The 126,293-nt window shown below is 41.3% G+C and overlaps 2 protein-coding genes across 4 annotated transcripts in view; both read left to right on the top strand.

The window, feature by feature from the left end:
- LOC138798719 (heparan-alpha-glucosaminide N-acetyltransferase-like) overlaps positions 1 to 31,329 on the top strand; it is a 222,682-nt gene extending 191,353 nt beyond the window's left edge. For 2 of the 3 annotated variants that reach the window (XM_069979277.1, XM_069979278.1), the window contains 3 exons: positions 21,596 to 21,666; positions 28,884 to 28,996; positions 30,678 to 31,329. In XM_069979277.1, the coding sequence (XP_069835378.1) occupies positions 21,596 to 21,666; positions 28,884 to 28,996; positions 30,678 to 30,859 (366 nt within the window). In that variant the 3' untranslated portion in view covers positions 30,860 to 31,329. The remainder of the gene's footprint in view (positions 1 to 21,595; positions 21,667 to 28,883; positions 28,997 to 30,677) is intronic. The other variant, XM_069979279.1, reaches the window with a different exon arrangement.
- A 13,641-nt stretch (positions 31,330 to 44,970) lies between these two features.
- On the top strand, positions 44,971 to 121,672 carry RET (ret proto-oncogene). The gene is made up of 20 exons (XM_069980907.1): positions 44,971 to 45,551; positions 76,515 to 76,757; positions 78,741 to 79,025; positions 79,995 to 80,236; positions 96,877 to 97,078; positions 98,511 to 98,707; positions 99,942 to 100,194; positions 101,410 to 101,535; positions 102,654 to 102,764; positions 103,684 to 103,797; positions 103,889 to 104,145; positions 104,411 to 104,558; positions 106,804 to 106,911; positions 107,863 to 108,077; positions 109,768 to 109,890; positions 110,086 to 110,156; positions 111,792 to 111,929; positions 112,359 to 112,458; positions 113,312 to 113,459; positions 120,006 to 121,672. The coding sequence occupies exons 1-20, from the start codon at positions 45,506 to 45,508 to the stop codon at positions 120,161 to 120,163; spliced, it is 3,285 nt and encodes a 1,094-aa protein (XP_069837008.1). The 5' UTR covers positions 44,971 to 45,505; the 3' UTR covers positions 120,164 to 121,672.
- The last annotated feature ends 4,621 nt before the right edge of the window (positions 121,673 to 126,293 follow it).

Genomic DNA, 126,293 nt, shown 5'->3' on the forward strand with positions numbered 1-126,293 from the left:
TCTAGGAGATTCATGAGCTTTAAGGATATTGAACATATATCTACTTGAAGGTTCTATACAAGATGGAAAGAGGGATGGCAGGTGGAGGAAATGATTTTTATTTGATGTGCTTCCGTGAAAAGAAGGCCATTAAGTCCCATTATTCCTCCTTATCTCATTGTTTTACTGTTTATTTCAGCAAACCTAATTTGTAACAACCATTGGCTGGGCTGCTTTACCACACGGAGGGCCTGGAGGGGCTTGGAAAGCTTTAATTTGATTTTGTGGCTAATGCAACACTTTGTGTTGGTCTCTGAAACACCTCACACTCTTTACAGGAGTTATTTTTACTCTGTACACTGGCCTCTTCAATGGAGAGAAAGGTTAGGGATCAGAGAGACAGTATTTCTGTAAATAGCAAATTTACCATAGCTTAATAATATTATGAAGCAGCGCAGGTATTACTCCACATTGAATGGTAACTACTAGGGATGAGCGCAACTTGAGCATGCTTGAGTCCGATTATTCAGCATTTGACTAATGGTGGCTGAAGAAGTGGGGGGGTAAAGTACAGTAGCTTCTCTCCCTCCTCCTAAAAGACAAAAAAAAAACCAAAGACTAAGGGCCCTATTCCACCGGACGATTATCGTTCACATAATCGTTAACGATTAACGATCTCAAACGACCGCTATTGCGAAAGACCTGAAAACGTTCACTCATTTCCATGGAACGATAATCGTTACTAATGATCGTATTTGCGATAGTTTTTTCTTTGCTATTTCTTTGCTATTGCGTTCGTATCTATTGCGAACGACGTCTTACTCAATGCGAACGATTCGCGAATGTTTTGCAAACGAGCAATAATAAAAATAGGTCCAGTTCTTATAAAGCGATCAACGCTTTCTCGTTCGGTCGTTAATCGTTAACTGTATTTCAACCGAACGATTATCGTTTAGATTCGAACAGTTTAACGATAATCTGAACGATAATAGGGCCCCTAGGGCCCTATTCCACCGGATGCTTATCGTTTGCACAATCGTAATGGTCCTTTTACACGGAACGATTTATCGTTCAAATTTGCACAAAAATGATCAAATTCGAACGATAATCGTACGTGTAAATGCAGCGAACGATCAAACGATAAGCGAGAAATCGTTCATTTTGATCTTTCAACATGTTCTCAAATCATCGTTGATCGTTCGCAAAAAATTCGCAGATCGTTCAGTGTAAACAGTCTTTCGGCGATTTCACCTATGTGTGAGATAGGCTTAAACGATCGCAAAACGATCGTATAGCGAATTTTCCGTACAATGTATCGTTCCGTCTAAACGCTGATCTTATAAAAAAAACATTGTTCATTCAAAATCGTTAATCATGCGATCGGGCGAATTATCGCTCCGTGTAAATGTACCATTAGGGTACAAACCCACTTGACGTATTTGCTGCGTGAATCAGTCTTAAAAATAAGCAGGCAAAACGCAGGTTGGCTTTATACAATTGTTCTGCGTTAAAATACGCAATTGCGTATTTTTGAAGCATGAAGCTACATGCGTTTTTCGCACAGGTTGTTAACAACTGATGCTTTGCTAACAACAAGTATCACGCTTCAAAAATACGCAATTGCGTATTTTAATGCAGAACAATTGTATAAAGCCAACCTGCGTTTTGCCTGCTTATTTTTAAGACTGATTCACGCAGCAAATACGTCAAGTGGGTTTGTACCCATAACGATTAACGATCTCAAACGACCGCTATTGCGAAAGACCTGGAAACGTTCACTCATTTCTATATCTATTTCTATATCTATTGCGAACGACCGAACAATGTCTTATTCAATGCGAACGATGTGCGAACGTTTTGCGAACGAGCAACGATAAAAATAGGTCCAGGTCTTATTAAGCGATCAACGATATTCCTCGTTCGGTCGTTAATCGTTAATCGCATTTCTACCGAACGATTATCGTTTAGATTCGAACAATTTAACGATAATCTGAACGATAATCGTCTGGTGGAATAGGGCCAAATACGATCATAAGTAACAATTTTCGTTCCATGGAAATGAGTGAACGTTTTCAGGTCTTTCGCAATAGCAGTCGTTTGAGATCGTTAATCGTTAACGATTATGCGAACGATAATCGTCCGGTGGAATAGGGCCCTTAGGCTGCATTCACACATTCCTTAAAATTGTCTGTGGCTGTGTTTCCGCAACCATGCACAATTTTAGGAGCCATTCACCATGCACTCTTTAGGGCCCTATTCCATCGGCCGATTATCGTTCTGATTATCGTTAAATCGTTCGAATCTAAACAATAATCGTTCGGTTGAAATGCAGTTAACGATTAACGACCGAACGAGAAACCGTTGATCGCTTTATAAGACCTGGACCTATTTTTATCGTTGCTCGTTCGCAAAATGTTCACAAATCGTTCGCATTGAATAAGACGTTGTTCGGTCGTTCGCAGTAGATACAAACGCAATAGCGAAGAAATAGCAAAGAAAAAACTATCGCAAATACGATCATAAGTAACTATTATCGTTCCATGTTTTCAGGTCTTTTGCAATAGCGGTCGTTTGAGATTGTTAATTGTTAACGATTATGCGAACGATAATCGCCCGGTGGAATAGGGCGAACGACCGAACGATTTGCGAACATTTTGCGAACGAGCAACAATAAAAATAGGTCCAGGTCTTATAAAGCGATCAACGGTTTCTTAATCGTTCGTTAATCGTTAACTGCAGTTCAACTGAACGATTATCGTTTAGATTCGAACGATTTAACGATAATCTGAACAATAATCGTTTGATGGAATAGGGCCCTAAAGAGTGCATGGTGAATGGCTCCTAAAATTGTGCATGGTTGCGGAAACACAACCACAGACAATTTTAAGGAACCCACTGCAATCCTCAGATACAGCTGTGGAGAGTGAGTGGCAGTGCGCTTCACTCCTCGGCATGCAGGAACATCTGGCTCATTCACTCTATAGGCTTTACTCAAGCAAACAAGGCATTGGGAAACTCCATTACCACCATATTGTTAAAGTCCAGCATTGCTCTCCTGCCCATTCTGCAAAGTCCGGTATGAAGAGACTCTACAAGTTGCCCAGTAAGTTGTGTGTACAAGTCGTATTAATAGGAAAAAGGCTTGATCTTGGAACTCAGTGGATGTTGTACGGGTGTCTTTGCACCTATACCCCCTAGCATGTGTAGCATCTCTCCACATGGAACCTGGGTTCCAGCAGAATGGGTCTTAAAGGAATCTTTTATAGTCCAGCACCTTTAACAGGTCACAATACCAGCTAAGTATTGCTATATTTTAGACTCTAGTCCAATTTTAATTTTATATATATATATATATATATATATATATATATATATATATATATATTCTTATCAGCAAAGTATCCATTTTCTCTCTTCTTGCCTTAAATGATCAGTGTTGTCTGTACACATTGTACACTTGAACCATCATGGTTTGTTATGACATAAGGAGAACAATTTGTAGATTGATATCAAGGTCATTAAAACAAGGTCAAATCCTGCATCTCATCTTACAGAGAAGGGAAAACTCACCAAGATCCCTTCACTGCTCTATTATCTTCCGCTGCTACTGTTACCAGATCTGTGTTAAGTGGTCTCCCCCCATGCCTGCTCCCCTTTGAGGATTTACAAGTCTTGTAAATGATTTTTGATTCTAATTGGCAAGTTAGAATTGTGAAGACTGAAGAAGCTGGAAAATGTAGGACATTGTTTCCTAAGCAGTGCTGTCTTTATGTAATGGTAAAAGACAGAGTGGGGAAAATATATTTATACTCATAAAGTTAGGTAGGATAAAACTAGACCAGACAGGCGGAAAATGCACCATATTCATCACAATAGTACATGGGGTATGATTTGTCCTATCTTGGTTGATGCATTAATCCATTCTTATGCCATCTGTTGGCCATCAAATTGATGGCATACACCCAGTGGCGTAGCTACCATAGAGGCAGGGTAGGCAGTTGCTATGGGGCCCATGCAGGAGGGGGGCCCGGGGGAGAAGGCAAGACCATGTGTCATTCTGCTTAACCCCTTATGTAAAGCAGTGTGTAAGTGACCCAATGTTTACTTACATGCTGCCACACAAAAATGGGTTAAAAAGCAGAAGACAGATCTCTGCTTCACTGCACTGATAACCTAGGACCTCTGTTCTCCAGCTGCGCAATCAAGTAGGAAAGGAAAATGTGCACCAGCAGTAAAGCAGATTATATATATATATATATATATATATATATATATATATATATATATATATATATATATATATATACACATACACACACACACACACACAGTGCTTTGTGTTGTGTGTAGGGGAGGGGGCCCCTTAAGAATTCTTGCTATGGGGCCCCTGTGAATCCTAGCTATGTCCCTGCATACACCATTAATAAATCTGGCATTTTACGACTGACTAGTGAGGAGTTAAAGGGATTGCTGGCTGCTTTTTTCCAAAAACATCACCACTCTTGTCCTTTGGATTTGGGTTTGCAGATCAGTTCTATTGAAGTATATGAATTTATGAACCTGGGAACATGTTCAAAGACAAACGACTGCAATGATCAGCCGACATCGTTCATGTCGGCTGATCGTTGCCTTCCATTACAAGGGACGATTATCATCCGTAACAGCCGATATCAGCCGAATACGGCCGATAATCGTTCCGTGTAATAGGGCCTTAAAAGGAGACAATAAAAACAATTCTATCAATGACCCTAATAACCATATGGGCACCATGATATTGTACAGTATTTTATGCAGATCACTGCATGAAAAACTTTTTACAGGAATAAATTTTGACAGTAAGCATGGCACTACATGGTGCACTATTCTTACTGTCGCATATGATGGAGCCTCCGATGCAAATGGGAAGACAGCCCTAGGTCGTCAATCCATGCCATTTTCTATATTGGTGGTTAGATGCATCGTCAGTGTCTTTATGTATTTGGTAGGACTAATCAGTAGCTATTGACTTTTATTACTGTGCTTTTATATCCCAGCTCAGTTCTTTATTAACCTTGCTATCTAGGAGTATGCTTTATGGCCTCTGCAGAGGATGATGTATCATATGTTGACATTGGCTTCAATATGCAGCAGTATTTCACTTTTGCTAATGTGACAATTTGCTTGTAAATTCAAGATGCGGTTTGATGGTCCCTTCTGTAGTTATGAAACTGTAGTTTTTTTGTATGTCTCTAGTGTTCTGCAATTTAAAGGCTTTAAATATAACATTACAGAGGGAGATTTATGAAACATGGTGTAAAGTGAAACTGGCTCAGTTGCCCCTAGCAACAGTCAGATTCCACCTTTCATTCCTCACAGACTCTTTGGAAAATGAAAGGTGGAATCTGATTGGTTGCTAGGGGCAACTGAGCCAGTTTGCTAAATCTCCTCTTTAGGCTGCGTTCACACTACGTATATTTCAGTCAGTATATTTCAAACAGTATTGCAACCAAAACCAGGAGTGGATTAAAAACACAGAAAGGCTTTGTTCACACAATGTTGAAATTGAGTGGATGGCCGCCATTTAATGGCAAATATGTGCTGTTATTTTAAAACAACGGCTGTTATATTGAAATAATGGCAGTTATTTACCATTATATGACGGTCATCCACTCAATTTCACCATTGTGTGAACAGAGCCTTTCTGTGTTTTTAATCCACTCCTGGTTTTGGTTGCAATACTGACTGAAATATACGTAGTGTGAACACAGCCTCAGTGTACATATTATTGCCTTTATACTGCAGAGAACACATCACTCTTTACTGTTCACATATTGTTATTTCACATTTTGTTTAAATCAAGTTTTTTATGTTAAAGGGGTACTCAAATATTTTCAAATCAACGGGTGTCAGAAAGTTATACAGATCTGTAAATGACTTCAATTTTCTCAAGTCTTCCATTACTTCTTTCTTTCCAGTCAGACTCTCTGCTACCACCCCTGTCCCTGACAAGAACCGCCCAGGAAATGTTTTCAGTGGGGATTTGCTGCTGCTCTGGATAGTTCCTGACATGGACAGAGGTGGCAGCAGAGAGCACTGTGTCAGACTGGAGAGAACACACCATTTCCTGCAGAACATACAGTAGCTGATAAGTACTGGAAGGCTGGAGTTTTTCTTTTTTATAGAAGTAATTTACAAATCTGTATAACTTTCTGACACCAGTTGATTTTTTTGTATCCGGAGTATTTTCTGTGATTTTTAAGCTGCTTAAACTGAGAGGAATGTAGATGTTGCTTTTTTCCCTCAAATGTTATCAATAAAACTGAATTTGGAGACTACTTTTTAAATTGTCCTAAATTGTTGTAAATCTATAGCCTAAACTACATGACATAAAAACATGGGAATTCCTTTAAAGGGGTGGTGCGGCGTTTAACATTTATTCACTATATTACACACTACAAAGTTATACAACTTTGTAATGTGTGTTATTTAGGTGAATGCCCCCGTTCCCCGTATTCCCCGACCACGGAAGTGTGGTGCATTATACTCAGCCGCGATTGGCTGAGCATAACTGTGCTCAGCCAATCGCAGCTGAGCAGCTGATGACGTGGCAGGGGGACGGCATGATGGACGGCTGGAGCAGTTCGGTCGGCCTCCCGAAGATGACGTCGTCGACCCAATGTGGCGGCCGGGGTCGACAGCAATTGAGTAAGTATAATGCACCACACTTCCGGGGTGGGGGGAACACGGGGAAGGGGGCCATTCACTTAAATAACACAACACACTTACAAAGTTGTATAACTTTGTAATATGTGTTATTTAATGAATACATGTTAAAGGCCGCACTACCCCTTTAAATTCATATTTTCATATGTCAAATACACTAGGGTCTGTTAGCTGGGATCATCGTGTTCTGAAGAATAAAGGGCCACGTGGAATTTTCTCAAAAACAATCCAGCTAATGCTTTATATCTACAGGAGCAGTGCGATATGTCAGAGCAAACTTTTGTCTACTATGACACATGGAACCCATGGAGTGATTTCACCTTTAAGAGATGGACGTCTCGGAGAGAGCTCACCCTTTAGGATGCCTCAGTGCCAGTGATAATTGTCCTATTAACAACACAGGCTGCACAACCCATCATAGTGACAGAAAAACAATACAATTACATATACGGCAAAAGTCACATCTGCCCTATCTGGGATCAAATGAACTTTGATTTTATGTCATGAGGATGTTCATTAGTGACATGCAGGGGGCTCACAGCATAGCATCTAACCGGGCTCCATAACTCACCACCATACACGGAATAAATGGCACTCATCCTACCTAAAATGCCAGAGCAGCATCAAAACTATTACAAGTTCATTACATCTAATGGGATTATAATTTCTTCTAATTGTGTATGTGTAATCATGGATACGGAGGGGGTCTAAGCCTGGTACTATGAAAGGAACATTGTCTCATGTGCCGCAGGTTTAACAACTAGATATAGTTTCCTATATCTCAGTGGAGCAAAGGGTCTTCCCTCTGGAATATAGAACAAGGTGGTGCAAGTATATAGGACAGTTTGGGGCTAATATTGTAAAGAATTTTAAAGCGACTCTGTACCCACAATCTGACCCCCCAAAACCTCTTGTATCTGTGCCCTAACTTTGCACCAACCCTCAGTCCCTCCTCCCCACCCTCTTCATCATTATGAATGCCACTGAAACATTTTCTCCATGCTGAACATTGCCCAGGTGCTTAACGATACAGCCCATGTTCCGGGCTGCCACAGGTGGGGAATAGGAGGCAATCTGCCTGGAGCATTACTAATGATGAAGAGGGTGGGGAGGAGGGATGGAGGGGTGCTGCAAAGTTAGGGCACAGATACTCCCGTTTGGCACGGGGCTTCAAGTTTAAAAGTTGTTTTTTAGGACAATAAATGCATCACCTGCGGAACGGACCACAGGACAAATCTTGGATTAAAAGCAGCTATCCGAAACTGGTTTGGGGGGTCAGATTGTGGGTACAGAGTCGTTTTAAAAGCATATACTAAGTAAGAGTTGAAGGATCGACCATTATTTACATCCACACAATATTGTTCATACTCAACAGATTTAACAGAGTGAAAGAATTCACTAACCCCTCGATGATTTTCCTGTTTTGTAGCATTGTTTTCTGGAAATCAAATGTGTTTTGGGGATTTTGTACCATATATATATCATATATACCATATATCAGCAGAGTGGCCCAGCCGAAGTTAATCAATGCACTTGGGCAACAGTCCGGCACCAAAATGCCTCATTAGTATAGGGAATGAACTGCTAATTTCATGGAAATGGTTCTGAGGATGAAGGTAAGAAACTTATCCACAGTGCCTTGTTTGCTATAGGGAAATATCAGCAGGTTAGTTTCCCTTAGTTTCCCTTTAGAGGAATATATCCTTTTGTCCTACTACATCTAGACACTGGGATTTACCCCTTCTTTCAGGCAAAACTGCTTTAAGTCATTCAAGCTAGATGGGTTGTATTGTAGTCCCAGGTTCTGATCTCTGGGATTGTTACATCACAACCACAGATAAGTAAACCTTCCCAAATGTCCTCAAACATAATTTTTCATATGTTGCTGCCCATGGTGAGGCTAACAATTCATTCAATACTTGTTATTATCTATTCAGTCTCCTTACCCTAGTTCTGAGCTGCTGCTTTCTGTTGAAGACACAAAAAGAAGTGTGTGAGCTTTTCTCTCCGTCTTCCCCACCTCCCCCCTCCCTTCTGAGACAGCTGATGTAAACAAGTTCTTGGTTGGCTGTAACTTTGTAGCTTCTTTGTAATGCTGGGAGAGATAATCGGAGGTCAAGTTGCTGATGAACTCACTGTGAATAATGCTTCCGGGCATTACAAAGTTGCAGATAGGGACTTGTTTACATAAGCCATCTCGGAAGGGAGAGGGAGATGAAGAAAAAAGCTCATACACAATTTTTGTGTCTTCAGCAGAAAGTAGCAGCTTAGAACTGGGAGAAGGAGACTGAATACATGATAACAAGTATGGAAGAAATTGTTAGTCTCATCATGAGCAGCAACATATGAAAAGTTATGTTTGAGAATATGAAATTTAAGATATTGGCAATTGCTACATTGGATTCTTGCCAATGATTAATCCATGCTAGAGGACTGGTTGGTTATCATGAGGGCTCAAAAGCATTGTAGTATTTTTTTTTTAATAGAGTTTTTGAATAATTGTCCATAGGCCTTTGCCATGCATTACGTGGCCATTACACCCACAGCTCACATACATGTACATCATTGTATTTGCTTGGTCATAAAACATTTGCGCCTATATTTATAACAGCTTTCTGGCGGTTCTCACAACTGTAAAAAATGTTAAATTAAGTTGTTATTTTGGAATGAAGCCTTTTTCTGAACTTCCCGTCAGTGATCCCATAGAGGGACATTCTAAGCAGTCTTGGCTGCTCACAAGGAGAGATAAACTGGAGTGTTTACCATCCCTTCAAGCACCTAGTAATAAATCCATTCATTCCAGTGGAGGGTGGCTGGGGATTGCATCTTTTAGTGTCTAGTCGGAGAACTCTTTTAATGTACTGTCTGTGCTGTTTCCAGTTACAAAAACTTATTCAGAATTTTTACTTTAATTATTAACAATGTATTTCTGTCATTTGTTTCCCCTGGATTCCTACTTTTCCGAGAATTGTGTTCTATTAATGAGAAAATAAGAAAAATAACAGAGGATCAGCTTGCTAAGAAAATCTGGTATCGGCTTATAAGGGGGTGAGGTCAGTGCTCCCCCATTTTGCAGAGTGTGGGCTGTGGCTACGTCCTTTGTTATTAGTTTCCACTTTCTTTAAGTAAAGGGGTTGGTTGTCTCAGGGGGCCGCCCAGTGGTTCTATATCACTAGTTAAGTGTATGGATGTGTATGATGTTTGTGTAGTGCCTTTGTTTTTTTGAGTTATCCAGAAGGCATGTTGCCATGCTCTATGGCATTACCAGGACACTTGCAGGATGGACAATCTTCTTGGTCATTTTTCCCACCGACGCCTACCCATACGCTGTAAGCGCTCGTTCACACTACGGAATCCGCCAAAATTTCCAACCCCTGCACGCGGACTCGACACCGAATCCTGCCTGCTATCCGTTTGAATGGGAGGGCTTGCATGCTTCCACTCTCCGTGCCTCTCTGCTCAAAGAATTGACATGTCAATGTCATGGCACAGAGAGTGGAGGAGCGTGAGCCCTCTCACTCAAACAGATAGTAATCAGAATTCAGCGCCCAGTTTGGGTGGGGTTTCCGCATGGAATTATGGTGCCAATTCCATAGTTTGAACGGGCCCTAATCAACGAGGCAAGAAACTATAGGGGGATTTTCCTGAGAATCCCCATGGAGGTAGGAAATCTCTATATTTATACTTATAAATTAACCCATTGTTAAGAGAAAGCCTTGAATTCCTTTACAATCCGAAACATTCAGTGTCTTTCAGTGTTTCCAAGGCTGTAGCTGTTAAAGGGGTTGTCCGGCGCAAAAAAATTATTCACAGAATAACACACATTACAAAGTTATACAACTTTGTAATGTATGTTATGTCTGTGAATGGCCCCCTTCCCCGTGTCCCACCACCCCCACCCGTGTACCCGGAAGTGTGGTGAGCTATACATACCTGTCACGTGCCGACCACGGTCTCCGATCCTCAGCAGTGATGTCTTCTTTTCCGAAGCTCAGCCGCGATTGGCTGAGCATAACTGTGCTCAGCCAATCGCGGCTGAGCGGCTGATGACGCGGCCACGTCATCAGCTGCTCAGCTGCGATTGGCTGAGCACAGTTATGCTCAGCCAATCGCGGCTGAGCTTTTGATGACGCTGCAGAGGGCGGCCGGCACTCGGAAAGATCCGCCGGCCGCCCAAAGAAGACGTCACTGCTGAGGATCAGAGACCGTGGTCGGCACGTGACAGGTGAGTATAGCGCACCACACTTCCGGGTACACGGGTGGGGGTGGTGGGACACGGGGAAGGGGGCCATTCACAGACATAACATACATTACAAAGTTGTATAACTTTGTAATGTGTGTTATTCTGTGAATAATTTTTTAGCGCCGGACAACCCCTTTAACAAGAAAAACAGCACGATAAATAGAGAGGATTTAGAGGTTTAGTTATTTGCGCTGAAGAAAAGTTACATTTATCTTGTGCCTGTAGACAGAATGGAACAAGGAACAGATGACTGGTTGTCAATGAAGCCTGGCAGGTGACTGTGGTCAGGAAGGCATCTGCTCATGGCCCTTCATTCTTCAAAGCATTTCCGTTATTCATTATCTGACTTCTGTAACCTCAAGTCTTTGAGGCATCCGGACATCCAGCGATATGGTGTTTTCCAAGGAACATTAATGAAGTGTTTTAGAATGTCCTCTCATGCTAGCTGCGCCACTTGTGTACCTTCTTCTTGTGCTCAACCACAGTCGTATTAGATATGCTTAAAGGGGTATTCCGCTCAAACATAACTTTTCATAAGTTGCTGCCCGTGGTGAGACTGACAATTCCTTCCATAATTGTTATTATCTATTCAGTCTCCTTCCTCAGTTCTGAGCTTCTGTTTTCTGCTGAAAACACAAAAATCTGTGTGTGAGCTTTTCTCTCTGTCTCCCCCTCCTTTATGTTTGAGCGGAATACCCCTTTAAGCATATCTAATATGACTGTGGTTGAGCACAAGAAGAAGGTACACAAGTGGCGCAGCTAGCATGAGAGGACATTCTAAAACACTTCATTAATGATCCTTGGAAAACACCGTTTGGGTGCGTTCCCACGTACAGGATCTGCAGCAGATCTGCAGCAGATATGATGGCACAGATTTGAATCTGCAGCAGATCTGCAGCAGATTTGATGGCCCAGAATTGATTTGCTTTGAAACTGCAGCTTCAAATCTGCGCCATCAAATCTGCTGCTGATCCTGTACGTGAACGCACCCTTAGACTACAGTATGTTCACACTATGTAAGAGTGTATGGCGGGGTCACGGAACGGCCAGTCTCTAGCCGGATCATCTCGGCCAGTACTTAAGTACTGGCCAGCGTCCGCATCAGAGCTTCCCATAGCACACAGTGAAGCAAGTGGCCGGAGCCGCTCGCTTCACTGTGTGAACTGACAGGGCTTTCTGCGGCCGGAATTCACTGAACTCCGGCTGCAGAAAACTGACCTGTCAGTTATTTGCGGCCCCGTATGGGATCCCGGCCGAAGTGTATACGATGTGTGTACGCTCCGGCCGGGATCCCATTGAAAGTAAGGCATTGTTCCACCGTGCCAAAAGTACGGCCGTTGTTGCCATCGGCAACAGCGGCCGTACTTTTACTTAGTGTGAACATAGCCTTATGCTGGATGTCCGGATGCCTCAAAGACAAGTATAGAAGGAATTGTTAGTTTTACTGTGGGCATATCAAAATTTATGTTTGAGGGGAAAACCCCTTTAAGCAAGGTTCACTCACTATTACACATTTATATTATAACGGTATCCCTGACCGTTTCCCTTCTCAATCATGTTAATTTACAATTTCTTTTAATACAGTGAGGATATCCCTTTATAGCTCAATGGTGCAATATACCTAATGATCAAATAATGCAAAGGAGAACAGTTCTCTTCCTTAAATGTTTTCTATCTGAGCCTGCTGCATTACAGAAAGCCCGTCCTGTAGAAAAGCCCCCAGACCACTGTGTCATGTCTTTGTCAATGGGACTTATATATTACTAAATGCTGTTTAAAGAACCTCAAAAAAGATGCCCCCCACCATAATAATGTAGTAATCTTTTATTTTTAACCCCTAGACGGAAGTCTGTCCCCAGACGACCCATGACGTAACTCTACGTTACGTGAGTGTTTCTCCCGCTATGAAGCGCGCTCCGGAGCGAAGCGTGCCTCATAGGAGGTGGGGGCCGGCTGCAGTGAGCAGCCAGGCCCTCACCGGTAATGACACGCTGCAGCGATCGCGCTGCCGCGTGTCATTTACCCCTTAAACGCCCTTAAAGCGACCGCGGAGTCCCCTGTCACTTACCGATCGGGACCGCGGGGGTCCCGATCGTTGAAACGGACCGCTGGAGGTCTCTTACCTGCCTCCGTGCGGTCCGATCGGCGATCTGCTACACTGAGCCTGCACAGGCAGGCTCAATGAGCAGAGCGCCGATAACACTGATCAATGCTATGCCTATGGCAAAGCAATGGTCAGTGTAGAAATCAAACTAGTGTATGTAAAAGTCCCCCAAAGGGACTTCAAATGTGTAAAAAAAAAAACACTATTACACTACCCCAAAGCCCCTCCCCCAATAAAAGTTGAAATCATCCCCCCTATCCTATTATATAAAAAAAACATATAAAAATAAATAAATAGATAAATATATAATATACCGTAGCGTGCGTAATTGTCCAATCTATTAAAATATAACAAGCGTCATTGTGATCGGTAAACGGCGTACACGAAAAGAGGGAAAAAAGTGCGCAGATTACCGATTTTATGTTACATTATATATAAAAAAAATAAAAAGTGATCAAAACGTCCGATCTTCACAAATATGGTATTAATAAAAACTAGAGATCATGGCGGAAAAAATTATACCCCATACAGCCCCGTAGGTGAAAAAATAAAACTGTTATAAGCGTCACAATAGGCCCATTTTATTAATATTTAATTGCCAAAAAAAAGGATTTCATAAAAAAAATATATAACATTAGAGAATCTGTGTAACCTGCATATGGTTGTGTTCGGACTGACCTATAGAATAATAGTATCATGTCGCTGTTACCATACAGTGTATTACGTAGACACAGGAACCCCCCAAACGTTACCATATTGCATTCTTTTTTATGATTTCACCTATTTATATCTTCATAAATAATATATTTGGGGTCCCATCATACATGTTATGGTAAAATGAAAGACACCATTACAAAGTACAACTATTCCTGTAAAAAACAAGCACTTACATGGCCTGTAGATAGAAAACTGAGAGTGCTAGAGCTCTTAGAAGGGGAGGAGGGAAAAACGAAAACACTAAGATCAAAATTTGCGCGGTCCACTGGGTCATTTTGGGTCTGGTCCTCAAAGGGTTAATACCATACATCCTCTTTCAGGTTATGTTCCCACTATGTACTAACAACGGCTGTTCTTTAAAGCGACTCTTTACCCACAATCTGACCCCCCCAAACCACTTGTACCTTCAGATAACTGCTTTTAATCCTGGAGTCTGTTCGGCAGGTGATGCAGTTATTGTCCTAAAATCAACTTTTAAACTTGCAGCCCATGCTCTAACTTTGCACCACCCCTCCGTCCCTCCTCCCCACCCTCTTTATCATTAGGAATGCCACTGGAACATATTCTCCATGCTGAACATGTGCTTAATGATCCAGCCCATGTGCCGGGCTGACACAGGTGGAGAATAGGAGACAATCTGCCTGGAGCATTCCTAATGATGATGAGGGAGGGGAGGAGGGACAGAGGTTGTGCCAGCCTTATGCATACACAATGTAAGCCCCGACCGTTGGGCACAGGGCTGCCAGTTTAAAAGTTGTTTTTTAGGACAATAACTGCATCACCTGCCGAACGGACCCCAGGACAGATCTTGAATTAAAAGCAGCTATCTGAAGGTACAAGTGTTTTGGGGGGGTCAGATTGTGGGTACAGAGTCACTTTAACAGTAAACCACAGCCGTTGTTGTAAAACTACTGCCAGAATTTATGATCATGAACATTAATTACGGCCGTGGTTTTACAACAATGGCCGTTGTTTGCGCTCATCTGTATGTAGTGGGAAAATAGCCTAAAAAGAATCTGGAGGGTCCTTACTAGGTACAGAGCTGCAGATACAGGCAGATAGGTGTGGCACCTAGAATAGAGGAAGGATCTGCTCTTTATGTTATCTAATGCATTACAATCCACACCTCAAAACTGTCCTGTGTAAGAGCACCCTTATGTGAATTATGTTTTGTCAGTAGTGTGGTGGGTAGTGAATCAGCCGCTAGCTGTATTGTAGTTTAAGGGTGCGTTCACACGTACAGGATCCACAGCAGATCTGCAGCAGATCCGCAGCAGATTTGATGGTGCAGATTGGATGCTGTGTTCAGTTATTTAGATGAAATCTGCTGCGGATCCGGTACGTGTGAACGCTTGGTTCTAATGTAGAACTGCAGTGTTTAAGAGCAGAGCAAAAGTAGAGAGGGCCCTTGTCTTTCTCAGCAATCATTCCCTCATTTAGAGAAGCAAAGCAAAGTTTATATGCTGGGGAGATAAATCCTAATTTTATCTAAAGCTAATATATATATATATATATATATATATATATATATATATATATATATATATATATCAGGCCCGGACTGGTAATCTGGCAAACCGGGCAAATGCCCGCTGGGCTGGCTGGATTACCAGTCCATGGGCCGCAAAATAATAATAATAAAAAAAATCACTGCTGCGGCCCGCTCCCGTCACCGCAGCCCGCTTCTCTCTGCCCACCCGCTCCTGACATTCTTATCCAATCCAATCAACGTGGAGCAGGACTGTAGGGCCGCTGCGGCCCCTCGTTGATTGGATTTGAGGAGTATATCAGGAGTGGGCCAGCCAGGCCGAGAGGAGCAGGCTGTGGTGGCGGGAAGGGGCTGCGGTGGCGTGTCTCCAGGCACGCCACCGGCACCTCCAGGCACGTCTGCGGGCACCTACACCAGGCCCCCAGCGGCTGACGTCACTTTCCTGATGCGCCGCTGAGGACCTGGGAGTAGAGAGAGGAGAGCCGCCGCCACGCTGCAGCAGGAAGAAGAAGCTGTGGACCGAAGATCCGGAGAAAGAAGCTGCTGGGAACGAGGTGAGTGTTTGTTTGTTTTTAATTACTTCACATGGCCACACAGCGGCAGGGGGGCTATTCTATATGAGGGGAGGGGGAAGGGATGCAGGGGGGCTATTCTATATGGGGGAGGGTGGATTGCACAGGGGGGGCTATTCTATATGGGGGGATTGCAAAGGGGGGCTATTCTTTATGGGGGGATTGCACAGGGGGCTATTATGCAGGGGGGCTATTCTATATGGGGGTTTGCACAGGGGGGGCTATTCTATATGGGGGGATGCAGGGGTGCTATTCTATTTGGGGGGATTGCACAGGGGGGGGCTATTCTATATGGGGGGGATTGCACAGGGGGCTATTCTATATGGGGGATGCAGGGGGCTATTCTATATGAGGGGGAATGCACGGGGGCTATTCTATATGAGGGGGAATGCACGGGGGGCTATTCTATATGGGGGAAGGCACGGGGGCTATTCTATATGGGGGGGATGCAGGGGGGGCTATTCTATATGGGGGGGGATGTACATGTACAGCAGGGGGGCTATTCTATATAGGAGGGATGTACATGTACAGCAGGGGGGCTATTCTCTATGGGGGGATGAACATCAGCAGGGGGTTATTCTATATGGGGGGATGTACATGTACAGCAGGGGGGGCTATTCTATATGGGAGGGATGTACATGTACAGCAGGGGGGCTATTCTCAATGGGGGGATGAACATCAGCAGGGGGTTATTCTATATGGGGGGGAAGTAGAGGGGGGGCCATTCTATATGGAGGGATGTGCAGCTGGGGGGGGGTATTCTTTATGGGGGGATGTATAGATGAGGATGTTGCTGGAGCAAGAAGCCTAAAATGTCTGTCTGGCAGATCCCGTGGAGAGGAGTCATGGCCAGAGAAGCCTTCATGATGGCCGGAGCCAGGTGTAGAAGAAAAGGAAAAGTGGTCCTCTCTTCATGCAGAGAAGACGCCTACTGTGAGTTACAGGATGTAACTGCACTATCATTAATAAGGTCTGCAGAACCTTTACACAGCTGGGATCTACCTCGGTATCAGGGGTGTCAAACCCGTCCCTCCATGTGTTGCAAAACTACAATTCCCGTCATGCTTTAGTTGTCCAGTCATAATGGGGATCGTAGTGTTGTAACAGCTGGAGGGACGGAGTGTGACACCTGTGTTCTTTGGTCACTGCTTTGGGAGAATATTGGACTTTATATAGTGGCTGTTATTTGGTGACAGTATAGTGGTATTATCCAGTCACCGTATGCTGAGAGTAGTGGGCATGGTGTGATGGTATAGTGGTATTATTCAGTCACTGTATGTTGAGAGTAGTGGGCATGGTGTGATGGTATAGTGGTATTATTCAGTCACTGTATGTTGAGAGTAGTGGGCATGGTGTGATGGTATAACTCGTCCTGTGTTTTCTGGTATTATTGGTAATATTAGTGTTGTATATAGTGGATTGTATTCAGTCACAGTATAGCGGTATAAGTCATTGTGTGGTGGTAATGGCAATGCTCATGGTGTGGTGATATTATTTGTTACTTATAAACTGGTAGTATTGGCAATATTGGTTTGCTTAGTAACAGTAAGGCAGTAACGTGTACAGTATGGGAATAATATTTGCTTACAGGTGTTATTAACTATGACAGTATTATGCACAGAAAATTTTTACCTATGCTACCATTATAGATCCTAAAATTTGTGAGGGAGATATCACTGACAGGACCTTTAGTCCAGTGTAAACTTTTATAATGCTGCTGTGGCTCCACCTCTGTGACACTTCAGCTGGTAATGAAAAGAATGATTATAAAGGTTTACACTGGACTAAAGATCCAGTCCCTGACCTGTACGCTGGGATCTACAGCTCTGTACCTGGTATAGACCCCACAGGTTCCCTTTAAGGGCACATTCATACCTAATCCATTGCAGATTTGATGCTTCTGATTTAATCAGTTGAAATGAATGCATAAATATGCCGCATCAAATCCACAGCAGATCATGTTATATCATTATTTTTAGATGCTGATGGTGGGGTTCACATGCTTAAGGGAGTAGTGGGGGACATGGCTAAATGAAGCAGAATTTGCTACCCCACGTATTTTACACGGCTATCCATGATATATACGGAAGGATATGGTATGTGGGCTGCTGGGGTTTGATTGCCAGGGCTGATTTTAAATCCCAGTCCGGCCCTGACATATATATATATATATATATATATATATATATATTATAATTTTCCCCATTGGTTCTTGACAATTTAATAAATTTTCGTTTGCATAATAGATTGCTTCAATTTAATTCATTCCTATAGAGTCTTTTATTCCCCCCCTCCCCCCAAGCTATCTTCCCTTAAGCAATATATTATTCTTTCTAAATGGAAATTGAACTTAGATTTGTTTCTGCTTCCGTCATATATGGCAGATACCATTGTTATTCAAGCCTATTTGTCATCCAGTATATTTTACACTTTATTAGTACTGACAGTAAGCAACAGCTTGGGACAGTAGTGGACATTATTTAATATTTTTATCCAGTTTATATTTCACGTGTGTAAATAACTTCTATTGACGTCATTGGAGAGAAGGCAGTGCATTGGCATTCATCAGTTTGTGATCATGGGAAACACGTGGTTTCAGAGCCATATACATAGAGACTGAGCTGGAAACAATGGGTCTTGTGCTGGGCTCTCTGACTTAAAGGGGTACTCCAGAGAAATTTGTTTTAAATCAACTGGTGTCAGAAAGCTATACAAATTTATTACTATTTAAAAATGTAAAGTCTGTTAGTACGTATCAGCTGCTGCAGGAGGTAATGTATTCTTTCCAGTCTGACACAGTGCTTTATGCTGCCTCCTCTGTCTGTGACAGGAACTGTCCAGATCAGTAGCAAATCCCCATAGAAAACTTTTCCAGCTCTGGACAGTTCCTGTTATGAACAGGGATGGCCGCAGAGAGCACTGTGTCAGATTGGAAGAAAAAAAAGCATCATGCAGGACATACAGCAGCTGATAAGTACTAGAAAAGTTGAGATTTTTTTTTTTTTTAACAGAAGTAATTTATAAATCTATATAACTTTCTATACCAGTTGATTAAATAACTAGTTTTTTACAGGAGTACCCCTTTAACTCCAATTCAGTTCAATTGTCAAAACGAAAACGTGTCATTAAAAACTATATATTGGAAAAAGTTAATAAATATGTTATCTCTTCTAAAATAAGGTGATAAAAAGTTCCAGAAATTTTGAGGTTGCCTCCCCCTAATAACTTGTCATAATTTTGTATTTTCAGCTCCTATTATTACTTTAAAGGGGTTATCCAGCGCTACAAAAACATGGCCACTTTTCCCCCTACTGTTGTCTCCAGTTCAGGTGCAGTTTGCAATTAAGCTCCATTTACTTCAATGGAAGTGAGTTTCAAAACCCCACCCAAACTGGAGACAACATTAGGGGGAAAGTGGCCATGTTTTTGTAGCGCTGGATAACCCCTTTAACCCCTACAGCTGACAGACCCCCCTCACCACACTGATAGACTCTAACCAGTCTCCTGTTACTGATCTGGCTTAGCGCTCCTGAATCCCAGAGAGACAGTGTGGATATACAGTTACATAGTGCTCTCTATCCCAAGTCACCACTGCTCCACAGGTATTAGAGATTAAACCTTCTACTACCCACCATTAGGGACCTTCAAATTAACCATTTGACTGCCCTAGAAAACCAAGAACCATTGCATTAACCACTCTACTCTTCCTACCCCTTTCTCATTGCATTAACCCCTTCCTACCAGGGTCAATAATCACTTTACTGTCCCTAACTGCCAGGAACATTGAGGTAAATTCTTTCATTGTCCTAGAAGACCAGGGATGCTAACCCAAGCACCTATACTGCCATAGACCATCAGCCAAACATTAAATCCCTTTATTACCTACACCATGCAGACATTAACACCCTTACTGCTCTAGACCACCAGGGATAAAGACAATAATCTTTTCTGGGCTAGTACTGTTTACATGGCATGGATTCTATGTGGCCCTGTTATAGCATATTATTGCTTGCTGTATGTGATTTTTTTTTTTATGCCATTCTGTATTGCTAAACTTTTTTTTTCCACCAGGAATGATACATCTGTACTGTCCGTTTTTTAAAAAAACAGCATAGTTTTGTGTGACTTTTCTTTCAGAGTGGTCACAAACTCACTGCTGCAATGGTGCATACTATTTCTTATTGTCCATTAAGGAGGCAGGGATAGACCTGGACTGATTGTTTTCCAGCAGTGCAAACACAGGCACTTCTTTTATCTTACTTGTCTGGCCAGTCACAGCACTTACTCCTCTTTACTATGCCATCAGAACTGTGTACCTACAGTAGTACTAAATGGGTATTTTCACAAGCGACAGCTGCATAGAACTTGATGGTCAGACATAAGGGCTAAACTTTGATTTACCCTTCAGGCACAGTGTGGATCATCTGACAGGGGCAAACAGGCTCACAGATTCCAGGTACACAGCCCAGGCTCTTATCTTATTCTGCACATAACATTAGCTATAACCCTAACAATGGGCAATGAAAGCAGAATGTAGGGAAGTGAAATACCTAGTGGCCAAGACTTTAGGGTTTTTCCTGGGATAAGGAGTCATTTTTGTAAAGGACGTGACTTACAAATTTATTTAGGAATTCAACAGGATAGCAAATGGAGGGGAGTTATAATGACAGTAACCTAGCTTTTGCATACTTTTCCTTTACTCACTAACAACAACTATGCACTGGGCCCATAAACCTAAAATAAGCAAAATAGTATGGCCCAGATTTATGAAGCGCTTCAAAATCAGAAGTAACTTGAGAAAATGTTACTTTACTAAAGGAGTAGTGGATGCTTGGAACAAAGGGCAGACTAGATGGACCAGGTGGGCTTTTTTCTGCCAACAAGCTTCTATGTTATTAATTCTTTTCTTATTTCAGCCTTTTGCTGCATTTTTAAGATACCTTCATAAATAAGAATATGCAAATCATAGTTTTGGCAAACTTTTGTCTTGCGGAAATTGACATGTGGTGCATTTTTTTTTATCTGGAAGGGGGGGGGTGATTTGGAAAAAAAAATTCTGCAGCAAATACCCATATGTCCCATGGATTGTGCTGCCGACCTGTGGTGACACCATCTGCCATGTGCGGACCTATTTTTAAGGTCAATAATGTAAGGAGGAGGCTTAGGATAACTTTTATGGTGTTTTTTTTGCTCAGATGAATCATAGAATAATTTGTGAGAGCTAAAATATAGAGAATAATTATTGAGATTAAAGAGGCCATAAAATACAATACATCTACAGCTCTTTAATATTTAATGATATTTTTCTGCCAGATCTGGTGAAAACAAATTATTTCTACTGTTTTTCTGGAATAACATTTTTTTTTAAAGCCATTATTGAGTTGATGAAGATCTTTGCAGCTTCTTTACTGAGCCAATAAGGAACCAATCATCTGCGCTGTTCTATGGCCAGTGTTATCCTCACCAGGTAGTATTGACCCTATTTGCATAATACCAGAGAATGTATCTGTTTCCTAATTATTTGTTTGCATGTCTTACAACCATGGTCATCGATGAGGAGCTAGAGATCCTGATCCGTATGAGAACATGCATGGCATGCAAGGACTGGGAGGTCAATTCTGTGTATGCCTTATGGTGACAAAGAGGTTAAACTATACATTTGTGCATAGGGAAATCAATGAAAACACTTAGGATCAGAGAATGCCCATCTGTCCCCACAGCCTCTGATGTTTGCAGTTCATCCATCCCTCCTTTCTTCTAAACTGGTGGGCTTCATTCTTTTTCCACAGGGGATTACCTCGGCCATCTTAACCAAGTGTACGAGGGATGAAGGATTTATTCCCATCAATAAAAACCTCTGGTAAGTGCTTCTAAACCAAACTGGAACGTTTGCTGTAACTAAGCCCGGTCATTATTCAGTCCAAACTTAAACATTAGCAGCTCTTCATAGTTGACCATTTCATGGTAAGAAAGCTTTGTGGAGCCCCGGGGCAGCATTACCATTAATAAACCGGTCATGGACATCTCAAGTGGCCATATTAATTACCCAATACTATTTCTCGCCTTTTTCATCGTAAATCATATAAAGACCATGCAGGACATTTTTAGTGAGAAAACAGGCTTATGTATTGTTATCGTAACACTCATAGTGAACCAGAAAAATATTGAAAATGTAAAGGCAAAATTCTGAAACTGGTCAAAGCTTAAAATATTAAAGGGGTTGTCCTGAGGAATTATTTTATACTAAAAAAGAGATCATGGTAGGATAAAGAAGACAGCAACTTGTATTTCCCTGCCGCCTATCCCCTGCCGATACCATTCCAGTGGTGCCTGGTCCATGCTTCCTGCTTTTCTTGGAATAGGAGAGGGAGAAAAAGAGATGGACACAAAGACAAGGGGCGCTATGTAGTATAGTCAACAACACATGGATGATACATAAAGGGTCTTTTACACAAGCTGATTATCGGCAAGGAGGGTTGCTAGACACGCCAATAACCGGCCCTTTTAAGCGATCAGCCGAGGACTGGGAAAATGTCTGATCCTCGGATCATCATGTCTTTTGTGTAGGCGGGAAAATGTATCACTATCGTCCACACATCTTCCTGTGTAAACAGGACATGTGTGTTTAAAAGCAATATATTTAAATGGCCGCATGAAGGATACAGTGATAATTCATGTGGGCCGGCCACGTGATTAATCGTTCCTTCTGAAGACACTGTAAATGAGTGCTGATCTCACTGACCGTAGTGGTGACCCACCTCAGCCAGTTATTCGCTGACCAGGCATTCTCTATGTGTCAAGAGAAGAGCAGGAAGCACTTGGTAGTGATGGGTGGCACCATCAGAATTGCACTATTGGGGGTCGGTGGTACGAGAGTTTTTTTTCCTTTTTCATCACACCCTGAGATCTTGTAAATATACAATTAATGTTCGGGACAATTCCTTTAAACAGTGTATTTTCCTGCTAAACTTTGACCTTGGTTCTTTCAGGCAGTCAAGTTTTTTAGACATTAAAGGGAACCTAGTTACTGTATACAGCGGTATCTCGGTTCTCAAGCTCGGAACTCAAACAGTATTTTCAAAGAAAGTTTGCTTTGGTTCTCAAACTTTTGCTCAGTTCTCAAACTCGGTTCTCTTTTGGGCCCTGGTATTTGAACGAAAATTTACCTGGAAGTAACGTTCCTAATTCAAACTTTGCTCGGTATCTAAATGTTTGTGGGAACGTGGATGGTGGGTTGAACCTGGTGAGTTTAGCACTGGTGAGTATTCACATACAGTACTGTCCAAGACTGCTGGAGTGCATATACAGTACAGCAGTAGTACAGTCAGTGCACCACCATCTCCCATCCTGTACAGTACTGTATAAGACTGCTGGAGTGCATATACAGTACAGTAGTAGTGCAGTCAGTGCACCACCATCTCCTATCCTGTACTGTATAAGACTGCTGGAGTGCATATACAGTACAGTAGTAGTGCAGTCAGTGCACCACCATCTCCCATCCTGTACTGTATAAGATTGCTGGAGTTCATATACAGTACAGTAGTAGTACAGTCAGTGCACCACCATCTCCCATCCTGTACTGTATAAGATTGCTGTAGTGCATATACAGTACAGTAGCAGTACAGTCAGGGCACCACCATCTCCCATCCTTTATAGTGCTGGGATGGGGGGGGGGCATATACAGTAAAGGCTGAGTGATGAGTTGGTGACTACTGTACTATAATTTCTGGTTTTGTTAAATGTTTCTTGAGTATAATGTCCTGTACAGTATATAGTGCTGCTCTGTGATGTACTGTACTATATAGTGCTGCTCTGTAATGTACCGTACTGTATAGTGCTGCTCTATAATGTACTGTACAGTATATAGTGCTGCTCTGTAATGTACTGTACAGTATAGTGCTGCTCTGTAATGTCCTGTACAGTATATAGTGCTGTTCTGTAATGTCCTGTACAGTATAGTGCTGCTCTGTAATGTTCTGTACAGTATATAGTGCTGCTCTGTAATGTACTGTACAGTATATAGTGCTGCTCTGTAATGTACAGTATATAGTGCTGCTCTGTAATGTACTGTACAGTATAGTGCTGCTCTGTAATGTACTGTACAGTATATAGTGCTGTACTCTGTAATGTCCTGTACAGTATATAGTGCTGCTCTGTAATGTACTTTACAGTATAGTGCTGTTCTGTAATGTACTGTACAGTATATAGTACTGCTCTGTAATGTTCTGTACAGTATATAGTGCTGCTCTGTAATGTTCTGTACAGTATATAGTACTGCTCTGTAATGTTCTGTACAGTATAGTGCTGTTCTGTAATGTACTGTACACTATATAGTGCTGTTCTGTAATGTACTGTACAGTATATAGTACTGCTCTGTAATGTTCTGTACAGTATATAGTGCTGCTCTGTAATGTTCTGTACAGTATAGTGCTGTTCTGTAATGTACTGTACACTATATAGTGCTGCTCTGTGATGTACTGTACAGTATAGTGCTGCTCTGTAATGTACTATACAGTATAGTGCTGTTCTGTAATGTTCTGTACAGTATAGTTCTGCTCTGTGATGTACTGTACTATAGTGCTGCTCTGTAATGTACCGTACTGTATAGTGTTGCTCTGTACTGTAGGGTAGTGATTAAACTGGGCACTTTTCAATGTAATATATGGGTACTGTAGGTAATTATTGGTTGTGCTGGAACCAATTAAACACAATTACATTATTTCCTATGGGAAGACAATGCTCGATTCTCAAACTGCCTTCCGGAACCAATTAAGTTCGAGAACCGAGGTACCACTGTATACAATTTTATTGTTTAGAAGAACGTACATTTAGAATCTGCACCCAAATCTGCAGGAAAGGCATTGATATCCATTAGGGTCTGTTGGGCCTAGTTATTGACAGGTTTCTTGCTATGCACAATATTACTATACAGTATAAGGGAGAAAGCTGGAAATCACCAGTGGGTGTGCAGGGCCAGTGTCTCCTGATGAATATCAGTGACTTTACTCCTGTGGTGTCAGGCACATGATGCCTACCTCTACATTCTCCTTAACTCTATACTGAATACAGCTTGTCTGTCACAATGAATTTCACACGATCCCTTTAAGAACATCTTATATCCTGACAGGCAATGGATTCTGTCAGAACCCATTTAACACCACTGCCAGCAATCTCTGTGCACCTGTCAAGTATTCCTATAAAATGTCATTTTTTCAATGTAAATGTCTATTTGTTCCCTTAGTTAGACGTTTCTAGTCATTGAGAAGAATGGAAACTAAATCACTTAATCTGGATGACAAAACATAGCAGGCAGCCAGATTAACTTCATTAGAGGTTAGATCATTAATATACCTTTGACTACAGTCTGGTAGTGGGAGGAAAGAGTAGAACATCCATCACGTCACATACTGTACTGTAGGGAGTGAATTATTGCTGCAAGCTACGCCCATTCCACTGCATATACTGTATTTGTGCACATACTTCATATATGTTTATTATGGTGGCTGAACAATTTATTACAAACAGTATATGACAACGTAGAAAAGCATATAAAGATTGTTTATTTTCCTTCCCTGTAAATCCCTGATGATGCTGTCCTCCCTTGCACCAATTGTCAGACAGCTCTGTCCGGAAAGCTATCATGGCTTTAGCAAATAGAGTTTATTAATTGATTACTAAACCAGTTTATCATGATTTTACAGTACACTTATTGTATCAGTTCCCCATTTAAAAGCCACCTTTAGTGCTTACTTTTATTCTTCTAAAATAAAGCTTTTTGACAAAAACCAAAAGAACTACTTCTAATTCTGGAAAATGTTTTGCGTCCTCTGCTAAAGGAACTGTCCAAAGCAGGAGAGGTTTTCTATGGGGATCTGCTACTGCTCTGGACAGTTCCTGTCTCAATGCAAAAATTGTGTGTGCCTAATCCATAAAGGTTAGCGCTGCCCAACAGGCTCCAACAGTTACAAGCAGATGCACTGCTATTCTGATGAAGGGGACTTGTTCCTTCAAACGCGTAAATTGTGCACTTTTAATAAATATTTTAACTTTTTATCTGCAGGAGTCTGTTGGGCAGCGCTAACCTTTATGGATTAGTCACACACAATTTTGGCACTTATACTAGCTTTATCCCCATGGGCCCCTACCTGGGAGCATCCCGTTTGGACTATCCTAGTTGGCTTGCAGCCATGCCCTCTCCACCAAAGCACCATATCCTGGTATCCATTTGGGTGATAAGTCCAAGGGGCTTGAAGGTGAGCACCTCATCAGCACTATAATTTAACTTGTTTGTACAGTATCACACAAGGTGCTGCTGCCCGGACCTTTTCTCTGCCTCTCCCATGTCTAGTTCCTGTCTAAGACAGAGGTGTCAGCAGAGAGCTTACTAAAAAGAATAAACTACTTCCTGCAGTACATACAGCAGCTGATAAGTACTGGAAAACTTTTTTAAACTGAAGCAAATTACAAATCTATATAACTTTGACACCGGTTGATTCAAAAGAAAAAATAAAGTCACTGGAATTCCCCTTTAAGGTGTCTATACCTATTCAAAACATGTTGGACAAATGATCATTCTGTCATCATTATTTCTTCTATCCCCTCCAAATCTATACCTTTTAACATATATTGTCAAACATGTGTTTGACATGTGTTCCCTTTAGGAAGCTCTGGCGGTGGCTTATCCTCTCAAGAACAAAGGGGTTGGGCAGTGAAATTGCATCTCATTTGACTCCTATCTCCACCAACATTAGTATAAACTGTGTGGGGGCCTTAAAGGGGTTATCCAGTATTTAAAAAACAAGGCCACAAAACGACTCTTGTCTCCAGTTCAGGGGAGGTTTACAGTTAAACTCCATTAACGTCAATGGAACTAAGTTGCAAAATCTGGAATGTGATGAGTGGTCGTACAGTTTTATTGCACTTCATACTTGCATATTTAGTGTCCAAAATATATAAATAAATTGTAAAGACACAAGTGGTAGATTTCTCGACTCCTCAGTCTTACTATTCTTACACCCTAGGAGGCACTTGACAGCTTTACAGAGGAACTGAAAATCAATACCCAGTTACTTACAAGCATTGAGTATGCAGATGGTGTAGGCAGCCCTTCAACAGACAGATAAATGGCTTTTAGGAAGTATTAAAATAAAGTAGCACAGATGAGTTCTATCAAGGAAGAAGTCTGTGCTGGAAAGGTTCCCTTATGTGATTTATTTAATTTATATAATGTATTTGCCATGTGCAGCAATGAGAGGAGTAGAAGAAGATCACAGCTGTGGATGTTGTGGAGCCGGGGATTGCAGAACAGTTGTGTAATAATCAGGATATAGAAAACCTGATCCTATGTATCTGAGCACTAGCCGTGATACTGGACTATCAACACAGTTGTATCACGTGAGAAAACAACTAGTGTTAACAAGCATGCCCACAGCCTTAAACCCATGGGGGGGTTAAAGGGGAACTATCAGCAGGTTAGACAAATCTAATCTGCTGATAGCCCCTTATATCAACCGGGACACTGAGGAGGAAGGTATGTGTGTTACCGTCCTCCTCTGCGCCAGTCCCGCGCTGTTAGTCTGCGTAACCTGTTAGGAGCACTGCCATGTCATCAGCCTGCTCCTTCTAATGATAATCGATGGAGCGGGTGGGACGGATGACGTGGCAGTGCACCGAAGTGAAAACTAACTAACAGCACAGGACCGGTACAGAGGAGAAAGGTAACACACATATCTTTCTCCTCAGCATCCCGGGCGCTATAGGGGGCTATAAGCAGGTTAGATTTGTCTACCCTGCTGATAGTTCCCCTTTAAATTATACTTACCACTCCGGTCTTTTATCTTCTCTCTTCACTATCGCCGCTCAGCCAATCAGCTAGTGATGATAAAAGATTGAAGCAGTAAGTATAATCTTAATTTAGGGCCCTATTCCACCGGACGATTATCGTTAAATCGTTCGAATCTAAACGATAATCGTTCGGTTGAAATGCAGTTAACGATTAACGACCGAACGAGAAATCGTTGATCGCTTTAGGGCCCTATTCCACCGGACGATTATCGTTTGCATAATCGTTAACGATCTCAAACGACCGCTATTGCGAAAGACCTGAAATTGTTCACTCATTTCCATGGAACAATAATCGTTACTTATGATTGTAATTGTGATCGTTTTTCTTCGTTATTTATTCGCTATTGCGTTCTTATCTATTGCGAACGACCGAACGATGTCTTATTCAATGCGAACGTTTTGCGAACGAGCAACGATAAAAATAGGTCCAGGTCTTATAAAGAGATCAACGATTTCTCGTTCGGTCGTTAATCGTTAACTGCATTTCAACCGAACGATTATCGTTTAGATTCGAACGATTTAATGATAATCTGAACGATAATCGTCCGGTGGAATAAATAACTCTTTGATGGGCCGAGTTTTTGGCACAGTAATGGGTCCCAGAGGTCAGACCTATTCGGAGGCGACTTTAGAGTCAATCATTCGCCAGTAAGGTTTATTTCCTATGAGTGGATTCACAAGTAACCTATTTGACCCTATTGACGTGTGTGCATGGTAACAACAAACATTACGATGCAATTAAAAGTGAATGTTTACTGCTTCTATAAAGGCTGGGGAATCATTCCTGATGCTAGGCCCAAAGAAATTGCCCAAAGCAATCCCAGGCCCATGCTGTATACCGGTCTTTAAAGTGAGGAAAAAAGGGCAAACTTTTCGGGTGTAAAGAGACTAATATGGTGCGTACAAAAACTGTTGTGTTCAAGTCAATGCCTGGTGACATCTATAAGGAAACTTGACCTTCTGGCCTCTGGGTAATGATATGCATCAGCAGAGGACATACAGAAGCCCGGTAGATTAGTGGCTGTTTTCGAAGGGGTAGAAGATAAATGATTTGGTTTGACATTGTGAATAAGAGACTGTATCACAGAAGGAAGAACATGTCATAAGTCGCTGCATTTCTTCAGTTCCTTCATTGCCGTATCTTGACATTTCAGCTTGGTTTCAATTTCGATAACAATAAGAAGGTGTAATTGTACTTTGGATATATGGCTTTATCCTTCTCCATGTTTGCAGGTCTCTGTCCTTCATCACAACACTCAGCTGCTTCTCCTTCCTTCTACTGGGGCTGATGTTTTACGTGATTGATGTCAGACGGTGGTGGGGAGGACAACCATTCATCTACCCAGGTATAATATCTCATTGTTCCTATCTCCAAAACAAATTTACTATTCCATTAGGTCACCGGAGGAAAATAAATGTCTGACCCACAGAACTCACATTCTAATTTCAAGTGTTTGCACTCACTCCCAGGCCACTTTGACCCAGTCTATTCACTGCATAAACAGGCAGGAAGACAGAGGAGAGATTCTGGCCTGAGGAGCTCGGTCTTTTCAGTGCATAGTGACACTGACACATTAACAAAAGAGACCTATGGTTCCTGGAGTCCATTCTTCCCTCCGCATGGTGAAGTAGGGTGCTGACATTGTGACATCGGGGGAAGCTTCTCACAGCAGGGTGATATAATACATAGAGGAGGTATCTCCTTTAAATGCAAATTCTTTCAATGTACGATAATATCCAACAAGAGATGACTCCCACCCACACATGGCCCATATTTTATTGCTTGTATCCCTTGTGAATAGAGCAGAGGTTATAGCTTTATTTACACAGAACTGCAAGAAATACTATTTATACCTATCTGACATTTATAAGGCTTGAAAATGTGTAAAATACCAGTAAAATCTTGTGGAAAAAAAACAATGACTACACTAAAATGCAAGGAACCAAATTAAATGATTAATCCAATGAAGGCAATAAATATTGGCTAAATACCATAGTCGTGCCCATATATTTCAGTAAAACACTTCAAGCAGTTAGTTTTTGTAATGTGAAGCAGCCATTACAATGAGAACCAGGCCCAATAGAACAAATCTGAAGTACAATTCCTATACAGTACCAACTGATTCTGCCACCAAGTGATTATTGTGGAAGAGAGTCCAGACCCAGGTATTCCCAGTTTATTCTTGAATTATAATGGTCAAATAGTTGGAATCATTGTCTGTATATCAATGTCCCTATTGGGGTCAATGTACAGCTGATCTGCTATTGGAAAAGGTGCTTGGAAAGGCATCTCCATGCCTTTAAGATAACTTGTCTATATTCCTTGTGTCACTGTGCACATCCATTGTATGTTCACACATGTGATTTGACCACCTCTGCACTGCAGTCTCTAGGGATCAGATGATCACTAGAGGATGTAGTACAGCTGAAGATGCCAGACCCAGCCAGGAGAAGTAGTCCCCCCTACAGTAGTCGTGGCCTATAGTAGGCCTATATACATCCCCACTGAACCACTCCTGTCCTGAGTCAGACATAGTGTGTTCAACCCAACGAGTAAGGGAGACCGTAAGCAGTGATCTATATTGAGTGTCTTGCTTAGCCATGGACCCAGCTCAGGAGCAGGAGGTAAACCAAAAGGGAGATTTATCAAACATGGTGTAAAGTAAAACTGGCTCAGTTGCCCCTAGCAACCAATCAGATTCCACCTTTCATTTTCCAAAGAGTCTCTGAGGAATGAAAAGTGGAATCTGATTGGTTGCTAGGGGCAACTGAGCAAGTTATACTTTACACCATGTTTGATAAATCTCCCCCTAGTACAGTTAAGCTATCCAGGTTTTCAAAACATGGCTGCATTCTTACAGAAACAGCAACTCTCCTCTTGGTGTGGTTTTGCAGCTCAGTTCCATTAAAGTAAAGAGAACTGAATTGTTATACCACATACAGAACAGGGTGGCTCTGTTTTTGCAAGAAAGTGTCTGTGACCAGAGTATATTAAATTTATTCTTTTTCATTTTTTACCAAATCCAGGAATGAATTCAATCTTCGTATATGTCGGACACTCACTTCTGGCTTCATATTTCCCATTTAATTGGGAGGTGAAAAATTGGACGTCTCATTACGAGTTCCTGGCTCAAGATCTTCTAGGCACCTCCATCTGGGTCTTTGTGTCTTACCTTCTGTACAGGAAGAAATTCTTTTTAAAGATTTAAAGACTGGTCTCCTATCTAATACTGTTTAGATGTTTTTCAAGAATCTCTATCACATTATAGTATCAGTGTGGGAATTGAATAGTATTTGCAGAAAATGTATGTGAGGTCTGATCTGGTCTCAGTGTGCACATGATATCCCCCCCCCCCCCACTCCTGTCAATATCATCATGATGGAATAAAATATTAAGCTTTATTTCTATAGCGCCAACATATTTCATAGCACAGTCAAATAACACCAGAAGATAATGCTTTAAAATGTTCCTTTTATCACAATGAGGACTGATACATATAGACATAACAAAAAATAGAGAAATGTTCTCTTAAGAAAGATAGACACCGTCCGCTGCCAGGTATACAGGTACTGATGACTGACTTTTACATCCAGATGGAGCCTGTTTTTTGTACCATAGAAGTCAATGGTAGCAGGCTGAATAGGAGAGGCATCCTGCTGCATACTGTTTTAGGCTATGTTCACACTACGTAACAGACCGGCCGTTCCGTGACCCCCGCCGGGTCACGGAATGGCCGGTCTGTGCACGGATCATCGCGGCCGGTATTCACTGAGCCGCTTGCTTCACTGTGTGAACTGACAGGTCTTTCTGCGGCTGGAATTCACTGAATTCCGGCCGCAGAAAACTGACATGTCTGTTTTTTCTGGCGCCGCATGGGATCCTGGCCGGAGCGCATACGATGTGTGTATGCTCCGGCCGGGATCCCATTATACATAAGGCTATGTTCAACTCCTCAAAACTACGTCCGTAGTCCTGCGGCGAGAACTACGGCCGTAGTTTTACGTAGTGTGAACATAGCCTTAGGCTGGATTCACACACAGTATTTTTGCCCTCATATTGCAACCAAATCCAGAAGTGGATTAAAAACACAGGTAGGGTATGTTCACACACACTGTTGAAATTTAGTGGATGGCCATCATTTATGACAAATAATGGCCGTTATTTCCTAACAACTGCCGATGTTTTAAAATAAAGCCAATTATTTGCCATTAAATGACAGCCATCCACTAAATTTCAACAGTGTGTGAACATAGCCCTTCTGTTTTTTCAATGCACTCCTGTTTTTGGTTGCAATATGAGGGCCAAAATACTGAGCATAGCCTGAAAGGGAATTTATACTCTACCTTCGGCTATAGACCTTGTAGTGTCTTCAGATAGCAACCTGAGATTTCATTCCAAAGAAGGTCACAACAAAAGTGTATGTAAATGATCTCTTTTGGTGCACCAGGCGTGGTCCTAGGCCCCCTGCTACACCGCTACCATTGCCCAATGCACACACCTCCTTTCAAATTTTTATTTTGGGCTCTGCTCCTAATTTAGCTCTATGGCTTCCCAAATCCTTTGGTTTTGCAGAGTCCTGTTATGGCACTCTGACTCTCAAAGTCCCCAAACATTTTGGACCCAACGCTTGCATGTATGGGGCTCTCCCGACTGTTCAGCGAAGATTATATCAGTGGAGATGGGGGTCAGGCGTGATGGTAAGCTTTCTTGCAATGGCTACCCTTTTCCGTAGAGGACACAGGAACGGTCGCCCTATGCCATACAGTCCTGTATCTAGGGCGGGCTGGAGGCGGTTGGGAGAGACTTATTTAAGGTGTAAGGTTAGCTTTAATGCCCAGGCGCTAGATTGGGGTAGTGGCTTTATTATGTTATGACATTTCACAGTCAATGTGCCTTGCCAATAATCCATATAAGTTGACATGACAGTATTTCTAGTCTGTACATTGTCCTCTTTGACTCATCCATGCTTTATATCCTCTATTAGCACAATGCACATAAATTGCTAAATTTAAACAATAAATAGGCCCAGCCATAGACTAAGAAGGACCTCTCCATCGCTGACTACTCCATATAGAACCTGCCACATAATACACAAAAACATTGGGTTATTGATGAATGTTCAGTACATGCAGATTCTTTGCACTTCCCTCCCTTCTTACAACAAGCCTGGTACTGGGTGGTATTAATTTCTCCTCGTATTTGCTGGGTGTTTTAATTAAGGATGGCAAATAAATCTTAATATATGACTTGATGAGCAAAAGCAGCCTGGGGTATGGAATCTGTGGGCACTCAGAGAGCAGAGATATTTCTGATAAGTCGCTTATTACATAACACTCAGAGGCAATCAAGGAGTTGGCTCATCTATAGCTACTTATGTAGAAAACCTTTTGTTATAAATTATACAAGTCAGATCCTTAGTATATGCTTGATCCCAGCCGCCCTCCCTACACAGCTGCACACCATGAAGAGAAAGCCAAACACTCCACACTACTTTTCACTACAATCCCTGCATGTTTAACCACAGCCTTTAAAATGAAGCAAACCAGTTGTTATTAGCCATATTCACACAATGCATTCTTCACTTGGATTTCATGTCACTATATATGCATTACATTAATTTCAAAAGGATTTGAAATATTTTTCATGGAATAGTAATATACCCCTTCGTTAACAGGAATCTGTCATCACCCGGGCCCCGCCCAAGACAACAGGTCTTGGGTAGTCCTTGCTTCAAAGGGTAATATCTATCTATCTATCTATCTATCTATCTATCTATCTATCTTCAAAGGGTAATATCTATCTATCTATCTATCTATCATCCAGTGTATATATTTATGTACAGAATCTTATTTCCGAGGTTCCAGACCAGTGAGTGAGCTGTCCAGTCCTGAATCTCTTTGCCCAGCATTGCTCTTCATCTGATACCAGCAATCTATCATACTAATGAGAAATTTCCTAAAATTTATCTAAAAGCCATAACGGAGAACCATCATTACAATTCATTTCAATCAAAATACTTTTCTGAGTCTAACAATGGAAAGTAAACAGTGTGTAGTTTTCCTTATGTTATGTCGCACAGCATTCGTCTTCGTTACACTTGATATGATTCCTTATCTTACACATACATATATTATATATATCATGTAGGTCTGCCATCTTTTATTGACATTGCTATTAAAAAATTTCTCTCTCTCAAACCATTACTTCAAAATATATATATATTGTACTGGAACTTTTTTTTGTTCTGGTTACAATAAATCCAGAGCTGTGTGTCAGGACTAGTCACTAAGAGACAAAATGGCGGACACAGACAGTGCACCCTAAGCTCAGCCCCACCCACTGACTCTACCTACTTGCCCAAGGCTAAACCCTAGGGCAGCAACTTGGCGGCGGTCCCTGTACTGGCTTGGTGGGACACAAAGACAAGACAGACAGACAAAACACAATAAAGAATAGTCGACAGTCCGAGTCACAACAATTGGGCAGCAAAAGTACAAAAATCACAATCCAATAGCACGGTCAATATACAGGCAATATGGTCAGGGGCAGGCAGCTAGCAGGAATGGTCAGAAATACAAGCAAAGGGGGTCAGAGTAAAGACAGAATAAATCAGAACACAAGCAGGCAGAGTCAAGCTCAATATCCGGCAGTGAGAGGCAGGCTGGCAGACACTATATAGGAGACCAGTGGTCCAGTGCAGGAGCTGATTGGACCAGACCCCTGATCTCCTCAGCACACCTGGGGCAAGAGCAACCTGACCAGACAAGCTAACCAGCATCAAAGTTAACTCCGGAGTGGCCAGGAGTATCTCAGGCAAAGCGGGTGTGGCTGAACAAACACAGAAGGAAATAGGCCAGTGTTCAGACAAGGCCCAGGACACCGCACAAACATACAAAAACACTGAATATCAGCGCCATCTCAGGCGCGCAGCACGAGCCAAGGGGTTCGGCACAGGCACATTCATGACAGTACCCCCCCTTTTATGAGGGGCCTCCGGACCCTCACTTGACAAATCAGGTGTAGGCGGAAAATTACCTCTCACCACACAGGTTTGAATGTCACTAGCAATATCGCTATCCGTCTCCCACTCGTCAGTGGAGGACTCTGAGATAGAGACAGATGAGTTACAGACAGAGTTATCACCACGATTTTCATTCACATCAGGCACAGGTATGGCAGGTTTATCAGAGGAACAATGTATGCCCATTTCACCAATGGTTACCTGTGCGCCCAGATGACCTTCCTGGTAGTCATCTGGACGCTGATGATGATGTTCTGATCGCCGGGGACGTATAGGGCAATGGCTGATGTAGTGACCACCGTTCCCGCAGTAAAAGCACAGGCCATTATGTCTCCGAAATGCTCGTATTGTCCTGATGTTCAATACTCCCAGCTGCATAGGTTCCTCCTCTGAGACAACAGGGAGGAAAGGTTTTTCAGCAGGAAAAGAAGTGGAAGATTTGAAGAGGTCAGAGTTAGCTTTCGCCCTCTTTCTGTCACATAGTCTGCGGTCGATACTAATGGCCAAGGCCATGGTCTCTTTAAGGGTTGGTGGATCAGGGTGACCTACCCAGGCATCCTTAATGCCCTCTGCCAATCCTTGCTTAAAGAAAGCCTTTAAAGCTGGTTCACACCAACCAGTCATCACACAAAATTTTCTAAACTCTGAACAGCATTCCTCTGCTCGTCGCTTACCCTGACAGGTAGAGAGTAGATTATTCACTGCCAATGCCCTGTCATCAGGTTGAGCATATACAGTACCCAGAGACAAAAAGAATTTCTCCAAGCTACTCCATTCCTCCGGCTCCGGAGGGATTTTGAGAGCCCAAGCCTGAGGATCTCCCTGCAGCAGTGAGACCACAATACCAACCTTCTCCTGCTCAGAAGGGAAGTGATTGATCCGAAAAAACAACATGCAAGCACCCCTAAAGGACTCAATTTTCTCCATATCGCCAGAAAATCTATCAGGGAGCAACATAACCAGTTTCCTAGGCCTTTCCACCACTAGGGGCGCTACCACAGCATTATTCTGGTTGGCAGACAAAACTTGAACCTGTTTAGCCAGGTCATCAACCAGACAAGACAAAGCCTCCATCTTAGCAACCAGGTTAGAATCCATTAACTGGGTGATCTGGTTTGCCAGTTTGACCACCAGGCCTGACACCCCCTCCACCCGGGTAGCAAGATCTTCCACAGTAGCCATGGCACCAGAGGGGGGTGGTATATATATTGGGCCGGATATTCTGTCAGGACTAGTCACTAAGAGAGACAAAATGGCGGACACAGACAGTGCACCCTAAGCTCAGCCCGCCCACTGACTCTACCTACTTGCCCCCCAAGGCTAAACCCTAGGGCAGCAACTGGGTGGCGGTCCCTGTACTGGCTTGGTGGGACACAAAGACAAGACAGACAGACAAAACACAATAAAGAATAGTCGACAGTCCGAGTCACAACAATCGGGCAGCAAAAGTACAAAATCACAATCCAATAGCACGGTCAATATACAGGCAATATGGTCAGGGGCAGGCAGCTAGCAGGAATGGTCAGAAATACAGGCAAAGGGGGTCAGAGTAAAGACAGAATAAATCAGAACACAAGCAGGCAGAGTCAAGCTCAATATCCGGCAGTGAGAGGCAGGCTGGCAGACACTATATAGGAGACCAGAGGTCCAGTGCAGGAGCTGATTGGACCAGACCCCTAATCTCCTCAGCACACCTGGGGCAAGAGCAACCTGACCAGACAAGCTAACCAGCATCAAAGTTAACTCCGGAGTGGCCAGGAGTATCTCAGGCAAAGCGGGTGTGGCTGAACAAACACAGAAGGAAATAGGCCAGTGTTCAGACAAGGCCCAGGACACCGCACAAACATACAAAAACACTGAATATCAGCGCCATCTCAGGCGCGCAGCACGAGCCAAGGGGCGCACGGAGTTCGGCAAAAGGCACATTCATGACACTGTGGTTCTAGAGTCTCAAGAGCAATCGACGAGGAAGCGTCCAGTAAGATCATCTGCCCCCCCCCTCGCAGCCCAAGCAAGAGCTGCCCGGAGAACATACTCTGTGAAATAAATGTGGGTCTTACTGTGCCATAATCTGTATTGATTCTCAGCGTGAGGTGGGAGGGAAAAGGAGTAAATCAGACTAAACAGAGCATTTAAAGCTGAGACAGGGAGACGAGACACAGGGTGAAGTTCTTTGTAATTCCTGATATTTCACATTAATACTGTTATCTTGGAAATTAATTTTTTATTCTTTGGAATGTTATCTTTTCTTTATGAACTTAGAGCTGTCTTTATGCCTTTTATATCTTGGTGTGAGTGATGATTCTGCTGCTAAATTCAATACATTTAAATACAATGTAAAGTAGTAACTCTTAAGCTGTAATAGTTGTCAAAGGGGATCTGAGGGACTAGGTAAAAAGGTCAATGAGGGACTAGAAAAAAAAAACAGGGAGAACAGCCAGGGCCCTTGCATTTTTGGGATTGGTAATTTTGATCATAATTCACATGACTAGTCTTTATTTCTTATACCTTCCAAGGCAAGAGGGGGGAGGGTGCATGTTGGGAGCATGCAACGTCCAATAAAGTCCAATAGCTGTCCGATGTTGCCGCAACATGAGTAGCATCAGGCAGCTATTAATCCTTATGTATGGAAGGTATACCTCTGAGACGGCCAGAAGGAGAAGGTGGAGCATTGGGGAGCAGAACAGGTAGGACCCTGGCTAGGGACATTCCTACTTGTTTGTTATCCTTAACAAAATTAGAACTGTTTTAGGGCCTTACTGGAAGAGTCAACATGTGCTATAAACAAGTGTTGATCTCATAGATCACTTGTACCAATCCCATGGGCAAAGTCTGGGGAGTAGAGCATCAGGAGTAGCAGCAGGGGCGTAACTACCACTATGGCAGCCATAGCGGCTTCTATGGGGCCCGCCGCATCAGGGGCCCCATGGCCTGCTCCTGCAATACACTGGGCCCCCTGATCCGTCATCATTTGCAGCACCGGGTGGCCCTGCTGGTCTCCTGGGTTTTGCAAATGTCCCTTTAACTGCAAGCACTCCTGACCAGAGCTAGCAGTTATGTAGTTATGACTTCACTTGACCGTTTAGTGGTCAGTCGGGGGGGGGGGGGGGGGCAATCAAAAGTTTGCTATGGGGCCCAGCCATTTCTAGTTACGCCCCTGAGTAGCAGTTAAAAATAAAAAAAATATAGCCCCTCAACATGATTCACTTTCACACACACCACACTGCACAAATACACACTACTCCACCTGTATAACCCAACACTACACTGCACCAATTAATACTGCTCCACCTCTAGAATCCAACACCACATTGTACCAATAAATACTGCTACACCTGTATAACCATAGATTTGGGTTATAATTTTGGTTCCCCAATTACAGACGTGTGAATGAGGCCTCACAGTTTGAGAAGTGCTGCCCTTTAATGTGGCAGTTTGCACATCAGCTTTTATCCTGAGTTAGACTCTCATAGTATACTTGGATGTGACGGTGCATTATGGATTAGGTGTATCTGGATGTGTATGTGGGTTGTGGCATGTGAAGATCTTTATTTTATCTTTTGTCAGTAACTAGTCTCTATTTCTTTTCCAAGTGATTCGTGAAAAAAACATCCATTTTGCATCCGTGTCCATGTTTTTCATGGATATGTTTAAAACTTTTTTAAATTACACTGATTAAATAACATCTGATCTGAACATGTCAGATCTGTGCAATCCGTATTGCGAATTCATGAAAAAAACGGAATGTGTGAATAGCTCAATAGAAAGTAATGAGCTATAATACTGTCCGTGATCACGGACAACTTCACGGAACGTGTGAATAAGGCCTTACCCTCTCCATTGGTATTGTGACACTAGAATTCTTCCCTATTGCAACATCTACCTTTTCCATTAGATAGTTCCTGTTGATAGTGGATGTACAGAACACATCTGAATCTGATGCTGACTGCTTCATGTTTGGCCTGATGCAACAATAGTGGAGATCCCCCTTTAAAGATTTTTCAGTCGGGTGTTTCCTACAGGCAGAATGCAAAGTTAAAGAAAATACTGTAAATGCCATTTAGATGTGACGATAACCACTAAAATGCATTAAAACACAGCCGAAGTAATCCAGTCCTTTTAATCTGAAATCATCAGCTTGTCAGTATTGAACCATTGCCTGTAGTGGGTGTAATATATTGTTAAGAGAACATCTTTTGTGGTTAGAAAGCAGGCTGTTAGCAAACTGATGAAATGAGTTTATCAAGGTAAAAAAAAAACAACATCCTGGCAAGCTGGTGTGATAAAGATGTGGATGTATAGCCTGCCTTCACTCCATAAATTATTCACTAAATTGAGTGGCAATTTTTAATCCCATTTATTATCCAAGGAACAGACGGGTAGATCACCTTCTTTATATGGGATTTCTTCTATTCCTAATGACTGGCTATGATGTCACCTCGTGCTTACTCACCGGCAGTGAAGCACCGACATTAACCTCTTCACATCTGACAGGTTCTCTATGACTTCATGTGAAAACAATGAAACTGCATTACTAGACATAACACTAAATATGTTAGTAATAATTCATACACTGAAAATCCAATAAAAAATATACTAAGCAGACATCAATGAGCACCGAACGTCAACGTGAGAACATAGAGCAGCACAGTGTTCGGGGTTTAGTATTGTTGCTTTGCAGCACTGGGGGCTGATATTGGAAATAGTACATTCTGAAGATGTACATCAGGGATGGGGAACCTTCGGCTTTCCAGCTGTTGCAAAACTACAACTCCCATGATGCCTGGACAGCCAAAGCTCACGCTTTGGCTGTCCAGGCATGATAAGAATTGTAGTTTTGCAACAGCTGGAGGGCCGAAGGTTCCCCATCCCTGATGTACATGGAGAATGGAAATTTGAGAACTCATGTAGGTAAATGGGATAATTCTTTGTACTGCTTTCATTATTTATTAACCATACAATAAATGTCATGATTAAACCTGGTAAGAACATGATAAACTAACATCAGCGCCATCCAGGGGTCATTTGACCTTTATAGACAAATAACAGTAATGAGAAATGATGAGCAATTAATATGTAATGATATTATGTAGTGCTGGGAATGTCAGTAGCTAAGTCAGTGACAGAATATCAGAACAACAAGGGACGCATGTGAGGCTCAAGCACTATAGAAATACTACAGGCATCTGAGGCCGGCAGATACCTGTTTAGGGATATCATGCAGCAGGAAGCATCAGACCTTGGTGCTAAGTGTGATTGGCCTGGTGGTCCAGCTCCCATGTAACTATACCAAACCTAATGTCAGCAAGGCTGGTAGCAGGGTTTTTAGCAGTCAGCGGCGCAGAAGTTGAGGAGTCATGATTGCTGCTGGAGAGTAACCATATAAATATGTTATTCCACCTTATAACTTACATTATATGTATTGTAGATAGTAACTCCTAGATAAGTCCTGGCCAATGTATATCATATACCTCTTATAATCGCTGTTAGATTTTGTGGAGATTGAAAAGTTACTTGGAGTAAAGAAAATGGCAATGACCTGGATTAATTCCAACTAAGGAAACCTGTATAGAAATAATAATAAGGTCTCCTTGTATTTGTGAGGCATACACACCAAAAGCTTAAAGGGGAACTTTTAGCAAGTTAGACAAATCTAACCTGCTGCCGGGGACGCTGAAGAGGAAGGTATATGTGTGTTACCTTCCTCCTCGGCACCAGTTCCATGCTGTTAGTCAAGGTAAACTCTGCACAGTTAAAAGCACTGCCCTGCCCCCATGGCATAATCCAGCCCGTCCCCCTCCTATGGAGCACCATTAAAAGGGATGGGTCGGATGACGTGGCAGTGCTCCTAATGGTGCTCCGGAGCAGAGTTTACCCCTACTAACTAGCGCAGAGGAAGAAGGTAAGGCACATAACTTCCTCCTCAGCGCCCCTGGTGCTATAGGGGGCTTTCAGCTGGTTGATCCGTCTAACCTGCTGATAGTTGCTCTTTAAGGCTCTATTGCACAGAGCGATTATCTGCTAAATCATTCAGATGTCAAAAATCATCTGCCGAGAGAGCTCTCGCTGCAGATTTATTTCTCAAAACAAACGGGTCCGGCAGTGATTTTCCATTATGCCCGACCCGTCATTCGGGAGAGCCCCTTACACATTAGAATGATGGCCGAACCCACCATAAGGACCTTTACTAATAGCTGAATGATAGTGATTGTAAGCACCACTTGGGCCAGAGAATGGTGGCAGTGTCTGAACAACACTGTGAACATAAAGACACTACATAAGCAACAGAAATAAATAAGAATAGTAATCATATGGAAAGTAACAATGGTGGTTCACACAAACTGATATAATAGTGCAGGCACAGGAGCAGCACCCCCTATATTGTACAACCATCACCCTACCTTAGAGGATGGAGGAGAGATAACTAGAGATGAGCGAACCGGGTTTGGGTTCGAGTCGATCCGAACCCGAACATTCGGCATTTGATTAGCGGGGGCTGCTGAACTTGGATAAAGCTCTAAGGTTGTCTGGAAAACATGGATACAGCCAATGACTATATCCATGTTTTCCACATAGCCTTAGGGCTTTATCCAACATCAGCAGCCACCACTAATCAAATGCCGAACAATCGAGTTCGGATCGATTCGAGCATGCTCCAGGTTCGCTCATCTCTAGTTATAACTTGTTTACTTCAGCTCTCTTATTCCCTTTTCAGTCCAGAATCAGTAGAAATAATCTCGACCCGATACTTGACATAAAACCTGGTCCAAACGGCATTCACCTCATCTAAACGAATTAACCCTTCCCATCCCTCACAATCCTCTTTTGCTTCTTGTAGTTTTCGGGTGTACAAAAGTTTAAAAATTTGGTAACATTTTGGAAAATTAATAAAAAAAATATATATTAGGGGTTTAGAGTGTACTGTATTTCCAGATATTGGAAACCAAGCTACAAATCTATGTAGTCATATTACCTAGGTAGTTGGGGGGAGGGGGGCTCCAAGTATCTACTATGTATGTTGTAAATCATCATTTGTCATCATAATAAGTAGCTATGTTCAGCATAAGGTTTACTGGCCCTTAGTTTTCTTGTACCTCAAAAAACATAGTTAACTCCAGCATAGGGTCAGATTTCGCCCTGCTCACTTACCTGGTCACATGTGTATGATCAGAAGCCGCCTGTGCTATCTTTCATCTATCAATGCCCCCTCCCCACCCCCCGCCCCCAAAGTCATTTGTTCTTTCATTCATCCTCACACAAGCCAATTTCTTGCATCCTCTTATCACTAAGAGCTCATTTCCTTTTGTGGTTTACCACTTTCTTCATTTTCCTTTTGTTCTCATCAGTCATTTTTCTTCACAAATGTAGATTTCTTCTCCTTGGAGAAGCAATATACAGTAACTATATCAATCTAACCATTTATACTATAAGTATACTTAGATTTGCCTTCATCAGGGGTGTGTGAATTGGGGGGCTTATCAGGTAAGTGGGGTCACTGCAAAGTACAAGTACTTGCTACTGTCTACACAGTATTATAAGGTGCTGCTCTCATGACCTCCAAGGCTTACTTACAAATGTTGTACAGATCTAGAATATCACACGGGCCCTTCTGTACATCTATGTGACTTTTTTATTTAATTATTTTTTAGAGAGTTCATTGTAATAAAAATCAAAGCCTACTCCATCATATATAGTTATATTCACAGCGCCCCCAATAACAGCATTACCTGTCGTACCAGCATTCTTGTTACAGAACAAGAATCAATCACTTTAAGGTTCTGTTTCCTGCTCTACTGCCATAATGTTACTATGGGACTGTACTGCGCGGGCAGGCTGTAAATCCAAACCTATGTGCAGCTATTGGAATATTAAATCAGCTGCCAACCTTGTCATATAGTAAGTTACTGAAATGGTGTATACCTACTAACAGAAGGATGCTGGGATGAAGGTATAATATCCAGTGTAAAATCAGGCTTCACATAGTACATGTGGTAATAGGAGGTATTAGTACAAAAAATAACTCCGACTCATGAAGTCTCCCTCACCTTCCAAATCATAGCAGATCCCCTTCAGACTGGGGCTTACATCAGAGGACAGGACTGTGGAGGCAATCTTCTCATATCTGTAACCCCTCTCTCCCTGCACAGAGAGTGCTGCATTTATGTTGTGCTCATTCCTTCATGCTCCCTGCAATTTCAGCCCCTGTGTTTCCCATCCTCTCCATTACTGTACAGTAACTTATAATATCACATATTCTGCTGTTTCTGAATGTTTGTTTCATTAGTTTTACATGTAATTCAGAATAAAAAAAATCACAATTTTTGGGGTGTGGAACCAATTATCTGCATTTCAATTATTTCTTATGGGAAAATATTTGCTTTGCTTTAAGAGTGGATTTGGATTACAAGCGCGGTGCCAGAACAAATTATGCTCGTAATCCAAGGCATCACTGTATAACTTATTGGTTCAAATTCCAGCTTCTTCAAGGGTTAAAGGAGTGCATTGGGCAGTCTTAAAGGTTTAGACTATGAGATGAGCGCAACTCTTGCACGCTCAAGTCTGCTCAGCATTTGAATACCAGGGGCTGAAGAAGTTGGATGCATTCCTAAGGAGCCAGGGATAACATGGAAACAGCTAAATATGGCTAAAAAAAATCCTGCAGTCAGGCGATATCTGGAACTTGATATGGGGCATATAAAACTCCATAACCACATGAAAGTTTTCAAAAGTATTTTTTTTTTGCCCTTTTTGATGGTTTTGGCAAATTTTCAGAATTGCAGCATGCGCAGCATATAGCATTGTTTTCAAGAAGTAGTTGTGTTTCTCCTCCAATAGACTTCAATGTGGGAAAAACACTAGAAAAAAAAGCCTATACTAATATACTCAAAACTGGAGAAAAAAAATGCCCAAAAGCAGTATAAACTAATTTATTATGCAAAAAAAGAAATGCAAAATTTATGTTAGAAGAAAACTAATCTATCAGCAAAGGTGCTGATAAAGGTTTTGTATACTCTCTGGTCACGCTGCAGCACTGATTCCAACAGTGGCGTTTATTCAGAGATCCGCCGCCCCATTTTTCAGATGTTACTGTTTTTAGGTAAATGCTAATCACCAGGTCTGGTGCACTGGAGGCGGGGCCTAGCACCCTCCGTGCACTGAGAGCGCCGGTACACTATAGGTGCTTGGCCCGCCTCCATTGTACCAGACAAGCTAATAAGCATATAACGAAAGACAGATAGGTAGAGATTCAAGCGGCAGATCTCTGAATAAACGGCACCACTGGAATCAGCGCAAGTGATCACCAAAGGACCCAAGTGAGCACTGACTGTTTGCAGTACCTTCAGTCCGATCACTGTATCAATCATGCAACCATTTAAATGTATTGCTATCGGCCGCACATCACGGCCGCTAGCAATACAAAAGATGCGATCAGCCCACGATTGGGCATTTTCCCACTCCTTGCCTTATCGATGACATTTTACACAGGCTTATATATATATATAGGGGAAAAGTCTTTTTTCCTGGACAACTTCTTTAAGCCTCTGTCACCAAGTCTGTTTGGCGCCACAATATGGAACTAGAAGGCAATGGGATCTGTCGAATTTGCGCTTGTCTTTTTACAGCACCCTGTCATGTGTGAACCCAGCCATAGAGAGAATCTTTTCCCACATTAGCTTATATCAGCTTTTCCTTCTCCATAACATGATGCTGCTGGCAAATCAGACCTGATGACTCTTTTGTCCTGTTGATCCCTTTCCTGGATCTTTCATGATATTCATTAGGAAAAGCACAATTAGGGTCCTATTACACCAACAGATTATTTCACAGATTTTTTTTTTTTTAAAACGGAAGCCAGGAATGGATTTGAAAAGAAGAGAAATCTCTTCCTTTATCTTTCCTTTATGAGCTGTTCTCTGTTTATAGTCCCTTCCTGGCTTTGGCTCATAAAAGAAAATATAAATAAATCTGTCAGATAATCTGTTGGTGTAATAGGACCCTTATACAACTTGCAGCACCACTTTTAAACAGGTGCTCCCAGCATGCAGAGGGTTAAGCCATGCGTTTTCTGGCTGGTTGGCTCTGATGATAGCTGTGTCTGTTCCTTCCTTTTGCCCTTTTCACTCCATCCCAGTAGATGTGTGAGTGTTCCCCCCGCCTCCCCCTCCCTCCCTCTCTCTCTCCCGGCTCCTGGCTGCAGTTTATTAATTACGCAGGGTGTAGCTGAGCGCCTATCTGCTCCTGCCGTCATTAGTGCTCTGCTGGTCTAGGAGAGCAGGATCCACCCAGAGGCATCACTTATTAGCCAGGAGCCCTGCTGGAAACTCCAGCATCCTCCTCCTCCTCCTCTTCCTCCAGAGCTGTAACTCTAAGCAGGACTATTGGAGAATTAGAGGGGACCAAGAAGAGCCCCAGAGGGAAGAGTGTGATAGTCGGAGAAGGTTACTAATCTGAGGAGTGGACCTTACCCCCCATCTGCACCAACTTTTCCTTCTGTGGATTGCATTGTCTTGGACCTGTCTTCCCCATCTATTTCCCCAAAGCAGCCCGAGGAGCATGCAGCATGATCCATGACAGTCTCCAGCAGCGCATGCTGCATGCAGAACACACTCCAGACTGCAGGCTGAGATGAGATAGCCTGAGCTGCTGGCACCACAGCTACTCACTGGCCAAGGACCAGGACAGCATGGGGCAGTCTGGCTGAGGAATTACAAGCCCCTAAAATCTGATTATTTGCTGGAGTCTCCTGCCAGACACGCCCTGGAGACTAAAGAAGTGGATTATTGCAGAGGGTCAACTTTCTACCTCCAGCAGTAAAGCCAGTGCCAGCCCAGCATGGCATCAGCCAGGTGGGCACTATGCATCCTTTGCCTCTCCCAAGGTAAGTCCTCCTGCCTCTGATGACCTTCTTCTACCCACAATGACCTGGATCAGAAATCTGAATCATAGAGATGAATAATTCTGCATAGACATAGCTGCAGTGCGTCTGTTTTTTTTTTTTATGAATAAATCCTTTCTACACATTGGTGATTGCTAACCCCTTAGTGCCCATCAGATCATGTGACTAGGTTGTAGAGCAGTCATCACATGGAGATGTTATTGGTAATCATTACCTTGTCATTTCCAAAGTTTTCCTGGTTTGAAAGTTGATCTGTGACCTATAAACAAGCTACAATGCCCAGGGCTCTAGCTGGACACCTGCCCAGGAGTGGCATAAATCAGGTGCACATGTAAAAGATCAACAGATGACCGACCCATAGCAGGCAGGTGTAACTACAAGTTTATATATGTACTCTTTAAGGATGTATTCACACTGCAAAACATGGGGGGGGGGGGGGGGGGGGGGTTTGAACGCACAGTGTGAATGCAGCCTCATGATGATAATAACCTATTCTGCGGTATTAACTGTTTCAGTGCAAATAATTTTAGCCATGTGAAATTCTGCTGAAAATCCACTGTCAGGAGGCATCACAGTGACTCATCGCTTGTCACTCTGACCAATACACTTTACAATCAGCAATCAATAAAAAATTTATAATATTCTTTAACCCCTATTGTTGGTACATCCCATAAAAGTCATAAGGGGGAATTTATTTGCTAATTGAAATGCAAAAAAACTATAATTCCATATGCCAAATTTCTTATGTGTTTTAGGTAATCTTTATTTCCACCAGACAGTTGTGTGGAGTGGTAAAATGTGCCTCAGTAGTTAGTAGCATATATGATTAATATTATTATTTTATTTTTATTTATTATTATTATTTTTATTATTTTATTTATTATTATTTTAATAATAATAATAATAATAATAATAATAATAATAATAATTATTATTATTATTATTATTATTGTTATTATTATTATTATGCAAAAATCAGTGAAAAGTCATACAGCCAAAGGCTGGCATGCAGAAAAAGTGACCTAGCTAGTATGCTGGGTCAGACCTATGATACACTATGTCCCCCTGTTATACACTTGGTGTCACCTGTCTCTGCTGGTTTTATGCTAAGCTTAGTATTAATATTAATAGCTTTGTTATGTCTATGGCTGGCTGTACTAAGAATCTGTCCGCAGGTGAGCTAGAGGTCTAGAAGTTTGATAAAGATCCAAGCAGCTGCTGTTCTGTGCAATGTAAACAGTCTTGCCATATATTCTTATCGCCATATGTCAGTGTTTGCTCATAAAAATCCAGGCGCAGGGGATGCAAATCAGTGCTCTTTGATACAAAGTTACAGGACTTTACAGATGTAGCAGAGCTGGGTTTGGCAAATAAAGTGGTGGTGGTGGTGGATTACTAGTAAACACTGGGAACTGTCCAAGGTATAAGTTATGAGGTGAGTTTGTCTATGACAGAATGCTGATGAGAAGTTATGGCATGTGCCAGATGACAAACTCAACTCTGCTGTGTCGGTACCTAAAACAAACCGAACTCTGCTATGTCTGTGCCTATAATCAGTATTTTTTGTGTATGACAATCACTGTTGAAAACTTCATTTATGGACATAAAAATGTGAATCCAAATACACACTGTCCATTTTAATATGAAAATTTTTTAATACAATATAAATGTAGAAAAAGTCTTACAAGGAATAAGCTAAAGGTTGTGGGTGGAAAAGATAAAAACACAAAATGTGTATATACTTTTAATGGACCCTATCAAAACAATGTAAAGCCTCATGCTGCCTCTATGCCAATGGCCATGCAAGTAGCTATAGGGCAGGGGTAGGGAATCTTGGCTGTCCAGCTGTTGCAAAACTACAACTCCCATCATGCCTGGACAGCCAAAGCTTGAGCTTTGGCTGTCCAGGCATGATGGGAGTTGTAGTTTTGCAACAGCTGGAGAGCCAAGGTTCCCTAATCCCTACCCCTGCAATTGGGGGTGCAGAGTTTGCAATTGCAAACCAGACCCTTGGCACATAAGACGCCATTATTATACATCACACATCATAGGTTAGGGGCCCTGTTTTAGATTTTGGGTTGGGAGTTATTTCCTATGGTCTAAGCATATAAACAAAACCCAAGGCCATTTCCAGCATTGCCATCTTTACACTTGACTCCTGTGTTTGGTATTAAACACAATTTAGGAGATATGGGCACTTGTGAAAATCCTTCCAGTCTCTGTCTTTCTTTGATCTGACTTTCATTTTACCCTGCGTCATGAGTAATTTTATGGCTTGAAATTAATTTTATGTTCCCTGGAAAGAGACTTGTGTCCTCTTCCTGCTGCAAATGTTCATTACACCAGTGATTTCATTAGAGGCTCTTTATTGTTCTGCAGCCATTCTACTGACCACTGGCACAGGAGCAGTAACCATGCTCAGCAATCTGCAGTCATTCAGGAAAAGTCACATCCAATCTACATGTGCTACACTTCACTGGCCAGATAGGCAAAGCAAGTCCCAAATGGAAGTTATTACTGTTTGGCATAATTGCGGGAAACAATAATGGACATGTCTCTTGTAAATAATATAAGAGTTTCTATAGGGTTAACCGCAAGGATTTTTTGATGGTGTTTGTTTTGTATCTATAATCCCTTTTTTATAGTTTTTTTTTTGGCAAAAAAACGGATAAAAAAACAGATGCATTTTTGTGCATCCATTTTGATGCGTTTTTCCATTGACTTCCATCATTTAACGGACACAAAAGTGAGGTCAGCTACGTTTTTGTGTACGTTAAAAATCAGATCCTTTTTTTTTTGTAATAGAAGTCAATGGAAAAGCGGTTCAAAATGGATGCACACAAACGCCTCCGTTTTTTTCATCCGTATTTTGCCAGATTATAAAAAAAATCTCAAAATATAACAGAAAGAAAAGCTACCTGTTAGGATACAGAACGTGACCAGGATGATGCAGCTGGTAACCAAATACAAGTGGGGAGATTACAGATTATCTACTTTAATCCTGTTTGCACCAAATTATTTGAAGTGAAATCTGAGATGAACATATATCTGATAAGTAATAGATATCTGAATACTTTTTGTTTTCCTGGTGACATCAGTGTATTGGAGCGAACTGGATACATTTACTGCAGTATTTTATAAATATGCAGATTGGTGTGTCCAATACTTGTAATATTTCTTTACCCTTTCCCTGTGGTTGGAGTCTTACTTGTTTAGGATGTAAACCTTAGTGTCCTCTTATTCCTGAAGATGATACGTACAGGGCTTCTCTGTATGAATCATTTACAGGCACAAGGAGATAAAGTTATTGTTTTACAGTAAGCGCCAACGCTCCATGAATGATCAGCAGCTCGGAACATGAAATAGAGGAGCCACAAATCATCATGTCAGAAACTTCATTAATGATGGCTTTGATATGTGATATAGCAGGATCATAGTGGTGTGCTACTTATGTTGGTTGCAAATTGGCCCCTTCTAGTTCTGGATTAAACAGGCATATACCCCTGACTACCCGGACAGGAGGGCTTGGTGCTTGTTTGTCCCCATCTCTTTCCATTACCATCTATCTATCTATCTATCTATCTATCTATCTATCTATCTATCTCATCTATCTATCTATCTATCTATCTATCTATCTATCTCATCTATCTATCTATCTATCTATCTATCTATCTATCTATCTATCTATCTAATAAGGGTTTACATTCCGTGAATATAGATTACATTTACATAGGATAGGCTTTATTGTTATTTAGCTTTATTGCTGGGCCAGAGTTATAGCGCAGTACTGAAACATTGCTGAAAAGTGACTTACAAAGGTTTACTATTCCTCTGTGGTTTTGGGTTGGGCATCCCCCTACGTGGTCATCCATTTCAAGACTAAAGGAGATTGTGGTATGTGTTGTTTTTTGTTTAGGTTAAATATTAGTTTGGATACTCCCCTTGATATGCTGTAAACAATAAATGGATTTGGGTTCCACCTATGGGATCCCCATCTAGTGGGATAACAAGGGTCCTATGATGCCAGTTTTGCAACACACTGTGATCAGCAGTAGCTCCTTTTTAGACATACTCTCTGAAACTTTAATAGCCACTTTATTATTTGGTTGGAATTACATCCTTAAGATAAAGAATTGTCATTTAAGTCTTATTTTAAGTTCACAGAATAATTACATAGACATATCAGGAGCAAAGGTGACCGTATGTGAAACGTTGCTTCTGTAGTGTGTTATGTATTCTCTACTGCTCCACTGGAACATGTCAGAGCAAGTCAGGTTCTCTGTAAGGTAATATTTCCAAGTATCTCAAAATTTGTTACAACTTTGATTTATTTATTTTTTTGGTTCCTTTACGACCAACATTTTTTAGCTGTCTGTCTATCACTGTATACAGGACATGTAGTGTTGTTATACATATGGTATAAGACTTCTGGAGACAAGCTGGTCTACAGGCTGGTAATCCTCTAAACTGGAGTGACACTAAAGAATGGGCAAAGAAACATCAATGAAACAAGACAAAAAACACACACTAGGGGGTATTTAGCCCCCTCTTCAGTTCTGTAAGCCAAAAGCCTCAGGAGTCTTTCTTCGATGAATGGGCACAGCAGAGGGTAGATTCATAATCCGCAGCAATTTACAGGCTTCCTATTCTTGCTTCAAGTCTGTGGTGCTGGACTGGACTTCTATTCTCTTCGCATGAGAAAATTATAATCAGCACAAAACAGCAAAGAGCAGGTTAAACAAGGGGCAGAAATTCAGATATGTCAGTCCATAGCGTCATGTTATCTGGTCCATCTTTGTAAATTTAGAAAGACTTCCTCCCCTAATCTTTCTGCCAGTATGGAGCATGATCTGCCCTATAATCTACATATAGACAAATAAGACAGGTAACATGGTGTAATAAGGGTGTAGCTATAGGTCCTGGTTCCCGAAGAGGTACACAAGCCCCTCTACCACATTAAAGGGGTTGTTCACTCCCAAAATTCTGTCAAATCAACTGGTGCTAGAAAGTGCCAGAGATTTGTAATGTACTTCTATTAAAAATCTCAAGTCTTCCAGTACTTATCAGCTGCAGTATGTCCTGCAGGAAGTGGTATTCTACAGTCTCGAGAGCAGGAGAGGTTTTCTATGGGGATAGTTCCTGACATGGGCAGAGGTGGCAGCAGAGAGTGCTGTGTCAGACTGGGAAGAATACATCACTTCCTGCAGGACATATAGCAGCTGAGAAGTACTGGAAGGCCTTATTCACACATCCGCTTAAAGGGGTTATCCAGCGTTATAAAAACATGGCCACTTGCTTCCAGAGACAACAGGACTCTTGTCTCCAGGTCGGGTGTGGTTTGCAATTAAGCTCCATTCACTTTAATTGAACTAAGTGGCAAACCCCACCCAAACTGGAGACAAGAGTGGTGCTGTCTCTGGAAGAAAGTGGCCATGTTTTTGTAGCACTGGAGAAACCCTTTAAAGGACACCTGTCACCCCCCGTGCTGGGGTGACAGGCTCCCGACCCCCTGTTAGATCCCCTTATACTTACGTGATCCCGCCGGGTCCTGCTTCCTGATGCGGTCGGGTCCCAGAGATATCAGCTCCCGAAGCCCGGCGCACGCGCTGACAGCAGAGTCAGACGTCCATAGAGAATGAATGGGGAGTCCGATGCTCCGTCATTTTCTATGGGCATCGGACTCATCTCTCAGCGCGCGCGCCGGGCTTCGGGAGCTGATATCTCCGGGACCCGACCGCATCAGGAAGCGGGACCAGGCGGGATCACGTACGTATAGGGGATCTAACAGGGGGTGGGAAGCCTCTTTAAGTTCCTCTTTAAGTTCTCAGTATTTGCTCATCCGCAAATACTGAGTGCTTTGCAGCACATTATGGGGTAATTCACACATCCTTTATATGGACACTCCAATAGAAGTCTGTCCGTGTCCTTGTAAATATACTGACGTGTGAATGTAGTCAAAGACATGAGATTTTTCTGCTTAGCTGACATGACAACAGATACTAAACCATCTCCTGGAGTTTGAAGTTGCTCCGAGCGAGCTGGTTCTATGTAAAATAGTGCTATCCTTTGTGGGATACGGGACTTCTCATGATGGGAAGGCCTGTACTGATTGATGACCTACTTTTCAGGTCTATTATAAACTCTCTATTTTGTAGATTGGAACAGAAAGATGAGCACAGGAGATTTATTCTATGTACTAGATGGCATACACACACTTCATATTGCCTCTAATACTTTCACCTATGTAATGATAGGAAGAAGAAATTAATACTTAGCATTCATGATGCCTAATCCTTGGACCACTAGTATATTACGTCCCCATTTTATGCTGGTATTACAGCTGAACGGTTGCCCCAGCCTAACACCAGGGCACTCTGCTATAATATGGGTGCAACAATATGTCTGTGATATGCTCTATGGGGGGGATTTATCAAACTGGTGTAAAGTAGAACTGGCTCAGTTGCCCCTAGCAACCAATCAGATTCCACCTTTCATTTTCCAAAGAGTCTGTGAGGAAAGAAAAGTGGAATCTGATTGGTTGCTAGGGGCAACAGAGCCAGTTCTACTTTACTCCAGTTTTATAAATTTCCCCCTATGAGTTTGATACAAAACCTAAAGTCTGCCTTACTTTACTGCAAAGTTGGAGTTTGTTATTAGCTATTCCACCATGGACAGGGAGGCAAATGAAAGTTTCTTACATTGGGATTACTAGATGTACAGTGAAAGGTGAACTGGACGTGTATCAGACAAGGTAGTCATAATAAAGTATTATGACTACCTTATAATCCAAGTTTATTATGACTAACTTGTCTAATATACATCCAATTCAGTTAATGATCAGAAGTGTACAGACAGTCTCATGGTCAGTCCTATATGGGCACTGAAACGTCACATCTATGTGTACCTACTGTACGTTTTTCTGTATACATGAATCAAATCCTGGCATAGGCCTCCACTTATAACTAAGTACTATACTGGGAACATGAAACACCCAGCTATATGAGCATTTGTGGGATCAGGCACTGATAATGGGTGAGAACACCTGGCTTATGGTCAGTGTACCAGGGCACCCTATGGAGGGGGGCACAAGTAGTTTTTGTCCTTATTTTGATTAGGATTTTAAGCCAAAACAGGGAAAACTATGATGGGAAAGATTTGCCGCTTTTTTCTGTGTTTGTGCCACACTCATGGTTTTAGCTAAAAAATACTGACCTAAATAAGGACCAATATACTAACTATGTGTGAACCCAGACTAAAGGTGCTTGATGAGATTGAGCTCAAGACCACAGCAGTGTAGAGTGTACATGTATGCAGTAGCATTATTTTAGACCTAAAGAAAGGGCCTTATACAGGACAGCTATTGGCCGTATATTACCCTGTATATAATCATTGAGCTGTGTAAAAGGTTCATTGAATAAGCCCTGATCTGCTAGATAAGTATTCATATTAGGCATGGGTCTGCCCAGTTTAAAAACCCTAACTCTGGATCCACACGCTTAGGCCGTGATTTATGCTTAACATGTTGCGTGAACATGGTCTTATAAAGTGGATTGAATTTGATGGTCTGAGTTTTTTTTTCATCCTTATCAACTGTAGGAAACTACATAAATGTAAATGTGAGAAACAGACCCAAAATAATGCCAACATGGACTATAGTTATCCAGAATGTGTTACCTTCCTTTGGATTGAACAGCTCGGTCTGAGAAAAATTGATCTTAAATAATTTTTTTATCCTCATAATGTATATTGACAACTGTGCTTGTAAGTTCTGTTATAGTAAAACCTTACAGTGATGGGGGTGGTCAGTAAAGAATGGAGAGATAAGTCCGGTTGCCGTTACTTTCTTCCAGTGGGGTACGTGCAGGTCTGTGACTCCGAAAATCTCTTTTTAATAGGCAAACTTCCAGGAAAAACAAGCTTTCATTGTGTGAACAGCAGGCCAGGCACAAAGCAGGCAGGTGGGAGGCAGGTGTGCTTGTCTTAAATAAACAAACTGTGTAAGGCCTGGAGGTAACGGAGGGATGGATATCAGACGCATGGGCCTTACGTCACTGTTCATGTTACAAAGCATATTAGTTCATCTAGCTTATACACCTTTAAGCTACTGTGTACTCACTATAGGCCATTATAAGTGAGGAAGCATATTTAATTATAAATGACAACACATTGATGACTTCCGATTGGAAAGCTGTGATTTATTCCCTACGGCTGTCTTCAAACTTGGCATTTTTGCCTCGATTTTCACTTTCGGTGGATTACTCATTTATTTCTTCTGGTCATATATTTTAGACATCCCCAATCGGTAAGAATTGGAACGGATCCTATGATCTATATCACAGCAATATTAGGAGAAAGGTAAAATGCATTATTACTGTATATATACATACATAGATAATCTCCACCATAGTGAGGTGGTTCCCACTATGTCCTTATGGTCTTATAGAGTATAAAGTCGCCATTATGGGGAAAATTCCGTCTAAAATGCGTACAATTGCAACATGAAAAAAGGAGAGTGGATATAGAAAATGAATGTGATGTATGGCTGTCCCAAATAAAGGGGCTGGAAATAGAAAAGGAAATTGGGAGACTAGGACTATGCTTATATATAAACATAGGCAGTGAGATCAGGGATATACCACGGTAAATAAATTTGCATTTACCAATGAGTAGGTTTACTCATCCAAGACATCAATGTTCTCTGAAGGCAAGTCCAGATCTGCCATTACCATTGCTGGAGCGTCGGTAGGTGACAGCTCAGTGTTTGCTTTCTGCTTTTGTAGTTTGGTGTAGATGACATAGATAACAAAAAAAAAACAATCTCAGTTCTTGTAAATGGCTTGGCTAATGCCCGTAAACCTGTTTAAGGTCCCAAAGGAGAGGATGAAATGGTGACAGAGGGAAAGCAGCTGGAGGACCTTGTGAAGTATTGGAGGTCCGGCCCCTGTGATGTGGTGGGCTGCTTAAAAGAAGGAAGCTGTAATACTATGGACCCCTTCCTATAAAACTGCTTATAAGTAGTCAGTCAGGATCTCTGGTTAAAATGAGAAAGAACTAAATAGAAAGATGTGGATCTATGTATTTAGACATTGCACTTAAATAGACTCTAATGGGTTTAATCTGCCTGTAGACCTAAGATATTTTATACAAATGATGATGAACGAATTCCCAATGGTTGACAGTAAACTTTCTTTTGTAAAGCTGATCAGTCCTTTAAGAATGTGCTCATCATTGTTGGCTAAATCTAGATTTGTATGTCATGATTTGTCAACTGCATCCACTACGTTGTGTAAGTGCATAGCTCCGGCTTGCCTGTCGCTGGTGGCACCATTTGCACAATTGATCTCATGGACGATTAATCAACTGCTTTATGATGGTCATAATTTTGTCTGCAATCCGTATGTAAAATGCATATGTATGTAAATCATAACTATGGTATAGACTATGTTCACACATAGTATTTCCGTCAGTCTTTTTTTTTTTTCAACCAAAACAAGGAGTGGATTGAAAAAAATTAAACTGAGCAAATCTCTCCATTATAATTTTGCCCTGTTAGTTCCACTCCTGGTTTTGGTTGAAAAATGATTGACAGAAATACTACAGTCATGGCCAAAAGTTTTGAGAATGACACAAATATTATATTTTCACATGATCTGCTGCCCTCTGGTTTTTATGTGTGTTTGTCAGATGTTTTTATCACATACAGAAATATAATTGCAATCATATTATGAGTAACAAAAGCTTATATTGACAGTCAGAATGAGTTAATGTAGCAAGTCAATATTTGCAGTGTTGACCCTTCTTCTTCAGGACCTCTGCAATTCTCCCTGGCATGCTCTCAATCAACTTCTGGACCAAATGCTGACTGATAGCAGTCCATTCTTGCACAATCAATGCTTGCATTTTGTCAGAATTTGTTGGTTTTTGTTTGTCCACCCGTCTCTTGATGATTGACCACAAGTTCTCAATGGGATTAAGATCTGTGAAGTTTCCAGGCCATGGACCCAAAATCTCTATGTTTTGTTCCCTGAGCCATTTAGTTATCAACTTTGCTTTATGGCAAGGTGCTCCATCATGCTGGAAAAGGCATTATTGATCGCCAAACTGCTCTTGGACAGTTAGGAGAAGTTGCTCTTGGAGGACATTCTGGTACCATTCTTTATGGTTGTGTTTTTAGGCAAGACTGTGAGAGAGACGATTCCCTTGGCTGAGAAGCAACCCCACACATGAATGGTTTCAGGATGCTTTACAGTTGGCATGAGACAAGACTGGTGGTTGCGCTCACCTCGTCTTCTCCGAATAAGCTGTTTTCCAGATGTCCCAAACATTGGAAAGGGGATTCATCAGAGAAAATGACTTTACCCCAGTCCTCAGCAGTCCACTTCCTGTACCTTTTGCAGAATATCATTCTGTCCCTGATTTTTTTTCTGGATAGAAGTGGCTTCTTTGCTGCCCTCCTTGAGACCAGGCCTTGCTCCAAGAGTCTCCGCCTCACAGTGCATGCCAATGCACTTACACCTGCCTGCTGTCATTCCTGAGCAAGCTCTGCACTGCTGGTAGCCCGATCCTGCAGCTGAATCACTTTTAAGAGACGGTCCTGGTGCTTGCTAGTCTTTGTTGGGCGCCCTGGAGCCTTTTTGGCAACAATGGAACCTCTCTCCTTGAAGTTCTTGATGATGCGATAGATTGTTGACTGAGGTGCAATCTTTCTAGCTGCGATACTCTTCCCTGTTAGGCCATTTTTGTGCAGTGCAATAATGATTGCACGTGTTTCTTTAGAGATGCCCATGGTTAACAGAAGAGAAACAATGATGCCAAGCACCAGCCTCCTTTTAAAGTGTCCAGTGGTGTCATTCTTACCTAATCATGACAGATTGATCTCCAACCCTGTCCTCATCAACACCCACACCTGTGTTAATGGAGCAATCACTGAAACAATGTTAGCTGGTCCTTTAAGGCAGGGCTGCAATGATGTTGAAAGGTGTTTTGGGGGATAAATTTCATTTTCTAGGCAAATATTGACTTTGCAAGTAATTGCTGTTAAGCTGATCACTCTTTATAACATTCTGGAGTATATGCAAATTGCCATTTTAAAAACTGAAGCAGTAGACTTTGTAAAAATTAATATTTGTATCATTCTCAAAACTTTTGGCCATGACTGTATGTGTGAACATAGCCTTACTAGTTTGTAGACAGACTACAAGTTTCCATGCAAGCCCAAGTGGTTCTTCAAAGCATTATAGCTTAAAACCATTGTACTAGGAAAAGATAGAGCTTCAGTTTTCATATAATATTCACTTAAATAGGGATGAGCTGTAATATAGGAAATGAACAGGAGTAAGCAACATTTTCTTCAGCATGTTTCATTCCCTGGGGCTGTTCCGTCACAGAAAAAAAAGATACAGGTGGCATAAAGTGGCTTAAAAATAAGTCATACTCACTTACCCTGATTCACTGCTGTTGCCATTGTGATGCTTCTGGTCTCTGCCACTCTGTGCTGCTCAGTGTTTGTTCTAGTGACAGGTCAGCCTCACAACCTCAGACAACCCCATTAATAAGGTACAGTGGTACCTTGGTTTAAGAGTAACTTGGTTTAAGAGCGTTTTGGTTTAAGAGCGCACAGTTTTTCAAAATTTTGACTTGGTTTAAGAGCATTGCTTTGGTTTAAGAGCTCCCTGTACTGGGCGGGAGGGGGAGTGGGGGAGCGGAATGGTCTGCAAAGCGGGGTCTACAGCTCTGTACTCTGACCCAGGAAGTCTTCCTCACCTTCCAAATCATAGCAGATCCCCTTCAGGCTGGGGCTTACATCAGGGGACAGGACTGTGGAGGTAATCTCATAGCTGTAACCCCTCTCTCCCCGGACAGAGAGTGCTGCTATACTGTGCCCACATATGTCCTGCTCACTCCTTTATGCTCCCTGCAGTCTCTGTCCGTCCTTGTGTTTCCCATCCTCTCCATTACTGTACAGTAATTTATAATATCCCATACAGTATTCTGCTGTTTTTAAATGTTAGTTTCATTTATTTTACATGTTATTCAGAATAAGAAATCATTATTTTTGGGGTGTGGAACCAATTGTCTGCATTTTAATTATTTCTTAGGGGAAAATTTGCTTTGGTTTAAGAGTGGAATTGGATTACAAGCACCGTCCTGGAACAAATTATGCTCGTAATCCAAAGCACCACGTTATATATCAAACTCCTGTCTATTAATCTTTTTATATAATATATATTTATTATATATATATATATATATATATATATATATATATATATATATATTTCACAATTTATTCCTTTCTGTGGAAACTCTTGAGTACCGTGATAGTACCAGGATTAAAGTACAACATGAGAGAAAGAGACTGACTATCAGTGAAGAAGTTAATTCAGGGGTCAGAGGGAAGCAGCGGTGACACGGATGGGCATTGGCAGGTTGAAATTAGAGGGCTTTCTACCCAGTACAGTATCAGGATGGGGACATGGGTTGCTTGTATTAAGAAATCTTGCTATTTTACCGAGTTAAATATTTAAAAAATATATATATTAGCTTCCCTTGCAAAACGCTGTCAAACCAAGTGACTTGTAATCCAAGGTTTCACTGTGTATGTATGTATGTTACATTTAAACTATGATAATTGTATGACCAAGTCCTGTACATTGGGCTCTTCTGCCTTTTTCGGAGTAGTGATTGGCTGTGTAGCAGACATTATTAGAGCGTGCTGGATGTGATCAATCCTATTTAGCAATAGCCAAATAGGAGAAAATTAGATAACTCAATTTGTTGACCTTTGACCTTTAGAACTTTAACTGCTCTCAGGGAAGGAAGAGCCTTAATTGGTGTCAGTAACTGGTTGTTGTAAGAATGATGGACTGACTTTTAGTATTTCGAGATTGCTGCTGTTCATGCTTCTTCTGCTGATATGATAGAAGCCAAATATTGAGGATTCAGGAGGTCAGAAAAGCCTCTGTGCCACAGAATAAAACCATTTTTCTATGTTCTGGAGGCACAAACAGATAGCAGTTTGGTACATGAATTGCAGGTGACAGGTTACATTGGTTACCACAAGATTACAATGTATATGATCAGTAGGGATCTGACCACTGGGATTTACACTAATCGTGAGAATGTTAAACATTAAGGATATTAAGAATCCAGAAATCTTCATCCTACTAGGCTTGATAATAAGATACTTCCTGCCATATACAGATCCCTTTCCAATAGTGTCCTCCTTGTTAGAGATGAGCTAACCTCAGGTTATGCACAGGTTTGCTCAGGTTTGTATGAACCCAAATGCTCGGCTTGGATACAGCCCTAGGAACTCCTGGAAAACATAGATGCAGCCTATGGCCTATTGCTGTATCCATGTTTTCCGGGCACCCTTAGGGCTGCATCCAACTTCAGCCACTGGTAATGAAATGCTGAGTGTTTGTGTCCAGATGAATCTCTACTCCTTATCTATACACTGGTGTCACCCTTCACTGTAAACCTATGATAAAAAAAAACTTCATTCAAATCAGCTAATCAAAGCTCAGCCTCCAGGTCCCTGTAGAATGACATCTGCACAGCTCACATAGCATGCCTAGAAAACTCCCCCATTGAAATTAATAGGGTCTACGCCAGCCTGTTATGCAAATGTACAGGCACTGTGGATAATTGGCCTGTGTAAAGCTGTGTTCGCACATGCAGTAATGCAATGAAAATGCAAGAAAAAACTCTCTTCTGTTGGCTGAGCGCATCTTTTCTGCAGCATTAAATGTGTTATCCAGGATAAAAAAAAAAACAGAGCTACTTTATTACATAAACATCACCACCCCTGTGCCCAGGTTGTTTGTGGTATTGCAATTCACCTCCATTCACTTCAATGGAACTGAGCGGCAATATTACACCTAAACCTAGAACAAGAGAGCGCCGATCTCATTGCCTGCTCGGATTGTGTAAAACAACCTTAAGATTGCAGCAAGTTGGGCAAGTGAATCATTCGCCAAAGGTCATTTTCATTTTGTGTTTTGAGATTAATTGAAACGTCTTGTCAGCATTTGGAGCATGTCCTGTATGTCCTGCCACTTGCAGGACACATGGTTGAATGCTTGTCACAGTGAAGATCGTGTTCAGTCTGTGTGTGCGCTGAGTTTCCAGAAGTTTGAAGCTTAAAAAAGGTCAATGTCCACCTAAGGGTAAGTTCACGCATCAGATTTGCCTTTGGCATATACAATGTGTATTTATAAAGAGGCTGCTGTATTTTCTAAAGTGCATGTGCCAACAATTCTCCATGAGACGTAGCCCCCTTTGTCATTCAGTGAGGCTAATCTGTGGATTTTCTGTAAGGAACCTGCACCTACATCTTAAGAGATAGAGCCCACAGTGTTCCTTATAAACAGTACAAAGTTTCCTGGATCTTGGAATTCCTGGAAAGGCCATTACTTATTTTAGATGAATCCTGAAAATGCTTATGACGTACTTGAACCCCTCGATCTTGTATAACCGTGCTCCTCCACTTTCTCCTACTGTCGTAAATGTAATCGCAGAGAACTGGTGACTGCCAAGAAACCTTCTTTAATTTTGTCACATTAAATAGAGTATACAACAAGACAAAGAAGCCAAGCCTATTAATCATAGGGATCTGGCTGTCTCCTATTAGAGGAGCAAAAACAATCTCTTTGATGGAGCCACCCACGGTGTAAAGGTGGCCATAGATAGAATGGTGGTGTTAACATTTTGCGTGTTTACAGTATTATTCTCTCAAGCGCATTGAACATAATGGTGGGTACACAGAGTACTCTTCTTATTGCCAACACTAAAGTAGAATCTGTTAACTAGTTTACATCAATAATTGGTAATCACAATTTTTTTTAAACCAGCCCCAAAAATATGAAATAGACCTGTAGTCTACAGACTCAAAAACTTTTATGGGAATGTTCTAGGCATGCTTGTGACCTGTGCAGGTAGGCGTAGGAGAGGAGCTGTGACTATCATCTTTTGTTATTGGTGGGCTCAGTGTTATCTATATATTGATGTCTCAGTGATGTAAATAGAAGAAAATGGGACTCTTTGTAAAGATTGAAATGGACCTTCTATTTTTGGTATACGATTTTGACATTAATCAATGAAAGGTCTGGTTTTTATGTTTATTTTCCCTTGCTTTTTATGACCTTTAGGTCAATATCCTCATCCCTTTATTTGCTGACAATGAAGTACTCTAAGTAGAGGAGTCCTGCACGGTATCCTACCAGCAGCAAAAGGAATGGGACCAACCAGGGCCCGCACTCTTTAATTGCCCCACAGCAATGGATGCTTTCAATCTAATCCTGTCCATGTTGGTGAGGAGACTGGTGAGGAGAAGTGATCTCTACAGGACAGGAAGTATTATCTTATCATGAGGCTTAGTGGCCAAAGTGGAAACTGTAAGATTTCTAGACCATTTTTAAATATGGATAATAACATAGAAAGAAAATTAACTCCTCAAAAATTTTACATAAAACTTTTTATTTTAACTATGGGTTATTTTCTTGTGAAACTTTGGTACATGGCAGTTTTTTTTTATACTGCCACTTTAGTTCTTTTGCCAAAACCAGAAGTGGACTCCAAAGGAAAGAGAAGTACGGATACATTTGAATTCACTTCTGAAGTTTTTCAAAAAGCTGCCATGTGTGAACTTTTTATGTTATAGTGTGTTTTCCTTTAGTCCTATTGGCAGGACAACAACTGGGGTATTATCGCCTCTATGAGCCCTTGGGATAAGGGATTATTTTAATGAGTTTAAAGAAATTTGCATAATCTCCTCCCAAGGTAGTCCCCCAAGACAGTGAGTAGTTTAAAAGTAAGGTTAATGGAGCCTTGTGCTGCCAATGGGACTAAGGAAAAATACATTAACATAAACATTAACTTCCCAGATGCCCCATTTGCAGCACAACACAGGAGGAGTTAGCAAGTAGTACCCCCACAGGGAGGGCTTTCGTGAACAGCAGCATTCAGTACATTCTGGGCAGATGCCACCCAAGAAGAAAATAAGGAACCTAACCTATAATGTTTAATGTAAGTCATCGGAGATAACCATGGAGCCGACTGACAAATCTGATCTAAGGGAATAGAATTTCTCTCTTTGTGAACTTGTCTGACGAAGGGATCTTGTGAATCCCGAAAGCTCACAGCTCTAACAGTTTTTTTGTTGGCCAATAAAGGTATCACTCCTAAAATACTTTGATTTCAAGTATTTACCACGATATGGATTTTTCTGGCTAACACGGTACCATACTATACATTTTTCAAGAATCTCTGTCCATGAGTAAGCCATGGCTCTGGTGGAGTGAACCCTAGTAAATTTAAGAGGTTGCAGACTTCTTGAAGTATATAAAAGTGCAGTATAATCCCAAACCAATCTAATGGCTTAGAAGTAGGGATGGTCCCAACCGAGTTCAGTTCGGGTTCGTACGAACCCGAACCCTCGGTAATGATTGCCGCTGTCTGCCTGCTCCGTGGAGCGGGCGGATCCAGCAGGAGGACCGCCTGGAAAACTGGGATACAGTCATAGCCATAGGCTGTATCCCAGTTTTCCAGGCGTTACTCCCGCTGTATCCGCCCGCTCCACGGAGCGGGCAGACAGCGGGAATCTGCTGCCGAGCGTTCGGGTTCATACGAACCCAAACCTCGGCAGGTTCGGACCATCCCTACTTAGAAGCCTTTTCCCCCCTTGTTTCTGCCATTAAAAAAGAACAAAGCGGTTCTCCTCTTTTCTGAAGTCAGCAGGTCTCTGCAGATATATCCTTAGACACCTTCAGATGTCCAGCGAAGAGTAGTCGAGATCCTGCTGAGGGTCCTCAGGAGGGAAGGTTGGTAAAACAATGGAATTGTTAATGTTTTCAAAAGTGGTACATTTTGAAATGAAGGCCGGCAAAAATCTGACCTTATCCTCTGGAACGGTGACATAACGCTCTATAAAGTATAAACATACTTTGAGGTTGAGGAATTTTAGCTCGACCTCCTGTAAGGGTTCAAAGGGTTCCAGATATAGCTGTTTTGGGACAATGGAGAGGTCACAGCTATAAGCTGGCCTGATTCTAGGTCTACAGGCCCTAGTACATGGGCTGATGCTGAGGAGCAAGCGAGCGCTGACCTATCAGGTCCTTATTCATCGCTCGCTGCAGGTGCTATTACACACAGCGAGGAGGTAAGATGAGGGGCAGTCTAAGGCTGGGTTCACACACAGTATATTTCAGGCTGTATTTGGTCCTCAAGTCAGGTCCTCATAGCAACCAAAACCAGGAGTGGATTGAAAACACAGAAAGGATCTGTCCACACAATGTTGAAATTGAGTGGATGGCCGCCATATAACGGTAAATAACTGCCATTATTTCAATATAACAGCCGTTGTTTTAAAATAACAGCAAATATTTGCCATTAAATGACGGCCATCCACTCAATTACAACATTATGTGAACAGAGCCTTTCTGTGTTTTCAATCCACTCCTTGTTTTGGTTGCTATACAGCCTCACAAATACAGCCTCAAATATACATAGTGTGAACCCAGCCTAAAGTAGATAGCAGCAGCCTGGGTAGTCCATAGGAGATTGAGAAGCACTGATTTAAAGGGAAACTATCACCTGGTTAGAAGTATCTAACCTGCTCATAGTTTCCTATAGCACTTAGTTTATTCCTGAAAGTTTTGAATAAGGAGCCACCATGTCTAATTGGGAAATAACTAAATCCTCAATAACTTCAATAACTGTCGGCCAAACGATCATTTTTAAAAATCTAGCACTTTTTTTTTGAAAGGGGACAGCAAAAAAAGAAAAAAGAAAAAAATCTGTCAGACCATGTGCAATACCTAAGCAGTAGAGATGAGCGAATACGATTCGATCGAGTAGGTAGGATCTTGCAGCAGGGAGAGATAGGTTTTAGTTGCGTTTTGGTTAGGCAGGCTTACTACAGAACCCAAAGGTCCTTTTCAGGGCTAATATCCGGCGAAAAAGTCATCTCTGAATCAAAAGCACTTCTCAGTGCTAAAAAATAGATGATGCTGTATAACAGCATCAGCAGGCGTATTCATTCCAGTACCCTGTGTGTACAAGTGACTTATAGTGTCCCTGTTTACCACCACTAAGGGCACGTTATCCATACTGTTCCAGTAGTCCATTAGGGGCACTTGATATATACAGTTTCAGTAGCCCAGTAAAAGGCACGTGATACATATTGTTCCAGTAGCCCAGAAAAAGGCACGTCTTACATACTGTTCCAGTAACGTTCGTACAGCATTACGCGTGATACGCGCGAATAACATGACGCTCTGCGGACGCACATTGGAATCATGTATGTACCACTGCGCAAGAAAAATGAATGAAATGTGTGAACATTGCCATAAATGTTCGTAAAGCGTTCGAAAATATTTTTCTTCGCAACTGCAGAGAGTGGCATTATACTGCGATTTTGGGGTGTTGGGTGCACCCAGGCATGCTCCCACTAATGTCCCAGTGTCATTCCGGAGGTGTTCGCATCGTTTAGGGAGGTTTCATGGGGGACTTGGGGACCTCCAAGTGGTTGAATTTTTATTTCCAAGTGACGCAATTTTTTTTCCCATAGACTATAATGTGATCGAATACTAGTTCGAATAGTCGAATATCGGTGTCTATTCGTTTCGAATTCTCTAAAGTCGAATATTTCACTACTTGCTCATCTCTACTCAGCAGACTTCCCATGTACATTGCTGGCCCCTATCTGAACTGTAATGGCAGCCATATTAGTTATCACTTAGCTTTTTCAGAGAGTAATGAACAGCTTAGCAGAATCTCTTACCAGCTGTGAACGACAACTCAAAGATTTCCTAAGGGTGAACAATCCTTAATGCATATTACACTTCACCATATGCATTTTGCCAGTATATGATATTGGTAATGTTTTGTTCTCTAATATGAGTCATTACATTATACCTTATTATACCTTCTGTTCTGAAGAGGTTAATTTTCTTGCCATTAATATGCACATTTTTGCCATCATTATGTGAAAAAAAGACACAATTGATTCCTGAAATCTGAGGCTGTAGATGGTGTAAGAGTAAGATCTCTCTGTAATATTGCCTGCATGTCATTAATTCCTGCTCCTTCTAGAAGAAAGTGAGAGGTATATCATTACATTAATAACATGCGGCTCATATTTTTGTTTTTTTTTCCGCTCATTTCCTCTTCTTCCAGTAATGCACACTGCTAATTATGTGCAATGGCTTTTCCTCCACATCCCAGTAACACTATCCCCGGACTCTAATTGCTCGGATTTCTGAAGGACGTTTTTGTTTGGAAAACAATATAATCCCAGCTAAAGAAAAGTTACATTTGTAAAATATGTTAAAATGTGGAGCTGGTAGAACAACCCTACCAGACCTGACAGTACTAGACCTACCGCAGTACATGGGATCACATCTGACACATTTTCCGTGACTTTACAGCATTCACCTCAGTCGCTGTCCCCAATCGGGCTCACAGGACGATTTCCCAATCTGTCATTCACATACACATGGTTTGAGACCATTGGGGGGGGGGACTTACAAACTTACAAATGCTATGCAGATGTGGCCTTTTACACTTGGACCCCTAGACAACAATACTAATCACTTAGCCACCATCATATTCACTAAGCCTCACTGCACCTGTATCCTGCATTTCTGTGATGTACAATGAAGATCGGCCTGTGGTCCGCCTATCTTCTGTCAATCAAGAATGATTTATATAAATATCATATGTCACAGTGCAAGGCAAGAGGGTGCATGATTACAGTGGGTCAATTTAGGCCTGTCTGGAAGATGTTAGGAAGATGATGCTAGTTTCTTAATGATTTAGGACCTCTCCACCACGAAATCCCCCAAGCCTCCATGTCATACAGGCTGTCTATAGGAGGGCTCTCTGCGCCTCTCCACTCAAAGAATTGACATGTCAATTCTTTGAGCGGAGAGCTGAGGCACACGAGCCCTCCCATAGACAGCCTGTATGACATGGAGGCTTGGAGGATTCCACGGCAAAGAGTTTCGCCACAGAATTACACCCCTTTTACTTTGTGAACTGGCCCTTAGAATTAATGAATAAAGTTTATTGTGAGTTACTGCAAATCTGTTTTCATAGAAGTGAATGGAAGTTGAGCTGCAGTAACCCGTAAAAAAAAAAAAAGTTTGGGTAGGGGGTCCTCCTCTAGGCTGTGCTGTGCTGTCCTGATCTGTATGATCTCTAAGCAACATCTGAGGGAGAGAGGTGCCTGATATCTGTGCTACAAGGTACACAGGGAGCTGCTGTTATTCAATGCATAGACCTATTAAGGCTATGTTCACACAACATTTTTTCAGCTCTGTTTAAAATTACGTCCGTTATTTTGAGGCTAAAATAACGGACATTATTTAGCAGCCTGGCCTCCCCTGCAATGACTGGTGTTTGTACATTATTTTAGTTTGGGGTTACTAATTGAACTTCGGGTGTGTCTTAATTGAAAAGTCCATTGAATTTAATAGTAAAGATGCAAAAATAACAGGGCCAAAAGGAAAACTGTGTGTGATCATGTTCATTATTTTGATGTCCGCTGCAAAAACGTCCATAATTCAATTCTCTGTGTGCATTGGACGTCCGTCTTTTCATTGACTTTACTGTATTGCCATTGCAGTCAGTTTAATCGCCTTTTCAATATTTTTGACGTTGTGTGAACATAGCCTAATACTGTACACTGAATAGTTTTACTATAAAGTGGCCAGCCCCTATCTGCTTTGTCCTTTCAGCAGTACAACATATGGGGATTTATCTCTGCCTTGACAGCTGATAGAACAGGTAGATGTGAACACCATATAAGATCCCCAAACTCCTTCACCCTTGTATATTTTAATCATTATTAGCAGGCTGACCAAAACATTATAGGGGGATAGGAAGCCTTGTGCTGCTCACAGGACTAAGGGAAAACAGATTTACATAAAATGCAGCCTCTTCGATTACTCACAAACTTTTATCCTGATTATTGAAGAATGTTAGAAGTGGCCGAGCGGTTATCCACACACTAGCACTACTGACACCGGGAGCACACAGCTTTTTCACTGAACAGAGCTTAAGGTCTACAGGTCTACGAAAATGTATTTCGTGTCATGCTGCACGCTCACCTGATGGACATGTGTGGCATGGTAAGGAGGAGACGTGGCTTCCTCCCCCACCTAGCAGGTGTAAATCATAGCAGAGATCTACTGTACATCTGCTCCGGATCTGCTTGTGCCTCTTATGGTGCATTTACTAAGGGTCCTTTTACACAGAAAGATTATCTTACAGATTATCTGCCAAAGATTTGAAGCCAAAGCCAGGAATTGGTTTGAAAAGTGGAAAAATCTTAGGCTTTCGTTTATGAACTGATCTCTGTTTATAGTCTGTTTCTGGCTTCAAATCTTTGGCAGATAATCTGTCAGATAATCTTTCTGTGTAAATGGATCCTTATGCACAGATATTCCGCAGCACACCAGCATATGTGGAAAAGGTGAAATATTTATTACAAAAAATGTAAAAAATACAGAGATGCGACGTTTCGACCCTCTCACAGGGTCATTGTCAAGCAAGCATCCATTATCAAGGATGCTTGATAATGACCCTGTGAGAGGGTCGAAACGTCGCATCTCTGTATTTTTTACATTTTTTGTAATAAATATTTCACCTTTTCCACGTATGCTGGTGTGCTGCGGAATATCTGTGCATACTATTGGGGATCCCCAAGCCGGGGGACTGACTTTGTACAGCCTATGCAAGTGAACTTGAATACTTACTATAATTATAGTGTGCTATATAATTTCCAGTACTGGCTTTACGATAGTGTATGGCACCTTGAGATAGTTTAGAGCAGGGATGGGGAACCTTTGGCCCCCCAGCTGTTGCAAAACTACAATTCCCATTATGCCTGGACAGATAAAGCCTTATCTTTGGCCAAAGGTTCCCCATCCCTGGTTTAGAGTATCGGCTATAAGAATCTGTTATTTGGGTGATTTTTAGCTTTGCTTTACCCCCCCCTTCTGTTCCTCACTGAGATTAAAATGACTGTACTGCGTTACACATAGTGCCATACATAGTACCACTGTGAATGTAGAAAATGTGACCATGACTTTGTGGGGAAAGGGGTGTGACTTGACCAGAAAAGGCGTGGCTTGTATGCAAATCATTTTACCAAACAAATCTTTAGCCTAAGATCTTTAGCCTGATGAACTACAACAAAACTTTGTTATAAGTTATAGTTTTTCATATGTCAAAAAATGGAAGTCCCCTTCTCGATAATGATGAGCATCGTAGCTGTCTGTTTTTTTTTTTTTTTTTACTGAGTGATCATGTCACCAACAAGAAATGCAAACTCGCAAACAAGCAAAACAAATGCATAGTTACGCTTTAGTGTCATAAATCTTCCACATCTGGCCTCCATTGGGAAGTAACCTTGTATCACCCAGCTGTCAGGATGTGGAACAATATAAATCCTCTTCCCTGGTCAAGTACCATGTCGGTTTTGAAGTTCTAGACCTAGTAAATTATCTGCCTCATAACTTTTCTTCAGCCTGAGCAATGAATTACGCTAATGGGATTATAATTGGAAGGTCTTTGTTTTTAAAGGGAACCTGTCAGCATGATGTGACAGACAGCAATACCTACTGACTGCCTGCATTATTGCAAGGATTTATATTTACTGTGTTGCCTGTTAGTCGTTCATTCTGCTCTCTGTTGGGGCGGCATTAAAGGGGTTGTCTGGGGTTAAAAGAAAATAGATGATGGGTGGTGACAAGGATATCTTGGTGTTCTCACTGCTGTTATTGAGCTCCAAACAGTCACTCCATGGGGCACAGCTATTCACTTATTTCAGGTGGTAAGACCAGAACTGAGCTGTTTGCCCCTGGTACACACACAAAGCCTCCTTTCCCTTACTTCTGGGACATGCTGCCCACCGCTCTGCCATGACATGCTGGTCAAAGTGCATTGGACTGAATAGGCTAACATTAGGCTGGGAGATAATTTACAGTACACTATTATAGAGGACATTTGCAGGGAGAGTGGTTTCTGATGCATCGGCTTTGCATTGTTCTATGTGAGCAGAAATATAATGGCAGCATCACAGCAAATGGGGTTACACTTAGCATTGAACTTCTGATAATGCACCTGTAGGCTAAAGGGGGGGGGGGGGGTCACACTGCAGCACTATGAACATACAGTAGAAGAATCACTGAAATGTACACAAGGGACAGCTGCGCAAACTTTATGGGTGGGGTCAGATGAGAGGGAAGCCTTGATTTACCTTTGAAGAACAATGGGGATAATCTTGATTATGTACACTGGCTGGTATTACAGGTAAGTTTTCTCATGCTATTTCCCTCTCTATCCTGCACAATCCAAGCTCCACACCAAATTCCTGTTTTCTGTCCTGATCTCGCTGTTCTTTTAAAAAGGTCAGGGACATTACAATATGGCCTACCACGTGGCAGATTTGTTACGGCAGTTTATACAGACGCCCCATTCATTTTGAATAGAGCATGCATATTTTTTGAGGGGCATTATAGAATATTCTGCCCATTTACAGTACTGCCAATGAATGTATAATATATGTATGGCTGGCTGCAACTTCCTTAGGTGATTGATGGGAGTTTCAGCAGAAGGAGTCATGGTGATCTGCTGATCGCTGGTCCTGATTGTGATGATTTTTCTGTTGAGAATATACATCACACCTGATCTTTGTTGTACATTTCTGAGACCACAATTCCCATAATTCTCAGTAACACTGAGACTGTAGGAAGTTTCTTAACAGCTGGCTTATGTACTAGGCACCGGAGTCTAAGGTCCTATATCTCTGCTTCTAAACACCTGCACTGTTGAGGCCCGGTGGATTTCCAGTTAAGGGTACTTGAGGACTGGAGTCTGAAATATTTGACCTCGGTCATGGGACATATTTGAGAAAATATCTCATTGTAGGATATATACACATCTGCTGTCCTAAAGTGCAGCCTGTTGACTCTGGGCTCTCTGGGGGATGTGGTATCTGCTCCTCAGTTTTGGTTATGACCTCACTTGGAAGATGAAATTTGACGGTTGTGTTTTACTGTCAAAATAATAGAGTTTACCTTGGCAACTCAATAAATGATGACTAGTGCTGAAGAATACAGTGTACTGGGCTCTAAGCGTGTATCATTGTCCCACCAAAGCATTACTGTTTTTTACTTTTTTGTGTTTATAACACTTCCATCCAGAACTTTTTGCGGAGAATGGAAAAAGTGATGGGTTTGCAATGCTTTAAACAGCATAGGAGAGTTTGTATAGCAGGTCATAGGTCTATGCCAGTAAAGGGTTCTTCTCAGGGTGACAATGCATTTTGTAAATGACATTGATCTGGAGATCAGCTGATCACTGAGGATCGACATATAAAATTTTCCAAGGAAACTGGTAGCTAGCCACAAAGATACGTCTCTCCATTCTCTATAGAGGACTCATTTTGAAATGTCAATATGACCCAGTAGGACATATTGAAAAAGCCATCTATTGCTTGTAGCATACTATAATACAAGAACTGCCATTGTTCCTGTCATTCTATGTAACATGATTGGTATGAGTGGGTTGGCGGTCACTTATCTTGCCTGATCCATTGCCATGGCATTGGTCGTTGGTTTGCCTGAAGGTGCATATTGTTTTATACACAAGTTGTCTGAATGATCCAAACTTCTGTAAATGGTCTTCAATAACATACTCTTATTAAAGGGGTGCTCCGGCGGGGGGGCACTTTTTTTGGGGGACCGGGGAGGAGGTGGCTGAAATAAAAGACTTCCACTTACCTCCCCGGTTCCAGCGGCGGGTCCCGCATCACGGCGCTCCGGTGCCCGGTTCCCGTCCGCTTCCGGGTGTCTGACGCCGCCCGAGACGCTACGTCTCAGGGCCGCTCAGCCACTCAGTGAAGGAGGCGGGATCTGAGCGGACTTCAAACGGATCCCACTTCCTTCACTGAGTGGCTGAGCGGACCTGAGACGTCACGTCAGACACCCAGAAGCGGCCGGGCACCGGAGCGTCGTGATGCGGGAACCGCCACTGGAACCAGGGAGGTAAGTGGACGTCTTTTATTTCAGCCACCTCCTCCACGGTCCCCCCAAAAAAGTGCCCCCCCCCCCCGCCGGAGCACCCCTTTAACAAAAGTTAAAGGGGTTATCCATTGAAAAGAAAGTTATATAGATTTGCAATTTACTTCAAAAACCCATACTTCCCATACTTATCAGCTGCTGTATGTTCTCCATGAAATGTTATTTTTTCAGTCTGACACAGTGCTCTCTGCTGACATCTCTGGACGAGACAGGAACTGTCCAGAGCAGGAGAGGTTTTCTATGTACATTCGCTGCTACTCTGGACAGTTCCTGTCTCAGCCCAGAGTGGCAGCAGAGAGCACTGTGTCCGACTGAAAAGAGAACAACATTTCCTGCAGGACATACAGCAGCTGATAAGTATGGGAAAACTTGGGCTTTTTTTATAGAAGTAAATTACAAATCTATATAACTTTCTGAAACCAGTTGATTTCAAAGAAAAAGATTTCCGCTGAATGACCCCTTTAATCAGGGATATGCCCCTTATATGTAAAACAGTAGCCCTGCTGGAGGCTGGATGAGCAGACCCTTCAAAGAAGGTTAAAATAGTATAATAGAAAATATTTAATAAGAAAATGAGATATTGAAAAAAAAATATTTGTCCCTAAAAATACAGAAAATGACATTGTACTTAATGGGACGAGTTGCAAAATGTTTATTCTGAGCCGTACGGCTACACTGAGAAAAGTGCGAAGCTTTGTCCTAAAGTGTGGAGTCATTAATCCTATGGCCTCTCGTATGTCACAGTATTAGCTTCCATCCCTTGACGGATAATTCTATTCTCAATCAATCCACTCCCGTAGGGGATGTCGCTTATTGATATTATGCCAGATCTCATCCATATATGCTGACGAGATACAATTCCAGAGAAGTCCGAGCCGGCCATGACCCTGCGGCGGTTTTCATCACTCCCTCTCTCTTCTCAAACTAATAGGAGGGGCTGTCATAAATACAAACCTAGCAGCTGACAATTAATAAGTGGAAGTGTAGCTATTGATTGATACTTAATACAAGATGGACCCAGAGCTCTCCAGTTGCATTGTGGTCAAAAAATGTTTTTCCTATGAAACCATATCTATGCTGTGTTTAAAACCTACATACAAAATACATTATGGTCAATTAGGTGATCGGAGAATGGCAGATTTGCTGGAGTGCATTTTGTCATTTGACACAATTTTAGAGTGCACTTTTTTTTTTTTTTTTTTAAATCTGTTTTCACCTTAATAGATCAAATCTTAAAGGGGTTATCCGGCGTTAGACAACCTTTTATATATATACCTGCGGTTGTATAAAAATAATATAGAGAGCTATAGAGCCTAGGTTTACCTGTCTGCACAACCATTGGGCTGTGTAAATGGTCAAATGGTATTGATCTGTTGCACTCATAGCGGGTAATAATCTGTAAAAGAATCTTTAAAATGAGACCTCATCCTCAAATGGCCACTCTGGTCCAGGGTGAATATCGACAATGAGTGTTTCTGCTAGCCAATAATCTGCTTGTGTAAAAGGGCCTTCATCCACAACCAAACTTTTCCCGGGTACCAACCTAGATCTATGGAGCAGCTACACAGCTAGTAGTCTAAGAATAAAGCAATAGTATGAACTCTCTCTAAGGATAATCAGTTGGTGTTAAAGGGGAACTCCAGGTAGAAGTTAAAAAAATGAAACTTCTGCAGAAGCATATAGCATTACTTATCTATCTATCTATCCCAGTTTTAAACGAACAAAATCCATTTGTTTTGGGGGGTTTTGTTCTGTATTGTGTTTCTGTACTTCCTGGTTCAGCAGTTCCCAGAATACAGTACTAGTTCCAGTATGCAATGCCCCTGTTTATTACAGTCTACAGTCCTTGCTTGCAGAACTTCTGGCTGGTCAAAGATGGTGAATCACTCATGGGGATTGGGGGATCCAGCAAAGCCTCCTATGACATCACACCCTGCCCCCTGTCTGTATCATCAGCCTGTGCTCAGCAAACACACACAATGTGAGACAGAGGCATGGAAGATTTGTCTCCTAAGGTGGGAGAGTAGAAGGAGCAGGAGACAATGTGGATTGTCTTCCATTTTTTCCATTTTTCTTCACTTCCTGGATTTCTATCAGCTACCAGTGTGGCAGAACCGCACAGATATGGTAATACATTGTATAGACACATCTATCTAACTTTTAATGTACTTTTAATAGAAAACAATTTTTCCTTATGTGGAGTTCCCCTTTAAAGTGAATCTAGCAGCAGGTCAGACAGATTTATCAGGACAAAGGTTGTGTGACCATATCTTAATTTAAAAGAGGGGTGTCAGACTGTGGCCCTCCGGCTGTTGCAAAACTACAATTCCCATCATGCCTGGACAGCCAGAATAGGTCTTTTACATGGGCCGAGTAGCAGCAACGTTTGTTCCTAGGAACGGACATTCAACAGATAATCTGCCTGTGTAAAAGGGACAGGGATCAGCTGATAAAGCAGCAAAACGTTTAGCTGCCTCTAACCTCCATTTTGCAGTGCTGTAATCTGTAATCGGGAGGTGCGGCCTTCCGCTGGCAGAATGTCTATTTACTCCTATGGAGAAAACTAGAAAGCTGCAAAACTCCTGTACACAAGTGTAGCAAAGCAAAGGATCTCCTCTCCACAGGCCATACATTGTGCATTACAATCTATTGCCTTGTTTCTAATTTTCAGATTTATTGAAGCTTTTATATGTGACTATTGTCCTGCATATAACACATTCTCATATGGTAAAGAATAGACTTAGCATAAAGATTTTTAGTGGAAATAAACAGATACTCCTATGACATCTATGCCAGAATAAGGGACAGCAATCTATTCAAAGTATGGGAAGGGATAGTGTTTCAAACACGACGTACATCTGTACCTTTGCCTCGCAGCTGTGATCCATTCACAAAGTGGTACTCCTATATAAGAGAGCACGAATACTCAATGTTTATCAATGTAAGGAAGATTAAATCCGTGGTACATAGCCCGCTAACTGGCTGAGCAGGGCTGACACAGGAACCAGTCAGTAGGTGAGGCAGGACCCTGCTACAGCCGCTGACTGGCTGAGCGGGGCTGACACTTGACAACCCGGTCCCCACTCAGACCAGAAAGTGGCTGGGGGACCGGGAACCAGAGTAGATGACAGCGGTCCCCAGCGCTGCATGTTGTTATGTTTCAGCCACCTCCTCCCAGGCTGTTTTTTTTTTAAATACCTGACACTGGTGTTGTTTATGCCCCCGGTGATGATGTTATATCGGAGGATCGGACGGTCACTTGCTAGGTGGTGAGGTGTGACGCCACTCCTGTGGTGGTTGGCCGAGATACAGCTGGATCTTAAGGTGTTATTTTGTGACATCCTTTGGGTTAGACTGATCACGGATGGCCAGAGTGGTGTAGTGACCCTCCCGGACTACCGGAAGTTATGGTGCGTGCTGTGCTAGTGGAAAACGGAAAAGTCACAGAATCTCTTGAACTTAAATAAAATTGTTGTTTACTAGAAAGTGCTTGCTTGCAGTGGGGTACAAAATTATGAGGTTTCTCTTGATAAAGCACTTGATAATACACATGACAATCGTTCCAGACAAATACTTGACAATACAGTGACCAGATCTGTAGTAGGAGTATAGTAGAAGATATACAGTAGTCGTGTCGACTGAGTAGTGTGCTGAGTGATACATAGAAGCAGAGTAGTGGAGAGGAGGATGCCGTGAGAGTCTCAACCCAGGTAGTACTGTGCTCTGCCGGGATGTTGGAGGATGAAGTAGAATGCTTAGAAGAAGAAGAACACCTGTGCATATGTACTGACCTTGAATAGTCTTCACACCACCTTATGCCCACTAGACTCACCTTATGCCTCAGACCTTGTTACCTGGGATAAGCAGAATGCTAAGGATTTCCTGCTGACACCCGCGCTGCGAGATAACTGTCTCCTTGTAACTTCTCCTTGTCCACGGTGTGGGTTTAGGTTGTTTCTGGCTTGTCCTCTCCTAAGAGGAGTTTAACAGTGCATAGTGCTATGTAGCGTTACTGAGGAGGAAAGCTGAGTACTGTCTTTCGTCCTTCCCATGCGGGGCTCTAGCTAAGACTCACTCTTGAGAGTAGGGGGACCTGGAAGAGGGCCAGAGCCTAAATAGGACCACTGTGCAGAGCTATCTAGCTTGTGTCCTTCCTCCACAATGTCCAACGCGAAAGACCATTGCTCCACCCATGTGACTTACTTCCCTAGCCTAACTAACGTGCACTGTGCGTGGGTGAAGAGTGCAACAGAAGAAATAAGGAGGGAAATGATAGGAGAGAAGAAAGACAGATTCCTACTGGTCTACAGAGTCATGTAACACACAAAGAAACAATAACCCTTTACATCCTTCAGCTGTGCAGCTTCCAAATACACTTATATAACACAGTGACATCTAGTTGCGAAACTTTAGTACTACTTTCATCACCACACAAGTAGAATAAGTACAGATTTTTACGAAGGGTGTATAGACCTGTAACACCCGTGGTAGGACACCACACCGGACTTCTCCTTTTAATGTATATTTTTCTTATTTATATACACATTTTAAATATACAATAACACCATAGCCTATAATGCACGCATGATCTGGATAGGAGAGAAACCAAAATTTTCCCCCTTAGAGGAATAAGGGACAGGTCACTAAGAGTATTCCTGAAGAAAACTTGTTCTAAATGCAGGACACCCAGGACACCAGTTAGCCCCATGGAATGGGGCTAATCTGCATCTACTGTTAAAAAAAAAAAAGGTGGTTATTCATGTGATAAAGAATAACCTTTCGGATATATATTCATGACTGCATGTGTGATTTTTAGCAAACAGTTATACTTTAATATTGGTCTCGTAGCTTTTATGAAGTCACATTGCAACTGAAAACAGAACCGCACTCACTTTGTCTTAATGCCATTGGGGTGCCAGCTTCTAAGCTAGCCTAAAGTGATTTTACATGTAAAAGTGTAGGAAAGGCCTCTCTTCCCTAGGTTTAGGGCGGGTTCACACTACGGAATTCTCGCGGACAATGTCCGCGAAATTCTGTCAGCTGTCCGCCCGCACGGGCACGCGCTTTTCCGCCGGCTCCATAGACACCATTCTATGGGCCGGCGTATTCCGCGATCCGCTAAAAGAAGTGACATGACACTTCTTTCAGCGTATAGCGGAATACGCCGGCCCATAGAATGGTGTCTATGGGGCCGGCGGAAAGGCGCCCAGATGTGCGGGCGGACAGCTGACGGAATTCCGCGGACATTGTCCGCGAGAATTCCGTAGTGTGAACCCGCCCTTACATAGCAAATACTAACAGGCATTAGTAAACGTATAGGACCATTTTAAAGATTTATAGAAACTGTTTAAGTGGAACATTTGAATTACCCAGAGGATGTGATGTATTACACAACCAAGTTGTGCTCCAGGAGACAAGGCAGTGTTTGCTATCACTTGGTATATGCTTGTTCCTGATTCACATTATCCTATAGTTATTATGGTATGTGCAAGTATGTGTGAACAGTGACCTCTTGTGGTCATTTTTGATAAGTGCATACTTTTTAAACTGTTGCAAACAAAATAACAGGGGCTCATAGAAATAGAACTGCAGCCGTTGGTTAACTGCAGCAGTTTTTCTACAATTCACACTGCCACTTTTTTTAAGTAAAAACGCTATGCCATTTTTTAATTTTTTTTTTTTTTGCAAAAACGTCTGAGGCCAGATGTTAGCTGGTAATCAATGGAAGTTTATGATCTGTTATACAAAAACGAATTAGTGTAGTAATATTATGGAGGTATGCATGTAGTGGCTTGGCAGCAGAATAAAAAAAATGCAATGAAATAACAATAATAAATACATTTTTTCTTGACAGCTACATCTGGGCTGTATCTTCCAAAAAGAGAATTCTCTGAAAGTTTACACCCTGACCTGCCTGCTGGTTCAATGCTATTACAAGTCCATGCAATGAGTGACCATCCAGGAGAGGTGCCACACTACAGCCTATGCAGAAACTATATGCTTAATTATAAATATGTCAATTTTTTCCATGTTGACGAGCGGACGGGAATCCTCTCTCTCAATGAGAGCCTAACAAGTGATGTCCTCTATGAACTAAGTAAGTGTAACTTTTTTCTTCTAACAGTCCTTTACTTTATTCCAAATCAGAATGTTTATTAACCCCATACATGCTATGGCCATGTTCACACTGCGTATGAGACCAGCCATTCCGTGAATGGCCGGCCTCAGCCCGGATCATCACGGCCAGTACTTAACCCCTTAAGGACGGGGCCCATTTTTGTTTTTGCGTTTTCGGTTTTTCCTCCTTGTGTTTAAAAGGCCATAGCACTTGCATTTTTCCACCTAGAAACCCACATGAGCCCTTATTTTTTGCGTCACTAATTGTACTTTGCAATGGCAGACTGAATTTTTGCATTAAGTACACTATGAAACCAGAAAAAAATTCATAGTGTGGTGAAATTGAAAAAAAAAAAAAAAAGCATTTCTTTTATTTGGGGGAACTGTGTTTTTACGCCATTCACCCTGGGGTAAAACTGACTTGTTATGCATGTACCTCAAGTCGTTACGATAAAAACGATATATAACATGTATAACTTATATTGTATCTGATGGCCTATAAAAAATTCAAACCATTGTTAACAAATATACGTTCCTTAAAATCGCTCCATTCCCAGGCTTATAGCGCTTTTATCCTTTGGTCTATGGGGCTGTGTCAGGTGTAATTTTTTGCGCCATGATGTGTTCTTTCTATCGGTACCTTGATTGCGCATATACGTCTTTTTGATCGCTTTTTATTACATTTTTTCTGGATTTGATGCGACCAAAAATGCGCAATTTTGCACTTTGTTTTTTTTTGTGCTGAAGCCGTTCACCATGCAAGATCAGGAATGTAATTAATTAATAGTTCGGGCGATTACGCATGCGGCGATACCAAACATGTATGTTTATTTATTTATTTGTTTACTTTTATTTAAAACCTGGGAAAAGGGGGGTGATTCAGACTTTTATTGGGGGAGGGGGATTTTTACTATAAACAACACTTTTTTTTTTTTTTACACATATACTAGAAACCCCCATGGGGGACTTCTAGTATATATACTTTGATCTCTCATTGAGATCCATGAGATAGGCACTCGTTTACTTCCGGCTGCTGCAGCCGGAAGTAAACGAGTGCCGAGCCGGGGATGACGCCATCTTGGACGAGTCCCCGGCCGGCATCAGTAACGGAGATCGCTCCTCCGGGACAACGTTCGGTATTTGATTAGCGGGGGCTGCTGAAGTTGGATAAAGCTCTAAGGTTGTCTGGAAAACATGGATACAGCCAATGACTATATCCATGTTTTCCACATAGCCTTAGGGCTTTATCCAAGTTCAGCAGCCACCGCTAATCAAATGCAGAAAGTTCGGGTTCGGATCGACTCGAGCATGCTCCAGGATCGCTCATCTCTATTCATGACAAATAATCGCAGATAATCACAATGGACGTTATTTTTAGTTGTTCACACACAAATTTATTTTTTCACTGTCTTTACTACTAAATTCAATGGACCTTCAAAAAAGAACCACACCCAAAATGGCCCGAACTAGAATAATGTAAGAACAGCCGTTAATAGGTATGCCAAAAGTGTCATTAGATATTCAAAATAACAGATTTTCTTGTATTTTTGCTTACTATGTGCACAAGCAAGCAACTTTCTAAATAGGTATCAATAAAAACCATTTTGTTGTTGTACAGTTTCTGTAACTCCTGTACATAGCTGGTTGTGCTGCTGCTTCTGATAAACAGTAGATTCAACGGCTCTATGCTGTACCCCTCCGCTCACAGTCGCCCATTGTGAGACATACCAGCGAGAAGCAGATCACAGTGTAAAGAGTAAGGATCACACAGGCTGTACTGTATCTCAGAGTAGATAGGGAAGAGAATGTGCCAAGCACCATCTGAAGGGGAGGGATACATCTCACAGGCTGTATATCAGTGTAAAGAGAGAACACCCAAAAAAGAATGCGACTTTGTCAGAAGAGGCTGTGACATTTTAACGTTACTGACATTTTTTTTTTCTTGTATTTTTTCTTCTCTAAGGAAACTCCTCAATATCGAAACTGAGGTTCAGGGTGAAGGTGTCCGCTGCTCCCCTCCAAGAGCAAATCTGTGACAAATCCCTCTCTGCTGACATTGTTCTGACATTAGAGGACAGCAAAATCCCCAGCTGCTCCTCTCTACAACCAGAAAGCATATGTTTTGGGGGAACAGAACTTTCTTTCCACATCAAAGAAAACAGACCACCAGGGAAATTCTTCCAATTCTATCCTCACCTGTGTACTCACCAGTGTCCAAATACAAGTGTCAGCTATACATTAATATTAGGTAAAAATGGAACATCTATTTTCCATGTGTTCTTCTAACTATGGGTCCACAGTTTTTGGTGTTTTTGTTGTTTTTATAGCTTTCCCTGTATTATGCTTCTCTTACATAGGACACTATATTCTCATTCTTATCTGCTTTAAAGTGTGCCTGTAATTTAAAAAAAAATAACGTTTGACAAGTCAAAAGTGAGTGAGTGAGTGAGTGACTGAGATCTTCTAGTTGATGTCTGAAATTCTAAGAGAACCCTGATGACTCAAAGAAGCAATATCACCACGAATGATGTTCTGTGGCTGTTGGCTACCTCCACTGTATGGTGCCGTAAAACAGGACCGAAACAGAGCCGATTTCCATAAAAGCAGATGTTTATGCCAGGCAGGATTATATTTACTTACTGTGGATTTACCAACCACATGTGCTAGAGGTTTGGGCCAAGCATCTACTACTCTTTCAGTAAACTAATATTTTCTCACTTCCCTTTTGAACCCTTTCCCTTCTTTGACTAATTAGTTTTATGCTTCATACCGTCCACCATTTTTGTAGCCCTCTGTTGAACCCATTCTATTTTATCAATGTCTTTTTTTTTTAGGTGGGGACTACATGGGGCCCTGTACAGTTTTTTGCTATGGGGCCCCATGAATCCTAGCTACGCCCCTGACTGGGAGACAAGTGCTCAGAGAAGCTTCTCCCTGCTTATTCTAGTACAGAGTCTTAGCATTCAAACTCCAATCAAAACTTTTAACATCATCTCTGTTACACTTTTCGTTCAGTGCTCCTGCTTCATAGAATTATCATAAATGGTCATGAATATAAAGCTGAAACTTAGGACCAGAGAAATTTAGATTTGATGGATTGCATTTTACCCTATATGTGTTCTCATTTACTTTTACTGATTAACCTCTATAGTAGTTCCAAGTACATCACCCGGGAAGAACCTTACACTTAACTGTATACTTTGCTTTTCCTATACAGAACAACACCACCCTTTCCAGTACATACCTGATACATCTGAAATATTCTTGTCCCGTCCCCTGGATCGAGAAGAGAGAGAGGACTATGATCTAGTAGTTAAATGCACCGTAAGAAACAGCACCAAAGAAGTGGAGGTTGAACGGTCGTTCCGGGTCAAGGTGGATGATGAAGACGACAATCCTCCATTTGTTACAGAAGGCACTTATACTACATATGTTGTGGTAGAATATGAAAGGAAGGAAGTAAGTGATTGTGAATAGAGCCCTTAAAGGATAAAAACAGGGAGCGTAGGGGGGGGGGCATGATAAAGAAATTATACTTACCTGTCCCCTTCCTCCCGCAGAACAGTGCCATCACTCACCTGCCTGTCTCCTGTTGCTCCCAGTCCTGTGACCTCATGACCTGGCTCAGAAATGCTTGCACAGCCAATCAGTAACTGATGTGGGACACCTCTGCAATTACTAAGTCAGCTAGCGTGTCAGCACCTGTGTTATGGTGCACGTGGATAGTAATAGCATAAATCCAAGAATCTTCCCGGCACTCACCACTAGATGCAATAAGGTTTATTGATACATATATCGAGGATAAAGCATCACACTGGAACAGACATCTGTCCGTTCAAGTGTGATGCTTTATCCTCGATATATGTATCAATAAACCTAATTGCATCTAGCAGTGAGTGTCCTAAAAATTTTTTGGACCATTGCAATTACTGACTGAATGGCTGAGCAAATAGTCCCTGCCGGTACATGATGACACATGAACTGGAAGAAAACTGGACACTGGACACTGACAGTGTGTTGTTGGCATTGCAGCGGCATGGGGATAGGTAAATATATTTTTTTTATGTAAGTTTGTGTCTAGGCAGACGCATCAATGCTGAGCTTAATCGGGGCAGGTGGGGAAACTGAGCCTATTACACAGCTCAATAATCATTTTATACATAAAGAACCATATTGAGGCTAGTTTAACAATTTAAAACCACATACTTTATTATAAAATTACAACATACAAAAAAACAGTTTGCAATAAATAGAAAAGACCAGCAGATGGCAGTATACAAGCGCACAAATAAATATATAAATTTTTAGAATTTTTTATAATCTCTAGGTTGGTGCAAAAAGTACTTCCTTACTCCCTATATGCAGGCTAGTATGTATACTCTCACCGTCGTCCACACTGGGACAAATCGTACCGGCTAACTAACCTCACAATAAATTGCATTCATATGCTCCTAAGCACTTACCCATTACTGCCGCTATGTATCTGCCACCATATACCCCTCAACGACGTTTCGCGTTGGTTTGCTTCCTCAGGAGGGTGTGACTTAACCCCCGTCTAATCCCACTATTTATATGATGCCGCTGATGACGTTGGCGCCAAGCGCCGGGCCGTACGGGTATCGCATCACTTCCGCTTCCGGTACTCAGCGCTGGAACGCACATCATCGTGTGACACGCACACGGACATGCGCACTGCGCATCTTGAGACCGCATCGAAAGGATGCCCGTATCTGGTTCCCGACTCTCGGCGCACCACCATTGGAATCAGGTAAATATATTCTCATCTACCTAGACCTGTTACCAAACCTTGTATATAGGACATATTTTATGAACTACAGACAATGATGTAAGTATACTAATAAGAAGTGAATAATGTGAAAATAATAAATAGTTAAAAATAAGTGAAATAAATAATCAGTAATCTGATAACCCATACAACCATTATTAAACCTAATTTATAAATCACATCTAGACATTACAAATCCCGCTGCAATCATATAGACTAATTGATATGTACCAAATAACCTATTATAAAACCAATACTGTGCTCGTGTAATTAATGTTATATATAAAGTGCAATAATAGATATATTTATAAATAAATAGATTAGTGAACAAGCTAAGTTAAGTGCATCGTTATAATGTGTATGGTTATGTATATTTTACCCACAAGAAAAAGTGCTAGTGCGATTGCAAAAAATGCAAAATCTACAATACAAAATCCACTGCAATTCATATAATATTATAAAAAACACCATATTCTCAAATTTGTGTAAATACATATAATAAATCCAATACCAAAACCCCACCTACGCAACCCCCCTTCCACACCCACCCCTTACTCCCATTCCCACACACACTAAACATAATTACGCCCCCACATTCATACTTACATACAGACATCCATCCACTCTAAAAATCCAATATCAATTATTATGTCTTTATAGTCCTTATTATGATGTTGCAGTCCATGTCCTATATCCATAAATTTCCAATTATTCTTATTAAAATATTCTTTCCTTTCTCGCTCTTAGCTTTGTAAAGTTTTCTTTTCTTCAGTTTTATCTATATCTATGGTAGGTTAATTGCATGATGTTTTTTTCTTCTTTTAATTCTTCATCCATGATTCCAGTGATGACATGATTCTCGTATGGCAGCAATCAAAGCAATAAATCACTAAAAATTATATACAAAAAAGACAAAGGTTAAAATATAATTTTAAAAACTGATACTACAGGAAAGATACAAAACTTCTCTGTTCGTTTAAACCCATAGGATGCAGCGTACCAAGAGTTGTTATCCATCTGCATTCTTTTTGGGCAAGAATCCTTTTCATGTTCCCCCCTCTGATGCCACTATTGATCTTCTCTATCCCTCTCACTTTAAATGATTTTGGATCACAATTGTGGTGGATTTTAAAGTGCCTTGGTATCGTCTTAAGTTGTCCAAAATCTTCCTCATCTTTTGCCGCAATAATCCCCCTTACATGTTCTCTCGTCCTTATCCTTAATTCCCTGGAGGTTAGTCCTACATAAATTTTTCCGCATCCGCATGTGGCATAATAAATCACATATTTTGTACTGCATGATATATAATCACGGATCTGAAAATTTCTCCTCCCGTCTGCCGATCTGAAACTCGCTGCTCTCTCTATGTTGGCACACGCCATGCATCCCCCACATGGGTAACAACCCACTCTTTGGGTGCCGGTGCTGCCAAAGGGACATTTCCTCTTAGGTGCGTAGTGACTTCGCACCAGGAGGTCCTTTAGGTTTTTGCTCCTGCGAGCTGTCATCATAGGGGAGTCTGATAACTTCTTGGCTAACACTGTGTCAGTACATAGTACAGACCAGTGTTTTTTCATAATTTCCCTCATCTTTTCCCAATCCGTGTTGTATGTGGAAATAAAACGAATAGTATTTCCACTAGCTTTCTCCTTTATTTTATTCTGCAGCAAAAACTCTCTTCTTGTGCCCTTAGCTCTTTCGTATCCTTTCTTTATCTTCTTCTTACTATACCCCCTTTCCATAAATCTGGTTTTAAGATCTGTTGCTTGTTTCTCGAACAATTCATCGGACGAGCAAATACGCTTCATCCTGAGGAATTGTCCGATAGGTACTGCCCCTATTGTTGCTGGTGTGTGTGCCGAGGATGCATGAAGGAGGGAATTCACTGAGGTACTTTTCCGATATACATCGGTTTGCAACACGCCATGTGCATCTACCTCCAATTGAATATCCAAGAATTCAATTCTGGTCTTACTGTATTTGTATGTCAGATGAATATTAATTTCATTGAGGTTGAGCTCTCTCATAAATTCATGAAGCTGGGACTCCGACCCCTGCCAAATGAATAAAACATCGTCTATATAACGAAGCCAACACTGCACATGGGGGACAGCCCCAACGCCCCCGTCCTGGAAGACAGTCCTCTCCCAGTACCCCAAGAATAGATTAGCATAGGCAGGGGCACAGGCCGCCCCCATCGCAGTGCCGCGTACTTGTAAGTAAAAAACCTCCCGAAAAACAAAAAAATTATGAGTCAAAACATAATTCAACAATTCCAAAATTAAATTACAGGTGTCGGAGTCCCAGTTGCTCATCCTCAAGAAAAAACCTACAGCTTTCAGTCCTACCTCGTGTTGTATACACGTGTATAGGGATTCCACATCTGCTGTAACCAAAAACATATCAGGATCCACGCAGATCCCATCGATCCTAGCCAGGGCGTCCGTAGTGTCCTTAATATAGGATGGTAAATTTTCCACCATCGGTTTAAGATAGTAATCTAAGAATTTGCAGATGGGATCACATAATCCATCTATTCCCGACACTATTGGACGCCCTGGAGGATCGAGGGGATCTTTGTGGATCTTAGGTAGAAGGTAAAATGTTGGAATTTGTGGATGGATCTGCACTAGGCCATCGAACACTTTTTTTGGGATCGTACCCCTATTAACTGCTTCCTCTAATATGGGCATTAGTTCCTTTATAAATTTCTCCAAGGGGTTAAATGTAAGTTTTTTGTATGTGGACCTGTCTCTTAATTGTCGCAGGGCCTCCCTTTCATATTTTTCTATCGGCCACACTACGATGTTCCCCCCCTTGTCAGATCCCTTGAAGACTACATCATCCATTGCCTGTAGCTCTCCAAGGGCCTGACGTTGGGCTGTGTTCAGATTGTCATCCTTCACAGATGGTTTTATTTGTCTGAATTCCTCCTCAACCAATTTTGTGAAAATGTCAATCTGAGGACATAACGATAAAGGAGGAAAGGTCTTAGACTTGGGTAGAATTTTATCAGGAAACCTACCTTGTCCCTGACTGTCTTGTTCATGTAATAGGTCCTCTAATGCATTTAATGCTTCCAACTCCAAATCCTCCTCCCGTCTGTCCCCTATTGTAGTTTTTGTGTGAAGTTTCATTAGTAATAGTTTTCTTGAAAATAAATGTAGATCTTTTAATGCTGTAAAAAAATTAAATTTATTACATGGTGAGAATGTTAACCCCTTAGACAATAGATCACATTGGGCATCAGAGAGGGTATGAGAGGATAAATTGATTACCTCAAGGGCATTCTTTTTATGATTGCTCCTCTGAGGGAATCCGACCTGTTTCCTTTTCACACTTTGACTTCTCCCAGTCCGGACATAAGTGGTCTCAAGAGTGTCCCTCCCCCTGTCGGCACCTGTTCTTTCATCTCTTCCTCTCACTTGATCTTCACTTGAGGTGCGTGAGGCAACAGAGTTTGAACGAGATCTGGAGGCAGATCGTCCTCTCTCTCTATTCTGTCTCCATCTGTATACTTTGTTATTTTGTGAATCCAACATATCTCTCTGAAACTTCTTAGTTTTAAATGCACAGATCTCTTTTTCCCATTTCTGAAAGTTATTCTCCAAATCCTCCTTGAATTTGGCTAGGCTTTCTGGGGGACATATCTCATTTACTTTATTCTGGACTCTTTCTGCCTCAATTTCCAATTCTTCAATCATTTTCTGGTTTAATTGGATAAGTAGTTCCAAGAAGCCTTTAGCACAGGTGTTAGATAAATCCTCCCATTTTTTCTTAAACTCCTCATCCTCAACTGGGAAAGAGGGGAACACCTGTACCCTAAGGCCTCTGGGAATCAATCCTCTGCTTACATATCTCTCCAGAAATGCTTTATTCCACCATACTCTGGTACGCTTGTTTAAAATTTCTTTTAATTCTTTCATAAATTCCTTTGCTCCTGAAATATCAGTATCTAAAACCATGCTGGTCTCATCTTTAAATACTTCATTTAATTGAACAAGCCACGATTGATCTCGTGCACGAAAATCCATACTTGGTCTGGAATTATCAGCTGTGAAAACACAGAACAACAATAATTATACCACTAATTCCACCTGGATAAAAAGAATTTATCACAATATTCCTGTCTCAACACAGGTTATATCCAGCTTACCTTATAACATCTACACCTCTATAATTTATTTTATACATAAAGAACCATATTGAGGCTAGTTTAACAATTTAAAACCACATACTTTATTATAAAATTACAACATACAAAAAAACAGTTTGCAATAAATAGAAAAGACCAGCAGATGGCAGTATACAAGCGCACAAATAAATATATAAATTTTTAGAATTTTTTATAATCTCTAGGTTGGTGCAAAAAGTACTTCCTTACTCCCTATATGCAGGCTAGTATGTATACTCTCACCGTCGTCCACACTGGGACAAATCGTACCGGCTAACTAACCTCACAATAAATTGCATTCATATGCTCCTAAGCACTTACCCATTACTGCCGCTATGTATCTGCCACCATATACCCCTCAACGACGTTTCGCGTTGGTTTGCTTCCTCAGGAGGGTGTGACTTAACCCCCGTCTAATCCCACTATTTATATGATGCCGCTGATGACGTTGGCGCCAAGCGCCGGGCCGTACGGGTATCGCATCACTTCCGCTTCCGGTACTCAGCGCTGGAACGCACATCATCGTGTGACACGCACACGGACATGCGCACTGCGCATCTTGAGACCGCATCGAAAGGATGCCCGTATCTGGTTCCCGACTCTCGGCGCACCACCATTGGAATCAGGTAAATATATTCTCATCTACCTAGACCTGTTACCAAACCTTGTATATAGGACATATTTTATGAACTACAGACAATGATGTAAGTATACTAATAAGAAGTGAATAATGTGAAAATAATAAATAGTTAAAAATAAGTGAAATAAATAATCAGTAATCTGATAACCCATACAACCATTATTAAACCTAATTTATAAATCACATCTAGACATTACAAATCCCGCTGCAATCATATAGACTAATTGATATGTACCAAATAACCTATTATAAAACCAATACTGTGCTCGTGTAATTAATGTTATATATAAAGTGCAATAATAGATATATTTATAAATAAATAGATTAGTGAACAAGCTAAGTTAAGTGCATCGTTATAATGTGTATGGTTATGTATATTTTACCCACAAGAAAAAGTGCTAGTGCGATTGCAAAAAATGCAAAATCTACAATACAAAATCCACTGCAATTCATATAATATTATAAAAAACACCATATTCTCAAATTTGTGTAAATACATATAATAAATCCAATACCAAAACCCCACCTACGCAACCCCCCTTCCACACCCACCCCTTACTCCCATTCCCACACACACTAAACATAATTACGCCCCCACATTCATACTTACATACAGACATCCATCCACTCTAAAAATCCAATATCAATTATTATGTCTTTATAGTCCTTATTATGATGTTGCAGTCCATGTCCTATATCCATAAATTTCCAATTATTCTTATTAAAATATTCTTTCCTTTCTCGCTCTTAGCTTTGTAAAGTTTTCTTTTCTTCAGTTTTATCTATATCTATGGTAGGTTAATTGCATGATGTTTTTTTCTTCTTTTAATTCTTCATCCATGATTCCAGTGATGACATGATTCTCGTATGGCAGCAATCAAAGCAATAAATCACTAAAAATTATATACAAAAAAGACAAAGGTTAAAATATAATTTTAAAAACTGATACTACAGGAAAGATACAAAACTTCTCTGTTCGTTTAAACCCATAGGATGCAGCGTACCAAGAGTTGTTATCCATCTGCATTCTTTTTGGGCAAGAATCCTTTTCATGTTCCCCCCTCTGATGCCACTATTGATCTTCTCTATCCCTCTCACTTTAAATGATTTTGGATCACAATTGTGGTGGATTTTAAAGTGCCTTGGTATCGTCTTAAGTTGTCCAAAATCTTCCTCATCTTTTGCCGCAATAATCCCCCTTACATGTTCTCTCGTCCTTATCCTTAATTCCCTGGAGGTTAGTCCTACATAAATTTTTCCGCATCCGCATGTGGCATAATAAATCACATATTTTGTACTGCATGATATATAATCACGGATCTGAAAATTTCTCCTCCCGTCTGCCGATCTGAAACTCGCTGCTCTCTCTATGTTGGCACACGCCATGCATCCCCCACATGGGTAACAACCCACTCTTTGGGTGCCGGTGCTGCCAAAGGGACATTTCCTCTTAGGTGCGTAGTGACTTCGCACCAGGAGGTCCTTTAGGTTTTTGCTCCTGCGAGCTGTCATCATAGGGGAGTCTGATAACTTCTTGGCTAACACTGTGTCAGTACATAGTACAGACCAGTGTTTTTTCATAATTTCCCTCATCTTTTCCCAATCCGTGTTGTATGTGGAAATAAAACGAATAGTATTTCCACTAGCTTTCTCCTTTATTTTATTCTGCAGCAAAAACTCTCTTCTTGTGCCCTTAGCTCTTTCGTATCCTTTCTTTATCTTCTTCTTACTATACCCCCTTTCCATAAATCTGGTTTTAAGATCTGTTGCTTGTTTCTCGAACAATTCATCGGACGAGCAAATACGCTTCATCCTGAGGAATTGTCCGATAGGTACTGCCCCTATTGTTGCTGGTGTGTGTGCCGAGGATGCATGAAGGAGGGAATTCACTGAGGTACTTTTCCGATATACATCGGTTTGCAACACGCCATGTGCATCTACCTCCAATTGAATATCCAAGAATTCAATTCTGGTCTTACTGTATTTGTATGTCAGATGAATATTAATTTCATTGAGGTTGAGCTCTCTCATAAATTCATGAAGCTGGGACTCCGACCCCTGCCAAATGAATAAAACATCGTCTATATAACGAAGCCAACACTGCACATGGGGGACAGCCCCAACGCCCCCGTCCTGGAAGACAGTCCTCTCCCAGTACCCCAAGAATAGATTAGCATAGGCAGGGGCACAGGCCGCCCCCATCGCAGTGCCGCGTACTTGTAAGTAAAAAACCTCCCGAAAAACAAAAAAATTATGAGTCAAAACATAATTCAACAATTCCAAAATTAAATTACAGGTGTCGGAGTCCCAGTTGCTCATCCTCAAGAAAAAACCTACAGCTTTCAGTCCTACCTCGTGTTGTATACACGTGTATAGGGATTCCACATCTGCTGTAACCAAAAACATATCAGGATCCACGCAGATCCCATCGATCCTAGCCAGGGCGTCCGTAGTGTCCTTAATATAGGATGGTAAATTTTCCACCATCGGTTTAAGATAGTAATCTAAGAATTTGCAGATGGGATCACATAATCCATCTATTCCCGACACTATTGGACGCCCTGGAGGATCGAGGGGATCTTTGTGGATCTTAGGTAGAAGGTAAAATGTTGGAATTTGTGGATGGATCTGCACTAGGCCATCGAACACTTTTTTTGGGATCGTACCCCTATTAACTGCTTCCTCTAATATGGGCATTAGTTCCTTTATAAATTTCTCCAAGGGGATTAAATGTAAGTTTTTTGTATGTGGACCTATCCCTTAGTTGTCGCAGGGCCTCCCTTTCGTATTTTTCTATTGGCCATACTACGATGTTCCCCCCCTTGTCAGACCCCTTGAAGACTACGTCATCCATAGCCTGTAGCTCTCCAAGGGCCTGACGTTGGGCTGTATTCAGATTGTCATCCTTAACAGATGGTTTTATTTGTCTAAATTCCTCCTCAACCAATTTTGTGAAAATGTCAATCTGAGGACATAACGATAAAGGGGGGAAGGTCTTAGACTTGGGTAGAATTTTATCAGGAAACCTACCTTGTCCCTGACTGTCTTGTTCATGTAATAGGTCCTCTAATGCATTTAATGCTTCCAACTCCAAATCCTCCTCCCGTCTGTCCCCTATTGTAGTTTTTGTGTGAAGTTTCATTAGTAATAGTTTTCTTGAAAATAAATGTAGATCTTTTAATGCTGTAAAAAAATTAAATTTATTACATGGTGAGAATGTTAACCCCTTAGACAATAGATCACATTGGGCATCAGAGAGGGTATGAGAGGATAAATTGATTACCTCAAGGGCATTCTTTTTATGATTGCTCCTCTGAGGGAATCCGACCTGTTTCCTTTTCACACTTTGACTTCTCCCAGTCCGGACATAAGTGGTCTCAAGAGTGTCCCTCCCCCTGTCGGCACCTGTTCTTTCATCTCTTCCTCTCACTTGATCTTCACTTGAGGTGCGTGAGGCAACAGAATTTGAACGAGATCTGGAGGCAGATCGTCCTCTCTCTCTATTCTGTCTCCATCTGTATACTTTGTTATTTTGTGAATCCAACATATCTCTCTGAAACTTCTTAGTTTTAAATGCACAGATCTCTTTTTCCCATTTCTGAAAGTTATTCTCCAAATCCTCCTTGAATTTGGCTAGGCTTTCTGGGGGACATATCTCATTTACTTTATTCTGGACTCTTTCTGCCTCAATTTCCAATTCTTCAATCATTTTCTGGTTTAATTGGATAAGTAGTTCCAAGAAGCCTTTAGCACAGGTGTTAGATAAATCCTCCCATTTTTTCTTAAACTCCTCATCCTCAACTGGGAAAGAGGGGAACACCTGTACCCTAAGGCCTCTGGGAATCAATCCTCTGCTTACATATCTCTCCAGAAATGCTTTATTCCACCATACTCTGGTACGCTTGTTTAAAATTTCTTTTAATTCTTTCATAAATTCCTTTGCTCCTGAAATATCAGTATCTAAAACCATGCTGGTCTCATCTTTAAATACTTCATTTAATTGAACAAGCCACGATTGATCTCGTGCACGAAAATCCATACTTGGTCTGGAATTATCAGCTGTGAAAACACAGAACAACAATAATTATACCACTAATTCCACCTGGATAAAAAGAATTTATCACAATATTCCTGTCTCAACACAGGTTATATCCAGCTTACCTTATAACATCTACACCTCTATAATTTATTTTATACATAAAGAACCATATTGAGGCTAGTTTAACAATTTAAAACCACATACTTTATTATAAAATTACAACATACAAAAAAACAGTTTGCAATAAATAGAAAAGACCAGCAGATGGCAGTATACAAGCGCACAAATAAATATATAAATTTTTAGAATTTTTTATAATCTCTAGGTTGGTGCAAAAAGTACTTCCTTACTCCCTATATGCAGGCTAGTATGTATACTCTCACCGTCGTCCACACTGGGACAAATCGTACCGGCTAACTAACCTCACAATAAATTGCATTCATATGCTCCTAAGCACTTACCCATTACTGCCGCTATGTATCTGCCACCATATACCCCTCAACGACGTTTCGCGTTGGTTTGCTTCCTCAGGAGGGTGTGACTTAACCCCCGTCTAATCCCACTATTTATATGATGCCGCTGATGACGTTGGCGCCAAGCGCCGGGCCGTACGGGTATCGCATCACTTCCGCTTCCGGTACTCAGCGCTGGAACGCACATCATCGTGTGACACGCACACGGACATGCGCACTGCGCATCTTGAGACCGCATCGAAAGGATGCCCGTATCTGGTTCCCGACTCTCGGCGCACCACCATTGGAATCAGGTAAATATATTCTCATCTACCTAGACCTGTTACCAAACCTTGTATATAGGACATATTTTATGAACTACAGACAATGATGTAAGTATACTAATAAGAAGTGAATAATGTGAAAATAATAAATAGTTAAAAATAAGTGAAATAAATAATCAGTAATCTGATAACCCATACAACCATTATTAAACCTAATTTATAAATCACATCTAGACATTACAAATCCCGCTGCAATCATATAGACTAATTGATATGTACCAAATAACCTATTATAAAACCAATACTGTGCTCGTGTAATTAATGTTATATATAAAGTGCAATAATAGATATATTTATAAATAAATAGATTAGTGAACAAGCTAAGTTAAGTGCATCGTTATAATGTGTATGGTTATGTATATTTTACCCACAAGAAAAAGTGCTAGTGCGATTGCAAAAAATGCAAAATCTACAATACAAAATCCACTGCAATTCATATAATATTATAAAAAACACCATATTCTCAAATTTGTGTAAATACATATAATAAATCCAATACCAAAACCCCACCTACGCAACCCCCCTTCCACACCCACCCCTTACTCCCATTCCCACACACACTAAACATAATTACGCCCCCACATTCATACTTACATACAGACATCCATCCACTCTAAAAATCCAATATCAATTATTATGTCTTTATAGTCCTTATTATGATGTTGCAGTCCATGTCCTATATCCATAAATTTCCAATTATTCTTATTAAAATATTCTTTCCTTTCTCGCTCTTAGCTTTGTAAAGTTTTCTTTTCTTCAGTTTTATCTATATCTATGGTAGGTTAATTGCATGATGTTTTTTTCTTCTTTTAATTCTTCATCCATGATTCCAGTGATGACATGATTCTCGTATGGCAGCAATCAAAGCAATAAATCACTAAAAATTATATACAAAAAAGACAAAGGTTAAAATATAATTTTAAAAACTGATACTACAGGAAAGATACAAAACTTCTCTGTTCGTTTAAACCCATAGGATGCAGCGTACCAAGAGTTGTTATCCATCTGCATTCTTTTTGGGCAAGAATCCTTTTCATGTTCCCCCCTCTGATGCCACTATTGATCTTCTCTATCCCTCTCACTTTAAATGATTTTGGATCACAATTGTGGTGGATTTTAAAGTGCCTTGGTATCGTCTTAAGTTGTCCAAAATCTTCCTCATCTTTTGCCGCAATAATCCCCCTTACATGTTCTCTCGTCCTTATCCTTAATTCCCTGGAGGTTAGTCCTACATAAATTTTTCCGCATCCGCATGTGGCATAATAAATCACATATTTTGTACTGCATGATATATAATCATGGATCTGAAAATTTCTCCTCCCGTCTGCCGATCTGAAACTCGCTGACGGGTGCAATAAACCTAATTGCAATAAACCTAGATGCAATAAACCTAATTGCATCTAGCAGTGAGTGTCCTAAAAATTTTTTGGACCATTGCAATTACTGACTGAATGGCTGAGCAAATAGTCCCTGCCGGTACATGATGACACATGAACTGGAAGAAAACTGGACACTGGACACTGACAGTGTGTTGTTGGCATTGCAGCGGCATGGGGATAGGTAAATATATTTTTTTTATGTAAGTTTGTGTCTAGGCAGACGCATCAATGCTGAGCTTAATCGGGGCAGGTGGGGAAACTGAGCCTATTACACAGCTCAATAATCATGCAGCAAGGGCTGCACAGACATCATTAGCGATGTCCATGCAGCCCTTGCCTTTAGTGTAAAATAGTAAAGTACATACATACCTTCCCACACTCCCTGGTGCTTCTGCCCACGTTTTCCTGGCTTCTTCCTGCAGCCACCGGAGGAATTTCAACAGCAGCTCGGGAAGAAGCCAGAAAGACACCAGGGAGAGTGGAGAGGTATGTACATACTTTATTATTTTAGTTTACACAATTATCAGCCATGGGCCGCATATCACTATTACATGTAGCGATGCACGGTTGGCAGTTGATGATTTTTAGTAAGGACCAAAACAGCCAATGATTTGTTATCGGCTGATCGTTGTCTTTATTACAGGGAGTAATAATCTGCTGAATCGGCCTGATTCGACAGATTATCGTGCTGTTTAATACGGCCCTAAACAGAGAAGATTGTCAGCATAAACAGACCACTGGGTCCATCTAGTCTGCCCTTTTTGTATTTCCCTTCTCATTATCTTAGGATAGATATATGTTTATCCCAGACATGTTTCTGTTATTGTAGATTTACCAACCACATTTGCTGGAAGTTTGTTCCAAGTATCTACTACTCTTTCAGTAAAGTAATATTTTCTCACGTTGCTTCTGATCTTTCCCCCAACTAACCTCTCACTGTGTCCTCTTGTTCTTTCACTTTTTTCTAAAAACACTTCCCTCCTAAACCTTATTTAGTCCTTTATTATAGTTAAAGGTTTTATTCATGTCCCCCCTTTCTCTTCTTCTCTCAAGACTATACAGATTTAAATCCTTAAGTCTTTCCTGATATGGTTTATGCCTGACACCCTCCACCATTTTTGTAGCCCGTCTTTGGACCCGTTCTATTTTATCAATATCCTTTTTAGGCGAGGTCTCCAGGACTGGACACAGTATTTCAGATGTGGTCTCACCAGAGCTCTATACAGCGGGATCACAATCTCTCTCTTCCTATTGGTTATACCTCTAGCTATACAGCCCAGCATACAATTTGCTTTCCCCACCGCCTGGTTGCACTGGTGACTCATTTTAAGGCTGTCAGAAATCACTACCCCTAAATCCTTCTCTTCTGAAGTCTTTTCCAACACAGAACTGCCGATATGATACTCGGCTAGAGGATTCCTCCTAAACAAGTGCATTATTTTATATTTGAAAACATTGAACTGCAATTTCCATAGTTGAGACCACTTATCTAGCAACAATAAATCATTTTCCATATTACTGACACCTCCAGGAATATCAACCCTATTGCACACTTTTGTGTCATCAACAATTAGACAAACCTTATGTACCAAACCTTCTCCTATGTCACTTACAAACTAATTAAAAAGAATAGGACCTAGAACAGACCCTTATGACCACTTGTAAGCAGTCTATGCTCGGAATATACACCATTAACAACAACCCTCTGATATCTATCATTCAACCAACAACAAATCCACTGAATTATCCAGGAAGTCTAATTTTCTCTAAGTTCTCTATCAGCTCTTTATGGGTAACTGTATCAAAGGACAAAAATATGTATAACCAGCACTCCTGTGGCCAATTAAAGCAACACTGGGACTCCAATTTACTGAATTCCAGTGTGTTGAATTTGATAATAAACTGTATCAGAGGCTTTGCTAAAGTCCACCACTTGTGCGACATAATCAAAGAAAATGATGAGAATAGTTTGATGATCAGGCCTCGGTAAAGCAATGCTGGTTTGGATCCATAAAATTGTTGATTCTTAGGTGATCCATAATCTTCTTTTTGAAAAGCATTTCCATCATTTTTACTACTACAGATGTCAAGCTCATTGGCCTGTAGTTACTGGGCTCTTCTCTACTTCTTATTATGGATGGGAAAAACATTGGCTGTTCTCCAATTATCAGAAACATCCCCTGTCAGGGGGGGCAACAATCACAGATTTGTGTCCTTTAAGAACCCTGGGGTGGACACCATTGGGACCCATCACCTTATTCAAGTTTAAACAGGCAAGTTCCTCTGGAGCCGAAGTCATACAACTTGAGTGAATGCTGTGTCCAACCATACTGTGATTGCGAAGGCCGCCTTCTGAAAATACTGAGCAGAGGTAGCTTTTCAAATAGTCAGCGACCGCCTTATCTCCATCAATAAACGTATTTTAGTAATGCTGCAGCTATTCTTCTTCTTCCTGTTACTTATATATCTGAAGAAAGTTTTATTCCCCTCCTTCACATATTTTGCCTTTTCTTCCTCTTTTGTGGCTTTAGCAGCATTTATAATCTGCTTTGCCTCCTTCTGTATAATTTTATACGTCTCTCAGTCAGCTACATTTCCAGTCTCTTTATACCTCCTCTAGGCTGCCTCTTTTCCCTGTACAATAACCTTTACATCTCTGGTGAATCAGAGTGGTTTCTTCTTCCTTTTTCCCTTTTCTAACTTCTCATACATGTAGTTTATTTACCTTTATTTTTGGCATTTTTTTAATACTGCCCACTGAGCGCTCGCTCCCAATGTTTTATCCCACCCTTTTAATTCATTATCTAAATACTCCCCCAAACTTTCTGTCTTCCTAAAATCCAATACTCTTGTTGTAGTATGGGAGTGCACGCAGTCAGTTTGTATGTCAAACCTGTAACACTTTTGGTCTCTGGAACTTAAAGTTTCTTACCCCATTAGTAAATGCTAAATCTAGAATGTTCTCTCCTCTGGTTGGTGACCTCACAAGCTGTTTTAGAGATGGCCCTGTAAGGGCCTCTATTATATTCTTGCTTTTGCATGTAAGTGCAGAAGGGATATTCCAATCCACATCCAGCATGTTGAAGTCACCGATAACTACAATGACGTTTAAGTAATTTCATCCATCCACATGTTATCGTAGTTCTCACTTTGCCCCGGAGGCCTTTAGATAATACCTATTCTAATAACAGATCCCTCTTTGGACTGCAAGAAAACCCAGAGAGTCTCCAGCTCTTTATATGTATTTTGGATGACTGTCGATTTAAGACTATTCCTAACATAAATGGCTACACAACCTCCCCTTCTCTCTGCTCTGTCATTCCTGTATACTGTATACCCTGGTATAGCTATTTCCCAATCATTAGAGTCTTTAAAACATGTCTCAGTTACAGCAACTAGGTCTTAATCATCCCTTCATATGATAGGTGTAAGCTCACAGATCTGAGCTACGAGCATTCATACACATTGCCCGAAGATTACTAAGCTTCATAATACCTTTATTCCCAACTTCATCTACTGCACCAACTGCATCTACATTACCAACAAAATCAACTACATTGACCACTGCATCTACAGCACCTATCACTGCATCTACAGCACCTACCACTACGTCCACTGCACCTACCACTGCGTTCACTGCACCTTCCACTGCGTTTACAGCACCTATCACTGCATCTACAGCACCTACCACTGCGTCTACAGCACCGACCACTGCGTCTACTGCACCTACCACTGCGTCCACTGCACCTACCACTGCGTCTACAGCACCGACCACTGCGTCTACAGCACCGACCACTGCGTCTACAGCACCTACCACTGCGTCTACAGCACCGACCACTGCGTTTACAGCACCTACCACTGCGTCCACTGCATCTACCACTGCGTCTATTGCACCAACCACTGCGTTTACAGCACCTATCACTGCTTCTACAGTACCTACCACTGCATCTATGGCACCTACCACTGCACTTTCACAAATCCCAGTACACTTATTCATCATAACTGATCGGAGACAGAAATCCTCCTCATCAATTATATTTCTGTCCCCTTCATCTGGTTTAAATGCCTGTCCAAAACCAATCTGAATTCCTCACCAATTACCATATAGATGCAAACAATGCCTTTTGTACATCTCCTTTTTGGACTACCTGCAAGAATTATGACAAATTATAACAAACCTCAAACCTTCAGCCTTACACCACTGCCTTAACCATGCATTAAACTCTGAGCTATGACTCTGAGGAGTAAGAGTATAACAACTAACCTGCTGTTACTTCCCACACAGGGAACCGTCCTTGGATCGCTGGTGGTTCATGATCTTGACTCCACACCCGTCTATCCGGCAGACAGTAATCACAACAGATATACAGACACCATCATCAATAATGAAACCTTTGTACAAGATAAATTCCAAATCAAGAGCCAACCCAAAGAGATAAAATTCTGGCGAAATGGCAACTCCATTCGAGGAACGGTCTATGAATTTAGTAAGGAAATAAATGTATCTTCTATCAAATGCAACTGCTGTAAAAGTAAAGATTACATAAGAAGAATTTTTTAATTTGCTTTTTTAAAGTAACCAGCTATGTTAGGCTAGGTTCACACTGCGTTTTCAGCATCCGTTTAACGGATCCGTTTTTTTTAACGTCCAGAAAAATAGAGTCAGCAACGTTTTTTGGTCCGTTTTGGTCCGCCCAAAAAAACGGATCCGTTTTTTTTATAATGGAAGTCAATGGAAAAACAGATGCACACAAATGAATCAGTTTTTTGCAATCCGTTTTTCATGCGTTTTTTGCAAAAAACGGATGCGTTAAACGGATGCTGAAAACGCAGTGTGAACCTAGCCTTACCAGTTCCCTTTAAGGCTATGTTCACATGTTGTACAAACAAAGGCCGTTGCGCCGCAAACAGCCAATGTTTAATGTTTCCTAAAGCTAGAATTAATGATCGTGATCATTAATTCCAGCCGTAGGTAACATTAAACAATGGCCGTTCACAGCGGATCGGCCTTTGTTTGTTCAGCATGTGAACATAGCCTATAAAACAATTGACATTTCCTATGGACCTTTTAAAAGTTTTGATCGTTCAGGTTTGTGACCATAGGTTTGCACTGGTGATTGGTCCATCTTTCTTTTAAACTGGATATATGGTGACTTTGCTCTTACACAGTCACTGATATACAGTCCCTTGACTTGTGTTCCATTATAAATCTCTGCCCCCTTGACAATATGGCGTCCTATAGTCCTATGTCACTCAGAATCTTCTGCTATTAAACTTTGTGTTATGTCCCATCTGTGATTTGTGTATTTGCTATGAAGTAAAGCATTCAGGTGAGCGTTTTGTAATTCTGGTCTCCTATCTCTCCTATATTTCCTTATTTTAAAGCAAAATTTTATATTGCCATCATGAGTGCAGATTATTGTAGTAACCAATGTTTTTCATTGCTTGTCACCATATGGCTATGTTCACACAACGTCAAAAATATTGAAAAGGCGGCGGTTTTTCATATTTAAAAAAAACTTCCATTTTTGCCGCGATTTAACTTCCTGCCGCGGACGTCAAAATAATGAACACGTTCATTATTTTCGGACGTCTTTTGCAAACAGCGGGCGTTTTTTATTAGTAGTTCAAACACAGTTTTTCTTTTGTCACCTTTCTTTCTCCGTTTTTACTATTAAATTCAATCGACTTTTCAATTAAGACACACCCAAAGTCCAATTAGTAACCCAAACTAGAATAATGTACAAACACCAGTCATTGCACTAAAGGAAGGCCAGACAGCTAAATAACGTCCGTTATTTTAGACTCAAAATAACGGACGTAATTTTAAACGGAGCTCAAAAGACGTGTGAACATAGCCTATCCCAGTATATGGCATTGACAGCACAATATAACAGGTCATTGTTTCTTCTGTCACAGAGCTCCTGCTCAAACAAAGTATTTCCATAAACAGAAATGCATCATATCTGATCGTGGTATTGGTCAATGACACCGAATATCGTCCTGGAGGAGAGCTGATGCTGTATTTCAATGTCACAATCAAGCCTGTTACAATTCGATTCCCTGATGTAACATACCAGTTCACTGTCAACTGTAATGCCCACCGCTTTGCCCAGGTAAAATAATGTTTCCTTGTTTTTTCCCCTGTAAATATATTACTGAGCAGTTGTCATTCTTTGTATTGGACGCATTTGTAAGCATGTCCTGTAATCTGTGACCTAAGCACAGGGAGGGGAGGCTGAGCTGTGAGCTTCATCTATTGTCTTTGCTATCTGCTGGTGTAATTCTGTACAGATCACTTTCCTTCTCAAGTCTCAACTTAGTGTCAAGCCTTGTGGCCAGCATAAAAATTACAAGAGTGTAGGATTGTTTATGATCTAGGTCAGGGGTGTTAAACACAAATAGACAGTGGGCCAAAATTTATTTTTTTTAAAAAAATAGTTCCCCATATAGTAGCCAGCCTCCCACAATAGTGCCCCATATAGTAGCCAGCCTCCCACAATAGTGCCCCATATATTTAGCCGTCCCCCACAATAGTGCCCCATGCAGTAGCCAGCCTCCCATAATAGTGCCCAATGCAGTAGCCAGCCTCCCATAATAGTGCCTCATGCAGTAGCCAGCCCCCCATAATAGTGCCCCATGCAGTAGCCAGCCCCGCATAATAGTGCCCCATGCAGTAGCCAGCCCTCCAGAGTAGTGCCCCATGCAGTAGCCAGCCCCCTATAATAGTGCCCCATGCAGTAGCCAGCCCCCATAATAGTGCCCCATGCAGTAGCCAGCCCTCCATAATAGTGCCCCATGCAGTAGCCAGCCCCCCATAATAGTGCCGCATGCAGTAGCCAGCCCTCCCATAATAGTGCCCCATGTAGTAGCCAGCCTCCCATAATAGTGCCCCATGTAGTAGCCAGCCTCCCATAACAAGCAAAGAACGTAAGTGCAGTGAAGGAGGCAAAGTGACATATACGTCACATGCTCTTCTATAGGGCACCATCTTTTGGACAAAAAAGACGCCCAGCCACGGCTGGAGCCAGAGCTATTGTACATTGGTATATAGAGCAGGGTATAAACAGTTAGCATGGTTTATAGTTTAACTGCCTTATTTACTTATATGAACATTTTTGGCTTATAACAGGGCATAACGATTGTCCCCCATTTACCCTACAAAGACCTAATAGGGCATTCTTTTGGCGTCCCCTAAAAGTGATATGGCTTACGCGATGGTATATATGCAAGCCTTAAAGTGGGAAATACTTCTGCTATATACCCCTAATGTGTTACTATGACATGATATGCACAGTAAAGTTAATAGAACTCACCTTAATCTATCCTGACGTTGTTTTTGTGCTCCAGATAGGAAGAGTATGCATTGAAAACTGCTCACTGTTCAAAGGCGTCAATGTAGTTTACACACTTCAGGCTTCCAATGCCACAACTGCTATTGCCATCCAAAAGGGACAAGGGGATATGTTTGCCACCCTTTATGTGAGTGATCCTGTGGCTTTGGCCAGCCATGGTAGCAAGGAGATCCTTTATACTCTTTTTGCATCCAATGCACAAATTAAGCAATCCAAGACACAAGTAACTGTCATCATAGAGGGAACTCGTAAGTACCAGTATTCCTTAAAATGTAATCTATTACACAATAATCTCATTATTCTAAGTGGCTGTTCAAATTAAAGTTAGTCTATCTGTAAAATGTATACGTTTGAATGCCTGAAAAACACATTGGAATGTATCACGATGGTGCACCTATAGACTTTAAAGGGGTCATCCAGTGCTACAAATACATGGCCACTTTCCCCCTCTCTTGTCTCCTGATTAGGTGGGGTTTCAAATTCCGTTCCATTGAAGTAAATGGAGCTTAATTGCAAACCACACCTGAACTGGAGACAAGAGAGGGGAAAAAGGGGCCATGTTTTTGTAGCGCTGGAAAACCGCTTTAACTGGAAAATTGTAGTGCAGAAGTGCATGCTTTTCTCTGTGCTTTTTTTATAGGTTGCATTAGCATAGCATGCTTTTTTCGTCATCATAAAGATTGAACAGAAAACCATAGATTTTTTAAATGTTATTTTTAACAATTTTATTTTAAAACAATTGGCACGTTAGACATATATGTGACATATTTTGACGAGTCATGCTTGATAAAATGCACATTGCAATATTTTGTGAAGGTGCGTTCACACCTACAGGATCCGAAGCAGATCTGCAGCAGATTTGATGGTGTGTTCAGTTATTTAAATGAAATCTGCTGCGGATACGCTGCGGATCCGCAGCAGAAAATACGCTGCGGATCCGGTAAGTGTGAACGTACCCTTAAAGGGGTTTTCTGATGTATAGGGGACAAGTAAAAGATCATAGGAGGTCCAACCTTTGTGCCCTCCGGCGCTCTCCAGATAGGCCCCTTTGTTTTGAATATAGCCGTCGGTTGGCACCCGCAGCTCTATTCATTCTCTGCTCTCTTCTCTGGCTCAATAGAGAATTGATAGAGCTAAAGGTCATTTGTCAACCCACGGCTCTATTCAAATCAAAGAAGCCAGGGGCCGATCTACAGATCGTCAGAGGGCACAGAGGTGGGACCCCCCGCAATCTCTTACTTGCAGTCAGGAGACATCACTGCATGAGGCAAGATGCTCCCTTCACCTCAGGGATAGTGCAGATTAGAACCATTCCAAGGTTAGTGCATAGGTTCGGTGGGAAAGCAGACATCAGCAGAACCTATTAATTGCCACCACTTGATCACTATTAAAGCAATATTTTTTGGCTGATGCCCAAATGTACTTATTATTGACCAATGTCCCCTGTTCTCGTTTGCTTCCAGCTATAAACCATGAAGTAAATTGTCCACTCTCGTGTTCAGAGAGCAAAAACAAAAGAGAATGTGAAGAGTGTGATGGATTAGGGTCCCTTACTGGAAGATGCCAATGGAGACAGGGATATGGTGAAGGTAACGCACAATTCCCCAACTTGTATAGTCCATACATATCTTCAACTTTGCATAGAGCTAGATGGCTATATGGCAACAATATTGGCAGGGAATCTAAATACAGGAAGACAATTAGATTAATAAAAAGAATAGGCGTAATGTTGCAATGTTGATGGACATGTTGGCTGAGATTGATGGGTTGCCAACCTTTGTTTTACAGCAAGGCTTGTGCCTAATAGTTGTAGCTATTGCTGAGTCCCTATCACCACAGCTCTCTACTATTCTGTTAACAATTATTTCCAGTGCCTACATCTTTAGGCTATGTTCACACAACATATATTCTGAATTAATCACGGCCGTTGTTGCAAATTGCAACATAGGCCGTGAATAAAGGGGTTATGCAGCGCTACAAAAACATGGCCACTTTCTTTCAGAGACAACATGACTCTTGTATCCAGTTTAGATGCGGTTTGCAATTACGCTCCATTCACTTCAATGGAATTGAGCAGAAAAACCCCGCCCAAGCTGGAGACAAGAGCGGTGCTGTCTCTGGAAGAAAGTGGCCATGTTTTTGTAGCGCTGGATAACCCCTTTAATTCAAAATATACATTGCATTAAAAGTCAATGGAATTCCTAGCCGCCGGACGCTATCCTTGAATAGCGGCCGCTATCCTTGTGCGGACGCTATCCTTGAATAGCGGCCACACAAAACTGAATGCTCACACAACGGAAAGTGCAGCTCCGGACGCACTTTCTATTGTGTGCAATGGTGAATTGGGATGCAGGCACACACGGAAGGGCCTGCATCCCAATTCAACAGAAAAGAAGTTCATCCAGCCGATACTGCAGTACTGGCCGGGATGAACTTCACTGACACCGGCCGTTCTGTGACTCAGCCAGGTCACAGAATGGCCAGTATCTTACTGTGTGTGAACCCGGCCTCAAGATGGACAATATCTAAACAGTTCAACAAACATATGGTAGCCAAAAGACATTGTAATACCTGAAACTTTGCATGAGATCACATCTGATGATCTGCCTAAATGCTGATGAAGAGAGCTGTCTTTTGTCCTGTTCTTATTACACTTTATGGTCCGTGCTTCACTCATTTTGTTCTTTTTTTTTTTTTTTTTTTAAAGGGATCACTAAGAACTATTCTACTTGTACTCCAAGTATCCTTACCTGCCCTGATGAGATCTGTGATCCAGTGGAGAGAAAAGATCCTGCAATCTGCCCCCAGGACTGCACAAGTGTGTCTTTTAATATTTCAGATACTTCTTATATCAAATCAAGAGAAAATAAGTAACATAGATTGTCGGTGGAAAAACACCACCTGGTCCATCTCGTCTGCCCCTTTCCTTTCATCTTAGGATAGACATCTATGTTTATCTCAGGCAGAATTAGGGTCCTATTAGATAAGCAATTTTTTGTTTTCTCAGATTAACGATAAATGTTTGCTTTTGGGAACGACCTGAAATAATGTACCATAATTACACAAACCGATAGTCGTTAGTTACAATGGCAATTACTACCTTAATTACGATCATTCATAGACTTTAGTATACAAACATTTGGAATTACCAATGAGTGATGTGTAAATACACTGAAAGATTTATGATCGATTAATGATGATTTTATGGTTCTTAGGGTACTATTAGACAAACTGATTTTTACCGATAAACAACTATCAATAAACGATGGCAAACTAGATCGTTTATCGTTAACCTGAAATCGTTCACCATATTACACAGATTAATAGACGTTAGTTTTGACAGTTACAACGATCATTTACTCCATCTAATCCCAGCAAAAGAATGAACGATGTGCAATTACACTGAACTATTAGTGAATGAATGTGGAATTACAGTGAGCGATTAGCAAAGAATTAACAATGATTTAAGGGTCAAATCTAAATCAAAGATCAATGACACAATCGTTGGCTGCAATTTTTAAATTCGAATGATATACCGATTTTCTGCATGATAATCTTCCTGTGTAATAGGGTCCTACTCCTTACCCATAAGTAAGCACCATCATGTGTCACTCATACTTATCAGCTATATATATATATATATATATATATATATATATATATATATATAGGTCACCAATGCATTATGCTTTAATCTAATTTGTGGATTTTGTTTCTTTCTCTCCTTTTGGATTTAGAGTTAGAGGTCATTGGCGGATATGAGAGAAATCACACTGGAATAAAAGCAGGTTATGGTACCTGTTACTGCCTCCTCCCTGACAAATGCTTCTGTGAGAAGAATATAGAGGAGGGTAAGAAACCTTTTAACATTGTGAATTGAGAATATTGATTTTAATAAAATAAATTGGAATAAAAAAAAAATACCTCCTATTTCTTTTACAGTTCAGTTGTGTGATGAAGCTTGTAAGACGGTTATCGCATGCGGAGTATTTCTGTCATTTATCATCTCCGTGCTGTTGTCCTCTTACTTTATTCACCGCTACCACAAGAACTCCCCAAAGCCTCCTATAGCTTCTGCCGAGATGACTTTCCGCCGACCTGCCCAGTCTTATCCGATCAGCTACTCCTCAAATAATGCCCGACGACCATCTCTGGATTCTATGGAGAACCAAGTCTCTGTGGACACATTCAAAATACCAGTACGTTTCTGAGCCCATGGTTACATGATGTTGTATTTAATCATGACTAGCTCATTGTTTTAGATTATATAAAATTACAAGTGTAATGTAAGGGTGACTATTTTGGTATGTCTCCCAGCTCTATCTAACGGTTAGTAGAGGTCTGGACACCCAGACCCCAAACAATCAAAACTGATAGGTGACATGTCAAAACGTTACAGGGACACGTTAACTTTTAGAATTACCAAATTAATTTCTACTCTTTTTTTTTTCTTTTTATCCAAAGGAGGATCCAAAATGGGAATTTCCAAGGAAAAACTTGGTTCTGGGAAAAACTCTTGGTGAAGGGGAGTTTGGTAAAGTAGTTAAGGCGACTGCCTTTAGGTTGAAAGGGAAAGCTGGTTACACTACAGTGGCTGTCAAAATGTTAAAAGGTAATAAAAAAATTCTTGCACATTTGCTTAATGTACATTCTGCCCCCAACCAGCATTTATTGCTTGTGTTTTTGTATCAAATGCCAGGGATTTAGTTTACTACATGGTTTGTACTATGTTGATTTAGGGTTGTAATGCGGTCTTATTCTTGCTACTGAGCTTAAAGGACAACTCCCGCGGGACCCCAAAAAAAAAAAAACACAGACACACACAGACACCATACTCACCATCTCTCCGGTGACAATCGCCACTCGATTCGCCCGCCGTCCGCCTCTCCGTCGCCGCCTTCCGCCATCCAGCGATGTCTCCAACTTCCGGGTCCAGGGGATGGAAAAGGCTGCCAGTGCGCTTGCGCACCGGCAGCCTTTTCATTGGCTGGAGCGCATCACATGGCTTCCAGCAAGCTCAGCCAATCAGGGCTGAGCAAGCTGGAAGCCATGTGATGCGCTCCAGCCAATGAAAAGGCTGCTGGTGCGCATGTGCACCAGCAGCCTTTTCATCCCCATTCACTTTGCATGAAGACGCCGAGGAGGAAGAAGACCCGGACCGCCCCTCGGCTCTGACGTCGTCGTCACCAGATGCCGCCCCGGAGAAGAGGACCGTGACGATCGTAATAGGTAATGTATAAATTCCTTAACTTCCGGGGTGGGGGGTCGGGGGTCCGAAAGTGGGGGAAGGGGGCCAGGCCGGGTATTTAACCACATTACAAAGTTATATAACTTTGTAATGTGTGTTAAATGAGCAAAAAAAAAATTTTGTGGGAGTTGTCCTTTAAAGCCAAGTGCTTAGAGAGTGTATCACCTAGATGTGGTTTTACTGATTGGATCCAGATACTGGAACATGTTCTATTTTTTTCTTTATTTCCTTTTTCTAATCTATTCTATTGTCTGACTTGTAATTTATTTATTTATGTGTAGTACATTAATATAGGGCTGCTATCTCGCCTAAGCTGTTTTTAGCAGCATTTAGTAACATGCTTTAAGCCTCATGGATAGTTGTGAGCGAACTTGCTAAAATTTCAGGTTCAGCATCGTTCATCACAACCTGAACGCTCAGCACTTGACTGTATGCATGTTTTCCAGGACTCCCTTACTTCTACAGCTGCCACGGGTCAAATGAAGAGTGTTTGGGTTCGGATGAACTTTCCTGAACTCAAACTTTCGGCAAGTTCGCTCAACACTACTCATGGACACAGACCCAATCAACATCTCCAGATTCTACCCTTTGTATAACCTTTTTCCATAGGGAAGGGTGGCTAAGTTGTGAGCAGCAGCTATTTGTAGTACAGAAAATGAAATAAAAAAAATTAGGAAAAAGAAAAACATAAATTCCAATATGTTAACATATAAACGATAGGTAATTTTCTGATGACACATCACCTTTTAATGTTTTTATATTAATGCTGGTTCTAGAGATACAGTACAGTGTACAATGACTGTGTACATTGCCAAGTATGCCAAGCCAAACCTGATGTCCGATATTATGCTAAGATCACTGATAAGGATTCCACTAAATTTATGATATTCATGCCTGATATCCTGGTATGTTAACCCTCATAAAACTCTAAAGGTGGCCAAACATAAATGTCAACCCTACTCACTCAAATCAGCAGGATCAGCCTATACTGAGTATAAAGGCCCTATTACACTACCGTTACGGACAATAATCGTCTGGTGTAATTGAAGACAACGATCTGTCGGCTGATCGTTGCTGTCATTTGTCTATCAACATGTTGAAAGACAAACGACCAGGATAGCAACGATCTGCTGCTGTCGCTCCATGGAACCCTATCCTCTATGGGCTGCCCAGACAATCTAGTGGTGACCCGGGCAGCCCCCCCAGCTCCCCCCCCCCCCCCTCCCGCGGATTTCACCCGCTCCCTGCCGACGAGTGTAATAGCGGCAGCGAACGGGGAACAAAGAGAAATGGAGCACTGACAGCGCTTGTTTGCTCCTCAATATCTCCCTGTGTAATAGGGGCTTAAGGGGGTCTCCAAAGTCTACTAAAATGTTAGGGGAAATGAAGGATAAGGTATGTTGGCTTGCTCCTTGGTACATTCACCAATCAAACATTTTGGCTGATATTGTCCAAGGTCATGAACTTTTCTGCTAGTGGGCACCTTCAAAGGCCAGACGGCCAGGTGATAGTTACAGCTAACCAAGCAGTTTTTGATGAAGAGGACTAATCTCCTACCTGAAAACTAATATATATGAAGCCTTAATTTGAGTATAATATGTTTTTACAGAAAGCGCCTCCCAGAGTGAATTACGAGATCTCCTCTCTGAATTCAACCTCTTAAAACAGGTTAATCATCCACATGTCATCAAGTTGTATGGGGCCTGTACACAGGATGGTAAGTACATCTAGCCATCGATAACTGGACATTATTCTTCAGATTATCATATTATGTATCTTCACATTGTACTAGCTAACTAGGTCTGAGGCAAGGAGAAATGAGATGTCACCAAGAGACCAAGGGTGAGCTGGTAAAGAGACTGAGAAAATAGAACCCATTGCTGTGTCAGTGTGTGCTGTAGGTATACCAGCTCTGAGAGACAAAGACCAGCGCATAGTGAGAGATTGGCCTATCGTGAGGCCTATTCATATATTTTACAGTGTATGGATTGGTGGTGCTAAGGGGAGTATTGGACAGTTTGGAAGATTAGGATTTAGTTTCTTTTGCAACCAAGAAGTGTTCCGTAGGTGAGATTGCTCTTAGAGGTTAAAATGGTACCCACTTCTTCCAAGACTGAGGTTGGAACTGTGGTGCTCAGATTTTTTTCTATGCCATACATGCTGCACATTTAAAGCTGTGGGAAGTCTGATGGCCACGAAAGGTAGTGATGTATTGTCTGTGAGGTCCATCGGAGGCAAAGAGAAGCATTTACCTACAGTAAATGACCAGTGCAACCCCACAAATGGTGTACAGGTTGGCCATGCTGTGGCAATGGGTAGACTCTAAGAGACTTACAGAGGCAGAGCAAGAAGGGCACAAGCCAACATTGGTGGAACTTTGGCCATTTTACCAGGGACTTGGATATAAGCCCACTCAGATTTTAGTGATTCATTGTTGGGTATAAAAACAACACTACAAAGAGTCCTGCCTCATTCCAGAGGAGAGACCCTTATAAGCAGGCTTGGTACCATGGTACTTATGACTAGAAACATTAGAATTAAAAAGGAAACTGCATTTTTGTTAATTAACCAAATGGTTATACCTTGCTAAGCAACCATCATTTATGGAAACTTGTGTTTAAGCTTCTTCAGTATTTAAGTACTGTTTTATTTCCTTGGTTTCATTCAGGTCCCTTGTACCTCATAGTCGAGTATGCAAAGTACGGTTCTTTACGTAGTTTCCTAAGGGAAAGTCGCAAAGTGGGACCTAGTTCTGTAGGTGGCGACTCAAATCGGAACTCCAGCTACCTGGACAATCCTGATGAAAGAGCCCTGACAATGGGAGACCTCATTTCCTTTGCATGGCAAATATCCAGGGGAATGCAATATTTGGCAGAAATGAAGGTATGTAAAACTACTTATGTTGGTAAAATAAAAAACATCAATTATTTTTCATGTAGCTGCTGCCATGGTGGAGTGAAGAGAAAGGTCGGATTTGTTCACGCAACATTCGCTTTGCTGCTGTCTTTTTGTTAAAATGTCCATTTGATGTTAAAATGACGGTTGCCCAGAAAGATGGACTCAAAATGACAGTGTGTGAACATAGTCTACAAGTCATAGCCAGTAAACAAAAGACAATGCTAAGCTGATTTTGCGAGGGGATTACAGCACAGCACAGCAAGAAGAGGGAAAGTGAAGATGCTTGATAGCAGGAGAAGAAAGCAGGAGAAGAAAGCATTTTTGTCTGATAAGATATATTACAAAGTTCCTTTATATTTGCTTATACTAATGATCTACACAATATTCACTAAAAAGACAGTGCCTATGGCTACACCACCAGGCAGCAGTGTAATATGACATAATTGCAAAGTAATCATAAGTAGTTATTCTGCTCTGTGAAGGAGTGATCTAAGTGAATCACTTCTCCGGGGAAAGAGAGTCTTGGCTCTTTTAATGTCAATTTAAAACAATGTATTGGAGGTTATTGCCCCATACAAAGTATGTGACATGATTTCACTCTCTATTCTGCATCTCCAGCACTTGAGACTGTAAAGTATTAGTAATATAATACTGCAAGCCTTCTATACCATTAAGAAATATTTTTAATTGTTAATTTAATGACGTTATGACAGTAATAGTTCTGTGCTCTTGCAGCACCCTGTTCCCTTGCAGACAAAAAAGGCTTAAATTTTTACGTTTCTAAGGGTAGCATAAACTAGTGACAGAGAAGCTGAACAGAATGATGTGTAACTTTCATTGTTTTGTGCAGCTGATTCCGACATATCCTCCTAAATAACATGGACAATAAGTAGTCCTCTTATGTGTGTGAGCTCAGTAGTACTGGATTTTCATGAGCAACGGCAAACGCTGCATACCAGCTGCGGATAGGCAGTTATTTATCTATGGTGTCTATAGGCCGTCAGCAGCTGTAGGGCTTCGGGAGTGCCACAGCACAAGTCCCATTCTCCTGCATATTAGGAGAACGGCTAGACAGAATGGAGTAAGTAATACACTGTTCTGTTAAGCATTTCTGTCACTTGTTTATGCTGCCCTCATTTAAGGCAGGATACACCTAGTGATGGATTCTTCTCTTTAAATAATGAAAAAAAATGGTAATTTAAAGGGGTTTCATCTCTGGAAATACTTGTAAGAAGCATGCCTCAACAATAAGCTGATTTTATGCCTTCTTGCTTAGGACCCACAACTGGAAGTAAGTGTTCATTTCACCTGTGGTGGTGCTGCAGGGAAATTAAAGCATCACACAGTGTCTGTTCAACCAATGGATTCTCTGTGTGGTGCAAGACAGGACAGGTCTCCAGAAAGAATCACTTTGTAAATGCTTTCCCTACTAGCCAAGAGATAAGGAACAGAGGTACCCCTAAATTAACAAAAAAAATTTACTAGGGCAGATGAAAATGGGGTTTCTAAACTGGACAGCCCCTTTAAGGGTCCCTTTACATGGGCTGACGCTGAGCTGCAAGCAAGGTCGAGTGTTGGATTTTAAACTTAGAAAACACTTTGTTATTGTTGCAGTTGTAGCAATTACTTTGAATGAATTCCATATGTAACAAATGGATACCTGTTATTTTACCAGCTTGTTCATCGAGATCTGGCAGCAAGAAACGTCCTTGTGGCCGAAGGTCGTAAAATGAAAATATCTGATTTTGGTCTCTCTCGTGATGTTTATGAAGAGGATTCATATGTAAAGAGAAGCAAGGTAAACTCTTTGCCACTGATGTCACTCTTTGCCACTCTTTGCCACCTGCTGATGTCTTCCTATAGGACACATTTCCGTGATATTAGAACTTTAATCTACTACTACCACCCCCAGTGCCCGCATACTACATAAATCTCTTATATGTCTTTTATTATCAACTAGTTAAAAAACTTTTTTCTCTTCTTAATTTTTCAGGGAAGAATACCAGTGAAGTGGATGGCTATAGAATCCTTGTTTGATCATATATACACCACACAAAGTGATGTGTAAGTTTTGATTCATCAGAAAAAATGTTATGATTTTTATTTGGCCTATACACAGCAAAGCCAGAACTGAGGATGACTGAAAGAATGCAACCATCAGCCGCTCTAAATAAAGTTAACCTTACGCCTTTAATACAACACCTATTATTTCCCACCCAAGTGCAAATAATGTATACGCAGAGAATTTTATTAAGGACCAATTATGGCCACAACTAAAAAACATAACTAAAACTACCCATTTAAATAATAAAGAATGGTCAAGGTCTTGTGATAGCTGACAAAATATATGCAATGTGCATAAACACCAGAAGAGGGTGCCTGAACAGAGATATATAATATAAGTCCAGTTAGTATTATACATTAACCCCTTAGTGTGGGCACAGTCACAAATAAGCTAAAGTACGGAGCAGATTTTTTGTATTAACCCTGGTACTCCTTGCTGAAACTCTATTACAGAATGGGTGCAGACTAGCGTCTGTGATAGCTTCTACAGAGTGGGTGCAGACTAGCCTCTGTGATGGCTTCTATAGAGTGGTGCAGACTAGCCTCTGTGATGGCTTCTATAGAGTGGTGCAGACTAGCCTCTGTGATGGCTTCTATAGAGTGGTGCAGACTAGCCTCTGTAATGGCTTCTATAGAGTGGTGCAGACTAGCCTCTGTGATGGCTTCTATAGAGTGGTGCAGACTAGCCTCTGTGATGGCTTCTATAGAGTGGTGCAGACTAGCCTCTGTGATGGCTTCTATAGAGTGGTGCAGACTAGTCTCTGTGATGGCTTCTATAGAGTGGATGCAGCCTAGCCTCTGTGATGGCTTCTACAGAGTGGATGGAGACTAGCCTCTGTGATGGCTTCAAGAGTGGGTGCAGACTAGCCTCTGTGATGGCTTCTAGAGTGGATGTAGACTAGCCTCTGTGATGGCTTTAAGAGTGGATGTAGACTAGCCTCTGTGATGGCTTCTACAGAGTGCATACAGACTAGCCTCTGTGATGGCTTCTATAGAGTGGATGCAGACTAGCCTCTGAGATGGCTTCTATAGAGTGGATGCAGACTAGCCTCTGATGGCTTCTATAGAGTGGATGCACACTAGCCTCTGTGATGGCTTCTACAGAGTGGGTGCAGACTTGCCTATGTGATGGCTTCTACAGAGCGGGTGCAGACTAGCCTCTGTGATGGCTTCTACAGAGTGGGTGCAGACTTGCCTCTGTGATGGCTTCTACAGAGCGGGTGCAGACTAGCCTCTGTGATGGCTTCTACAGAGTGGGTGCAGACTAGCCTCTGTGATGGCTTCTACAGAGTGGGTGCAGACTTGCCTCTGTGATGGCTTCTACAGAGCGGGTGCAGACTAGCCTCTGTAATGGCTTCTATAGAGTGGATGTAGACTAGCCTGTATGATGGCTTCTATAGAGTGCATGCAGACTAGCCTCTGTGATGGTTCCTATACACTACATACACAGAAAAGAATATAGGATCTTGCTTTCCTTCCTCTCTGTAGAAACCCATAGATGTCTCAGCAACATAACAAACAGTCTAACCTGTGAATCCAGCACTTCTATATAATAGAGTAGATGTTTCCTCTAACTAGAAGTAATGATTGATTGATATACAACATTTAATCTCATGCGCTGTCTTTTCATAACAGGTGGTCCTTTGGAGTTCTTCTATGGGAAATTGTTACCCTTGGTGGAAACCCATACCCAGGTATTGCTCCAGAGCGTCTCTTCAACCTCCTTAAAACTGGTTACAGGATGGAAAAACCAGAGAATTGCAGTGATGAAATGTAAGTCTGGTGTCTACATTTACAATCAATAACAAATATTACTAGGATAAGCTGGTAAAGGACCACCAAATCTTTGGTATATCTCAGCTGACTGTATTGTAAAGGCCCTATTCCACCAACAGATCTGACGACAGATTATCTGCCAAAGATTTGAAGCCAAACCCAGGAATGGATTTGAAAAGAGGAGAAATCCAGTCTTTCCTATATGACCTGTTCTCTGATTATAGTCTGTTCCTGGGTTTGGCTTCAAATCTTTGGCAGATAATCTGTCGTCAGATCTGTTGGTGGAATAGGGCCTTTAGGGTGGGTTCTCACCCTATCATATTGCTAGGTGTTTGGTGAAATATAGTGTTTTGGTTAAGCACATGTATACAATACTGTATAGACATTTCATTTGACGATTGCATTGATTGTCCTATGAATTTGTAGGTACAATCTCATGCTGAAATGTTGGAAGCAGGAGCCCGACAAGAGGCCAACGTTTGGTGAGATCAGTAAAGAGCTGGAGAAAATGATGGTGAAAAGCAGGGTGAGTGCCAAAGAGAGTCATATGTAAATATATTATATTATATATTGTACTATAGACCGCTCTTTACATACACATACACATACATGCAAGACTCTGTGGAAATCTGGGGCACCATGTCCTGTTTTTTTAATGTAACTGGTTTGAGTGCATATAGATTCAATAATATGTCATAGAGTATACTAAATAGCACTCATTTTATTTCCCTATAACCATTTGTCCCACTTTATCCCCCCAAAACATTGCCTCACCAAAAGGTATCTGTTTCAATCTCTATGTATAAATAATACCGCTGTGTCATGACCAGTTTTCATGCTAAATGTTCCCATTGAAAGCCACAATCTCTATTATGACAGCGATTATACCTCCAACCTCCAGCCAAGGCAAATTCTTCTCTGCTTATGATTCTAGTAGAGTAAAAAAGAGTGCATCAAACAATACATATAGTACACACTATATCACACTAAAAGCCCCCTGAGTGTCCAGAGAGTGTTCTGGGAAAGTCTTCTACCATACTTGATGGTCAAGGACATCATCTGGGTGGTGTTCTGGGCTGCTAGGAACCATTGGAGTGGCAATGATTTTCAATCAGATTGTCAGGGATACACCTTATACACCGGAAAATGTTACCCCCCACCTGACCGCAGCTGCTGCGACCATTTTTTAGCCCCCCCCCCCCCCACCCTATGGGGCGACCATACCCGGCGTATAAGACAACCCCCCGACTTCTGACAAAATTTTTCGGGGTTAAAAAGTCGTTTTTTACGCCGGAAAATACAGTATTTGGGTATTTCATGACATTGTATAGTTTTTCTTGGAAGTTTTTTTTGTAATCTTTTTTTATTCCACATTTTAGGATTATTTGGACCTTGCTGCCTCTACTCCTGCAGACTCCATACTCTATGATGATGGCCTTTCTGAAGAAGAGACTCCTCTGGTGGACTGTAATAATGCACCAATCCCCAGAACTCTGCCCTCAACTTGGATTGAAAACAAACTCTATGGTAGAATTTCCCATGCGTTTACTAGATTCTAGCTACGCTATCCAGTAGGACAAATGCCATCTATCTGAGCGTTTATAGAACTGCTTCTCTACAACCCAGGGCTGTGTGTCTCTAAGAAACCAGACTCTGCTTCTAACAGCTGTTTTAATTTGAATTTTTATCTTTTTTATTTATTTTTATTTTTTGCAAAATTTAAATGCCAGCAGGTAAATAACTTTGCAGCAGCGTTCAAAAGAAGCATAAGAAAATATTGTAGAAACTTTCCATAAAACACATGCCTAAAATATAGCCAAGGAAATGATATAAAAAGCTCTACTCCTAACTCATATCTGACATTTGTATGGCGTGAACCAGCAGCACTTAATATATAACTTACATACATACATATCTTGGAATCTGGATAAAAGCTAGCCCATAACAGCATCATCTACCATACAGCGATCATACCATGTATATACCTTGGCCTTTAATGCAGTCACAGTGCCATCTGCTAGTGCAGCCAGCAAATAGGGTCTAGGCATATTGTCAGCATTAACCTATACACCTAAAACTACAACTTGAATGTAAAAACTCTGATAATACTGATAAATTATTTGCCACTAGTAATTCATATTTTCTTAAGCTGGAACGAGGAAACAAATGGCATTGATATATTGATAAAGGTAAGCAATGGGGTCAATTTAATGGGGGCTAATTCTGATAAGAGACCCAAAGCTTAATATTTGCATACAACTCTCTTACTTAGCCACACTATGACCAAGAGAGGCCCAAAATAGTTTCTACAAAGCCAGTGAAAACAAATACCTAAGTGCTATGGTTTTAGTGTATATAAGAAAATATTCTTGAATTATCTATCTTGGCCAGAGGTGTAGTTCTTAGGCCTCAGTGTAGAAGTCTGTGCCAGTGCCGCATGCTTACCAATTACCGTGTGGCTGACTTTTCTACCAGAGTTGCCCTGCTACCTCTGCACCCTCTACAGTTACACTCCTGTTCTTGACTTTGGATATCTCATAGACCAGTACCCAATGCACAGATTAAAGGCTACCCTTTGTCACGTTGAAGGGCAACAGTATAAAAACCTATAGGTGACTTCCAGTTTTAGACTATGTTCACACTGTAATCGGATCCCTTTATTCAGACATTTACAGTTCTTTTTGGAATGTTTTGGGTTTAAAAAAAAAAAAAATGGGCGTTATTATTCCAAAAAATTGCATATTGCAAAATAGAATTTAGTGTAGCAAAACAAACAGACAAAAAAAAAACCACATACTAAAAATATCTAATAAAGTTGCAAACCAACAATTTGTTTGAATGACAAAAGAAGTGAGAAAATAATGTAGTGGGAAGAAAGGGCCTTTTCCTTAAAAGTGTACTCCAGTTAAGAAAGCTTTAACCCTGTTCAATCCCCACCCATAATCTAAACTTGTTTATAATAGGTTTCGATTACATGAATTGGGCTGTTTATCTTCAGCAGATCCTGACTTTACTCCTCTGTTCTCCCCCTCCCTTCTGAGACCAAAGTCACATGATCTCTGTCTCTTCTGCAGCCAGGCAATTAGTAATGCCTCATCTGTAACCCCGCCCGACACTGACATCCCATCCATCAGGGAGATCCTGGCTACAGTGGCAGGAAAAAAGAACAGTGACAGCCTCCTGAGCAGTATAGGGGAAAGGAGACAGAGCTGTTTCATCTCTCTTTCTAATCCATCTATGTGTAGAGATAAATAGATACTACAAGATTAGGGCGGATACTTGGCCGCTGGCTCTGAGGTGCAATGCATGCTAGGAAATGTAGTTTCCCAGTTGGCACCATCTTGGATATAGACTGGCTTTTAGAATAAATTCAGGAACGGCAGCAGCTGGAAAGAGAGGAGATGGCTGAAAATACTTAGGGGGACTTGGTAAGACCAGCTAGGTTTGGGAGCTTTTTATTTTTTAACTCTTGGGTGGAATACCCCTTTAATTGTATGGTCACAAAATATGGCTGGAAAATTTTAGTAATAATATGAACTCAATATTTAATAGAAAATATTGAATAGCTGTGTGAACATAGCCTAATATAGCCTAAAGCATAGCTGTTTTTTTGTTTGTATTTTTACCTAAAAAATGTTTTGATGCTCAAACACAGGTTAGGCTAGGTTCTCAAAGTGTTTGTAATGGAAACACTTTTTATGGCTTGTATTAAAGTTGACTTGCTCTACATTCTTGAGGTAGGAGACACAGCTATTATCTACTTAAAGATCCCATATTATCTCATTACCAGTATGTTACCATGGTTTATGATCATTATACAGAATCACTTGTAATAATTTTAATTTAAGACTGACTGATGTAGAAACGTGTCATGGTTCAGAAGTAACCACTTGAATGTATTCACTCATCTATGAATTGATATCTTTCTGTTCTGAGTTTTTTGTACATAACTGATTAGGCCAGAGAGGAGACATTACTAGTAGTTTTATTTATTGATAAGGTGTCTCTACATATTACATATTGTAATGACAATGACTGGTATAACAGGCATTAAAAAGTAATGAAGACCATATCCTAATAAGGTCCAGAAGACCATATCCTAATAAGATCCATCGGAGCATATCACAATAAGGTCCAGAAGACCATATCCTTATAAGGTCGAGAAGACCATATCCTAATCAGAGCTAGAAGTCCTTGAGGGTAATTTCTTTATTACACATTTTTTTTAATTCTACATTTTTAACCTGCCCTTTTCCTCTTTATGCTGATGTCACATGCACTAAATGTATCATATAGTGGCATAATGTATGGTAAATATGGCGCATTTTCCATAACCCTTATTTGCTGTGTGTGACTTCTGCCACACCCAACCAGAGTGTCTAAAACCCTTTTAATCCAGCAAAGCCTTGTCCCCAAAGATCACCCCCCCCAAAAAAATTGATGTGCCCAAAAACAGGGCAAAAGAAAGATAAATGTCAGAAAATGAAGTCACGAAGTTAAGATGACCATGAAAAAATGGCGCAGAACATAGGTACAAGCTAAATGTATGATAAGATGACCACATTTTTAGGCTACGTTCACACACCTTTGAAATGACGGCTGCTGTTATTTGACGGATGCCATTTGCCGTTAAATGATGGTCGTCCAATCAAAAACGGCCGCCATTTCAATGGTGTGTGAACATCGCCTAAATCTGTCAAGAAGACCTTATTCCATGAACAGGCATTGTCCGACTGAATGTTACACATTAACCTAGTGGTTAGATAGTAGATGCCCCCTTTTACTTCTGTAGTTGAAGCGTAGGAAGAAGCTTGAGTTCTCAACTGCATGGTGTAACCTCACACAATAAAAATAATGTATTTCTACCCAAAATATTTCATGTTCTCAATGTTATCCACCTTGCTCTCCAGTGTGTGTCTGTGTGTACGTACGATATTATATATATATATATATATATATATATATATATATATGCTGTTGGTTAGATTAAATATTGATTAGTGAGTTCTGGTGGAGAGTCGACGATGGATATCATTAAAAGGGTTGTATGAGATTAGAAAATATGGCTGCTTCCTTTAAGAAGTAGTGCCTTTCTTGTCAGTGGGCTATGTCCCTCTTTAGAGTTGCAATACCAGACACAACCAACAGACAAGAGTGGTGCTATTTCTTGATCACATACAACCCCTTTACCCCCCTAACAAAAACTAAACCTTGCATTCTGACAATGCTTTGTACAAGAAGTTTTTATTCTGCTTTGTGAAGAATTGTCATTTATGTTGTCTCTTGAGCTGCTATCTCTGGTATAAGTGTCTTGTTGTGTTGGTGACCTGAGACAGTAAGCATAGTTCTTGCCAAAACTCCTTAATTTTTTTTTTCAATAATGAAAGAATCAGACTTGGGATTTTCCATTATTCTGTGTTCCATACCAATACACAAAAAGGGGAAGCGTCTTACCAGTGCGTGTGAGACTATTAATATTGGCTGCCCCTGGATTACTAATCACACACATTGGCCTCACAAAAAACTCACTCTTAATTTGCAACCTTACGTGGTGGACTTCCTCTTAGTATACTCTGGTTACCCTGGTGTTTCACAACCGCCTCGTGTTGTACAGACATAAGCCATTGTTGTTGCCTTGGAAACGCAATTTGTTGTAATGATTTCTGATTTGTGTGTGTGTATACATATATAAATATATAAATGATCAGTTCTATGAGCTGAACACTAGGATCTATTTCCTTCTCCCTCTTTAGCTAGGATTCTGTGACAAACCAGTGTCACTCTACAGGGGAAATGAATCAGAACTGAAAGAGTAGCGGAGTAGTTCCCCATGGCAACCAATGGGGCTCTGCTTTCATTTTCTAAACAGATTTTGCCTTGAATTGTTCTGATACTCTCTTTTCCTTTGCACCAGTGAGGAGTGTAAGGGTACTATTACACAAAGCGATTATCGGTCGCTCATGGCCGATTACCAGACGTTCTGGCTGATATTCGCTTCGTGTAATGGGTCATGTTTTAAATCAACAATCAACCGACATGCATGATGTCGGCTGATCATTGATTTAAAGCATGACCTAAAATCCTGATAAAACCAGCGACGGTCTGCTGGCTGTTGCCCCGTGTAATAGGAGCGGTGGCAGCAGACTGCTGCACTCTTCTGTGGGCCATCCGGACAATCTAAAGATCGTCCGGGCAGCTCCTCCTGCTGCTCCCTGTGGCCCCCTTCCCCCCCCCCCCCCACTCAATGTCTGGGCGTGTAATAACACAAAGAGGGAGCAAGGAACAAGGAGCAAGTGAAAACTGACCTGGCAGGTTGGCGCTCGCTTGCTCTGAAATATCTGGCTGACTAATAGGGCCCTAATTGGAGGAACAAGACATTACCCTCAGATTTTTATAAGGGTGATAATGTTGCACATTGTCTTACATCAATGTCTTGTTCACATCAACTTTCAGGGCTCGGTGGTGGTGGTGGGGGGGCAGGGGGGTTGGGGATTTATTCTGTGTCGGCCTACATCTGTAAAAATATTTGCACAAACCATACTCCCTGCTTGCCTGATGGGTGGCAGGGGGAAAGGGGGGGAGTAGTCTGTGGCAAGGCGGGGAGGAAGCATGGCCATGGTAGCAGGCATAAATCATGGCAAAAAATTTACGAGACTACAGAACAGCAGCCTGTTACCTGATTTACTATGAGGGGGCGGAACTTTATAAATTCCCCCCCCCCCCCCCCCAAGTATTTGTCTAGTTACTTTAACTGAAGCTCCTATATGGATTATACAGGATAAGAGAAATATCTCTGCTTTCTTCTAGAAACCACACCACTGCTGTCCTCAGCTTGGGTGTGGTTCTGCTGGGGACAGGGGTGGTCCTGTTTTTGCAGGAAAGTAGCAGTTTTTTGTTTTTTTTTTTGTTTTTTTTCTTCTAATCCTGGATAACCCCTTTAACTTAGTAGAAGCCAGGCAGCTGTACATAAGCAGTTTTTGGAAACAAAGAATACAAGAAAGAAGAAGTATCAGCATAACTTCCCATATAGTTTTTTCAGCCATTTGCCATTTTGCCAATTTTTCTAGTTAATTTTGGACCATTTATTACCCATTAAGTAGTCTATTTTCACGTTATAAAATGGTCCGAGTGTTTTAACATAGTCACAATTTCCCTTCCTTTTAGAGTTACTCCTAGCTGGCTCAAACATCAAAAATTGTATTAGAAACTGCACCAAATAACTACAAGTATGGACCCAGTGTAGAAAGAAATTCCATTTACAGAAAGGTCATGTGACATGAAGCAGAAGTGCAGGCTAGAGCTACCATTTGTGGCCATGTTCACATGGCATAAGAGACCAGCCGTTCCGTGACCCGGCCGGGTCACGGAGCGGCCGGTCTCGGAAAAGATCATCCCGGCCGGTACTGCAGTACCGGGCGGATGATCTTTCACGCCGCAGAGTTCTGATGCAGGCGCATTAGCGGGTGCCCGCATCAGAACTCACCACAGCACACTATGGAGCTTCATAGTGTGCACTGTCAGTTGTTTGCGGTGTGCTAGGGGTCCCGGTCTGACTTACAGAAAGGTGCCACCTTTCCCCACTAAATGACTGCAGGTTCCTAAGTCAGTGAATTATTATTATCACATTCATAGCTGGCACATGTTAAAAATGTCAGCTCATACAAATGTGACAACCAATGTGGCTGTGCTCTATGTTCTCCTTTTGCCAAAATAGACGCTTTTAAATGTGAAAAAATCGCTCTATATACTAATCTCTGGCCACTGGTCCACCTTCTGATTTAGTAGGAATAAAAGTCTAGTTGATTTCCTTTAGAATATAACAGAATATTGGAGTGTGTTAATAGTGAGGTCCAACAACTTGCGAAACTCATGTATAGCATCGTGGTTTATCTCTAGCTCAGTTTTTGTCCTTCTCTGTCTATTGTGTTGTGTGTCTTTGTCGCAAATTCAATGGCTTATGTTCTTTTCTCATTAAAGGGAGTTTTGCCAAGGGCCTTACTGTCTGCACGTGAAGCTATTACTATATATTTTTGGTTCTTCAGTGCAGAACAAATGATGTCTTTTCATTTTTAGGCATGTCTTATCCGAACTGGCCTGAAGAGAGCCCCGTTCCAATCCCGAGATTCGATGCCAATAAGTCTGTTTTTTCAAGATATGCCAATGACTGTGTTTATTCTAATTGGATGATTCCACCCGCAACGGCAAAATTTATGGACAAGTTTGATAGCTAAATATCAATTTTATTTTTCCTTAGAAGGTAACACAATTGTGAGTGGGGAAGAAAAAAAAAGGTTAAAAAAAAACACACCACACAAAGAATATATGGAAAGTCCGTTGGCTGGTTCTTTGTGCCAGTGAAAAGTGGTCAAACCAACGTTGCTGTTGTGAGTTAGTTGCTCCAAAATTGTAGCTTGACCTACCTCTAAGGCTGCCGGAGTGGGCTGCACAAGTGAGATATATATATATATATATATATATATATATATATATATATTCCTGTATATGTATTACTTCCCAGCAGCAGGAGTGGGCTATGTGTTTTTCTTTCCTATAACATATCGGATCTGTAAACCAAGCTCAGTAGAACCTTTTGTATATGCTGCTGTTGCACAAATAGTCTGTATTCAGTACACTCATGTATGTGTCACTGTGAAAACAAAGTATACTTTTTATTTTTGATCATGTTAATTTAAAAAAAAAATAATATTTTTAAAGTGTAAGTTGACAGTTTTATTTAATATGTGTGGACACATTGGTACAAGAGAACATGCTCCGTCTCATTTACTAGTGGTTACATATAGAGGCAAAACCCTGATGTATATGTGTACATATTGCATCTGCTGTATATGGAGGTATGAAATATTCTTTCAGACATACAGTGTAACATGGAAAAGACTGGATTTATCCTGACCTGTACCTACAATTGGAATGTTTTGGACCTCTCGATTAGATCACATGTAAACTGGTTTGTACTGGGGCCTACTGGGACCTGGCAAATGACTTTTTCAAAGGTCACCTGTACAAAACGATATAGCCTATAGGAAATTAGATTATATTTTAAAGATTTCTCTGGAATACCATTTTTTTATGATTTTCTCCAGTATTTCTTCATCATACTATAGCACAGATTCACAAACCCAATCACCTAGAAGTGCAGTCAAACCACTGCGGAAGACCATGTCGCTGACCACGTTGGTTCCAAGTATGGAGTCGTCATACACGATGTCAAGTCAAAACAATAAAATAAAAATACACGGAAAAACACACAAAAAAAATCAGTTTGCTAGGAGAAGCCAAATAGCAGTTTTCTTCTCAGTTTCCAGTTTTATATTCCTTTTATATGTATTTTTTTAAGTACAGAAAATGGTATATTTTGGATATGATTTCAGTTTACTACATGACGTGTTTGAGGATTGACTGCCTATCAGGATGGCCTGTTGAAAGTTGACGTATAACATCATTTTGTATCTGCTCTGACTCTCTTCATGCTGTACTGATTAGCTTCGCTATAGTTGACATGTTCTGCCAAGCCTGAGCCTTCCATATATGTGGTTCTGTGTCTTATATAGAGGGGCCTTCAGGTGCGTCTGTCTCATCACTTAACCATGGTTGTCAGACTGTCACAATGAATTGTGATTTAAAATGCTGCACAGTATGGAAATGTTACTATGTATCTGCTCTACCATGAACCATGCCATTGATGAATTGTATAATAATGAAATAAATCATTCTGTCATTACAGAACTGTACCAAAGAAAGATGTTAGGTTTGATTTTATAATTCTTATTTATTTTTTCTTCACTAAAACGTAAATTTACTGTCATCGCAAAGTTGTGTTTTGTATGATTCCTGGCAAAATCCACTTTTTGTTAGAGATGAGCGCAACTCCAGTATGCATTTAAATACTGAGGAAGTTGGATGCAGCCCTAGGAAGTTTGGGAAAACATGGATACAGCCATATGTATCCATGTTTTCCTAAGTGCCCTAAGGCTGCATCCAACTTTTCCATTCACCGGTATTCAAATGCTGAATGATCAGACTAATGCTGCGTTTACACAAAGCGACAATTGGCCCGATCGTACAATTAACGATGTCGGAGTAACGATTATTTTTTTCATAATGGTCAGCGTTTAGACGTTACGATATATTGTACGGAAAATTCGTTTTGCGATCATTTCGCACAGGAAAAAAAAAGGTGAACGACTGTTTACACGGAACGATATGCAAATTTTTTGCGAACTATGATTTTAGAACATGTTGTAAGATCAAAATGAACGATTTCTCGTTCGTCGTTCGGTCGTTTGCAGCGTTTACACGTACGATTATCATTCGAATTCGATCGTTATCGTGTGAATTCGCACGATAATCATTCCGTGTAAACGCAGCATAAGGCATGCTTGAGTTGCGCTCAACTCTACTGTGTGTACTGTAAGTATATTGTGGTACCGAAAGTGATCCCATACAACAATAGCCAACTGTGTATAACAGAGCTCAATGAACAAAAGGTTTATACTGACTTTTTATTTTATTCTACACCTACACAGATGTGGTACTTATATCATTATTTTTCAAAATCAGTATGCATATGCAACCTTAGTACAGCTATTATATGTTAAAGTAGATATAGGCTCAGCAAAGAAGACCTAGTTATTACGCTGTATGTCTCCATTGACATAGTAAATCTGCAAAAGTTTTCCTCTGTCGGTGATTTGATATATTAATCTGTAAATGACTTCCATATTAGAAAAAAATAAACTTTTGCAGTTCATTTTGGGGATAAGTTCAATATAATCTAGTTCATCTAAAAGAGTAGTTCAGAAGATCGGCTCATTTAGTTAATGCTTATTATTAATATTTTTTATTGTTCATATGGTTCATTATTTTTTTTGCTCTAGTATACTCATAAGTGGTCACTAGAAACATATCTCTATTACACAGGGAGCCTTCAGTACCGGCCAGTGATAGTTTTTCGGAATAATTCCCTGCTCTGACTATAATATTTCTTCCATGATCCTCTATAGTGTACAAAATTGCAGAAAAAAAAAACATTGCTAACAGATTTTAATAAGACCAAGATACATGGTAGAGTATAGAAGAGTACAGTACAGGCTGCATCATGGCTGCAGTTACAGCTTAGGAGACTCATAGGGCCCTATTCCACTGGACGATTATCGTTCAGATTATTGTTAAATCGTTCGAATCTAAATGATAATCGTTCGGTTAAAATTCAGTTAACGATTAACGACTGAACGAGAAATCGTTGATCGCTTTATAAGACCTGGACCTATTTTTATCGTTGCTCGTTCACCAAACGTTCGCAAATCGTTGGCATTGAATAAGACATCGTTCGGTCGTTTGCAATAGATACGAATGCAATAGCGAATAAATAGCGAAGGAAAAACTATCGCAATTACGATCATAAGTAACGATTATCGTTTCATGGAAATGAGTGAATGTTTTCAGGTCTTTCGCAATACCGGTCATTTGAGATCGTTAATCGTTAACGATTATGCAAATGATAATCGTCCGGTGGAATAGGGCCCATACTGTAGGTGATGGATCATCATGTTACCTATGAAATTCTGGGCTAAGAGCCAGGAGAACGAATCGGGAGAGACTAGGTCACTCAGTGAGCTACTGAATTGATGTCAGCAGAACTACAGTAATTACTCAGCAGAGTCCTAGTTCAATCACATGTATTTTACTGAGCTCTGCAGCACCTATGATAGTTACAGGTACTGACCCACAGTAAATGTATGAGGGAGCTACTGAACTGTATGCCAGGGTAACGAATCAGGAGAGTCTAGTTCACTCAGTAAGCTATTGAATTATATGAGAGAGGAGAACCAATCAGGGCAGTCTAGTTCAATCCCATGTTTGTGAATGTGCTCAGCACTGACACCTATGATGGTAAGAGGTGAATGTATGAAGAAGATGAAAAGCCGTAAAGCAGCAAGTAGCATATACAGCACAGAGTAAGGATACAGGAGTCAGTGCTGGCAACAAGACTGGATCTCTGGGCTAACAAGATGACAACAGGTGAGCTGGAACATACTATCTCACACAGACTGCCTCTCGCACACAGACTGCCTCTCGCACACAGACTGCCTCTCACACACAGACTTCCTCTCACACACAGTATAGCTTCATAGGTTTTATTTTCTTTATTAGGTTTGTATTTTCTAGGATGTGCTATGTTTTATTACTTTCATTTTCCAGCATGAGGAACTAAAAAGCATGCTGAGCTCTTTGTCGCGCACTGGCTGTAGTTCATTTTAAACTAATCTTTGCCAGGAAAATGAACTAATTCATTAAGTTCACTTTGATGATTAGTTTATTCTGAACTGATCATTCACAAACTACCCATCACTAGATCACACAGATACATGATCTGGGTGGGTCGCTCAGATAACCTGGGAAACATGGGTAAAGGACAACTCCCACAAAATTTTTTTTTAGCTTATTTAACACACATTACAAAGTTATATAACTTTGTAATGTGGTTAAATACCCGGTCTGGCCCCCTTCCCCCACTTTCGGACCTCCGACCCCCCCCCCCCGGAAGTTAAAGAATGTATACATTACCTATTACGGTCGTCACGGTCCTCTTCTCCCGGGCGGCATCTGGTGACGACGACGTCAGAGCCGGGGGGCGGTCCGGGTCTTCTTCCTCCTCGCCGTCTTCATAGAGAGTGAATGGGACGGAAAAGGCTGCTGGAGCACATGCGCACCAGCAGCCTTTTCATTGGCTGGAGCGCATCACATGGCTTCCAGCTTGCTCAGCCCTGATTGGCTGAGGTTGCTGGAAGCCATGTGATGCGCTCCAGCCAATGAAAAGGCTGCCGGTGCGCAAGCGCACGGGCAGCCTTTTCCATCCCCAGGACCCGGAAGTCAGAGACATCGCTGGACGGCGGACAGTGGTGACGGTGAGGCGGACGGCGGGCGAATGGAGTGGCGATCGTCACCGGAGGGATGGTGAGTATGGTGTCTGTGTTTTTTTTTTTATTGGGGGGTCCCACCGAAGTTGTCCTTTAAAGCTTTGGCTGTCCAGGCATGATGGGAATTGTAGTTTTGCAACAGCTGGAGGGTTGCAAGTTCCCCATGCCTGCTTTAGGCAAACGAATAGTTTATCTAAACTTAGAAGAGATAGTATGTATGTACAAACAGTTTGCACTTTGAAATATAGTACATCTCGGTCATTGTGCCTCATACACCTTACACTGTACAATTCACATTGAAAGGGACATATTTATTACAGCTTAGTACTTTGGACAGCGTTCTCAAGATTCGCTTAAGTTTTATCACATAGATACTCCGATTGTAAGCAAAACCTGATTTGCAGAAAACAGCCTATAAAATTTGGTCAAAATAGCCAAAAAGCTTTAAAAAACAAAAACATGAATCAACTTTGAAGTTTCAATCTTTATTTTGTTTGTAAATACAAATGTGTATTTGTGACCCCTAAACTACATTGTTTGCTTTCCCTTTACACCCTTTCCATGACCATTGGGCCTATTTTTCCTTCCTTTTCTTGTTTACTAAAAATGGGATGCCCCTGAACGCTGGAGTCCTGCACAGGTTCTCACTGCCTAAAAGGAAATGGGATGGGACCAACGGGCCTGGGGGCCAATGTTTCCTCTATGCTTCAGCCATTTCTGAGCGACATAGTTGGCCAATGTTCAAGCAAAGTTGGGAAAATCAAAAGTTTAACAGGGAAGTCTCACAAAAGTTTTAAAAAAAGGAGGGGGGGGGGGGTTGGGTGCCTCGCTGAGGGTCGCCGGTTATCATTTTCGTCTGGAATCTGGGTACGCCATGTACCTGGCTCTTACAGTTGCAACATCACATCACCGGCTTTGCGATCGATCGCTCAGCCAGTCAGTGAGTAGGGCAGTGTCCTGCCCTAGTCACTGATTGAGCAGACAGTCGCTCAGACGAGTGGCCTTGCAGCTGGAAGAGCCGGCATATCTTTTGTTAGTTAACACCCCCCATTTTTAGCATATCTTTGGTTAGTTTGCATCCCCCATGTTGTGCATACCCCCCCCCCCCCACACACACACACATGTGGCACACCCTGTGTAAAAATAAAACAATAAACATACTTACCTGGATTGCACATCTACGTGGCTAACATACATGCTAAGCACGGCTTAGCATGTGCTATGTCAAGGAGTTAAATAGAGAGAGCCTGAAAAAGTTTGGGCTGTTTGCTTGCAAGTAGAGCCAGTTCGCCTGCTGAAGATGATTCACTTTGTACCCTAAAGATAAATCAAGGCTTCCCTCTTACCTCTTACAACCCACATAGCACAGTCAGGCATAGCAGGAAAAAGTACAGTATGTGCTGTGATTGGAAAAGTGTTGTGT

This window comes from Dendropsophus ebraccatus, chromosome 8, assembly GCF_027789765.1.
Source record: "Dendropsophus ebraccatus isolate aDenEbr1 chromosome 8, aDenEbr1.pat, whole genome shotgun sequence".
NCBI lineage: Eukaryota > Metazoa > Chordata > Amphibia > Anura > Hylidae > Dendropsophus > Dendropsophus ebraccatus.

Excerpts from the sequence above, each read along its gene's own strand:
- RET (XM_069980907.1), top strand. The coding sequence starts at position 45,506 with ATGGCATCAGCCAGGTGGGCACTATGCATCCTTTGCCTCTCCCAAG. Across the intron at positions 76,758-78,740 it reads TGATGTCCTCTATGAACTAA|GAAACTCCTCAATATCGAAA; the intron begins GTAAGTGTAACT and ends TTCTTCTCTAAG. Across the intron at positions 108,078-109,767 it reads AATATTTGGCAGAAATGAAG|CTTGTTCATCGAGATCTGGC; the intron begins GTATGTAAAACT and ends TTATTTTACCAG.